At 44.5% G+C, this 122,439-nt stretch overlaps 1 protein-coding gene across 3 annotated transcripts; it reads right to left on the bottom strand.

Moving 5' to 3' along the window:
• Nucleotides 1-7,238: 7,238 nt before the first annotated feature.
• On the bottom strand, nt 7,239-97,450 carry Rpi (Ribose-5-phosphate isomerase). Of its 3 annotated transcripts, none has more exons than XM_075877255.1 (10): nt 97,232-97,450; nt 89,204-89,264; nt 86,345-86,400; nt 85,736-85,795; nt 83,519-83,652; nt 72,560-72,701; nt 61,116-61,215; nt 18,654-18,838; nt 8,061-8,139; nt 7,239-7,385 (listed from the first exon to the last, which is right to left on the bottom strand). In XM_075877255.1, exons 1-10 carry the CDS (start codon nt 97,445-97,447, stop codon nt 7,381-7,383), a joined length of 1,038 nt encoding a protein of 345 aa, XP_075733370.1. In that variant the 5' UTR covers nt 97,448-97,450; the 3' UTR covers nt 7,239-7,380. The 3 variants fall into 3 exon arrangements, with proteins under 3 accessions (XP_075733370.1, XP_075733371.1, XP_037283273.2); XM_075877256.1 differs by lacking the exon at nt 97,232-97,450 and adding an exon at nt 96,998-97,156; XM_037427376.2 differs by lacking the exons at nt 7,239-7,385; nt 8,061-8,139; nt 18,654-18,838 and adding an exon at nt 39,180-39,514 and having other exon boundaries at nt 97,232-97,445.
• Between the last annotated feature and the right edge of the window lie 24,989 nt (nt 97,451-122,439).

Genomic DNA, 122,439 nt, shown 5'->3' with positions numbered 1-122,439 from the left:
CACCAAACCAAGGAGTGTCATTTGCCCTGCCACTTTCCCTTTTAGCCATAAATGTTCCTTGCACTCCTGCTTCACCTTTTGCCAGTCTGCGCTTTTATTAATGAATACCCCAATACCACCTCCCTTTCTGCTGCCTTCTGTTCTATTACAATATTCCCACGCGTAGTCCGGATTGTTAGGAGGTTGTTCCGTGTCCCTAATATGTGTTTCTACAACACCGTATGCCATCGGCCTCTCCTCTCTTAGCTGTTATTGTATCTCTTCCCACTTCAGCCTGTTTCTGCCACCCTGCATGTCCATATACCCTACGTCTGAATTGGATCGGCTCTCGTGTCTACGTCTATTTCTGCCCTGGACTCTACCTGTCTTAGATATCGGTGCCACTTTGAAATAGTATCTGTTCATACCATCTCTCAAAGAGTCTCTCTGAGTTATTACCTATCCTGCACCCCTAAGGACCCGCGTGCCCCACAAAAAAGCTACCACGCGTCCTGCAAGTCGCCAACCCACCTCATGATCTAACCGCCCATCGAAGTGAATTCTGTCTCGTTAAAAACCACCCCACCTATGCACCTCTCTGTTTATTTCCACCACTTCAAAGCCTTTCTCTCGACTCGTCCGATATATCTCTTGGTTTGCGTTGACAACCGCTCTTTGCAGGTTGCCGTCACGCACCGGTACCTCTGGTATCGTGCATATCACTACCTGTACCTTAGGAGAAGTAGCGCGCTTGTCATCGACCGCTTTTGCCAGTGTGGTCGCTAGTCCTGCCGTACCTTCATTTAGGACATCGTGTAAACCACCTGATATTATCACGAGGTTTCGTCCATCAGCTGTAGTTTTGAGTTTTGCGCTCGCTTGCGTCACGACTGCTTCCAGCTTCCGTCCTGGAAACGTCACTAGTGCAACGCTCTTGTCACCTCTTACATTCTCTTCGATTGCTTCTGTGCATCGATTTAAATTCGAGTCTCCGGCGATTATTTCGTGCTGTGACTTTTCAGCTGCAGCTTATCTCGTGCTGTCACTTTTTACCTGGGAGTTACTTGCACCTGTGACGCCGGCTGCTTTGTCCCCTCCCTGTCCCCCACTACTTCGCTGAAGCTGGGTCTTGCGACCATTGAACTGGCTGAACCTGTTTTTTTCAAACTTGCTTGCTGTTTCTTCTCCGTCGTTCTAGTTGCCGGTGCCCTACTCTCCTCTCCGTCGGCCGCTCCTTTTTTCACCTTCGCTAGGGTCTCCTCGGCGGAATTCAGCCTTTTTCCCATAGCCCTCGTTTTCTCTTGCTCTGTCGCCAACGCAGTGTCCAGATCGGTGATTCTAATCAGCAGTTCACTGTGGGCAACCATTATTTTCTCCACTTTTTCATTGACCTAACATTGCCTACACTTGGCGTCAGCCTCTTCTCATTCGCTTCTGCACTTGGGTCCATTTTCAAACCCACCCCGCATTCTGAACACTTTACAGCCTTTTTAACTTTGCCTTTCTGACACCAATTGTCTTTATAAATTGTCCCACTTGATAATTACAAAACACGGTGTACGACGAACCCTGTCCTACGAAAAACAGAAAGTCTAAGCTCTACTACAAGAATTTGCGGAGTTCACTGTACGTGCACCTTCCCCACAGGTTGGTACGAGAAAAAACACAAGTAAACAAACAAACACACACAAACACACAGACTAGTATATACCTGGTGACTGACCCCCCAAAAAGCAGTGCAATGCAATAATCGCTGCGCGCACGTTAGCGAACGTGCGCGCAGAGATCCTTGCGGCGATGCACAACACTATTCGTTTTCCGTCGCGGGAGGAAACGCGCGCGCCCACGGCGCCCAAGTGTCGTCTGCTACATCTGCTTCTCGCCGACTCCATAATGGTACTGGATGCATCTGTGAAAGTTTTTCACCAGCGCGGTTTGCCAAAACAAAATGATGCAAGCAGAACGTCTTCGTGCCAGCATTTTATTATATATGTTGGATCAGATGCTCTGCGGGCAACGAAAGAATTGAAATGGTAGAATTTAAACTAAAAAAAACAAAAACAAAAAAACAGACGATCTGTAATCGTAGTTAGGGGCGTGCCTAAAATCACTCACTGTGTAGCTTGAAGAAAAATTTTGTACATTCTTCGATATAACAGTGTCATACAGAACTGCTGCTCACGAAAGAAAGACATTGACGAAGCACATTTGAGCAGACGGCCATTCATTTGAACACAAGAGCGGAGACTGCCCCGAGCTGTGAATCATATTTGCGCAATAAAAAAAAAAGGTTGACCTTTCAACGCTCCATCAGACCAAAAACAGTAGAAAAAATGGGCGAGGGCTATATGAAGAGGAGATAGACAATGAAAGAAAAGCGAGTGCGTCTGTATTTTTCGAAGCGGATTGGTCGGCAGGCGCGACACTACGCTAAGTTTAGGTTAAAGACATCCCTCACCAGTCAAAAATATTGTGACTCACTGAAGCGGCACCTTAAGAATATGAGAGGAGGTTATACTTACTTGTGTCCAGAAATGAAGCCAAGAATTGGCCAGAATATCGCTCAAATTACCCATAAAAGCAGCGCCAAAAGAGCGAAGGTAGAGGATACTCGTCCCGAGTCACAAGTCTTCGGCGAATATTTTACCAACCTCCAAACTTCCAGGTAAGCTACACCACGAAAAATGCGTGGTTCTCAGTATTACGTGTTTGGTTGTTGTAGCTTGGCATGAACGATTGGTTCTCAGGAATTTACAACATAAAACGAGCTTCGGAAGAGAGAAGACATATGAGAAAAGTGGTTTCCCTATTTTTTTCGTTTCTATTTTTTTACTTTTTCTCTAATATAAAAAGCTCCCCCTATATATTTTTTTATTACCGCATATTGTAAGCCCTGTTCCCACAAATATTTCTGCCCTCGCATGCGAAGGTGAAAGAGTAAAGGCGAACCTCTTTAGCGCTTGTGGACAGCTTCGCCAAACTATCGCGGTATGGTATCTCTCCTAAGGCGATCTGGCTAGCTTAGCGTAAACTCGTCGTAACGATTCGCCGTCTCGTTTAGCGAGTGTATCTGAGCTATGCACTAATACACGAAGCAGCGAGCACAAGCGTGCAAGCAGACGACGCTCCTCGCGTCTGCTGCTCCGGCGCGGCAGTTCGGCCGCAGTTCTGTAGGTGGCGCTGTCACGACATTCATCCAGGAGCGCCGAGCCAATTTAGACATAGGGTGTAATAACATGCAGGGTGGAAGGAACAGGTTGAAGTGGGAAGAGATAGAAGAACAGCTAAAGGAGGAGAGGCCGATGGTAAACGGTTTTGTAGAAACACATCTTAGGGACATGGAACAACCTCCTAACAATGTGGAGTACGCGTGGGAATATTGTAATACAACCGAAGGCAGCAGAAAGGGGGGTGGTATTGGGGCATTCATTCATAAAAGTACAGACTGGCAAATAGTCAAGCAGGAGTGCAAGGAATATTTATGGCTAAAAGGGGAAGTGGCAGGGCAAATGACACTCCTTGGTTTCGTGTACTTGTGGACGGGAGCAAAGGCCAAAGAGGAAAACCAGACAATGGTAGAGTGTATATCAAAGGACATTCAGGAGTTAGGAGGAGAGTGCGAGATAATTATACTAGAAGATATGAATGCACACTTAGAAGATATAGATGGGTATACCGACCCGACAGGCAAAATGATCTGGGATATGTGTGAAAGGCTTGATTTGATCATTTGCGACAGTACCGAGAAGTGTGAAGGGCAAGTAACATGGGAGGTAGGAAAGCTGCAGTCTACGATAGATTACGCACTGAAGTCACATAGGATGTATGATAAGTTCAGGGGAATGCACATAGATGAAGGTGGCTCCAGAAGTCTGGGTAGTGATCACAAACGTATCAAGCTAAGTTTGGAAGAGCAGTGAAAGTGGGAAGGAGACAAGATGAGCAACTACAGAAAATTTTTTATTCAGAAAGGCAAATTGAAATAGCCACTAAACAAATTAAGAAAGTAATCACTGAGGATAATAAAACAGTGTGGACATACACGAATCTAAGTAGACTGTTTGAGCTAGAGCTTGCTAAGGCACGTGACAAGTCACCCCGCAAAGGAAGACACATACCCAAGAGTTGGTGGGATGAGGAAGTTAAGAGAGCCATAGCAAAACGTCAGGAAGCCTCTAGGGAACATAGACATGCTAAGCAGTGGAGTGAACCGACACATGATGTTGAAAGAAAATGGGAAATCTTTCTAAGCTGTAGAAGGGATGCATCCCTTCTGATCAATGAAAAGATTAAAAGAAAGGGGGTTCAGTGGCTGGCAGAAGTGCATAAAAAGGATAGAAAGGCAGCTGCAAAATTTTGGAACCATCTAAACTCCTTAAGAATTGAGACGAGCCTAGAGCGGAGGTTTATAACTACAGCTCAAGGTGCTAGGCTAGAAGGGGACGAAGCTATTGAATATATAAGAACAAGGGTGACAGAACAATTTCAACAAAGAAGTGCTTTATGCACCACAGTAGACAAGGATGAATCAAGAGGCGCAATGGCTCCATTTTCGCAACAAAAGTGGGAAAGGGTTGAGAAAAGGGTTCCTAGTAGTAATCAACAGGCCCACGTGGCATTCCAATGGTGCTGATAAAGACATAGGTCCGAAGTCTAAGCAGGCTTGAGAGAGGCAGTGAACAAAATAATAATCGATGGAGTTTCCATCCATCCCGATGGATGGAAACTTAGCAGTATGAGCATGATCTATAAAGGAAAGGGGGACAAAGCTGACATAAACAACTACCATCCTATAACAGTGACATCAGTGGTCTACAGGCTGGCGATGCAGATTATAAAGGAAAGACTGCAGGCATGAATAGAGGATGAGGGGGTGCTGGGGGAACTGCAGAATGAGTTTCGGAAACACCGGAGGTTGGAAGACAATCTGTTCTCACTGACGCAGTGCATCTAAATAGCAGAAAAGGAACACAGGCCCCTGTGGCTAGCATTTTTGGATATCAAGGGAGCGTACGATAGCGTGGTTCAAGAGGAATCGTGGGGAATACTGGACACTCTAGGCGTGGAAGATGTAGTCACTAATCTTTTAAAGGATATCTATAAAGGTAACAAGGTAATTATAAAGTGAGAAAAACAGGTATTCAAGCCTGCAGAGGTAAAACGAGGGCTTAAACAGGGGTGTCCCCTGTCACCCTTATTATTCATGATGTACCTACAAGGATTAGAGGCCAAATTAGAGGGAAGTGGACTGGGCTTCAACCTCCCTTTCATCAAACAAGGAAAACTCATTGAACAGGCACTACCAGCATTGATGTACGCAGATCATGTAGTGCTAATGGCCTACAACAAGGAAGATTTGCAGAGATCGGTGGACATCTGTGGTAATGAGGGAGATAGGTTAGATTTCAGATTTTGTAAGGAAAAATCAGCAGTCATGATTTTTAATGACAATGAAGGTAGTGAGCTTAGAATACAGGAGGTCACGCTAGAGATAACAGATAAATACAAATATCTGGGCGTATGGATAAGCAATGGGGCCGAGTACATAAGGGAACACGAAACATACGTGACGACTAAAGGTAACAGGAATGCAGCGGTAATGAAAAATAGGGCATTGTGGAATTACAATAGGTATGATGTTGTGAGAGGAATATGGAAAGGGGTCATGGTTCCTGGTCTGTCGTTCGGCAATGCGGTCTTGTGCATGAGATCAGAAGTTCAAGCAAGATTAGAAATTAAGCAACGTGGAATAGGTAGGCTTGCCTTAAGAGCTCACGGGAATAGACCAAATGAAGGAGTTCAAGGTGATATGGGATGGACATCATTTGAGGGCAGGTAAGCTAGCAGCAAGATAAAATTTGAGAAGCGATTGAGAGAAATGAGGGAGGAGCGTTGGGCTAGGAAAGTATTCAGCTACTTCTACACGAAGAATGTCGAAACAAAATGGCGGAAGCGCACCAGAAAATTGACTGGTAAATACTTGGAAAACAGCAGGGCGCCAAACCAAAAAGAATTATCAGTTAAGAAAAAGGTGAAGGAAGCTGAGACCGATATGTGGAGAATTGGCATGATTAAGAAGTCCGCACTAGAGATCTATCGAACTTTCAAGCAGGAAATTGCCAAGGAAAAGATCTATGATAATACACGGGGTAGTTCTCTACTGTTTGAGGCCAGGACGGGAGTATTGCGAACCAAGACATATCGGGCCCAATACGAAGGAGTATGCAGTGCGAGTATGCAGTGCGACATGGTATGCAGTGCGTGTGGAGAAGAGGAGGAAACTGCCGAACACTTGACAATGTTCTGTAAAGGGCTTCACCCTATATTTCAAGATGATGACACAGAGCTTTTCAAAGCACTGAGGTTTAGGGACAGGGAGGGCAGAATAGACTTTAAGCGGGTAGAATTAACCAGAAGGAGGTTATCTGATTGGTGGCTAAAGCCAAGGCACGAGTGAAAACAAACCCTTCATTGCAGAGTACCAGTCATCAACCTCACTATTTAAAGGAAAAAAAAGATATATCTAGTTTTTGGTTCACTAAGTACTACGGCTTGGTGGCGCTAGCCACTGCCCGATCTAAAGGGTACAGCCATATCCATCCATCCATACATCCATGGCCGCTCCGGGGGGTGACACAATCGCGGCGCGGAAGGGAGCTGAATTTCACCTCCTGTCTATTCTTCCTCCGTGGTAGTGACGTATCTTCCAGGCTGAATGAATCCAGTGGAGCATCCTTTCCGGCATAGGAAGGTATCAGTGTGTCAAGAAAAACTATTCCAGGTAACCCCACTGTTACAATGACTGTAACAGCGGGCTTACCTGGAATAGTTTTCTGCGATAGATGCCACCTACATTTTAATACCTGTTTTTATCATGGACAAGCCGAGGAGTAGAAGCTGCGGAAACTATAATCAAAGGCTACACCAATGCAAAGCCACGCTCACCATACCTTTATGATCTGAACAGGGTTATCGACAATGAAGTTTGCATGCGCTTGAAGCAGTTCCAAGCTTCATAATTTCTTTCTAAGCGTAGCTCTAAATGAAAATTACAAGCTCCTAGCTATCCCGCCCTGCTTTCTAGCTATCACGCCTGATTGTTTATACCCGTGGATGTCGCCGGCCTCTCCGCTACAGAACTGCCGAAGAAGTGCGCTGTAGCGGCGAGATGCAGCGGAAGGTGTCACCAGAGAGGCAAACAATGTGAATATCGCTGCTACGAACCTTTCATACTTTCAAACAGATTCTACGACCGTCAGTCATGAATATGTTGTTTTTAATTCCGCGGGAATGATATGACAGGCATGGCAAATGCAAGCAGCGAATAGTCAAAGTACAAAGTTGTAATTCCATCCGTTTCGTTTCTCTCCTCTAGGAACCTGTGCTGCATGCTGCTTCTTCTCAGTCTGGAGAGAAAAACAAAACAAAAAGCTTATGAGCAATCTCGTTCAGAAAGCACAAAGACATATCTCGTAAAAAAATTGGTTTGCAATTTTTTTCCTTTGTGAGTGACTGGTGATCGACCGGCTACCACGGCTGATAATGTTCTGACTATATAATGTTCTGTTCTGATAATGTTCTGATAACATAGTTTTAAAAACATTCTTACGAACCCTTCCAGCGTTTGGAACTTTGTTCTGATTACGATCTCAGACCGCGTACTCACAAAAGAATACCGCTATGCAGGCTCGTAGCCGGAAGGGAGAAGGGGTAATTTCCCTACACCCTCCCTCCTTATGAAAAAAATGTATTTTTACTAGCAAGAAAAAAAGATTTTTCTGAAATTTTCAAGGCCTTCAACAAGTGTCTCGGCCCCTTTCCGAAAACAATTCTAGGCTACGGGCCTGCCGCTAAGGTATGGTGAATTAGAAAATATCCCAACTAACCTTGGAGCGGGTGAGCATGCACATTTAATTTTAACGAGCTGCACGAAGGATCAGGTTCTTGGATTTGCTACCCCACAGCTTTGGCACGAATTTCACCAGAATCTAGGTAGATGTACGAAGCTCCTAGTCGCAATTGGTCACTTTCTAAAATATAAATAAAGCTTGAATGCGGATGCAACACTGTAACACACGTACATTCTTGTTCATCCTCGTTGCGGTCCAGGGTTCTGAGCAGGTGGCCGAGTCGTTCCACGATCACTCGATCCTTCGGGGCCTGCGAGTGAGATGAGCAGCAAGCAGATAACGCAACACTCTGTAGCCCATAGAACGCCAATAACTTGTTACCAACTAAATTACCACTCTACTAATTCGCAATCAAGTTCGTATACGCGACAGCGGCTCGTAAGGGCAGGTGCCGTCCCATCCAGTTATGGTCGGTGAAGGCCGCTGGCTTCATAGAAGAAGAGTTTCTTGGAAGAAAAGTTCTCGTGAAAGGAATGTTATGTGTTGTATGTAGCAAGCAACTACTAAAGCTCCGCGGCGGAGGTCTAGTGGCTAAGGTACTCGGCTGCTGATCCTGAGGTCGTGGGATCGAATCCCGGCTGCGGTGACTGCATTTTTTATGAAGGGAAAATGTTGTAGGCCCGTGTACTCAGATTTGGGTGCACGTTGAAGAACTTCGGGTGGTCGAGATTTCCAGAGCCCTCCACTGCGGCGTCTCTCATAATCATATGGTAGTTTTAGGACGTTAAAGGGAAACTGAAGGGATTTTAGAATTGAATCAAACTTCATATTTAGGAAGGACCAACATTATTGTTGACGATGTCATAATTGTTTTTGTGGTTGTAGTAGCAGGAGCTTTAGAACAGGCGAATAAAAGCTAGTGTTGCTCCAACCCCGCGAGCACGCTGAAAGTGTGGGCTTAGAAACATACGTCATCTTCGTTTCCTCTGGCTCGGAGCAAGTGTTCTTTCTCATCTTCAGCCACGGCCTCCGTGACTAACTCATGACACCTTTGCTGGAACTGATCGAAGAGGCCACACTTCAGCAGTGCTGCTGTCGCTGATGACGTGGCATGCCGAGAATAACATCACCGTGTTCACTCGGCGTCTCAAGAAGCCCGGCGGCCACTGTTTTTCACCAAAAAGTGCTATTGGCGTTCACTTTTGAGAACTCTCATATCGCTTTTCTAATTAAGCAGGTGATCAAGCTAAGCTGTCCTTACAAGCTCCTAAGCCATTTTTTTAGAAAAGTGCTTCAGCTTCCCTTTAAACTCCACATATCAATCAATAAATCAGCAATTACTCAAGCTATATAAGCACGTTCACGCCTCGCCCGTTAGCACCATCGTGAAACTGGTGTGCGTGCGTGTGTGCGTGCACTACGCACACATTGAAGTTAAGATTTTCAGAGACGCCCACTACATGTTTGGCTGCAAGAAGCCCATCTCCAAATGGTCGCATTACCATCATCTGCTCAATCAGCTCTGCCGGAGCCAGAGCATCGTTTCTTTTAGATGATGGCACGATCGTGGTGAGCGCACACGGCATTTCTCGCTAAGCACATGCGTGCGTAGCGCAGCTTAGTTCATATACAGTCAAACACGAACATATATGAAAAATAAAAATAAAATTGTAATTTGCTTACAAACTAAAACGAAATATAACGATATATTCTACAATTCGATAGAAACCTTTCAAAGGGCCAATCAACAGCCCTGAGGTGGAAAATTTTTCTAAAGAGATATATGTGCAGTTTTTCTTTGCAAACATGCTGCCGCAAGAATTTTGCGAATACGTGCTTCATTAAGAAAGTTGCAGGGGTTAGAACGTCGGTCTAAGCTGGTTTCGAATTTTCACGCGGCCTCGCCGCCCTTCTCCCTTCCATGAAGGAAAAGACATAGCCCATCGTTGTGACTCCGCCCACTTCGGCAACGTGACACCACGTGAGCGATTGACGTCATCGGTGAACTCAATCAGTCGCTACGCGCTTCCGCTTGCTGCGAAGCGTGGTTGTTTACCGTTTGCCGCACCAGCCGCGGGTCAACAGTGTAAACGTCAGGGGTGACTTGTCGAGTGCACAAACTATTAGGTCCCCGACGTACGTCGCTGAATGGCCGATTCGCTTCAGCCATGCAGCGCGCAGGGCCCCATCGTGAGGCGTCCGGTGCCGATGCTTCTCTGCTGCTTAGTCGCTCGATTTGCAGCCGACGACAGAGCAACGCTTTTTACCCGTGTCACTCATGTCAAGGGCGAAGTATGTTCGTACGTGCGCACAGGCACTGTAGTTGAGCGAGGAGTGTACACGTGCACGCGACAACTGCAAAGCTGCTTCTTTCACCGCACCGCCAAGAAACAGTGGGCAGTTTCGTAGCTGTGGGTGGGAACAGGAACTGACGTTGATTTGATTACTGTTTTTTCAATCCTGATTTGGACCGATTGGTGAGCTGCGTGCTACGTCACGTCGCCAATCGCCGATTTGACGTCACTGCGCGTACAAGGGGGTCGGTCAGACGTAGGAAAGATGCGCGGCAATCATTTTTCGAAATAGGGTCTCTGCGTGGTGCACAGTGCTGTAATATTCAGAAAACGTTATCGCTGCGGTCTAATCTACGAATTTCCGAGCTTGTATTGGGGGGGGGGGGGGGTGTTAAAAAAGTTGGAGCCTGTTTACTGTCCCTTCAAAGAATTCGCAGTAATTTTGATGGGATGTTTTGTATGCAAGTCGGCTTCGCGTTTACTTGAAAATATTGCAAGGGACACAATTTAATAAAAATACACGTGCATTTTTTCTTTCTTATTCTTCCGTGTTTTGAAGTGAGATTTGCGAGTTATATGCAGGGGCGAGTTACACAAGAGAAAGCACGGTATCTATGTAAACAGCGCCTCCACATATTCATAGGTATAGCTGTTTGTATTTGTCGGGCACCTGAAGACATTAGTCCACCTTGATTTTATTGATATGTGGGGTTTAACGTCCCAAAACCACCATATGATTATGAGAGACGCCGTAGTGGAGGGCTCCGGAAATTTTGACCACCTGGGGTTTTTTAACGTGCGCCCAAATCTGAGCACACGGGCCTACAACATTTCCGCCTCCATCGGAAATGCAGCCGCCGCAGCCGGGAATCGAACCCGCGACCTGCGGGTCAGCAGCCGAGTACCTTAGCCACTAGACCACCACGGCGGGACAATTTTTAAGGCAAAGTCAACTTGTTGGATCGTTTCGCGCTGGCCGATTTTCGAAGCTTGAAGTGTTCATGGCTAAATTTCGTTTGACGTCACCGTATATTTTTCAATGAAGTGATATAAAATCATTGTCTTGTCCAGAGAAAGTTTGATAAGAAGGATAATTCGATTTCCCCGAGTTGTATATAGTCGAGTTCGGCTTAGCATTTGTGAACGGGTCGCATAACAATATTCAAGCAAAAGCAATTTAATCTTTTCGCCAAACGATCGATTACTCGACGTTCTCATCTCGCGCGCTGCCGAGCTACGACGCTTGTAACACTATTGAACGCGCCAGCATTGTGGTGAGTTTTGTTTCTGACACGGCATGGTTTCCGCTGCACCGCCGCAGTTGCCTTGCATGATGAGCCATGTCGTATCGCCTACGTCATATTGTTACGTGGAAAATAACAGTAGCCCGTCAGCAGCCACAACGCAGCTCACTGACAACGTCCACTTCTTCACTCTCAGTCTGAGGCACCTTTTGGGTTATGTCCCACTATGCCCTGTTTGAGTCAGCCGAAATCACGTAACACAACCCTCGGCGGCAAAAGCGCTGACCCAGCGAGCAGTGAAGTAACGCTTGAGCCTTGACACGTGGACGATGTCCCGGGACAGCAGAGCAGAAGAGGTTGATTGATTATCAGGGACAACTTCATATGTAGTGTCGGTCACTCGTCTAAGCACGCGATATGGGCCCGTGAAACAAGAAAGAAGCTTCTCTGAAAGGCCTGCATGTCGCGTAGGGAACCAAAGAAGAACGAGGGAACCTGTCGGAAAGTGTTCGTTGCGATGCCGCTTGTCGTAACGATGTTTCTGCGAGTCTTGGGACGCCATTAATTTGCTGCGGGCAAGCTGACGAGCATGGTCAGCTTGGGTGATAGCGTCGCGTGCACATTGAGAAGTAGACTGTGCAGCGGCTGGCAGGAAGGTATCCAACGGCAATGTTGGTTCGCGTCCAAACAGAAGGTAAAATGGCGAGTACCCAGCAGTGTCATGCCGGGAGGAATTGTACGCGAACGTCACGTAGCGTAGTGCAAGGTCCCAATCACGATGGTCGGTCGAGACGTATTTTGATAGCATGTCTGTCAGGGTGCGGTTTAAACGTTCTATGAGCCCGTTTGTCTGGGGATGGTACGATGTCGTGAGCTTATGTTGGGTAGAGCAGGAACGCAGGATATCGTCAACCACTTTCGAAAGGAACGTACGGCCTTGGTCTCTCAGCAGTTGACGAGGGCCTCCATGCACTCAAATGAGATCGCGTAGTAGAAAATCAGCGACGTCTGTAGCGCAGCTTGTTGGCATGGCTCGCGTAACTGCATAGCGGGTCGCGTAATCTGTAGCAACCGCGACCCACTTGTTTCCGGAGGCGGATGTTGGGAAGGGACCGAGAACGTCCAAACCAACACGGAAGAATGGCTCCGATGGGATGTCGATGGGCTGAAGATATCCGGAAGGGAGTCCCGACGGCTTTTTGCGGTACTGGAAAATTTTGCAAGCGTTGACATAACGACGTAGAGAGCGTGAAAGGCCAGGCCAGTTGAAGCGGCGGCGCACATGGTCATATGTGCGAGAGACACTAAGGTGACCCGCGGTTGGCGCGTCATGGAGCTCGCGTATAGGACTGTGGAGCGCAGGTGCTTTGGTATGACCAGAAGTAGGTTGTGACCATTTGGCGATAAATTACGCCGATATAAGGTGTGGTCCTGTAAGGTAAACATGCGAACAGAAGTGTCTTGCGGTGAAGATTCGAGCTGTTGTATTAGGCGGCTGATATCGGGATAACGACGCTGCTCGTCCCCGAGATGAAGCAGCTGGGAGATGGAAAAGACGCAACCAACAGAATCAGTGTTCGTAGGATCGCAGTCGGCCACAGGGTAGCGTGACAGACAATCCACATCTTTATGTAGTTTTCCTGATTTATACACTACGGTGTAAGAATACTGTTGAAGGCGGAGTGCCCAACGGGCGAGAGAGACGACCTGTGGGATCTTTGAGGGAGGCGAGCCAGCGAAGAGCGTGGTGGTCGGTGAGAACTATAAATGGTCGGCCGTATAAGTAAGGGCAAAATTTCGTGACTGCCCACACCAGCACTAGGCATTCACGCTCTGTGATGGAATAATTACGCTCAGAGGGGGACAGCAGCCTGCTGGCATAAGCTATCACGCGATGCTGCCCACATTGTCGCTGGGCCAACACAGCGCCTATTCCGTAACCACTGGCATTGGTGCGGACTTCGGTCGGTGCCGTAGGGTCTAAGTGAGCCAGAACAGGAGAGGAAGTGAGCAAAGTGGCCAGGTCGGAGAATGCTGCTGCTTGCGAGGGACCCCAGGTAAACGTCTCATCTGGTTTGAGTAAATCTGTTAGGGGCCGAGCGATTTCCGCGAAGTTCTTGATGAACCGCCGAAAGTAGGAGCAGAACGCCACATAGCTGCGGACATCTTTGGCGGTTTTTGGCACAGGAAAGTCCTCCACAGCTCGAACTATTTCTGGGTCAGGCTGTACGCCATAAGCGTCGACAATATGTCCAAGTATTGTAATGAGGCGGCGACCAAAGCGGCACTTGGATGAATTCAGCTGAAAGTCGGTGAGACGGAATACATCGAAAATTTTGGACAGTCTCTCAAGGTGCGCTTCAAAAGTGGGAGCAAACACAATCACGTCATCCAGATAACAAAGACACGTAGACCACTTGAATCCATAGAGCAGGGAGTCCATCATTCGTTCAAAGGTGGCGGGGGCATTACATAAGCCGAAAGGCATGACCTTGAATTGGTAGAGGCCATTGGGTGTTACAAAAGCCGTCGTCTCTCGGTCCATGGGGTCCACGGCAATCTGACAATAACCAGAATGAAGATCTATGGAAGAAAGGTAGGCGGCACCATGGAGGCAATCAAGGGCGTCGTCAATTCATGGCAGAGGGTATGCGTCTTTCTTGGTGATGTTGTTAAGGGTGATAGTCCACACGAAATCGCCACGATCCGTCTTTCTCTTTAACTAATACTACCGGGGATGCCCAGGGACTGGAGGATGGTTCAGTAATGTCCTTCGCTAGCATCTTGTTCACCTCCTTTTGAATGACGCTCCGCTCAAAAGCAGACACTCTGTAGGGACGGCGGTGAACAGGGTTGGCATCACCTGTGTGTATGCGATGCTGTACAAAGGACGTCTGCCATAGAGGTTGGTCGCCAAAATCGAAAATATTCCAGTAGGACTCGAGAAGATGCTGTAGGGCTTCAACTTCCGGAGGCGGAAGATCAGTGGCGATTATGTCTACAATTTGACGGCTTCCCGAATGTGTTGCGAGTGGTGTGCGCCGCGTTGAAACAAGGGTGTCTAAGTCAAGCACTTCAGTTTGTGAATCAAGCAACCGTCACAGGTGGGCCACAGAAAGGTGGGCGAGAGGTACTGGGATTGATACCCAGCACCTCCACCAAAACGTTACGTGGAAAATAACAGCAGTCAGTCCACAGCCACAACGCAACTCACCGATAACGTCCACTTCTTCACTCTCAGTCTGAGGCACCTTTTTTGGTTATGTCCCACTATGCCCTGTTTTAGTCAGCCGAAATCGCGTAACAATATTATTAGACCCGAAATGGTTGTATAAAAGCTGTTTTTTTCCACTTTGTTGCTCATAACGCCGCATGGGGAGATTCACTTTCGGGCGAAAGTGCCATTTACTTTTTGACGGGGGTTGGAAGCTGATATATCCCGCCTATAGGGCTTCGCGTTCGCAAAGCTCCTTTTCCTTGAATAGCCTCTATGACTCTCCATTCTCGTTGCTGTCATCACCGGGATGACCAAAAAGGAAGCTCAGCGCATTCACGTAAAGAGTGTTTCGTTTGGGCTAGGGGCTGCTGTACAAAAGTTTACAAAGGTGTATTTTCCTTTTTTTAGCTTACAGAAAAATCCACCAAGCGTGTGCTGTAACATTTTATTGAAGAAATTGAATAAATTACGTACCTTCTCTACAGATAAAAAAACAAGAACTTGAAGTTTGAGAGCATTTTATACCAAAGATACAATGAATTATTCGCTGGCACTTAGCATGCACGCTTGTTGTGACTACGCGTGACCAGCTCTTCACAATTATACTTGATCTCAATCACAATATTCAATATCAGACGAAAACCTTTTTATTGAATTGAAAACACTTTTGACCGTAACTACCTAGTTTCCTACGCCTAGGTGACATTATGCTATTGCATTATTTGTTATTTATTTACTTAATACATGCGAGTGTTTCCACGACCATATTTTACCTCGGAGCATCTACTGTAAAAGACCCCATTCCCTGACTACTACGACAGACGTGCAAACTTAATCGGCATAATATAACAGCATTTAAAAAATTGATTGATATGTGGGGTTTAACGACCCAAAACCAGCATATGATTATGAGAGACGCCGTAGTGGAGGGCTCCGGAAATTTCGACCACCTGGGGTTCTTCAACGTGCACCCAAATCTGAGCACGCGGGCCTACAACATTTCTGCCTCCATCAGAATTGCAGCCGCCGCAGCCGGGACTCAATCCCGCAACCTGCGGATCAGCAGCCGAGTACCTTAATCACTAGACCAGCGCGGCGGGGCGCGTTTAAAATATCCTGCACGTACAAGTGAGCACGATCAGACGCTTGGCGCGTCTTCACAATTCTGACGGTTGGCTGTTAGCCTAATAGACAGCTCCAGGCAGAGGGCTTCAGACAACATTGAGACACTGTGTGGGTAAGTCGGAATATTTTATTTTAAATTTTCCCATTTATAATGAAAGCAACACTCGTACACTCACGGAGTGGTTAATCACCAGAGCGATTCTAAGAAAAAAAACACCAGCCAATTGGCAAAACGAGCACAACATTAGCAAGGACGGTTGGACAGTTGGTTTCTGCGAATAACTGCGAGTTCTACACTTGATGTCCAATTCACGAAAAAGAAGTGTTCGTTCGCATTTATTATCTATGGTCGGCAGCGCTTGCTAGTAATATGCTGTCAATTTCGGCGTGCCAGCAGACCTTTAAAAAACAAGGAAGCAAGTACGAACATGCTTGAATATAGGTCCGGAATTTCACTTGATCGGCCTCTGAAATTTGCTGCTGTGCGTCTTTAACAAATATCATCAGATCTAACAACTTAGCGCGACCTTGTCGTACCCTTTTAACCGTCCCAGAAGTAGTTAATCACTACCTCAGCATAAAAAAAGCAATAACTAACGATGAAAAGGCACTCTGCTAGTTGAAGGCGTCATTAATTTTTTTTTTTGCGTTTCTCCGCAATTTTGCAAGCACGTTCACGTTGTTAGTAACGGATGATGCAGTCTTGAAACGCCGCTACCGATACACTCACAAGCAGGGACTGCTTACGTCCGAGCTTTATAACCGTGACTTAAAAAATACATCTTTTTGCAACTTTGTAATTACTTTGTGCTTCGCATTCTTAAAACTGCTAAATACCCCCAGTTTTTTAACAACAAATATCACAAATTTTAATGATCACAAGATCTTTTTTAAAACTGTGTTAAAATTTGCAGGTTAGAACCGAACGCACAACGTAGTAACCCTTCACGAGAAATACAAGGCGAACTCGAAGGTTTCCATTTTCTTTCCCGTTACTGCAAATTGAAACTCAACCGGACAAATGAATTACTTTTATATATGAATTTAAATTAAAAACCTATATATGAGGCATGTGTCATTCATAATGCGATCAGTAGTCGATATTACCCCACAGTGGAAATGCTTCTTGTTCAGCGCTATCTCGTGCACTAAGCTCAATGCACTTAAGATTATTACATACTGTAAAGATTTCTATTTCAATACCAACTATACGAACTCTCGAGGCGCACCTTTGCCATCGCCGTCATCTTCATGTTCCATATAAAGTCCAAATCAATGACATCGCCCTGCGCGTTGAGTGTTTTAAGTACGAGCGAAAGCTGCAGGTGGGCCCGCCTCAAGCAGAGCTGAAACACGTCGGCCGGCTCCGTCGGGGGGAAGGAGCACGAAGGGTTAGCAACAACTTGTAGGTTTACGTGAGTCGGTTTACGATGCGAATAACTTGAAGCAGTGCCAAAAAACGATGACAAAGAAAAAAACACACGCAACAGAACTCAAGCAACTCTCTGCCTAAAATATCAATACTTCTACGAAGAATCCTAATCTCGAATTAGCGACACGTCTATCTGTTTATTACAAAAAGAATACACACTTTTTGATTTGATGCTTGATTAGCGGCACAGCTGAGGGACGCATGGGCTTAAGGGGTCTACTTCCTGTGGTCTTTTTCGAAATGAAATCAGTTGATGGTTAGCGTCTGCCCTGTGCACTTCTTTCTGAGTTCTTTAGTTTTCTACTTTTGCGCTAAAAATATGTTGCACGTTATTAAGGGGTACTGACGTGGGTGCGGTATGGTTGCTTCGCTAGAGCGCCAACTGGAAACTTTGATCAAAAGAGTCGACTGAGATTAGCAGACGGTTGATGTGCGCGCTGTGCTCGCACATGAGCCACACGTTAGCAGACATATTGACACATGGCTACGCATGCTCGTGCATTAGTGGACGGCCCCTATACGTGCAGTGCTCTTCCCGCTTAATTCGAATTGAAGCGACTTCTGGAGCACCCGTATTCTCTCAAGAAAGCGCTTTGTAACGCCAGATCGGATACAAAGAGAGTTATCTATTAACCTTACTTCGTATAACATTCTAATTTGTTGCTGTCGCTTTCGCAGCTTCGCCCTTGCACCAAAACTGTGACCTTTTTTTTTTTAGATGCGAAGCAGCATATGGCGGAGTTCAATTCGGTGTGCGGCGTGACCACCCTTACTGCGCATGCGCCAACTCTCCCCCTCTACTCGTGTGAGCGTGAGACAGTGGGAGGACCCTCTCCTCGCGTGAGCACGAGGTTGGAAGAGGGGGTGGAGTTGAGGAGGTGGCAGAGCGCTGCCTCCGCTTCATTTCTCCACTCCTATCTCCCCGCGACAGCTGTTCATTCGTATATTATGGTGCGCGCGCTCGCTCTGTTGCACTCTCCTGGCAGCGCTAGGTGTTCACTTTGCGGCCAACACAAATGGGAGGAGCGTAACGTGAGTGGTACACAACATGTACACAACTCCACACACAAATGAAACCTAAATTGAAACATACAAATGGAAACAACAAATGGAAACCCAAAGGAACACAGGTGCTGCTTCGCATCCCCACAGGATTTACTTTAATGGGACATGGTGCAATTTATTTTTCTTTCTACACGCTTCGTAACCTGTGCCTTCGTAATTTGGCAACGAAATTTCATATTTATACAGTGATAACGATTATTTAGTCTTTACTTTTAATTATTTTTGCGTACCCACCCGATCAGCCACTCTTCGAGAGAGATAGCAAGAAATCAATAAAGAGAGAGGAAAAATTATCCTCTAGAGACTACGGCCTATGAATACTTCGTCAATGTAGTAAATGCAGCATCGATAATTTTCATGACCCGTTTGCACACTAGTATCTTAAATTAAGACAAAACATTCATTTCACGCATACTGCACGCGTGGTATTGCTCAATGTACACTTACAAATTTGGAAAGGAATTCTTCCAACAAGTGATGGTCAGCCGTGATTCGGCTTGGAACGGCCACGATGGGTCCGTCCCTTCGCTTGCCATTGGTCCAGCCTCGGCTGTATTGGAACGTCTGGCAGTGGACGATCATCACCAGGTTGAAAAGCAGCAATCCAAAGGTAGCAACGATGCGGCTCATGGCTGCAAGCACCGGGGCACACAATGAAACTAGTCGCTAAAAACAGTGTTGAGAAGATGCGACATTGAATGTCATAATGAAATCTGTGTTCAGTTTGATAAACAAAAAAGCACTTGCAAAATTAACCATGAATTATCAGTTATTGCAATAACATAGCCAGAAATATTTTGGGGGGGGGAGGGTGAGAGGGGAGGAGGTCAACAATACTTTATGCATCTTCGTAGATTCGTATGAGTGCGTGATTATAAATGCGTGCAAAATTGAAAAATTTGCAATTGTATATATTGTGGGAGGTAGTTGAACTACCCCCCTCCCCTCGCCCCGCCGCGGTGGTCTAGTGGCTAAGGTACTCGGCTGCTGACCCGCAGGGCGCGGGTTCGAATTCCGGCTGCGGCGGCTGCATTTCCGATGGAGGCGGAAATGTTGTAGGCCCGTGTGCTCAGATTTGGGTGCACGTTAAAGAACCCCGGGTGGTCGTCTCTCATATTTATATGGTGGCTTTGGGACGTTACTCCCCACATATCATCATGAAAAGACAAATGTGAACATCCCGTCACACACGAAGTCAAACCCTTTCCTCCACACACGTGTGACACATATCCGTATGTCACGTGCTGCGGTATGCGGATATGTGCCACATGTGTTTGACAGTTTATATTTGCCGAGAAACGGCCAGGCATTGGGAATTTAAATGCAAGAGCGTTAAGAAAAACCGACATTGGCAGCATTGGCCTGACGAACGCAAAGAAGAAATATATGGCCCCAGCAGGAATCTAATTCAAGCATTCTGTGTGGCAGGCAAGTATCCTACCACGGAGCCATGTCAGGTCTCAGAACTGATTTGGAAAAAGACCCTATATATGCGGGCGTAATGTTGACGAAACGTCAATAGCTGTTGCAGTTCTGGCCATTTAATTTTATAAACGTTACATTTGTGCTCCAATAATACAGGCGACACGTCAGGTTAGTTTCAATTGTAGTGAAGTGTCATCTATTGAAGTTGGTCCACGTATGACTATCCAGGGCTACCATCCTCGCAAGCACAAAGCACTACACTTCAGATAGCCGCTTTTGGTGTTTGTAATACCTATGTTGCTTTTGGCATCATTCTGCAATTCTAAAGAACTGGTTATATGAAATGTATGTGACTGTTCACCATAAGTATCTATGCGTATAACATTTGTACATATCTTAAGCATGTCTTCATAATGTTTCGTTCAACAAAAATTACGCAACCGTCACCTTCTCTCCACATGCTTCGCGCGACATCGAGTCCCATGGTACGTGGGATCTGCCTTTTTTTTACAAGCTTCTTTGCGTCTACTACCCTAACATAGGTCAATTAAGCAAACACTTTCTATAGTGTGTTTTTATACATTTGCCATTCAACCGTTTTTCGAAATATTATTTTCGCGATCAGACATGGCAGGCGGCTGTTCTTTCGCATATACCTAAAGTTCAAACTGTTTGTGAATCCGAACTTAAAGCCCATGAGCTTGTGCAGATTGGAGCACGAAGTTGAATTCGGGAGTTGGCGAAATGTCCTACATTCTCGTTGTAGCTGGTAGGTTCACAGGTTGCTCAGCAAAGTCATACTCGTCGCAGTAAATGTCTTCACATACAGACGATTTCACCATCAGTGTGAAATCGCCATAGGTGTTTCACACGTGTCTTACTGCCTTACAACAAAGGCCGCGGTGCTTTGTGCGCGACTAAATGCCACAAGTGCCATTTATTGGCACTCTTAAGCCATTATTTCCTCCTCGCGCCCCTTCTATTCGTGCGATGAAAAAATATGCCTAATTATGCGAGGGAGTTTTCACAAATAAGACTACTGAGATCAATAATTCTATATCTTAAAAAAATATGTCGATTGACAATATCATTTTATACTTATGACAGAAAACTGCGTTTAAATCATACCACAACAATTGAATCAGTGTAAAGCCGTGTAGCTATACCAGCAGTGATCGTTGCAATTCGGCTCTTTTAATACAAGCCTCTTCTCGTTGACCCTTTGCTTGTCTTTTGGCGTAAAAGCGATTAAATATTGAAAAAAACTTACATAGCAGGTAAAACGCATCGCGATGCTTTTTTGTGATAACCTGTTTTACCTTAATGCCCGTTTTTTTTTTCAGCCTAATGAGTGGAAGTTTTCATCGTCTGGAAAAACGAGCTTCACACTAGGTTCCTTCCTTATCTTAATGTTGTGTGCAATCCAATGCATGTAAGTCATACGCAACAGCAATCCTTTAGCACATACGTTGGCCCCGTGAACCTCATTTTGACTGACTGGAGCTCTCTAAAATCTGCGGGAAGGAATGCCGCCACAAAAACTACCTCTCGAAACTGAGGACCCGCATCCACGAGGTGGATGCGGGTCTAACTGTAGAGTGTATTCTTAAAGCGCGATCTCTCTATGACTCTTTTAAGCATATTTAGAACGCGTGGAATTGGCAGGTTCAATGCAAAAGTTTTTTTTTCTAGCACGGTTTGCATTTTCTCCAGAAAACATTAATTTTGAATGAGCGAAAGTCTTAGGTCGAGGTAGAAACCAGACTGAAGCTTTCTGAGGCTCCTTGGTTGCGTACAATGGCCCTAAACATTCTCAGTATAGTCTTTATATACAAGGTGCCACGAATTACGGCAGCGTTGGCCCCGTTTTTTTTCTTTATTTAATTTTGTTTTCACTGTTACAAGACAGTTAACCCAAGAGTATACCCCTGTATCCCAAGAACACTGCTGGTGGTGAATTGGAGTGTGGTCAAAGTTGGAAGGGAATAAATAGCTGAGAACAGGCGTCTTGCGCTATTCGATACACGCATTTTCTTTCATTTTTTTTATATTGATGCATGTGTCATAATTCTAAATTGTGAACGTGTAAGAGAAATAGAAAGTTCGCATGGTCGTCAACAGACATACCGGATTGATTTTAGAATGCTACCGCACTCTATGTTGGCGACACATCCTTCAATGCACTGCAACAGTGATGTGTGGGAGCTGAAATAATATACATTGTTGAGGTTCCGTGAACATGCCAAAACTCGTTATTTCCATTGAATTTCTGGAATTCATTAAGAATTTTTTTCTCAGAAAGGGGCTTTCCGAGCTTTCCTTAGAGCACCAAAAAAAAAAAAAAAAAAAGCGGACACTTAAGTGGCGTTTAGTTCACGCACCATACTTGCCGGGCTCAAATAGTGTTGTTTCTCTCTCTCTCTCTCTCTCTCTCGCGAATGCCGGCCCAGAGACCAAATTCGCAAAACTTTCTTGTTCGCAACATCTTTTAGTCATTTTCCGTTCGCGTTCGTTGGTAACCTTCCCACAGTAACATTCCCACCTGCTGTTAAGAACCGTTGTATTATAACATTGTGAATGTGGACCCAACGTTCATATTTATTACATGCTCTTCACACTATAATTGTTCTTTGAAAAATCACAGTCGATCCTGGGGTTGGTTATATTTGCCAAGGTGCATGACTAATGATGAGATTACTTATGAACAGCCAGAATTATGATTATGGACTTAGCCGAGCTAAGGACATTCGGGCAGGCATCGGCGAAAAACGCAACGGAAAACTGACAATTCGTCACATAACTCAACCGAACGTCATCGCTTCCCAGACTGCGTCACTGCATCAATGACTATATTGGACGCACTTGTAACGAGCAGAGGAGACGGGAAAAAAATCTTATTCACATAGCACAAGTTGAGCGGTGTTTGAGCAGTTTGTGACAACCGGTACCAGCATATATGATCACAGAAACTTTATCAGGTAAGGAACCAGGCCTGTAATACCCACATACCCACGCGTAAGAGCGTCTCTCAGCCGGACATGATATAGGACATATCAAGGGAAGACGGCCGCAGACAGCACTTACGAATAAGAAGATCTGTGAATTCAATTTCAGAAACTTTCATGAGACATGAGTGTTGTCCTAACGCTTCAAATAATAGTAATGTATGATGAAGTTACGTCCCAAACCCACGATATCATTATGAGAGACGCTATCTAGTGTTATTTAACGTGAACTGACATCGCACAGTACACAGGCCTCTACCATTACGCCTCCATCGAAATTCGTACACCACGGCCGGGATCGAACACGCAACCTTCGTGTCAGCAGCCGAGCACCTGAACCGCTTCACTATCATGGAGCAAATGCCTGAAGGTAATCGTCATTGCAATGGTAAAATTAACCTATAAAAAAATCGGTAAATGTGTTCCAGTTGCACCGCAGGGAATCAGTGCGTTGCTAATGCTAAGGTAAGTGATGTGGGCTGTAGAAAAAAGCATCAACGCTCAGGCCTTCCCACAAGCAACTGCGTCTAAACTTTGATAAGTGATTGAGCTCATTAGCGTATTCAACAAATGAACGTCTCTCTCTCTCTCTCTCTCTCTCTCTCTCTCTCTCTCTCTCTCTCTCTCTCTCTCTACGTTTCTTCTTTTTATCACGCCAATTATACCAGTTATTACCAGTTAGAAACCGGGCCTATATCTTTGATGACAATTCGTGCAATACAGTAAAAGCAGGTGGCAGTCAACGGGATTATCAAACATGCAATGTAGGCGGCAATCCAATGGCAAACAGCGCAGCGGAAAGCAAACACCTGTGAATTTGGTCTACCCAGCCGCGGTGGTCTAGTGGCTAAGGTACTCGGCTACTGACCCGCAGGTCACGGGATCGAATCCCAGCTGCGGCGGCTGCATTTCTGATGGAGGCGGAAATGTTGTAGGCCCGTGTGCTCAGATTTGGGTGCACGTTAAAGAACCCCGGGTGGTCGAAATTTCCGGAGCCCTCCACTACGGCGTCTCTCATAATCATATGGTGGTTTTGCGACGTTAAACCCCACATATCAATCAATCAAATTAATCAATGTGAATTAGGCTCCACTCTCTGACAACTTACGTACACTTCAATTTTTGTTCTTTGCTGCCATCACGCTTAGACCAGGACTGCAAGTCACACTCATGCACAAACGGACACACAAAACTATTTCTGTAGATCTGCAACCTCAGTTGAATGGCGTGCATTAAACGTCCATGGTGAGTCCCTACCTCTCAAGCAGTGGTGCGCAAGCAATGTCCAGCAGGAAACCCTACGAAAGCACAGTGCAACCCGTTAGTCGGCAAGTTCTGGTGTCTTGACCACCGACGTGACTGCCTTTTATACATCTGGGGCTCAAGACGTTGCAGGGACCTCAGTCGCCCAACGGAGCGCGTGAGAGGGAAAACTCGTTCCCTCTCCCTTTCTGTCGCCCAGCCAAGACGTCTGCTCCGTAGGCGACAATCAGGGCGAAAAGCAATCCACCTAGAATCGCACTGATGCACGCCCTCATCCACTCGCCCTTTCTCTTACGCTGCTGTCGCTTGGGTTCATTAGAATGCTCGGCGGAAAAAGTTTGAGAAGCGTCGCCCCAGAAGCGAGACATCCTATCTCTTCCCGCGCGAAAGGGTCTAAGAGGAAGGCACACTGCGTGCCTCCTGTCTAAAGCTTTGAAATCCCTGCTTGATTAATTATTCAGGACGACAGCGGCCAGCGTAGGCAAACCATCGCTGCCGTCACCGCGACCGGACAGGCGCAAGTAACGCGCTCTGACGTCTCGCCTACTCGACTGCCGGAGTAGTGCCATTTTCATCGCCGCTTCCCCACGACTGCCACCAGCACGGCAATGTATACGAGCGGCGCTCTCTTTTAAGAGTGCCCTTGCGCGCGCTTGAAAAGGCACGTCCGAGTCTTCGAAAGAGCAGCACAAGCCGCGAATATTCAAATCGACTGACATTGAGCAAGCCGATCTCTTTGTGCCGTACATCTGCAACTGTAACATCTACAACGCGCAAATATATTCTGCGCACGAGGGTCAAGTTATACGTACTGCAAATTTTTTTGGTTTTTTTTGTTTTTTGTAATGTTTTTGTTGCTATAAAAGTGTGTCGCAAAAAAAGACGCAGTCTGATTTTGCAAGTTACCCTCTCTTTAATATGAATTGCAAGTAAACAATAGCGAAGGCGGACATAACAAAGTACCCTCTAAGAACTATAGATCTCTATACCACAACTTATCAACCCTGTTTCCGGGATTGCCGCGATGAAGTATATAAATCTCATAGTTTTCGCATATCAGGGGCATAATGCTAGCTACGTACACCATGGTTATGAATGCTATTTGACCATCACATTGGCAAGAATAATTACAATAGTCTTTCTGTTGCCTTTTAAATTAGCTCACATCTTGTGACACGAAAGCATACGCGTACAAAGCGGATTACTTCCAAGGTGCTCATAATACCAGGAGTGCAGTAATCTGGTACTCTGAAAAGCTCCCACTTTTCTTCACTACCGTATGAAGTCTTGAGAGAGAAAAAGGAGCCTGACTATGCTTTCAAGACTGTCAGGTGACCGTGAGTTGGTAGAACATTGCACTCGTCTTCACAACATGGGCTACTTAACACTGATGAGTGAAACGTCGAGGTCACCGCCTCTAATGGAATTAGAAAAATGCCAGCATGCAGGCAAGACGCTCATACACGTGGTAGCTCTGGTGCTTTCACCTCCGAGACCCTGATTCGCTGAAATGAACACGACGCAGTCCTTCGTACCGATGTCGTTGCTGTAGAGCGTTTCAAGCGTGTCTTAAGTTGACTCCCAAGTTTCCTTCCTTGCTCCACAGTGAGGCAACATCAAGCGAGAACTTGATTGCACATTTATCTTTCTATGCAATATAGAATGTACGTCACTGTGTGAACTGATTATCAAAATAGTGTTCCCATTCCTCTAATAACTTTTTGTCATTTGTTTGTTTGTTCGTTCGTTATTACAAGTACTCGTTAAAAACGCTCTTAATGCACCTAAAATAAGGGCGTCGAACGGATTCGAACCAGAGTGTTCGCTAGAACAAAACTCGAACCCGAATCGAAAAACCCGGAACGTAACTGAACCTGAACAGAAGCTGCCTACACGAAGAGTCCGATTTAAATGGAAGTTCATGTAAGTTATTTTGATATCTTTGCTTTCGAGTTATCGATTCGAGGGCATAGAGATGGAGGTGCAACTTATCTCTATCACAGCATGATTTTAAAATCCTTCAAAACGGAGCAAGATGTTGTAGCCTTTTAATTCCGAGCACTACGCTTCACACTAAATGCGTCTGAGACGTAGTGATCTCCTACTTAACATTAATCTCAATGCCATCGCGCGCCAGATGTATTTTTGTCGCGTCACGAGGGGTGTACAAGTGCCAAATAAGCAATGGTTTGTTCCCGCGCAGACTCAAATAAACTTTTCATTTTATTACGATTTAAATACTCGAAGGTTGTTTTGTCTTTGAAACTGCTATTCGATCCGGCTGTCGATTTCGATCTTCGGACATCTACGTATTCTTACACAGTTTTAACCGTAGTCAGCAGGCCCGTAGCCAAAAGGGGCACTTTCAGTGAAAATGGAAACAATGAAAATAGGTGCTTTTCTCAAACAATCAGGGCATTCAGCAAGAGCCCACACCCCGAAAAAAAAACACAGCATATTATTAATAATGATGAGTGGGCGAAGCAGTGGTATCGTTAGGTGTTACAGTAAATTACCCGACCGCTCATGCATGTAAATTAGTGACAAAGCGGTGTGCAATGGTTATTGGTCATAAATTATATAATGTGTTGAGGCGTGAATTTCGTTTTGCTTTCATTATTACTGCTTTGTGGTATCAAATCTAGCCTGAAGTTGGCAAAGACGAGGTCTGAGCACGTTGCCCTGGTGGTTGTTTCCAGTCACACGAAATGCATCGTAGAGCTTATTGAGACGTCATCTACTGCACATGTCAGTCGTTGTCTATGATCATCATCGTCATAAGCGTCACCGTCATGGCATACCATGGGTATCTTGCATGTGCTGTACTGTGATGGCAGATAGAGAATGTGTGGTTTGTAACGTGTTTTTTCTTCATCTTCATCATCACCATCATCATCGTGAGCGGCAGCTATGGCACACAAGGCCAACGGACAAGCCTCGACCATAAGGAGCTTCGCCCCTAAAATTTTTGACAACAAGCCAGGTCGTCAGTATGATTACCGAAAGAAATAAATGCCGGAAATAGACGATGGAAGTGTAGAAGGGCCAACCAAGTTTTTCATGCAAATGAGCGAGCCTAAGATTTCAGTGTTTATGAGTGTGACTGGTGTAGTTAAATCGAACTAATGAATGTCATTATTTTCCCAGTCATCATTACAAAGTGGTGCGGGGGGCGGAGTCTATATGCGATAAGATATACAATATAACTTATATAAGGGCCTGAAAGCACTGTAAGAAAGCGTGGACGCATTTCTTCATTTAAGACATACATAACGTTGCCGATGAGACATTCTTCAGGAACATAGTCACAAAATAAGCCTTAGTTACATGACAGTCAGAAAATACAATACAAAGAATTTCTAATATTTCGCACGATCCTAAAAACGGCAAGAACGACACCATAACTACCTTCACACGTTTTTTTTTCCTTCAGTACATTGAAAGTAAATCTTAGGATTATTTCTGCTCACGAGTGAAATGACAAATACTAATTTTAATATGAAATTGATTGATTGATTGATTGATTGATTGATTGATTTGTGAGGTTTAACGTTCCAAAACCACCATATAGTTATGAAAGACACCGTAGTGGAGGGCTCCGAAAATTTCGACCACCTGGGGTTCTTTAACGTGCACCCAAATCTGAGAACACGGGCCTACAACATTTCCGCCTCCATCGGAAATGCAGCCACTGCAGCCGGGATTTGATCCTGCGACCTGCGGGTCAGCAGTCGAGTACCTTAGCCACTAGACTACCGCGGTGGGGCTTTAATATGAAATAAAATTTCCTAATTAGTGTGCGGAATGTTAACAATGTTGGTAAAACAATAAAACCACCATGCACGCACAAATTCCAAATAACACAAGGCATTTATTTTTTAACCTAAACTAAAGTAATTTTGTTAGCTGGCATTTATAGTATAAATGCCCACTAACAAGATGCGGAAACGGAGTGTGACGTCACTACTTTTATATTCACGTTGATCTCAACGTAAACCCGGTGGGTACGCCAGTGACTATTAGATACATTCGGTGTAGCTGTAAGGTACTGCCCACCTGTCTGTGTCACAAGTATAAAGATTAAAGCCTAGTTCACACTGAAACATCCGCTTTCTACAGCGACCGAAATTCCCCTGCCACCGAAACGCAGCGTCGTTCGCACTGGACGCGCCCCGCGCCGCCGAATATGCCATCTACTACGGGGCGAACGCGGGATGGATGCGCTGTCACCCGGTTGTTGTCTCGGCTCGCAAACGCCACTACGCTATCCGATGGTGTATATACTTCGACGATTCTCGTACGCAGGAAACAAGAAAAGACAGTACTGCCTACTTTGCTGGCAAGTGGCTGTCTTGTAATGCAGGAAGAGCAGAAAAAAACACAGACGCCAGCGGCGTTGGCGGGTTCGTTTTGCTCTGCAACACCGCAACAAGCTCGGTCACATCTTTCACGAAATACGGACGCGAAGTAGGCACAGAGTAGGTTAAACTCCCGTTGGTTTCAACATTCAGTTGCGTGCACTGCGGCATAAGAAGTGAGTAGGGCTTGGCCGCCATTTTTCAAAATTCCTTGACTAGCGCTCCTATTGGTCCGCGGTGACCGATTCGGCGGCAGACGCCGCAAAAATCGGTCCGAGAGCGATCGGCGCGGAGAGGGCCCTTTCGGCGGATCTCGCCGCCACCGAACCGGATTCGGAGCACTTTCGGCGGGCGGAATGCTCAGTGTGAACGCGGCCTAATAGAGGCACAAGTATAGAGGCTAATAATAACCAGTGGCGTACCCAGGCACTGGCTCACCGGGTTCGTACCTCCCCCCCCCCCCCCCGATTTTTTCTTCCTTTTGTCATAGTATATGAGCACAAAATGGCATTTGACCACATCAGCATGCTGGATACCACTACAAATCGGGAAAGTGCATCGTTTCCCCCCCCCCCCCCCCCAAATTCTGCCTACGCCCCTGATAATAGCGCGTCCTTAAGCCAAGATATCAACATTACATTTCTCTTCTGCATCTTATTTTTCATCGCACTCTCAGATGTTCGTCACTTGAGGTTCTGAACCATATCTTGCTACTCATTCAAAGCATGATTTTGATTATCTTTACTGACACCCGGTTCGGTCACTATCCTACCTAACCCGTTCTTTATAATCAGTGCTATTTTAAACATTACAATCGCAGCATCTGTTATAGTGACTGCATTCTACTGCAGTAGTGTCAGTTTCTGTTTTTATAATATATGCGTCTGTAACGACTCTTGTTCCAACAATTTCATCTCCCCCCCCCCTTTTTTTTTACCAGTGTTCTAAATGTATAATGCTTATTTCAGCCGATGACGCGTTAATACATCCCGCACAGTCTGTCACAAGCTCCGGTTGGAAAACCGGAGCTTGTGACAGACTCAAGCCTTCACAACGATTTGTATAGGTAAATAATTAACATCGCATTGCATTAGAATATGTTAAATTATTGCTGGATTTTTTGTAACGCACAGCTGCCTTCTCCAATTGAGAATATTTACGCCGTTATACTGTTATTCTCAGGGAGTTCGCCCAGTCTTCAAATATCAAAGCGACTCGCCTGCATTATCAAACAGATTACCCCTTTTAATTTTTCCACCGTTCTTTAAAAACTCTGCCGTTCCATTTTTCTTATTATTTGCTTCCATACTGCTCAGCGCAGATTCAGATTGGCTATCGGACAGGCCGAGGACGCCGCCAAAGCCCAAGGGCTCCTGGCTGACACCTATGCGAGAAACCCGCACCACCGAAGACGCTGGATTCTTGAAATAAACGTTCATCATCCTTTCCTCTTTTATTGAACTCACGTCAGGATAGTTATAGTGTTAATATCCCTGACTAATCTCACGGTGCATTTGAACACTTGATAATAAGAACGTCATTTCCCTTTACACCCTACCCCGACAGAAAATCTGCTCCTGGTTTTTCTTTGACTAGCTACAAAGCTACAAACCAAGTTTTTTTTTTTCACACATCTCTTAAACGGGCGACTAATCCCGCATTATGGGCAAGGACCAGTCGCTGAAACATGAGGTCTTTGATCGCGTAAAAAATTTATTTTTAGGAAGCTCACATCCGAAACTTAATGGCGTTGATGTCTCTTGCTGATCTCACGGCGTCGATAAACGCTTGGTAATAGCAAGACGATTTCCCTGGGCGCCACTACGCCATATCTCAACAGAAATTATATTCCTCAACAACTTTTATGGTCATGAAGATGATGATGATGATGCTTTGAGGCTGACCAATTGTATCGGGCGGGCAAATAAAAAAATGCCCTAACAGAGAATACAAAAATCAAAGAAAAGAAAACAAATGAAACACTCCATTTAATCCCAAAATTGTATTAAGAGTCGGGAAGCGTGGCTATTTCACACAAAGGCGGGCCGCGTCCACATCCATACCGAAAGGCCGAGCCTTATGGCACCATTGTGGACCCTCTGGACAGCCCGTAGCTGGTCTTGATCGGAAGAGCTTGAGACTATCTTCTGCCAGTAAAGTCATTTTTTTTTCGGGGCCGGTGAGACACTCCACAGGCGTACACACACCGTAACAGTTCATAGTCTGCACGCCTTTAATTTTTGATCACGTGAACCATTACCACTGAATCACGTGCCACTACTGCGCCAGCCTTGCTTTGGTGGTGTAGACTGCCGCATAGTTCGCTGCACTGGCCGTTTTATCAGCTGCATGCGGCCCCGTGTCATTTGTGCACGCAAACCAAATTGCTGCAAACCAAGTTTTCCCACGCAATATATAATAGTGCGGCAAAGCACGCTTTACAGGCATTAACTAGTCATCGAAACGTGTTTTTTATTGATGTTGAAATCAGGCTTTAGAGGAGATCGGATGGTTGCCTACAGACATCACAAACCATTATCGATTGATATAAGTTCGTTATCGTTCCGCGCATCACACGTTAACAAGCATCTAGCGGTGTCCTGGCACCTCCTTCAAGCACAAACCCGAACCCAGAGGCCGATAGCCACTATTACCTGGGTCAGTATTTCGACAGGCGTAAATTACAGTGGTGGGAATGCCTTCCAGCATTTTGGAGCAGCCATTGGAGCAGGCAAAATCTGCTTTCAGAGCAGCTGCCTCTGTTTTTGGAGCATGCACGGGCTTTCCATGACACACATAGAGGAAGAAAATTTTGTTTTAATTTAGTTTAATGTTGCCTCAGTTTATATAATCGTTTATACAGAAGCGGCAAGGCCAGAAAATAAGCACCAAAAATAATAAAGTAGGATTATGTACAGAAGCGGTGACATAAGATAGTGAAGGATATTTCCCCAACAAGCTAGCTGCAGCATGAACTTCGTACATCGCACGCACCCCCACATTCGAAGCTCGTTACAGTAAAACCTCGTTAATACGTACATCAATGCAGAGAACCTACCGGGAACGCTGTCAAATGCACGCTAAAGTAGTATGCATTAACCATTAAGTGCATAAGCGTGTACAGGGTCCCCCTCCCTATTATGTCTATGTATGGGGCTGGCTTTGCACCCCCCCCCCCCCGCGCGCACACCTATGACCAAGAAGTACTAAATTGCATTTTTTACGTGTGCCCTCACCACTAAATAAGGAATAAGTACAGTGCCATAGCAAATACTGCATGAAGTGCCTACCACGAAGCCGTTTCTTTTTTTTTGCCAATGTTAAAAAAAGATTGGCACTCTCGCACGACCGTCCGATGGCACGCTGTGGCGACACCAAAAAGCATTTCGAGACTACTGCGGAGTCCGGGATACGCAGTCAACGCAGCGGCTGACATATCTACGAAACGGGTATAATCGGCTGTCCGCGACAAATGTGTGTCGCGATCTGTTACTTAGCGAAAACAGACGCAGCTTTTTGAGACAGGGTAGGGTCGCAAGGAGCCGATTGTCTACAGGCTAGTTGCGTGCAGCGCTTCGCCTACTTGGCGTACACACCGTGCCAAGCTCCTTGCGCCAACTGCGCGTCAGACCGTGCACAGATGCGGCGAGAAGCCTGTTGCATGAACGGGACGATGCGAGCTTTCTGCAAGCGCTGCTTTAGCGGTCCAGGCAGCCTCATAGGGATAGCTCCTGGATGTTTTCCTGCTGTATTTCATGCATCTGCTACTGTATACAAGCTCTATGGTACCTCAGGTTTCAGAGAACTTCTTAAGTGTTTTCCAGGAGGTTACATCCAAAAACACTACCGGGTGTTCTATAGTCACCTGTGTATTGCCTAAAATATCTTAACAATCTGAGAGAGACAGAAGTCATAAGCAACAGGCAGAGATATTATAATAAGACTCTGCGAAAAGCTCACAAATGTGCGAAGGAGCCTGAAAGTTTATGACCCATTACAACACCTACTGAGTTAAGAAAATCAATTACTGTAATCAGATTTTCTAACTCACTTGTTTTAATTTGCCAATTTTCTCGTGTTTCAGACTAGGGTGTTGTTTAGAGCAAACCTGGATTTTGGTTGTTTCCACATACCATCAGGACTGCCATGATTGCGAAGAAGCAAATGGTGCAACCCTGTGGCATCCACATTTTTCGTTCGATTTCTGTGACCCGGCCAAATTATGGTGAATGAGCAGTTTGGATAGCGGGGCTACGCCATCCCCACAGGTCGGCCGAACTTGTGGAGCTCGCTCAGACTCACTCAAATATATTTTGCGCTTAGGGCTGACGAGCGACAGGAACCGTGGGCTTTTCGCCTACATCGAAAATGCAGCCGCCACGGCCGGGATCCGATCCCGCGACCTGCGGGTCAGCACTGGAGCACCATAATCACTAGATCACCGTGGTGGAGCGTACTTCAACATCTCAAAATCCATAGTACTGAGATTTCGTATGCAAAATAAAATTTTACAATACTGATTCATCTGAACAGATAATTGATAGGAAGTTCATTGATCATTGATGGGAACAGATTATTGATACAAATTTAATGACGATAACGTTCCTTTTACATACCTTTGAGTGACGATGATTTCAATTTCAAGGCACTTGCACATGGAATCGGCTATTTCGCGTGAAGACGCTAACAAGGGCGCGACATGCGCCTCTGCGGTGCGCCCAACACCATAGGTCAGTTGAGGGTACTACAGTAGAACTGCCATCTATATTCTCAGCCTCAACCGACTTACATTACTTTTGCAATAATTTTAATATTGATATTATTTCTCCAAAAATCTCGTTTTGATAGCAAGTAGACAGGAAATTGTACTCACAGGAGACTTCAATTCACATAATTTGTCTTGGGGTATAAGGACAGATTTTTGTGGTAGGCGACTGTGGGAATGGACTATTGATCACAACCTCTCCTGTCTGAATGAAGATCATGTAACATTTGTCCGAGGTCAAACTAGCTCAGTATTGGATTTAACGTTTTGCTCCAATGCAATCAAGGTTTTGTCATGGGCTGTTCTGGATTCGGCAACTAACAGCGACCATCTTCCTGTAGTTTTTGACATTACTTGTCCAACAATATCTTTAGATCAGCCAAAACGCACATACATCAACCATAGCAAATTTCAAGCCTGGCTCCGTTCTGCCATTTCCAAGCTTGAAAATGCCAGTACTAAAGAGATTGCATCTACGATTGGTTCAATGCTGGAGGGATCTAGAAAAAATTCCGAATTTTCTATTCCATCGAATAAACGATCCTCCTCTCGTTAGTGGAACGATGAGTGTACGCGCGATTATAGAAGACGAAAAGCCGCTTGGAAAAAACTTCATAATCAGAGCCCAACAAACTGGAAGGACTATCAATTCCTTGCTGGCGTATTTAGGCGTACAGTGAACCGCGCGAAAGAAGAATACGACAGTAGACATTTTGATTATCGTTCTAAATAAAAAAATAAGCGTGCTTTGTTCGCTTATCTTCGGACAAGAAAAGTACTGCCAGCACCTTTAACGTTGCAGTCATGTGTCTTGACGCCGGAAGAAATGAACACCTCTCTAGAAGACATAGCGCAAGGTTTAGAACGCCGCTCCACTGCTAATTTTTTGGCACTGGAACTTCTGGAAATTCATGCAAGTTTACCAGAATAGACTCAATAGTCTATTCTGGTAAACTTGCATGAATTTCCAGAAGTTTCTTTAGCTGAATTGAGTCAGACAGTATTATGCTTACGGAGGACGCCTCCCGGACCAGATGGGATTAAAAACTCCATGTTGAAATGTTTACCCCAGGAATCGCCTAATCTTTTGCTAGAACTAGTGAATTATTCGTTAGGGAACGCATGGATACCTACAGAATGGAAACTTGCCAAAATTGTATTGTTGCTAAATAATGAAAATGATGCATACACGTTGACTAACATAAGGCCGATCGCACTGACATCAAACTTAGTGAAATTGGTTGAGAGAATCATCAATATACAAATTAATGAACTTATTACCATGAGGTCAATTCTAAGTCCCTGTCAAATTGGGTTCAGGGCTGGTTGTTCAATTTGGGATGCCCACGTTGATTTAGAAAGTCGACTTCAGTTAGCTCGGCTACATAAAAAATATGCAGCTTTAGTTACCTTAGACATCGCTAAAGCATGCGATACCGTGGAGCACTGTATTTTGATAGATCGATTAGAATACCTTGATTTTCCATCATACATAGTAGCGTGGGTTCACAATTTTCTTGCAGACAGGAAATTTTATTGTTTTAAAGATGGGTTTTCATCATCTACTCATACCCAAACGAGGCGAGCACCGCAAGGCTCGGTGCTTTTCCCGGTGCTATTTAATTTACTGATGAGCACCATTCCACGTAAACAGGATATAACAACTTATGTTTATGCAGACGATATCGCATTTTTTGCAATGGCAGATAACATTCAGACCTTATATGAACGGCTGCAGACTTACCTTAATATATTGGAGAGCTGGCTCGATGGCAACTGCTTTTTACTTAATCCGAGTAAATGTGCCCTCCTTGTTTTCCCGCTGCAATACCCTGTGAACATCTCTGTCTTACCATCATGAGGATATACCACAGGTAGAATCTGTTAATTACATTGGAGTACTTTGTCACACATCACTTAACTGGCGACCTCATATCGAATATATCGCCGGAAAAGGTGTGCGGGCCATTGGCATATTACGTAGGCTAAGCAACTACCGCATAGGTATGAGAAGAGACACATTGGTAATGATATAACGCATGTACATTCGTCCCATTTTGGAATTTGGTTGTATACTTTTCTCTGGAGTTCCAGCTTACAAGTTGCGGCCTCTAATTCTTCTGGAAAGAGAAGCTTTGCGCTTATGCCTTGGTCTTTCCAAAACAGTTGCCAACAATGTGTTGTATCTCGAACCTAGGGTACCACCGCTTTCTTGTAGAATTTGCCTTCCGACTGTTCAGACATTCTTAAGAATTTATGAATCACCATTACGACATTCAGAAACAGCCTTTATTTCCACCCCGGAATCATTTTTTGCTGCTAGATGGCCACGATTTCACACCCCACAAATTATATTTGTGCAAAATTTACTGGAGCCTCTAAACGTAGGTATATGCGACATCATGCCGAGCCGTGATAATTCAGCCCCGGTGGAAATTCAATTCGACATTTTTCCCAATAATGCCAAATTACTTCCCCATAATATTTTGGATGGTTTACTACAAGATCACCTGCACCGTATTACAGCGAACGTTATTATTGCTACAGACGCATCGCAATATGACGAAAAGTCAAGGGTTGGTATTTTAGCCCAATTTTAAATTGGATTTATTCGCTTCAACTACCCGATTTCATACCCGTTTTTGTGGCTGAATTTCTGGCATTAGTGCTCGCCTTACGCAAGTTAGATACAGCAATTACATCAGCTGTCATAATAACAGATTCCCTATTTCTCTGTGCGGCACTTTCTGTTGGTGCTGATAATCACGTAACAAAGGCGTTCCGTGCACTAGTACCTGCGCATTCGAGAAAAGTACGATTAGTTTGGGTGCCTGGACATAAAGGTTTATTTATAAATGAAATAGCCGATACCTTAGCTAGGTCGTCAATCAGCGAACCGATTCTACCGCACTGTCTATCACCCGCTTATGTGACTGCTGCTCGATTCCGCAGACGCACGCTTATGGAAGTCTTTAAAGGTTCAGCACTAACAAACTCTACAGGATATCGCCATTTATTGTATCCCTGGCGAAGAAACTTTTGCCACACTAGAAAACAAGAAGTAGCTATCACAAGGCTGCCTTGCCGGGTACCAAATCTAAATTTCTATAAACACAGGTCTGCTCAGGCACCTTCGCCACTGTGTGCATTCTGTGATGAACTGGAAACAATAGATCATTTCTTTTTGACCTGCACGCGGTTTAGCACATTGCGAAAAACCCTATTAGGAATACCTTTACGTGGTATTGGTATGGACTTATCTCTGCCTGTCATTTTGTCTTTTGAAGCTTCCATTTCTGGTTTCCCTAATGCGACAGTATGCGCGGCCGTCCGCGACTATATTGATGAAACTAATAGGTGGACTAATTAACCAGTTTCAGTATCTTAGCATGTCCACATAATTATATACGTATAAAATCAGATTATTGCTCTACTCTAAAAATAAATTCGTTTATGTAAATATTTGTATGCATTGCATTAAGCACCACACTTTCCTAGGCTATCGGTAATCTTTCTGTTATACCTCCATCATTCCAAATCTGAACAGTAAATTTTAAAACCACTCGATTCTTGGCCAGTCCCTCATAGTAGGTATGCGCCACTAACAATAGGACAACAACAACAACAACAACATGGATAAATGCAAGAAAGGGCTGCTGCAGGCCCTTACACTCTCCTTAATAGCTTCCTGTTTTGCACCAATTCCTATCAATGCTATGGATAGCGTGATATCAATGATTTCAACTTCAAATTTCCTGGGTATATGAAATGCGCCTTAAACAGCCCCTCACCCACCGAGAGATCCAAATTCATTTCAGTTGGGGAAGTTGGGCGCGAGTCTACAACGAACCACTTTGCCATGTGAACTTCTCGAAACGGTGCCGTGACACCGGAGTAAGATGCGTTTGATGAGCGAAACGCGGCGATCGCTCATTTTGCTCTTTCCTTAGCTACCCTCCGCTCGTCGGCTGGTCTCCTCTCAGAGAGATTTTTCCCTCTTCGCCGAGTTCTCCTCCCATTCTCGCCTGGTGTATGTCATCGCTGACGCACTGTTCAAAGCACCGTCTACATCCGGTTGCAGTGACCGAAGTAGGTCAATGAGGTCAATCGAACCGAAGCCAAAAAGCAGCCCAGGTCGTGGTGGTAATCTTGGACAGTTACGTGACGCCCAAAAACACGTGAAACACTATTCCACTTTGATTTTGCTGCGACTCGGACGCGCCCTAGCCATGGGCATTTCACAAGGCGACATCACGCATCACGGGACAACACCGGTCGCCTCTTTTCGTTTTCCCAGTCAGCGCTCTCGCGGCCAAGCACCACACACTGATGCATTAAAGCCATCGCAAAACACTGTCGAATTTAGTTCACGCCGCTTATCAGATCACTATGCGGGACTGTGCAGGTACACTAGCCATTTTGGCAGTTGCGTTGTGTGTCGCAGTTCCCGAAGCGCGCACACGTGGGCAACACGCCGAAGAACAAGGAGCGCCTGCGTCTAGGTTCTTGTTCGACCAACTGCAACACCGCCAGCACCCCGCATAAACAGATTCAACGTGGTGACGTCACACACTTCACTAGAGCGGCCAGCAAAGCCCGCTACGAGATTGTTTCTTGGAATTTGTGGCGCGCCCGCGGCTTGTAGCATTGCCACGTGTGGCACCGTTGATCAGGCCGGCATTCTGCACATGACGCACGTGCTTACCCGAAATGTTTGAAACAATATTGAAGGCGGTTCAAGGGCCCTTTTCAAATCTAAGGTAACCATCATATAAAAAGCACTTCTTTTACAAATATAAGGCAACCAGGAGATTAAAAACGCTGCTCTTATGTTTCGGCATCTTAAGCCAACAGCAGCATAAGGAGTTATATTTTTCACAAGACCATGGCTAGTTGCCTATCTGCCCATTGCACCACTTACCGCAATGCGGAGTGTGCCACAGAGGAGCTCAGTAGAGCTGTTGTATCGCGTCCATGCACTCCACATAACACACAGAAGTGGTCTCTTTATTACACTCCAATGAGTTCCTGGAAACTGCGGCCTGGTTGGCAATTAACTGGCCTAGAGCGAAGCAAGAGCGGCAGTATATACAATGTTTCCATGTACGGCAAAGTACCATATTTGCGAGGTGACGTCAACACATTGTTGAGATCGCTCATGCGCGGAACTTATTGGTCCCCACCAGATCATCGAAACAAGCACCTGCGGGAAACACACGCCGATATGACTATTAGTTTTTCGGCTAAAATCAGCCGAAGACATGCTTGTCTTCACCTGGGCGTCGCCTTCACTCGTCACCTCGCCTACCTAATAGGCCGTGCAGACAGCTTGAACTGTGAGCACTGCCAAGTGCGCGAAACATTAGCCCATATATTTTGCGACTGGCCACTATACATGACGCAAAGGAAAATGCCAACTTCAACGTTGGCAAGCATCAGATGGACAATGGCACTTCATGAAAGCTAGATTCTGTCAGCAATGAGTGACCAAAGTGCTAAAAACTGCTACAAGGGCTGTTTTAAACTTCATCAAAAGCACCCGACTAGATACTAGGCTGTAGGGTGCTATGCGAAGTGGCAACTGTAAATACACACCACCTCTTGCTGTCCCCATCATACTTCATGCCTCTTTCTTTCCCCCTTATCCCCTGTGTAGAGTAACAGGCTAGAGCGAACTAACTCAGGCCGAGCTCTCTTGTCTTCTAAAAAATTCTCACTCTATCTCTCTCTTGATGAATTTCTGCTCAACATGACAAATGCAGATATATTTGATATAGTTACTGTATCTTTTTTTTGCAGTTAAGTTAGTAAACATGTTCATTGGTACAATACCAGAGTAAGGATTTTTTTTTCTCTTTCAATCGGTACTTCACACTTTAATATGGCCTGCATTCTGCTAATGGCTTGCGAGTGTGAGGCGTCGACCATTGAACCACGAAGGAGCACCTGCATTCTGCTAATGGCAAAAACTATATTGTTGGACCACCGAAAAGTGTCACTTTTTCCACAAACAACAAAGCGCTAACAGACATATCAACCATTCCGAGCTGCAACTCCAAGATTCATACAAGAAAACAATAACCAGTACCTTAGATTTGGGGGTGGGCATCACATGCATTAATTTTAGCATTAGTACTAAGGACAAAAGCATCACCAGTTTATAAAGAACGGTATTTATTCTACATCATAGGAGAATGAAAATGATCCCTCAAAAATATTGCAAGATCACCAGTAGCATGTGTCACTGGCTATCTCACAAACAGCAACTTGAAATTGGCAAAGTTGACTAGCAGCCAATATAGCAGCACTGCCAGGAACTGTTTGAAGCTTAACCTATGCACTGTACATTATTAAATTTTGTATATGTATATAAAAAATATAGCAAGTTGGAAAAACTGTTTCATGGAGCTTTCTTTTCATTCACAGAGCCATCGTTTAATCCATAGTAGGCCTTGTGTGCCATACCAACAAAAAGGCCCGTTTCAACAACACCTGCAAGTGTAAAAAAAAAAAAATATCAATACAAGTAAGCATTACTTCCATTCACACACATGTTCAAACAAAAATAAAGACTTTCAGCAGCTAATTACAACTTTAAGCAGCACTGATAACAATTACTTCTCATAAAAAGTTATCATTCAAGTTAGCATCTAGAATAACTATAACTGCTCAGATGAAATCTAATTGCTACACTGGGCCAATATAACATTGTAGCACGCTGAAGAATCTGTAGGAATCAGCATTACACTTGTGCAGCGCATAGGAGTTGCCGAGACAGGCACTGTTGAGACACCTTGCAGGTAACTCTCCAAACAACAGAAAGAAAGCAAATATAGTAACACAACATGCACAAGAAAGGAATAGCCTTTTTGAAAAAGAGTGAACACCAATTTAGTTCTTTCACATATCAAGGTCCTTAAAAATATTTTGTCCCCTTAGGAATAAGTTAATGTGGGGCACAACTACAACAGCTCATTAGCAGATGCATCACAGTGGCATGCATGACCAGAAAAGATATCTTAATTTAGTGCATCGAATGTACAACTGTTGCATTGTAGGATGTCACAGTACACATATATATTGTACAAATCAAAGGACACAAGGTTACACACCTTGCCAGTGAAAGTTCCCTCACAGCAAGTTATAAACTGCACTGTATTTCTTCTGAAAGAATCTTTCACATTCAACTTTGAGTAGTTAACGAATATTGAAAACACAAGCACATTTATCAGGACGACACTATTTTAAAAAAATTTGATGGCTTGTGGTGAAATTAAGAAGGTCAGATGTGCGCAGTGTCAACTTTAATGAAAGGGAACACGGCGACGCGTGGCCTGCGCGCTTCGGCGTCTGCTGGCAGCGCGTTCATGTGGGAACGAGAGCAACCACAGTCTGTTTTTGCGTCATCTGACGGTGAGCAAAACAACCATTCGTTGCCAATATACAACGGCAAGATTGCAACCCCCCCCCCCCCCCTCCTTCAAGGCGATTACTGGCTCTCGCGTAATCGCCTTCAAGGGGGAGGGAGTTGCAATCTTGCTGTTGTATATCAGCAACGAATGGTTGTTTTGCTCACCATGAGATGACGCGAAAACAGACTGTGGTTGCTCTCGTTCCCACATGAACGCGCTGCCAGCAGATGCCAATGCGCGCAGGCCACACGCTCCCGTGTTTCCTTTCATAAAAATTAACACTGTACATATATATAGAGGTTTTTTAGGTGCAGTCGATGCCCTAGTCATAAATTATGAGCACGTTTCAACCACAGTAGCTCGTTCAGGATATAGCTTTTATACGTTTGCATGAATTTTAATTAACTGACTAAATCAAATAAATTCTGCTAAGAACAAGTTTCATTTTCCCCTCAAATGTAGCATATTCACCAATTTTTATCCCGAGGTTTGCAGGTATCCCATCCTTCCCAAAGACTTTTTTGGTTTGCTAAGCACCAAACTTGAGGCAAACTTGCCTTATCTCTTCAAAAATGCAGCAGCCACACGTATTAGCATTCATTTTTGCCTGTGATGTCACTTAAACAGTCCCATTTGACAGTACTAGTTGTCTAATCACCAGACAATAGCATACACATACCAAAATAAATAACATAACCTCATCTAAACCACTAAGCCATTCAAGACTAAATTGTCAAATCGCCGAACAGGTTCTCATATACAAACTAACTGCAAACTTTATACTGTTTTCCTTTTTAGGGGAGAAGCTCCTAAAGGCGTGGGTCTGTCCATCCCTTGTATGCATGTACGTGACCGCCTATAGTTAAACCTTTGCCAACTGCCCACTACTTCGTCCTTGCAAACATCACACTACGGCCCATCACCGATCCACCACTTCACTGCCCATAAAGCAAATACTGTTGAGAGGTAGCCAATATGAAATGCAAAATGACCATAGAGCAAATACTGATGAGAAATACCTAATATGAAATGCAAGATGGTCATGTACTTGTATCGAGGTGAGAGTTAAGGAGCCATAGATTGTCCCACGGTGTCTATTCCTTGTTTGTATGTGACTGCCTATAATTCCACCTTTGCCCCGCCACGGTGGTCTAGTGGCTAAGGTACTCGACTGCTGACCCACAGGTTGCGGGATCAAATCCCGGCTGTGGCGGCTGCATTTCCGATGGAGGCGGGAATGTTGTAGGCCCGTGTACTCAGATTTGGGCACACGTTAAAGAGCCCCAGGTGGTCGAAATTTCCGGAGCCCTCCACTACCACGTCTCTCATAATCATATGGTGGTTTCGGGATGTTAAACCCCACAAATCAATCAATAGTTCCACCTTTGCAAACTGCCCACTACTTAGTAATTGCAAACATCCCACTACGCCCCATCACCAATCCACCACTTCACTGAAAATAAAGCCATTATAATAAAGGGGGGAACGGAAGTGACGTATAGCTACGTCTTATGAATAATAAAATTTCTTGTAAAATATATAGAGTGTTTATCACATCTGATGTAGTGGGCGATATTCGCAGATGGTTCACAGTTTAGCGATGAAACCCTCCAGCGCTTCGCCCCACTCATCAGCATTTACTCGGTGGATATGTTGAGATTCTTTAATTGTGCACTAGCCGCCGATACCTGGTTTATTCAGAAACACTTTTTTCTTCAGGAACAGAAGTAAATAGGTAAAAAGAACTTTCTTAAAAATCAACTTGCATGAGATGAACAAAAACAAACCTCGTAATATTAGGCACATGGAAACTATCTAGAGCACATACAAGAAGCCTTCATAACAAGCACTTAACATTTTAGACTAAATTGTTACTCAAAGGCACAACTCCATTGTTAAAGCAGCCCTGCAACACTTGCTCAACATACCAACAGCGCTTTATGATTATGCTATCACGGCTCCTGCCAGCCCGATATTGGGGCAATGCTTGCAGGAGGGTAGTTACGATTGCTTGTAAGAGACAGCCGAAACTCGCTTGCTCTCCCCATAGAAAAATATATTGCAGTTTGGACCCACTTGTAGCAGACGACAGTGACACAACCATTGGCCAATTTTACGATTGCAAAAACATTCTCACCTTATTGTTTGTTTGCATTTCAACAAATAAAACCTACACATGTCATTACCTTCAAAAACATCAAAACAGTATTATGTTTATACTTCCAGTCTCTACCGATGATTCTCTTTATTTCATTTTCCATTTCATTTTCTCATGCATCCACACATGAGGTGGCACCCAGAGCACTGGTGTGCTTAGCAAACACTACTCGCTTGAGTCAGTCTCTTGTATTGTGCCCACTATGACAACGCTTATCAATGCATAGCATCACGTTCGAAATCCACTGGTATGCTTGCTAGTGTGCAGTGGTTCTCTTATATGCTTTTCATGAGCTGAATGTGTTGGCAGGCAACACCGTGTTTAGCTACAGTGTAGCGAATTTATAACGAACCCACTTGCAGCGAAATAGTGGTTACAACAAAGCAATATTGATTTCTCATTCAGATTTCTGCATTTTCAATGCCTTCCAAGTCCAATTTTAACGAAATATATCAACCCACCTCAGCAGATATAGCGAAGCACTTTTTCGAGAAAAAGAAAAAAAAATGCAATAAAACATCTTTTTGAGCTTTCGCACTAATCAAAACGGTCGAAAAACAGCAAATTCTTGGCTTTCGGCGGCATCGCCCTGCATGATTTGCCCTTTCAAAGGGGCTTTTGCCCTTTTGCTTTGCTGCAGCACACTGTTGCCCGGTCACTGTTGCAAAAACAAGCGAATGCTCCCCATTCTTTTTTCCAGTGCCAGGCTAGCCGATCGCCGGGTTGCTGGTATCCTATCTCGTTACACTGCGTACTACATCGTCTGGCTTGCTGTACACGAATTCCGCCCCCCTATTTGGACCTTAGGGCCACCCATGGAGCCACGCCAGTGCAATTGCACTTGTAGTGCTGCATCGTGATGAAAAAGTGAAGAAATCGCTTTCTTTTTTCCACGGTGTGGCCCCACCAGCAATCTCTGCTTAAGCCTGTCTTGCTTGTTCGCGTGGTTGGCACGGTTCACGTACGCAGACAAACCAGTACAGTTTGAACAGCAGAAGCACTCGTATGCTTGTTCAGCTCTGTTCATTGGTAAAAACCGGGTCATCGACGCACACTTGGACCTTCCCACGGTAACAGCTTGGCTTTCCCTGTGCACCAACGAACTCTTCGACAATGTTGAGTCCACCGATACCTAGAACGTCGACCTCTTCTACAGCCAAATAAAAGGCGCTCTCCCTCAATGTGATACGTGCCATTTTGAATAAACTTTGCTAGAAAATCAAGAAGACCGAAACTGCGCGGAAGTATGGCATAGCCCAGTCCGATTTGGTGACCATCATAAAGAATTCCAGCACAATCGATGCTGTTTCAGACGACAACATTGGCAACGACGCTGTACAAACGATTTGTAGATTCTCACGCAAAGAACGTCCCTCTCCGTGGACCAATCCTGTTTGCGCGGGCCTAAAGTCCTGGGCTTGTTCTCGGCCATGAGAAGCTTAATCCAGGCAACGGATGGTTGTAGTAATTCAAAGACCGCCATGGCATCACGTACAAACACATCGTAGGTGAAGCTGCATCCGTTGATGAGGACAGTCGCCAGCATTGGATGGAGAAGCATAGTTGCCGCAATGTTGACACATACACCGAGAAAGATATCTACAACCTTCATTAAACAGGGCTGTTTTTTCAATTACTGCGAGCAAAAACTCTTGCGGCGAAAACTGATAAATGCATGGGAGGAAAGAACAGCAAAAATCGCATCAGTGTTGGTGTGCGCAAACATGGATGACAAGGACAAGAGACCCCTATTGTTCATTGGCAAGCATAAGAAACCCCGGGGCTTCGCCAAGGTGCTGTCAATGCCAGTAGCGTACACACAAAAGACCAAGGCATGGTTGACGGGGGACATCTTCCGTAAGTGGCTCACTGACTTTGTGCTTTTTCGAGCTCATTTCCTTGTCAAAGTGGAGCTTCTGCTTGACAATTGTATTGCACACCCCGCCAATGCACATCCAGGGTGCCTACCGATATGCTTTTTAAAATTTACCCAAGTTTTCCAGCTTTTTCATGATGATTTAAAGCAAATTCCATGACCGTTATGTCTGCTTCTTCGAGATTCTCGAGTGGTAAAAAGAAAAAATTGGGCACTCGTACAAAATAAGTAAATAAATGTACCACAAGTGCTCAGAATGTTCCGAGCACCTGCAGTAAATATGAAAAAATATGTATATCTGGCCAAAATGCAACCTCCGAGTCAGAGAGCAAGTTGGCTGTTTATTGTTTGGAAGAACCAGAAAGCAAACACATGAGCTAAAATTAACTGCAGCTAAAAGTTCGAAGGAGCCAACGACTGTCCTACAATGCAGCCAAACCTGCTAAAAAATGTAGAAGTTGCACCATATCGTGGCATCGTGTAAAAGTAGGACGCAGGCCGGAGCCCGGCTGGTTCTGCCCCTGGAATATATTCTAGCTCACTACTATAATGGTTACAGCCCAGGCTGCTTAGGATGTGGATTGGATCTAATGCAACCTGGATTGTTGTATTTATTATTGATTTGGATCTCCACCTAAGTTTAGTTGCACACCTCTAGTATATACTTCTCAACACACACACACAAAAACAAAAAAACACTACTGCTCGCGTATTCTGTGCACCTTGCATTGAACAATGACTAGCAACAACATCGCAAGAATAGAACCGTACTGCATAAATTTCTATCCCTAGTCCTAGTCAACCAGAAGGCCTGCAAGCCGACCCGAATCATGGTCACGACAATTGATTGATATGTGGGGTTTAACGTACCAAAACCACTACATGATTATGAGAGACGCCGTAGTGGAGGGCTCCGGAAATTTAGACCACCTGGGGTTCTTTAACGTGCACCCAAATCTGAGCACACGGGCCTACAACATTTCCGCCTCCATCGGAAATGCAGCCGCCGCAGCCGGGATTCGAACCCGCGCCCTGCGGGTCAGCAGCCGAGTACCTTAGCCACTAGACCACCGCGGTGGTGCGGGCGGCGCCGAGTCCTACGCTGCTTGCCTCAGTGTGCACTTCAGTTTCGGCGTTTTTGTCAAAATGCGCGAGTATCCGAGGCATCTGCAGGCGTCGTTTTAGTTCGCCAAATGCTTTCTCCTGTAGGGTTTCCCACTACAAACATGCACAAATTCAACGAAGTGACTAATGTTGTGGTAGGAAAGTAAGAAATGCTGCGCGATATGTAGAAACAACAAACATCAAAATAGTGTATGTACGAACATGGAAGTTAGGGAACACTTTAGACAACGTGAAGGACAAGTTGCCAAGCGAAAATTTCCACTGTCGTTTTTACTTTAGGCTGCCACGATTGTGACAACCAGTACATCAGAATGAGACCACCAATTTCAAGGAAAGAGTTAAACAAAACAGAAATATTACGTCGGGAATCCACGCATGACCTCACATGCCCTCGCGAAACATGTCGAATCTACAGGCCACCAAACTGACTGGTGAAGTGCGCGTCTTCTGGCCAAAGCAACCTTGCATCATGCGTGCGCCTGGAATATCACCACATGGAAAAAACTGCACACAGGCTGAGCAGGAGTGATGAGATGCTTCTAACAATGTACTTCTGGTGCTTATGTCATGTACTTGGGCGTACTTAAGTACACTGTGCCTTTTTATGACTATTATTCTGAACAAGGCTCTTGTAGCAGCTGCCATATCAGTAAAATTTGCATTCTTTTGGTCGGTGTATATTTTCGCATTTTCATTAAGAAGCAGCAGTTGTGCACAACTTTTTTTTTTTTCACCCACATCTTTTAATGGTTCACTGCAGTTGCAGCGGAAGGAGTGGCTTTTCAAGCGTTGATCAATGGCAACGCTTATTTTTGTGACGGTTGCACAGGATGCCATCAATTTCCACGACCAGGCCAGATTTTCCAGAAATTCCCAGGTTTTTCCAGAAGGGTCCAAATTCCGACTTTTCCAGGTTTTCCAGGTGGGTAAAAACCCTGACATCTAAGCACTGTCGAGGTCCTTTTCCTGCCTCCCAACACAACCGTCAAGATTCAGTCGATGGACCAGGGAGTGCTCGCAAACTTTGAAGTCCACTATCACCTCCGTGTCATCAAGCATTTTCTCACAACATCCGCACAGCTGATAACTCGGCTGACTTTAAGGTGCTGCTGGTGAAGTCAATATTTTTTGCAAATGGAGCCTGGAGGGACGTGAAATGTGGGAAGATCCTTCATTGCTTCCAAAAAGTGGGTTTCTCACGGGGAAGCAGCGCTGCCAACGAAAAAATAAGCTACCGCTGGTGCCGCAGCTGTGACAAGCTTAGGGCAGCTTTGGGAGGCTGCTGACAATGCAAACCTCGTCCCAAGCAGGTTGAATTATATGAACTTCGCTTTTGCAAATGAGGACCTTTGTCGGAACTTAGGAGCGTACCACCGACCAATTCGCTACTAGTGTCTAAAAAAGGAAACAATCGCCGATAGCATTTCCTCGGACCCTGAAGGCAATGACATTGCGGCACTTCAGCCAGTGACCTCTGGGGTAGCTCTCGTAGCTTTCAAAGCACTGTGTATGTGTATGAGTTCCGAACCGGACGATTGCGCTGTGATGGACAGTGTTGAGGCCAGGGTTCTAAAATGCACGCTCGCGAAACACGTGCAGGGGACCCTCGACCACTTTTTCCAGAGCGTATAAATAAAATTTTCTACTTGGTCTCCTTGATGTCTGAACTTTCATTTTTTAGAGTCCGTATATAGCAAAAAAGTGGTTATAGTGAAGTATTGTCCGATTCCCGCCAACTTCCGTTATAATCAGGCTACACTGTAGTTGAAACCACTCCGATATGCACAATCTGGATATGACTACTGTATTTACTCGCGTAATCCTCGCACTCGCATAATTCTCGCACCCCCCACATCACCCAACAAAAATACGATTTTTTTCCTCGAGTAATTATTGCACCCACAAAAATTGCCGCAATCATGTCGTCTGCTCAGTCAAGCCGTTGATGATGATAGCACACGCCATCTGGCGCCATCTGTTAAGCATCAGGCGTACTATTATTGCACAGAGATTTAGTCTAATCCAAGCCAAAGCGGCAGTGCGCCTTCCGGCGTATTTTGTATGTTGAGTCAGTAATCTTGTCACGTTATGGGGCGATACTGAAGCTATACAGCTGCTTTCAGGTTGAAAGTGATTGATCGTGCACCAAATAAACAGGGCCGCCGTTAGGCCCTTCGGAGTCGACGAGTATTGTGTTCGCTACTGACGACGGCAGCTGAAAGCCACCAAGACGCGCAAGGCCTGCCGTGTGCTTAAAACTGAGATTGATGGTAAACTATTTCTTCAGAAGGAAACTGCGGACGATTCTGTTAAATAACCATCAGCCCAATACTGACATGCTAAGCTTACCTTTTGAGGGCTCCTGTTGAGCGATGAACGCTACTGCTACGCCCACAACGCACACAAGCTTCGCATATGGTACTCGAATTCTCGACTATTTGATTGCACTTTTTGTGTCTCGAATAAATCTTGCCTTGTGTTGAACCTCTGCTTTTATTGTTGAGGTCAATTTTAATTAGTACTTCTCAAAGCTTGCTAATAGTTGCTGGTCCGAGAATCCTGATTTGCGGCCACTTCGTTTTTGTTTTGTTTTTTTTTCGCTCTGTAGGTTTTCGTGGAAAGTTTTCCGCGCGTAATTCTCGCACCCCCCAACTTTGCACCCCTTTTCCACCAAAAAAGTGCGAGGATTATGCGAGTAAATACGGTACTACTGTCAGTCAATCAAGTAGACGCAGAACAAAACTGGTGTGCATCAGGGGCTCGCGTATGTCACGAGTAAAGGAGAGGCACGAGCCGAACGTGTAAGCGCTGCGACGGTGCAGGAGAAGAAAGTTACCAGAGAGCACACGCACGAGCCGCAAAAGATTAGCCGCAGAAAGACTTGTGGCACGCGACCCAGGCCGGGAGAAGGACGAGCTAGCGCTGTGCATTCGCACGCCGAGCTGTGAAGATGTGGGGAACGAGCATCACTACCCCGACAGGAGCAGCATGATCGCCCGGTTCTGAGGATGTCGGCGTGAGAGGTTCGGGGAGTGGCCGTTGACCTAGGAGGTTCCAAGTGAGGCTGCCCGAACTTGCCACACCCTTGCCCAGCAGTTCCTGGTCGACTTGCAGCTCTTCCACTTCACGGCAGGACGGCGAAAGCCCACACCAAGGAGCAGAGCGGATTTGCGATCAAGAGAGTCCATGGCGAGGTTAAGACTAGCCTAGCGAGGCCGAAGAAGACTAGGGATCCCGGGATGCCAACGACGAAGACGAGGGGCTCGTTCGGTGGGACGAACCGACGGCAACAGCAAAGTGGTTAAGGAGAAAGTCAACGACGTACGTGACAAGCCTCGACACAGCTTTGGAGAGAAACCTACATGAACCATAGGAGTGCAATCGTGGTGGCACCATACTGGATTAGGAACAGTGGCTAGGGCTACAAACGAAATTAAACTGGTCTGCAGACTGCTTTGTGTATTGTTATTGGGGTAATTTTGTGTCTGCAAGTTTCGTTTTTCGCTTTAAATTTTTTTCCTTTTATCTTTCGGGTTATGAAGTGTGTGTTGTTGGTGCCATGCTCGTCTTCAGACTCTCTCCATTCCATTCTATACAAGAGCTCCCGAGATAACTTTGTGACAACTTAGCTCAAATGTATTGTGTACGACAGTAGATCCTCGCTACAACAAACCTCACTCTAACGAAAGTTCCGCTACAACAAAAAATTCTTTGTTACCTGTCAGCAGTCCATAGGACTCAATACATAAATATTCTCACCACAACAAACACTTCTTCAGCTGCTCCACTTCAACGAAATTTGACGATGCGATTCCAAGCTCCGATATTTAATACCATGCAGTAAACACGAGCTTGAGCATTTTGATGCATTTTCAAAGCATAAAAGAACGTCGATGAGTCTTAAACATGCAATGGCACTACCAGAAACCACCCCTGTTTACCAAGAGTTTTCCATAGATACATTAGAGGTAACTCTGGTGCTAGTGTCTATGGGAGCTGCAACGCATGTTACTTAAGTGAGCATGGAAATGATGGGTAGTACACGAATTTGCCGAATCTTCCTACTTTTAGCTATGTTTGGCATTGCGAGATCCGCTAGGTGGCGTAGGGAGGTGAGGAGGTGCTCATATCGCTCTCCGCTTTATGAAACGCTTTCAAGAGGAAATTTCATTCAAGTCTACTTGAAGAATGTGTCATCTTTTTCGTGAAGTTGCGAGGATTCGAAGGACACCAAAATCTGGGACCTGGACAAGCTTCACGAGAAACTATCAACATTGGAAGACATGACATGCACGAACGCAGCTCACCGTATCACCGGCTTCGGTCGGCGGCACCGGGACACTAAACCGTGCGGGGTGCGGCGACAGGTGTGTGTGCGTCGACTGGCTCACAACCATTCGACCGACTTTCTCCGACATTTTCTGACCGAGTTAGAAGTCGGTGCTGAGTGCCATTTAACCTCCCTTTCGGACTATATGCCTTGCGCAGAGTAAAACGGAGGTCGGCCCATTCCCCTGTTTCTACTGAGCATGCATGCATAAGGATGCCTAGAAATTCATCGACTACATGGACGTCGACGAAGACCCTCCCGGTGCATCTCTAGTGTCGGAGAATCAACCGAAGGACGTGAGTAGCGTCTCGTCAAATGAGGAACCAAGTAACAACGCGCAAGCGCCCAGCGCCGCGTCTCTCGATGACGATGCGGGTCTGGCTCTTACTTGAACGGTGGACGGCTGGCACACAGTCCTTTCACGCAGAAGAAAAAAGAACCATAAACAAAGCCAGAAGTAACCCGAGATAGAGAAGAAAAACGAAAAGTCAGCAGGCCATCCGCCTGTCGATGCAGCACGGGACAGCCAAGTCAAGCGGGATTTCCAGAGCAGAAAACGCCGGGGACCGACGCCCCTTAAGACATAAAGGTTATACCGAGACTGCACAAGGGCCTCACAGTGAAAAATCTATTTGGATCGGAGATCTCTATGGCAGTGATAGAGGCCTGCCGGAACAGCTTTGGAGGAGAAAGTTTTTCGCTGCAGGTCCAGCCCGGATCGAACATCATAATATTGTCCACGCCACACGAACCAGTGGCGGGCAGGCTGAGAGAGATCAACCAGTTGAAAATCAGAGGACGGATTCCCCCCTTCAATGCGTACGTGGCCGACCCAGAAGACGTTCTGCGAGGCATCGTTCACGTACTAGCGCCCGGAACCACTCAGGCCGACCTGATGGCATACCTACGAATACGGGCACAAGGCGTGAAGATCGAAGAGCCCAGCATCCTGGCTCTTTCTAAGTCAGCAATAATAACTTTTAAGAGTGACGTGCTTCCCAGGTGTGTCTATTTTATCGGTGCAGAGGCGATCTGTTATCCATACAAGCCTACCGTACATGTTTGCAAGATTTGCAGATCAACTGGTCACCGAACCGATTTGTGCCCGACTCCGAACGCCAATGTGTCCTCCAAGTGTGGGACGTGCGATCCTACTCAAGGACACGAATGTGCCCTTAACTGCGCCTTATGTGGTGAAGAGCATGCTACAGGAGACAAATCGTGCAGAAAGAAACTGAAAAATGGGGCTCCCCGAATATCACGAGTGGAGACGCCTCGAAGACAAACAGAGTGTACCTACGCCGAGAAGGATTTCCCGCAACTTGAGCAACACCAGCAGAAACCTCCTCGTTGGTTCAGCTCAGACCAAGAGGAAGCGACGCTCCAGAAGCAGCAAACCTCTAGATCCAGCTCCAGATCAGGATCAAGATCGAGATCAACATCAAAGACCCCGCAACAGCGAAACATCATCAAGCCTGTGGAGGCCCCTGGCAAGCCAAACTTGAAGAAAACACAGAGTAGCAGCTGGGAAACAAGCTCCACCCATGCCAGGAAAGAAGAAGCAGCAGCAACCACTGGCCTTAGTACGGAGGACGTACAAAACAACCAACCAAACAAGGTGAGCTGGGCGAGTCCAGTGCCTCCCAATGCTCCGGTAACTGATAGCCCCCAGTATTGGAAAATTCTAGAGGAGAACAAAAGATTAACAGAAGAAATTAAACAGCTTAAAAATCAAACGGCTGCAGAGTGGAAAGAGTATGAACTGGCCATTTCGTCAATTGAAAGCAAATTAGAAAATGCAATTAAGAAAATACAAAACCCAGGGTTAGTAGGCAACCCCACCGAAAGCAATAAAGAGGCGCGAGAGCGTCTAGTCATCATGAAGGATAGCGCAGAAATGAGCGAGGAAATGATAGACAAAGACTCGTTCGCTACTCAATCAGAAAGCAGTGAACTAGTAAAGCAAGTGCAGACGGAGGTTCAAGAAAACAGAGAAAGCATAGCTACTTTACATAAACTTCTAGCCGATTTCATGGCGGAAATGAAAACGTTTGTCGTAGAAGAACTGAAAATTCAGATGCAGTATGTTAACGATGCTGCGGGAGGCTTGCAGAGGGCACTAAACAAACGCTCCCTGTCCGCCCCAGTTATTGACAAACTATCCAAAGCAGGCCGCAACAGCATGGATATGACCATGCAGCATGGCCAAAAATAATATAAAAAGTGCAGAACATTTAGAGATATGGCAGTCGAACTGTCGCACTTTTCACAAGCGCACCGCAGCACTCCAAAATTACATGAACTCGGTACCGATTCAGCCAGACGTAATATGCCTGCAGGAGGTTGGGCCCAAGATGGTCAAACTGCAGGGATATTATTGTTTACAAGATCCAAATTATCCCCGCTTAGCCTCGCTGGTTAGCAAAAGTATTGCAGCAAAGGTTGAGTACATAGAAAGTTTGCGGATAAATCATCAGATAATCACCCTCCTTCCTCTGAAGAGAGGTAAAGTGAAAACAGTAATATTAAATATACACAGCCCTCGCAAAGATAAACACGAGGACTTTGGTGCACTGCTTTTAAAGACGTCGTCGGCATTGCAGGGGCGAGAGATCGACTTGTGGTATCGGGTTACTTTAACACACCCAGCACAACCTGGGGTTATTGGAGATTCCCCTAAGGGAACGCGTCTCGAACACGTCGTATCCAAACTAGGATAGAGCTTAATTACTCTACCCACAACACCTATGAGGCTGGGTAACAGCGCAAGTCGAGACACGTTCCCAGATCTGACATTCACACGTAATATTAACGACACTAACTGGACAAACCTGGAAAAGAATCTCGGCAGTGATCACTACATAATCAGCATTTCCCTGTCGACTCCAAAACTACGTAGGGTAATAGGAGACGTGGTGATCACCGACTGGGAAAGGTACAGACGACGCGATCCCCCACCCGACTCTGTATCGGAGTCGGTTGGGGAATGGTCAGAGTACATAATCTCAGTTCACAAACAAACATCTAAACGTATTGCAAGAACAGCAGAGACGCCTGCAGTTGACAGGCACCTGCTCCACCTGTGGGAGAGCAGGCGCCGTATGCTGAAAAGGTGGAAAAACCAGTGACTCAACCGGAACCTTCTCCGCAGAATCGCTGCTTTAGGAGAGGAGGCAATTCAATACGCTAACAAAATTGCAACTGAAGAATGGATCCAGTTCTGAAGTTCACTACAGGACACTCAGAGTACTGCAAAAACTTGGTCCATCCTAAGGAACATGCTTGATCCAGAAAAATCAAAATCGGCCGCGAACAGAACACTACAACAAATAATGCGCGATTTTCCGGCCACAGAGGAGGAGTTAATACAAGCACTTAAGGACAGATACATAGGAGAGAATACAGATAGTTGATATATTAAAATGCAGTACAATGGGGTGAAAAACGAGAAACTCGACGCCCCAATCACCAAGGAAGAAGTCTTTGTGGCTGCCCAAGCAGCCAAGAGAGATTCTGCCCCTGGTTCCGATCAAATCACAAATGCAATGATAAGGAACCTCAGCGATAAGGATATAGAGGCACTGACAAACCATTTTAATGACAACTATTGGCTCAAAGGAAAGATACCCGAGGAATGAAAAGTAGCCAAAATTATTACGATACCGAAACCCGGGAAGAAGCCATCCCTGTAGGCACTCAGGCCCATATCTTTGACGTCATGCATGGATAGCTTTTCGAAGGGTTATTCATAATCGGCTCAAAAACTTTATAGAGGACAACGGCCTTTTTCCAGCCACTATGCTGGGTTTCCGCCATGGCCTCTCCACTCAAGACGCATTTCTCCTATTACAAGAGGAAGTTTTGAGCTATATACCTACAGGAGGAGAACATCTAATACTAGCCCTTGATTTAAAAGGAGCATTCGACAATATCTCGCATAAGGCCATCCTAACAGAATTAAACAGCATCGGATGTGGGACAAACACCTACAATTACATCAAGGCATTCCTCACAGAAAGGCGGGCTTCGATAAGTGTAGCACAAGTCACGTCAGACGCTTCTGAGATGTCAAACAAAGGTACCCCTCAAGGAGCCATCCTCTCTCCCCTGCTCTTTAATATCGCCATGTTAGGGCTCACGCGAGCTCTGGATGAAGTTCTGCAGTTAGGATACACTCTCTATGCAGATGATATCAACCTATGGGCAACGTGTGGATCTCTGGCTAACAAAGAGCAGACACTTCAAGAGGCTGCAACAGCAGTTGAAAACTTTGCGAAGGCAAGCGGGCTCAACTGTGCCCCAGAAAAATCTGAAATTATCAGGGTACTTGGAAAAAGATACAAAAGTAACGGAAGCATCGACATACACATTGAAGGTGTCAAAGTACGTGAGGTAACCGTTGCACATATTCTGGGTTACTTGATTCAAAGTAATGGACGAGCGAACCATACAATAAACATATTAAAATCAGCCACGAAACAAGTTGCACGAGTGATCCATAGAATAACATACCACAAACAGGTAATGAAGAAAGGAGACACACAGTACAAGTGCCTGTATTAATCTAATTGTAAGGTTACGTATAGTCTACCTTTCCACGTGTTAAACAAATCAGAAGAAGAAACCATCGAGTCTATAATTAGGGGCGCCTACAAAGTGGCCATAGGGCTACCGGTAAGCACACCAACCCAAAAGCTTTTGGACCTCTGTATATATAATACATACCCTGAGCTAAAGACAGCGGTGCTGACTGTGCAGAGCAATCGTCCAAGTCAAACGAAAGCGGGGAGAGAGATGCTTACTAGGGTGGGCTTTCCGCCATACCCCCAGAACCTGGACGAGCTTCTTGTAGAAATTCCGGATCCCGTCCGCAGCAAGATCTTGATCTCACCGCTGCCCAAAAACATGGACGTAAAAACAAACAGAAAGCGCAGAGAGGAGAGAGTGCGATGGCTGCGAAAAACATTAAAAAACAAATCAAATGTTTTGTATGTGAACGCTTCGAGGTACATTTTCAAACGGTCAGTTGCATCAGTACTTCGCAACGACAACTGCATGGTGACATGTGAATCATTGTACACGTCCTCAATCACCAAAGCGGAATGCTTTGCTATTGCCCTTGCGATCAAAGCGCAGGAACAGAGAGATAAACCGCAGACAACTATCATTTCCAACTCGCAGGAAGTGTTCCGTTTTTTTTTTTTTTTTAAGAGGCCGCCTTCAGATAAAAATAAGCAAATTCTTAGGCGGGAGATTTTTTTTTTTTTAAGAGGCCGCCTTCAGATAAAAATAAGCAAATTCTTAGGCGGGAGATTGACGAACAAATACAGGCTGATCTGGTGTCCAGGACACGCAGGCCTGGAGGGGAACGAAAGTGTCGACGCTGGTGCTCGAGGGCTCAAGAACCGAGCAGAGCTTCGACAGCACATTCAATCCTTTGAGACACTCCAGGAGGAAGCTATCGAGGAGGATAATGACCCATCCAGAATGGCCCCTTGGGAAATTCTTGCCAACCAGCGAGGCATGCAACAAAAATACAGTGCCCCCCACAAATCATTAGAAGGGGAGGATGCGATTGACCTCCGCCGAATTCAAACGGGAGTCTCTCCCAATCTTCAAAGATTACACAAAATAATTCCAACGCTGTATGGGCATGCATGTCCGTGGTGTGGCGGCTCGCCATCGCTCTACCACAATTCGTGGGTATGCCTAAAACGACCACCAAATTTAGATACCTATTTAGGTCAGTACAAGCTTTGCAATACTTTCGAGCAATGGGAGGCACAGCTCACCAGCTCTGACCCAGAGGTGCAGCTCGCACTTCTGCGCCACGTCAGGCAGGCGGCGGCAGCCAGTGGAGCCCTGGACTTGGGGCCCCACCCATCAAGCTCATGACCCCTGTCCCCAACCCTTGCAAATAAAGTTTTTCCTTCCTTCCTTCCTTCCTTCCTTGGCATTGCTTGGCTTGGAGCTGTTTTGTCACGAAACAAAAATCAGTAAATGTTCGGCAGTTGCACTTTACCTTTTAGGCTCACCTATTCAAATTGGGTCATGAAGTTTAAAATGGTTTGTTCTTTTTTTCGAAACAAAACCAAAACACTGCAATAACCAGAGCTACAAGCGCGTTTGAAGCCCGAAAGCACAAATATTAGGCAAATCCGAGTTCGGCCCATCATTCCCATGGATTATATTCTCCCGTTTTTTTTTTTTTTTTCGCATCAAAAGACAAGAGCGATGGGGTTCCCAATCACAAGCACCAACAGTTGCGTTGCAGTCTTATAATGAATGGCTTGGAGTGGCCAAACAAACGAGGTATGTTTCCAACTAAGGTGAGAGTCAACGGGCAGGGCAAATACTTCCAAAATTTTCGTGTCATCAAATCAAGCAAAAATGTTATTTCCGTCAAAACAACTTGTGTATGTCTTCCTGGAACACGCATGAACGGATGGGATGGTGCAGCTGGCTTCCATGAAAGCGCATGTCAAAGCTTTGGCTTTGCCCGCTACTAAATTCTTTGGAAAAAAACACCAAAAGGCTTCTAGCCTTTTTTTTTCATGTTTTTACTGCCTTTAATTTACTGCTGCATTAGCAATGTGTCCACAAAGCTTGTAGATCACTATCGCGTCGCCACAACTGTGGTTTTGTGCGCGGAGGTTATGGCAAATTGTATCCATTTTCAATCCGCGGGCAGTGGCTGTGCACAGGCCTTCAAAACGAAGTCGTTTTATGTTTTCTATGATCACATCTGCCACGGTCTTGTCAACAGTTTCCGGAGAGCAGCATTGCTTCGACTGGTTGAGCATTGGACAGGCACACTTTGCGAGTACTGTCAGTGCCGTCGCCATACATGATTGTGTCAAGAACGACCGTGGTTTCGTCCACAGCGGCTGTAGCAACAACCACATGCACTGTGAAAGAGAACACGTGCGCTGGTCACACGAATGCTTCTGAAGCTTCGAGCACGCTGCTCTCAATTGGCCTTCGTTTGCTGGTTTTGCTACTAAAAGTTCATACCACATGCCGGGATTTGGAAAAGTGTTCAGAAGATTCAAATTATGGCCCAATAAACACAGTGAAATTCGGCTGGGGAATTTAATGAATTCGTGGCGGCCGCAGTTTCGCATCACTGAGACTACTGTATGTTTAGATGAATGCCTCCCAAATTTGTTTTACAAAATGCGGTAGGGTCGCAAAAAGCTTGCAGTGGACTGACCAGCATTTTTGTCAATGCGGCCAGATCACAGATGAACACTTACTTCCAAAAGATTTTCATGACAACCGTACAAACGGAAGAACCAATCGAACTCCGGGAGTCCCCCGGACAATCCGAGAGACTTGGCTGGTATGTGGTAGATATGTGGGGTTTAATGTCCCAGAACCACCATATGATTATGAGAGATGAGAGACGCCGTAGTGGAGGGATCCGGAAATTTCGACCACCTGGGTTTCTTTAACGTGCACCCAAATCTGAGCACACGGGCCTACAGCATTTTCGCCTCCATCGAAAATGCAGCCGCTGCCGCCAGGATTCGATACCGCAACCTACGGGTCAGCAGCCGAGTATCTTAGCCCCTACAGGTTCTCCCACTCACTTAAATCCAAGTGCCCGCTTAGATAATCCACATGGCATTGAAATAATCTGAGTGCCAAGCTATTTAATCCATGTGCCAAACATTTAATCGAAGCGCCAACTTGGTTAGGCTTTGTGCCAGTGAGTTTAATCCAAGTGCGACCATGTTTAATCCGATTGCCAACGACTTTAATTCAGGTGCCAGCCTGTTTAAGCCACGCACTAGGAACACATGGCTTCCCAATTGATACCATCTAAATGTTGGAATAATGTAAACGTGCAGCGACAGAAAGAACTTTTCTCTCGCCTATAGACGAGAGCACGGCTATCTCGCACCCAGGCACCTTCGGCGGTATACACTCGCTCCCAGAGACGCCATAATTTGTTTTCACCTGACAAGGCGTGCCTCGCTAGCATGGCAAACAGTGCCTCTGGGACATTAAAATGTAAAAAAAGCGCCTGTTCACGCTGTGCCAAGTGATAAGAAGTCTTCTGGGTACCACTGTGCCATCTTCGGATGCAAAAACAATCAGCGCAAAAGTAAGATATTACTCAGCACTGTCTGTGACAATCCCAACACGGTGCGGAAATTGTGCTGATGCGATGTTTCCCCGATTGCACAGATTTCCATCCACAACAAAAACCGCCGAGCTCCGCCGCCAGTGGACATAATCGCAATCGGCAGGAAAAACTACGGGTCCAGAAAAGTGTACGAATAAATATAATTATTGCATTTACTCAAGCGCGACGCAAGCTGTACCTAATTTACAGCAGCGATTTTCGTGCAGTAGGCCTGTATATAATGCGGCACCAAAGCATTGCCGTAATCTTTCGCCGGCTCCATGCCAGTAATTAGGACATATTGCGACTCATGCGTGGATGCAAGCACCGCACACATATACAATTGTAACTGCGTACTATTGCGATGCAAAGAGACGTGAAAGGCACGAAAAGCATAGCTTGCGACTCAGCCGAACTGTGGCATGCCTCGACTTACTAGCCGAATCTGTGCTTTCGGTCGCCATCCCCGTATTTTAACATCTTGTGCTGGTTGGCACTTTCACACTATGTGTGTGTTCGCAGTGCCCAGCATGAGTGGCAAATGACAAACACGTGCAGTGGATGAGCACAAGTTTGAGCGAAATTTTAGCGCTACGTTGACGCCGACTTGCAGCACAAATTCTGCCTTGCCACAGTGAAGGCACACCGCAGGGCAACTGAGTCGAAAACAACGCTTTCCGCTGTTCCCGTTTCTTTCAATCTCTGTAGTACGTACCTGATGAAGTTGCTTCAGTAGTTGGCAATGCACGTGCTGTATACATTCCGGACTGTCGAGAATAGTTTCCTCGACGTTTCACACGAAATCAGCACAAAATTCCAGGAGAGGAAGAGCGCAAAACATGCTTACAGCCGGACTCTCGTTCAGTTTCGCGTTTGATTTGCGGAGCGTCTGCTCACGTGGCAGTGCCTGGTGTTGCTTTGCCGTGCTTGCAACAGATGGCGCTACACGCTTTTCAATATGGCAGCACGCTCCGAGCTCGCTGTGTTCTGGTGTATACATGCTAGCACTTATGAAATGAGGTGCAGTGATATTTCCCCCCAAACATTTTCATGTCTTAGCTTCACATAACAAAAAAACAGTGCATATTAATGGCATTTACGGGTACTAAATGTATTTGCTCATGGAGTCCATATTAGTCCATGCTTCATTGTTACTGCATTATTCGGGTAATCACCTACATCATTGCATATGCAGAGACTCATTTCGTCTGCTCAGCAGGCGAAATTTGGCTGCTTATTCGCTGAGGTGTTTGCAGTCGTCTGCTCCGCCCTGTGAAAATGATGGTGACAGACACATGATATTAATCTGTTCTTGAAATCAGAAATACCAATTTGAAAAACTGAACTTGCATTTACTTGGGTTCATGGAAATCAAGTTTTTATAAAAGCATCAAAAGAGATACTCCTGTTTTCATGTAACAGTGAAGCTAGTGTTGCTGAAGCGTGTTTGCTTAAAACATGCGTGTTTCATTGGATACACATAATTTTCTTTGAATAAAAAGATAACAGCTAATATGTATGTAAAATATGACTTGCATTGTCCACATCAGGATCATGAGTTCACATTTTATGTGCACTGCAGGACGATAACCTCTTCGAATTATCTCTAATTCGCTCTGCCCTGTGAGGGCCTCCTAATTTCTTTAGCATGCATGTACCTGCTTTTGACCCACCGCTGCCCACGGCCAGGTTTTCCATATCTTGGTATGCATTACGACACTCCGATAGCCATAGTCTGTCCTTCGTGTTACATGATCTGTCCCGGTCACGAAATACTACACAAATTCAATTATGAGCTTTAGTGACAAACACAAAATATTTATTAACATGTTCCTGCTTTTTCTTTCGTTGCCATTAAAATGACTCCCCCCGAGCCGAGCAGTCATCTACAAACTTGTACATAGCAAAGTACAAACAGGGCTCAAGCAAACAACGGCAGTAGTTTTTTTTTTTTCACAAATACTAGCACGAATTGAAATAATGATTTGCTCTACTTTACGACTATTATCTTATATATTGTAGGAACTCCATTTCAATTGTACTGCTGTTTTTACACCCGTAATCTGCTTTTTCTGCATGGATTAAACTGACACCTGAATTAAAGCCATTGGCAATTGGATAAAAAATGATGGCACTTGGATTAAAATAACTGCACGCAGCCTAATTGAGTTGGCGATTGGATTAAATATGTTGGCACTTGGATTAGATGTTTGGAACATAGATTAAATAACTTGGCCCTCAGATTACTTCACTGGCGTGCGGATTATTTAGGGTGGCACTTAGATTAAAGTGAGCAGGAAAACCTGTAGACCACCGCGGCGGGGCAGCATAATTTTCACCATGACATCACTATGCGTGGGTGAGAATTGCGTCGTGACATGGGTGGGAAAAAAAAAGTGGCAGACACTTTTCGAATTTTGGGAATAAAAGTTCCTTTGTTATTTTAGCTCAGGTCAGCTATGTTTTTTCGATTTCACTACAATGAAATTATCACTTCAACGAAATTTTCCCCGAGCCCCGACAGTTTCGTTGTGGCAGGGTTCGACTGTATAAAGTGCCATAGCAATAGACTATGGTCAAATAGGTAAAGCGGTAATGGGCACACACTCAATTGAACTAGTAGTACCGACCAGTGTGTATTGTAAGGTCTTACATTCTTGCATGACAAAACAGAATGCAGATTCAATGACAACCCCCAGGCACTACAGAACCACATGTTATGGTACACTATACTATTTAGAATATTTTGAAAATGATCCTATAAACGTTCAGGTTAATTATATAGCTGCCACTTTCCACTGAAGCTGTCTTGACAAGAGCATCTGGCTGTCACACTCGGTGTTCTGTTGTAGAGCACACAAATTCTGAGGCAATTTGGTGGTTTTAGTGCAATGACAAGCAAACATAGCCCCCTTAGCATAGTTTGAACGGCATACCATCTCTATGACCCCAGAATAAAAAAGCTGAATTATACTAGGAAGAGCCATTCAGCAAGCAATAACAGTCAACTCCAACCATACACATGGAAAATTACAAAGCATATGGAGCTGGAAAAACTTACCAGGAATCATTTTCAATGCGGTGTTAACAGCAGACCAGTCCTTTTGTGGGGTAAACTTGCAGTCGAGGATGAAGTTTCCGTTGTCAGTTACAACTGGTCCCTTTGAAAGGTAAATGAAAAAAATTACCACAGGAACCATCTCCGTATGTTTGTCACAGTCAATGCATAAAGCATTTTAAGCACATTACAGATACAGATGATGATAATGATGAGTACAAATAAAACAGCACAAAAAAAAATAGTCATTGACGAAGTGCTCCTCCAGGTGCAACTCAACAATATTCAAATGAAACTCAAGGACACTTCTCCAGCATTAAGAAAATGCTGACCAAACATTGCAACACACTGGCTTGCACACGACATCCTAAAACAAGTTCTGTTGCACCTGACGAGGCATGCAAGTGTGACATAGTAGTTAGCGAAGAGGTTCTCAAACTCATTTTCACGGAACCTAAAGGCTCTGCAAGCAATCCAAATAGATGAGACTGTTACAACTTCTTGCTTTAGAAAAGAAAACATGCACTGCATTCCGAATTTCACGATGCCATCTCATACTGCATCTGCACATCATGATTCTGTGAGCAGCAAGAGATCACACATCAGTGAAGTTGGGACTCCCATCACGATAATGTGCACATTGAAGCTATGGGGACCCACAGCAAAGGCACAATCTGTGCGCTTTTGATTCATGTTCCCAAGGCACAATCTGTGTGCTTTTGATTCATGTTCCCAAGAGCAGTGTATAACATGTACATGGAAATCAAGAATTCCATAAGCTTAGAGCCACTAGTCTGCCTCGTATAACATACTTTTGTTGCAAAGGAGGACAATATTAGGCGTATAAGTGACACTTCGTAAAGGACTTCTGGGGTGCATTCATGTCTTATATGTGCCTTATAGCACATCAGCACGTGCATGGTGTAGTTTTTGTATACAGTAGACTCGGTAAACGAAAATCCCTTAAACAGAATTGCTGCTTCAGTGGAACAGCCTGGTTCCAAGTATGACTGGTTTCATACTTGGATTTCACACTTCTGAGTGAACAGAAACTTTGTTAAACAGAACAAGTTTGCCTTGTGGCTTCCGGCTCATTTTCCGAGAGCCTAGAGAACACAGTTTAGTTTCCATACAAACATCATGCTTTTTCTAACTTACCTATGACAGTAGAAATATTTATTTTTAACTTCAGTATAATGAAGCATGCCTATACATGATTTCGATAAAATGATGTAATGTTGCTGCAAATAGGACGACCGAGGCAATTTCTGTTGGTGCCAGTGACTGTATGGTCCAGTTACACACAGGTTTGGCAAAGGCGTTTTCAAAGTATTGTGCAGCACAAAAGAAAGCTGTAGCCAAAAAGCAGAGCAGTAACCTTTCTGGCACTGGCTGGCTGTGGGTCGACAGCGTGCAACATAATCCTTGCCTTAGGAACGTGACAAGGCCATCCTGGTGCATCGTATTACACAGTGTACATAGCATTAATTAGAACTTAGACCGGAGAGCTATGGAAAGCACAGGGAATGCTATTTGTAGTAATCATGACATAAATGTGAAGAACGTAAAGTGGACAAAAAGATAACTTGCCACTGGGAGGGACCAAATTTGTGACCTTTGAATATTGTGTGATGCTCTACCAACTGAGCTACAGTGAGGCTATCCACCCGTCAACTTTACGAGGCATACATGTGTATATGTACATTCAAACCTGGTAGTGATAGCATCACTAGTAGCCATGGCGGCGAGTGTGGAAAACTTTTTCTGCCCGCTAACATCATGACGCACGTGATCTTTTTAGGATCTGGCAGCTGACCAATAATTCCTGAAGGCATCCAGTCTGCCAGAATGAGACCCTCGCTATAAATGAACTTTAAGAGTTAGTTTTTCTTTGCTGAACACAACAGTAATTATAACAGACAAGAAAGCCAAGCAAAGTATAAGGCATGTTATATGTAGCAATTATAATTGATTTAATTGATGTGTGGTGCTTAACGTCCCAAAACCACCATATGATTAAGGGAGACGCCGTAGCGGAGGGCTCTGGAAATTGCGACCACCTGGGGTTCTTTGCCGTGCACCCAAATCTGAGCACACGAGCATATAGAATTTTCGCCTCCATCGAAAACGCAGTCGCCGCAGCCGGGCTAGTAATTATGATGTAAATGTGAAGAAAAGTGAAGTAAAGTCTGCACAACATACTTTTATTCTCTGCCGTGCATGCCTTGCATCAGTGTTCACTTTGACGTATTTGCAATTGCTGTTTGGCAAGTGACAAGGATGAATATCTGGATCAGTAGTAGCGTTAATGCAACAATCCCTAACTTATATTTTGAGCAATCTCCATTGGCGAGATAAGGGCCATTGTTGCCTGTAATAGGATGTTGCTGAGCTTGAGCTCAGTCATCCTGAAGTCCAATGAAGCTATTTTGGATTCACTGAAGAAAAGGATGCATTTTGAAAGAGAGCAATGGGAACCCACAAATTTTTTTTATCAACAACTGCACTGATGTAACAAGTTTTAACTAGCCAACCAAGTTCAGGTATTGTTATGGATACAGCCGAAATTAATTAGCTAAAGCAAGGCATCGACTGAAATTTGCAATACTTTACTGGCCCTTGCGCAATTCTTTGGACAATGCGCACACAATGTTGCAGAATAATAAGCACAGCCACCAATAATAAAGCCTATCAATAACTCAGATTTTTACCTTGCTTTCATGCAATCTTAAACTGGCAAGATTTTGTTTCGGTGGTGTGTGCTAGGTTTTGATGTACTGCATTCAGCAAGCCAAAGCAAAAAGAATTTATTTTTCATGCAAGTGTTCAGCAATCAGTTCAGCGAACATGGCATCTGGTGCCGTACCATTTCAGGCAACGCTCAAAGCTACGATGGCGAGCCCCAGTGACAACTGCGACGCGACAGCTATGTTTACACCAATAATCACAGTTTTGGACCTGCTTTCTGCATGTCACATGGCTTCTGCAGAGAGTACTGAGTGCAGCATCATACCATAAATGTGGTCACTAGTTCCCTGGTTCAAGAAAATTGAGTTTTTATGCTACTAAAGCTATTTATTTTACTGCCTTCTTCAGAATTTTTTTTGCAATCTCTTGATATAAAATAAAAACGTCGATGGCTATACCGTACATGAAAGGTTAAATATCAATATAATGAAGCTTCAAAATGTTTACGTAAAATAGCCATTCAACCAAGTTCATAATATCATACATGCTGGTTCACTACCACACTACATTGGTTTTGCCATCCAAACACATGAGTGCAGGGGTCTTGTGAATTAGCACATGTTCCTCATTAAGAGTGACGAGGCCTTTGAGATTAACCCTTTAATTGTCAAAGACGTACAAGTACATAATCTGCCAACAGCCACAAGACATCTCAAGATGTAAATGTACATCATTGCCTTTATCGAAAAAGGCGCACGTTTTAAACATAATTTCACTTGCTTAGCATATGCTGCCACACACTGACAATATGTGCAATTTTTTTCTTGCGCCAATGTCTCCTAAATAAGGGACTGCTAGTTTCCGTTTCATCCTTCAACTGGTTCACTCTTGCTGCGCCCGCCTGCTTGTTACGCTTTCAAAAGTGACAAAGGTCTTTAATCTTTCAAAAGGCGACAAATTTGTTACTCTCTCGTTTATTGCTCCTCGGTACCAGTTATGCCCATTTCTGTGCAGGCGCTGATTGACAAAAACAGTTCCACTGCTGTTGCATTTCCCATTTCAAGGACTAAAAAAAACCGCTTCCATCTCGTGTGCGATAAGACGAATTATCATTATAGGTTCTGAACTTGTTTTTGCTTTTTGGACATGCTCATAATTACATAGTTTTCATCAGAGCGCTCACCCTCGCAAGAGTTGCAATATGGTCTTATTGGCGATTCATTAGGAAATATTCAATGCAGCACAAACCGACATATGGACACGAGAAGGCACACATGGACACCACACAGAACTACTAGCAGCAACCCACACAGCATTATTAGCAACATGACATCACTAGTAGTGCTGTGTGGTGTCAATATGTGCCTTTCTACGTGCGTGTGTCAGTTTGTACTACACCAAATATTTTCAAATGAATAGGCATAGAAGTTTGCTTGTGCTATGGAAGTGCGTGCCGCTTTCTCTGCCGCAAGTGTGCAAAGCAGCAATTCCTCCAAATCACAGCTCAAATGCCAATCAAAATCTGATTCAGTGAATGTCAGCCAGTTATACGAGGAGTTACTTGTGAGTTAATACTTGCATGTTGACAATTCAGCGAAATCTCAAAGGCGTGCGCAGCAAGGCGATGCTGACCAGATCAAAAGGGGCGCCACTTCATGAAATTTATTTTCTACATTTGTGAACTGCCCAGATGTACATTTCAAAGCACAGTTTTTTTACCAATTGTATAAGTGTTTTTTTTACAATTCATCTTGCTGTTAGTATACGTGAATAAACCATGTGAATGTAACAACGTAAAGAACCTTTCTGTCACTTTGTGGTCACTCTAAAAAAGTTGCGGCAACCTTTTTCGATAATTAATTCACCTAAAGATTATCACTCGGCAATAAAAAAATACACCCCAGTGGGTCACATTTAGCTAAAAAAGCCGACTTGATTTGCACTGTTCGTACACGGTCGTGCTGCACAGCAGATAGTGGCAAAAACACTGCAAGGAGGATCAGCAGATGGCACAGCACTGTCACGTGGCTTGTGCACGTTCTGCCAACACCTGCCTTGCAGGAAGAGACCTTTTGTTAGCCTTTTTCTTGATTGAGGGGCAACACCTAACATATAGGCACCGTTCCTCGATGCGCAAACCAAGTTCGCAGCCAAAATATTGTCCCCTTCTTCTGGTGTGATGACCATGAGTTGTAGCGTAGCTTGGGCCCTCAGGCTTGACCAGCACGAGGAAGAGAAAGAGGAGGTCGGAGTAAGAACAGCTGGCCTGCAGCAAGGGCACTGTTTCTTGTCTCTCTTTCCACACTACAATGGTGCAGCCTTCGGAAACAAAGCCTTAAGGTAGACATCACCCGTGTTCATGCACCTTTGGCATTCCCGGCCCACCCACCATCCTAAGAAAGTCGTCGACGTTTTTTCGGACATGGAACCCACCTACCTGCCACTGCATCAAGCACAGTTTACGGACAATGTCTATGCCTCCTTAGCACCTGACAACCGCCCAGCGCGGCGAATGCCGTTAGAGGATGGTGTCCAGGCCTTTTCGGCAGCTCAACCTTCCTTTCCTAACAACACAATACCTGTTAAAGACACCGTACAGGCTCCTCCTGCATAGAAACGCTGTTAACGCCGTTCCCCATGGCATCGATCCCATGAAGAGGGCTCTATCACCATGGCAACCGATAAAAGCCACCATCCACGTGTCTGGCTATGAATGGTGCCATCACGAGCAAGAGAGTCACTGCAGATGCTTTCCCTGTCTCTCCAACAGGATCATCCGATAGTGCCGCGGAGCGGTTGCACACCATCGAGCAATTCCTCATCACGACTAACGCCTTGATAGCGTCGAGCTTCAGGCCGTCTCCTGCAGCCTTGCCAACGTTGTGTGTAATCAATGCCATATTGGCTGCAGCCACCTCACAAAAACTTGAGGCCAGTCCAACCAAGAATGGTCACAAGCTTCGCCCTTTTCTCACGAAACTCTCGGAGCAACTGGGCTGCTTGGCATTGGCACACAGGATTTTTGCCTGCCATGTTACCGTCACCGGCTGCCAGCAAAATACCACAGTTTATAGGCTTCCAGGACAATGTTTTCTTATAGGTTGACAACATTAATTCTCTCGGCCCTCGCCATGCCCAGCCGGATCATCAGAAATAGCTTGTGGCCATCGACCACCTTCTTGATACAGTCAAGGCATGTCACAGCTACTAAGCCATCCAACAACAATCCTGGCCTGAATGGTGTGCCCGAATGACTACTATTTTTGGACACCTTCCCACACCTGCAGCCCCTTCCCTACAGACACAGAGTGTACCTACCGCTCATGGGAGCCGCGAGACAGAACCTCAACAGTACAGCTCGGGCTCTTACAACCCTGCTTTCCATCGGTGACCGAGATCAATGGCCCCATCAAGATGATGTAGCTATGCCTCGCACAAATGTTTCCCCTCTCCGAATTCGAACCACTGATCAGCTCCGCCCCCATGGTATAGTAGTGTGCTGCAATTTTTTCACACCAAGCTTCGTGGCACACGCCACCACAAACACCACCACAGACATTGACACAATCCACACGGCGGCCTTCGCGGTGAAGACCTCAGACCTCAGCCATGAACCCCAGGGGCTCATTGGCACTTGGACACGAAGAGAGGCTGGCTCCTCTAATGCTCGACACGAGCGCAGTCCATAACACTGCCGTAATGTGGAAAGAAAAGCACACGGGGCCACAGTGTGTCAAGGAACAGCTAAGTCTGTACTGATAGAACAACACAGCAGACACCTCAATGTCTTGGAGGAACTGCAATTGATGCTCACGCTCGTCACTTCGTTGTCTTCTGCCATCCTGCCAGCTTTTAGCAGTGACAATAAGAATAATCCTACGATAGCAGATGCTCAGCTTGCACTGAATGGGAACCAAACAGCTGACACAAGACTACTGTCCATAAAGCTCATGTTTAGATGGCTCCATTGATGGTTTCCGAAGCCATGTCTCTACATCCATACGACAGGTGCAGCATGTCTAGGCTCCACAAAAATGCACGGCAGCTCAGCAGGACAAGTCACGGCAAACACAACACCGACCACCGGGGGACGTCAATGCCGTCCTCCAGAAACCAAGTCACTGCGTGGCTAAGATCAGCCTCCATGATGCAGCCAATCTAGTCCTTTAGATCAACTTCTGGCAGATTATCGAACTAAATCGCAGCGTGGCCGCGACACACCACCGCAATGTAGTCAATGTCACCCAGCATAGGAGTCATCGGCAAAGCATGAAGCCAATACTTAGCACTGCATTGACCGACCACAGCGACACAGTCAACATCAGCCACCAGAGACATTGTAGACTGTTTCACTCACTCACAGTCATGGCCGAGCATGACGACAATGAGCGGCAGCTTAGCTTGGGCCCTCGGGCTCGAGCAGCCTGAGGAAAAAAACGACGTGGTCGAAATACGAACAGCCGACCCACTGCAAGGGTGCAGTTTCTAGTCTCTTTTTTCACTATGGCACATACCCACTTCAAGCATAATTAATCATCATCGTCAGTCACTGCAAAAAATTACACAAAATTCTTAACGAGTGTGTAGCAAATACCACGCTTCTTTAAAGAATGAGGAAAGATAGCATAGTGATTGCTGGCCTACTACACAAAAATTATGATTAAGGCGTAGTGGGTACCCAGCAGTGTGCCTGTAGCAGTTGCCCAAAGAGCATTTAGAAAAGGCTCTGAAAGGCCGCTCTTTTAGCTTTCGCTGTAACTGTGCTTCGTGTACTGCGCAGGCCTGCCATTTTTTCTTTTAACCCCATAATGACCACACTGTAAACTTAGCACAAGAAAACCAATAATGATTTTCAGGTTCCCACAAGCAAAAGCATGGCTTTTAAGATCCGTATTTCAAAATGGTACTTTAATATTAAAGTCTCCGAGATTTGCGCTGCTTAGAGCTGTTGTCTTTGCTCACTGCAAGACGTGCTTGTATGCTGCGCTTCCTGTGGTCCGACAACCTACCTTGTGCTTACGCAAAGTGCTTACAATGCCATCAAGATACCAAGATTTCTTAGCTGCCACTCTGCATGTGGTTTCAGTGTGTAAATGCATCTAGATATCCCTTCAGTACTGTGTGATAGAAGTTGCTTTCACTGCACAACAATATTTGAACAACAGTCATACTTTTATTCGGCAAATTTAAATTTAGCAAATTTGCAATGTAACAAGCTATATTCAGTCCCAAATCATAGCTCCATTGGAAATCAATGGCTTTATTTGATACAGCTCAGTACAGCACTTTGTGCCACAGTTTTATTCGAAGGGGTACTGACACAAAATATCGCGGACGAGATAACCTGCAAGACCGATTCCCGTGAACACTCGTGAATCATCCGAAAAACATCAACAGCGAATATAGCTTGGAAAGTAACTTGCAGCATTTTGAATTTTTAAGGCATTAACACCATCGAAAGGGACCCCATGGGGACACCCTTACTTCCCGCATGTCATCATGCTGTGGTCAATAATACAAGTTATAATGAGGTCGCAGCCCCCGTTTTTTCTTGCTGCGTTTGTTCCAGCAGTCAGTAGTACTTCTCGGCGCCTGCTCCAGAGTGCGTGGCTACAGCGCAAGCGCTCAAAATTTTGGTTTTTGGTAAACTGCAGTCCCGTTTCCTATGCGAAAGGACTTCAAGCGAACTGCACTGAAGTGCATCACAGTTCTGTGTTCTGACGTGGTCGAGATCCGCCCCCGCTAGGTGGCGATAGTTGAACCCGGCAGCTTGTAGTTTTTGGAGCTCTTTCAAACCAAAACTGGTCGATAATGAGGAGCCTGTAAGCAATTATCTGTCGCTTGCTGCAGCAAACGATGGGTCGTGTTATGGCGAACAGGCTCCCGTCAACATGTTGCAGCAAAAAAAACACGAGGCCAATGTTTTTGTGTCAGTAACTCTTTAAATGAATCACACATTCCATACATGCATCTGGTCCTACTATGATTGGTAATTGAAAGTCGGCTGCAGAACAATCGTCCGCTGCAAAAGGGTGGCCAATGTCGCTACACTGTGCTACAAAAGATCTCCCACATTGCGAGTTGAAGAAGCTGGCCATATAAGCATTAAGACTTCAGTGTGATGCCTACACTGACAAGCATGGTGGCGAAAATTATAACTGGAAGAATAGAGTGAAATTTGCCACCTTGCTATTGCTTTTTATTTTATAAAAGCTAACTGCATCTTTTAACTTGCACTGTGGTCAAGGCCATGCTGTGCCTTTTTGTCGTAAAGGTCAAGCAAACGATGCCGTGAACATTCGCACCATGCCTCTAAAAGACATGGAGATGTAATGGCAGCCACCAACAGATGAGCAAGTATGACTTAAGAAAGGGAAAGAAGACAACCACTTGCTTGTAGCACACAGCCACAAGAAAATTCATACAAATTTTTCAGAAAGAAAAGTTTCTCAGTTACCGAAATATTCGCGCTGATCCAGGGCTCGAACCCGGGACCAACTTGTGTCCATGTGCTTGGAGTTGTCTATGAATTCACCCTTGTGCTGTCAATCGCTAGCTTTCTGGTTAGCTCAATTATTAGAGCGACCGCCCCGGACAGGCGTTGGTCCCAGGTTTAAATTCCGGACCCAAATGAAATTTTCGGCAACCAAGAAGCTTTTCTTTCCGAGAAATCCGTACAAATTTTCTTGTGGCTTCGTGCTACCAGCACGTTGAGGGCTTCTGCAGAACTCATTTGCAACTACTACAACTTAGCCAACAATTTTATTGCAATAAGCATCACCAACTATCTCCTCAGTACAGGGCTTAATTAATGCCAAACAGTGCTTGGAGGGGAGACCGACACGTAGGTTTAGGTGCATGTTAAAGAACCTCTGGTGGCCGAAATTTCCGGAGTCCTCCACTAAGCCCTCCCTCGTAATCATATCATGCTTTTGGGATATTATAAACTGAAACCGCAATTATCAATATTTTATCAGTGTAGGGTAAGACAGCTCCAAAGTAAGTATTTGAACTTGCTAAAATTATTTCTATGGGGAGTGCGAGATGTACAGACACAAAATTTTGTGGGCAAGATAGCCTGTGGGATCGATTTTCGTGAACAAGTGCATATAATCTGCAATATAACAGCAACTATGGCTTTGCAAGCATTTTATATGAATATTGGAGTTGGTGTCCACGATCTAGCACTGTAATTGACACATCACGGCATTGCCACCCTCAAAAGAGATTCAAAAGGGACCCCCTTTACTTTCTCCTCATCGCCACATCATAGACATCATTTCTTTTTGGGCGACTTTTCCATCAGCAAACTATTACTCATTGGCCACTCGCGAGCCCGTGACATCAGCATACATGTTGAAATTTTTGTGTTTGGCGACACTGCTTTGCCAATTTTCTGCTAAAAAAGATTTTTTGATGCGAACTGTGCAGAAGTGCATCACAATTCTGCGTGCTGATGTGGTCGAGCATTGCATATGCTATGTAGCGATAGTTACGTTCAGTGACTTGTTTTTGGAGCTCTCTCAAAGAGAAACTGGGACTAGTCGGTACTGAGCAGCCTGTAATGAATTATTTGTCGCTAGTTGCGGCACAAGACATGCCACATTACAACTAACAGGTCCCCAGCAACACATTGCCATAAAAAAAAGCATGGCCAAAATTTGTGTCAGTTTGTGTCAAAATTTGTGTCAAAACAAAAACATTTAGGCAATACAAAAGAAAAACAAAAAATAAAGAAAAAAAACATTTAAGGAATGTAAAGCAAAATAAAAATTCTGCTTCTATTCCACCCTGTAAAAGTGGATGAACAACCAAGCTGTTATATAAGCACAAATAATACCATAATTGACATTTGACAGGCACCACCACCCCAATAGATGTTGACATTGAACACCAGAATTGACGGTTTAATACTTTTATTTTTTGTGGCTTTTGAGTAATTATAGCGATGACCACCTTGTGGCCATGATATAGAGAGACAGGCTCAGTGACCGAATTAGACAAGTTCATGGCCAACACGAAATCTAAGCATGATCTGTTACATGGCTGGTAGCTGTGGGTTATTTCCATAACTCGCAGTACATGCCCGCATACTCACAGCCAGGGGCATAAGCAGAAATTTTGTTTTGGAGGGCAGAGAGGGGGGGGGGTTGCACCCATTGATCTGAAGTAGGGGTAGGCAAAAGTGGTAGTGTAGTTTTGTGCCCCATCTGCCATGGCAAAAAAAATGTAATGGGGGGGCACGAACCCGATGTACCACATCGTGGCTATGCCACTGGCCACAGCTGAGGTATGCAGGTATAGTTGGGAGGGGGTATGTCTTACTAGTACATATTATCAGAAGTCCAGAGGTGTCAACCCATATGTCTACTTTTCCAGCTGCCATATAAACTCCGAGAGGCCACCGTCACTTTGTTTTTCCTTCAATTTGAAGGTACCGTTGTTGACTGATGACAATCTGGTTGGGAAAAAAATGTTGCAAGAAAACATACCAACTATAGGCTAACAGTTTCACTGCAAAAAAGTGAAATATGTCATGTTGGAACCTTTTTAGCAGAATGTGTATCTTTCAAATAATAGGAACAGGATATTACAAAAAGGAAAACAAGACAGTAGCCCATTTCAAGCAACCATCAATTGGTCTAGACTTTTTTTGCACCAAGCTGCATTTAGACATTTAATAGTGGAATACAAGGTCTAATTACAATGCAGTTTAAGAACACTACACGCATTTCATTTATGTTTTAACATTTACTTACACACTTCTTTGCTGCCTGCCGCAATTCTGCCTTATGTCCAAGCAACTTTTCTATTTTCCTCTGTACTGGGACATAAGACATTGGTATCACCTCGACAGGAATGCCCTTCTTCCAGTTTTCCCCAAGCGTAGAGGAGTCTTTTCTGCATAAAAATAGTAAAGCAGATGTGGTTTCTCATGCAACTCTTGTGAAGCAAAGCAACCTTAGTGAAAAATTGTTCAGTGATGTATGCCACCAACAGTTATCCGGTAAATGGAATACGAGCACTATAGCATGATACGACTAGTTAAATACTATAATTGCAGTGGAACATCATTTTTATGAACATCAGTATTCATTAAATGGTACTACAGCTAAATCTCAATAAATAGTAAAGTTGCTCTTTCCGATACTAAGTGCCCGGATCAGTACCGAGTCCGCTACGACAGTGCTCCTACATGCACCGCGTTTTACAGCCCATACAAACGCCTGCCACCATATGCTAGCTGTCTTATATACACACTTGCCAGCTGCTGCGCCCTGTGAGCTTAATGCGTCAGCAAACATTGCATCACACTGAGCGAATTAACAGTGCTTCAAAATATGCTATCTGAATGTGGCCAGCATACCAGATCCTGGGCTAAGACGAGGATTTTTTTCTCCGAAAAGCATGTGTGGATTTCTTTCTGTAGCTTGAGACTGCAGCTGAAGAGATTTTTTTTTTTCTTTATGGGTTTTCTGCTGCTTGTGGTGCAATATAATGTTAGGCTCGCCATGGTAACCTTTTTCTTCATGTTCACAGTTCTTCGAAAAATTGCCAAAAAAAACAAAAAAAAACAAGTTGTTCATGAGAAAATTCACTGCCTGGAGGATGTGATGAATATTCAATGACGAAAAATGGTGAAGTATTTGCTCTAGGCATCAAGATCGTGGAAGAAATGCAGCCCTTCTGTGTTGCAAAAGAATATGTAGAAAACAAACTATGTGCATGAGATGCAAAGTGTGCTCAACTAATTGGTTTCCAAGCAGTAGCACTATATCAGCAGTGCTTCATGCAGTCTAAATTTTTAAAAAAAATCGCACAATAGCAACGTACTAGAATGCCATACAAAGTAAGGCTTGTAGAGAAGTCCTTTAGCATCCAAGGTGGTACAAGTCAATAAAGCAATGGTTTCAAGTTTTATTATTTTCAAAAACAAGGCACAAAATCTAAGATATACAGACGAGGAACCCAGAGCCAGAGACTTTAGTGGGACCCTTTTATTATTTTCAAAAACAAGGTACAAGATCTAAGATATACAGACGAGGGACCCAGAGCCAGAGACTTTAGTGGGACCCTCGGTTTGTCGATACAAATCGACGGTAAAATTTATACAGAGCAACAGAAAATTCTTACAATATACGGACATCAAAATGCACTTTTATATCACAAATCAAGCCAAAACATGCAACATGGTATAAAAAAACGAAGAACAAACGAGTCAAACAGATAAACGATCACAAGTAAGGTTATTCGAGAAAATGATTTTTGACGGACTTTTTGAACAAAGGAATTGAAGTGCAATGCTTAATGCTAGAAGGTAACGCATTCCAAAATGATATCGCACTGAAAGCGGAAGTTTTTTGCCCATAATTAGTATGAGCGGGGGGTAACAGGAAATTTTTATCAGCCGCAAACCTGGTCACATTATTATTCTGCAAAAGATCAGATGTAATAAATGGGAATGCGAGTTGATTGTACAGCAGTTTGTGGAATAAGGTCACAAGATTTAACCGGAACAATTTACTGGCAAGATATTGTAAGAGCGTAGTAATGTGTAGGCGTTCGATTGCGAAGAACTAGAAGTGAAAATGCGAATTGACTGATTTTGAATGTGCTGTATTGATGATAAATGACAAGCATAAGTGTTGCCCCATGAGACTACACCGTAAGTAATACGACTATGAATGAACGCAAAATACAGCGCCAGTAGAGCTTCACGGGAAAAGAAAGGATGAGCTTTGATTAATGTGCGCATACCAAACGCCGTCTTCTGCTTAAGATGGTTAAAGTGACTGCGAAAGGTAAGGCATGGGTCAAAATGTATGCCAAGAAAGACATCAGAACAAGCAAAAATGGAATGAATACCAAGTTGTATTTAGGGAATAGCAGATAATGACCTCTGAGCACTTTTAAACACCATAAATTTAGTTTTTGTGGGGCTGGTAACTAAGTGATTGCTGCTGCACCAATTCATAAGGGCATTTAATGCAAGATTTAAATTAGAAACAAGAGCATCAATGTTTTTATCAGATGAAGATATTGTTGTGTCATCAGCGTATAAAACACAGTGACCACAGTCAAAAGAGCTAAGAACATCACGAAGATCATTCATATATAAAATAAATAGCAAAGGACCCAATACTGAGCCCTGCGGTACTCCTTGGTTAACATATTTTGTTGTAGAGAAGGTGTTTGCGGTGTGTACTGTCGGTCAAATAGGTAATTTTTTTAAGAATGTAAGCGCAGGGCCTGTTATTCCATAGGACTAAAGTTTATGCAATAAGACGATGATTTACAGTGTCAAAGGCTTTAGCGAGATCTAAAAAAAATCGAACCCACTAAATTTCCGGAATCGCTACTTTTCTTTATGTAATCAGTTAGAGACAGCACAGCTAGACTTGTTGACCAACCTGGACGGAAACCAAATTGGCTGTCTTTAAGCAATTTAAATTTAACTAGATATCCATTCAGACGTTCAACAAACAATTTTTCGGCTAGTTTGCCGAGGCAGGAAAGAATTGAAATTGGATGGTAGTTGGAAACTGTTTGTTCATCGCCTTTTTTAAAAACTGGAATTACTTTAGCTTTAACTGTGTAAGGAAACTTGGCAGCTGCACAAGCAAAGGGACCTTAATCCTGTATATCACTTAAATGCAAACTGAGCGATGAAAAAATAGCACTTTTAAAGGTATGAGCCACAAGTTGGCCCCGCCAAGATAAAATACCATAAAAACCTGAATATAGGTTTTTTTTTCATCTGCTTGAGTCATTTACAAAAGAATTTTCTTTGCAAGCTGGTACACGAACTGATGATGATCATTGGGGTTTTATGTCCCAAAACCACGACATTATTACAAGAGACATCGTAGAGTTCTGAAAATTTTCACCGTGTGGTGTTCACCTAAATCCGAAAAATAAGCGCGCCCGCTGCTCTTGCACCTTGTACGGAGAGGAGGCGTACTCGGCCAAGAAAAGAAACAAGCCGATGAACAGAGCATAGCGAAGCAACTCAAGAGCGAAATGAGCGATAACCACTCTCATATGATCAAACACAGAAACGGGGGAGAACCCCTCTTGTACCATCAAATGCGTGTAACTCCTACATTAAGGTAGCGTTTCGAAACATTTACACGGCCATGAGTTAGTTCGTTGTAGGCTCTTGCACGTGCAACAACACAAATCTCGACCGCTGGCTATGGTTTAGGGGCTCTTAGGAACCAGTTACGGAACTGTTGCATCGCTCAGGAATGCAATCAGTTGTCAAGGAATTACAGTAATATTTGCAAAGACCCATAAAGTTGTATGCTCTCTTTTGGAGATTATTCTAGAGGAAGGTATCTGGCAATATATCTCGAGTTATGTTTCTGCAAGTTCAGCTCGCTTTCTTTAAGAATGAAGACCCAGTTCTCACTCAAAGATGCTGCACAGATTGAGTATTTGGCAGCAGAAAAATTCAAATGAGTTGGCCTTTTCAACAAACGTAAAAGATCAGGTTGTCTACCAATTTGATGTTTCTAAATTCCCAGACTTTTCCAGGTTTTCCAAGATAGTGAAAAGCAAATTCCATGACCGCCACGTCTGCTTGGAAAACTCTGTGCACTGGAAACAAACCCTCAAGCGATTTAAAAAAAATCTGGCACTGCATATGAAATAAGTAAACATATTTACCATACGCACAAAGAATGTTCCGAGTGCGTGCGGTAAATGAGAAAAAATATGTATATCTGGCCAAAATAAAACTTCTGAGCCAGGCAGTGAGCAAGTCAGCTGTTTGATGTTCGGAACAACCAGGAAGCAAACGTACAAGTTGAAAGTACCTGCAGATGAAAGTACCTGCAGATGAAAGTTTGAAGGAGCTTGAGATATTCCAACATCGCAGTCAAAGATGCTAGAAAACCTAAAAGTGGTGCAATCTCATGGCATCCGTGAAAAATGAGGACACGGGAGCCTGACCGGTTCTGCCACTGGAGTACAATGTATTTTAATATAATGGCTGTAGCCCATACCGCTTAGGATATGGATTAGAGTGAATTACATCAACCTGAACTTATATTTACAGACAACTATTTAGGATGTGGATAGGATTAGATCCGATTCAACCTGGATTGCTGTATTTGCTATTGATTTGTGTCCCCGCCTAATTTGCGCACCTTTAAAATATACTTTTCAGGAAAAAAAAAATGAGTAACTACTTCTCGTGTATTCTGTGTATCGCGCCTTGCCAACAAGTAATGTTGCAAGAACAGAGCCGTACTGCAAAATTTTCTTTCTTTTATTTTTTCAACGAGCACATGAATCTTTGATATGTCTCTGGGCTTTGATACTTGAAGTGCAACGAAAGTCCTCGGATGGCTGCAATGAAAGCTGGGGACAGCGTTTAAAGTGCTGATGTCTGAATATGTGGCAGCAAGACCGAATTTGTCAAGGTGCAACAGCTTCCTTGATTCCACAGATGAATCGCGAATTTCGGCACGTTACCTCAATTTACGTACTCTGCTGTGGACGTGACGCTGAAAAATAATTGCAGATTTGTTTACACAATCTCGCGAAACTGAAATGAGAAATTTAGCTGAAGTCACCCAAGTGCTACCCTTGAACACGAGCCACCAGCAATAAGTGTGTAGCTGAGGACGTTCGCTGTTGTATCGCCAATAATAATAGTAATAATAATAATAATAATAATAATAATAATAATAATAATAATAATAAAAAGGCATGGGGAGATCGACAAGCTTTTGCCGATGGCAGTTATAGCCTAGACAAACCAGACGGCCTTTAAGGGGGGACGCGGCCTTTGAAAACCGAAAAATCGCGAAAAAGTCGATTTTTGGCAAACCACACATTCGGGCAGTATGTGTCACATACTACCTTTTCTGTAAATATCAACGTCTAATTCGTCGCGAAACCATTTGAAATAAAGTTTAGAACATGCCGCGGCGGCCCTCGAGCGGCGCGCGAGCGCTCAAAATACCCCAACTTGGCGTGATCGCAGTTTCTCGACCGCTCGACCGAGCGCCGCCATTTTGGTGTTGTTTTGTTTGTGAATTCTTGCTCTTTGTTTCCCCGCCACCTGCGTCGCCGGCGGCAGCGCAGGAGAGGAGCAAGCCGCTCATGATTGGAGGGCTCGCGAGAGCTTTCAAGTTTCCCGCGGCTGAGGCGCGCAGCTGGGATTGGGCGAAGCGCGCGCTCCCCAAGGACGCGAGGGAGCCCGCGACTGCCATTGGCTGCTGCGCGCGGTGACGTAGCGCTCTTGCGCATAATGCGGCCGATGCGGCCGCTCGTCTGCTGCTCCTCCGTCCGGCGTCTTTGTGTTCCGCTCGCTTCCGTGTATCGTTGCAGCCGTTCGCATACTCTCCACGTTTCAACTGTCTTCGAAACGATTTTCAACCGTTTTTACGAGACGATTTTCAATTGTCTATACGAGACCGTTGTTGTGTTCGCTCACGATGCGCCCAACGAAAAAGGAGACGCTACAATCGTTCGGTGCAAGGAAGCGAGCTATGAAGCTTGTCAGCGCGGCGAGGCTCTCCGCTCGCACGTGCGCCGATGATGATGATGATCGCGCCGACGGTACCTGTGGGGCACCTTCTGCTTCATCTACGCAAGAGAGTGGTCGCATCGACGCACCTAGCAACGGGACTCCTGCTCCGCCGGTGCAAGAATTTGTCGTTACAAGTGCGCCTGGTGTCTCGTGCTCATCGACAGTGGCTTCCGCATCTTCTCTTTCATCGGCCTCGAGTGCGATCGCGTCGTCAACTGTGCATTTGCGAACAAGTTTCCTGACGTGCGAGGAGAAAGAGGCGGCGGATCAACAACGCGCTGCTGTGCAAAGAGAACTTGGTGCTATGCCAGCGACGGAGCGGAAATTTCAGGCGATGGAGCGCGATCATGAAGCTGCCACCGCTACAAGTGAAGGCGAAAAATTTTTCCTTGTGCAAATGGATGCCCCAGACGACCTGCTATCTCGGACCCCGTGCCACCGGTGCACCGCGATTGGGATCAAGGTACGAGGAGGCACCCAACTTGGACTTGCTGCAAAGCTTGAGCTAGTATGCTTGCATTGTGGAGTAGTTTCAAGCTCATGGAGTTCATCTCGTCAGGATGACACAAAGGCCTTTGATGTGAATGTAAGAGCCATTATGGCAACAAAACAAATAGGCAAGGGACAAACAGCTCTCAACGACTTTTGGGCAGCGATGAACGTGTCCCATCGTGGCCTCCATCACAAGACCTTTCAGAAGCACCTGAAGAAATTCAGGGAACCGCAGACACAATGCATAGAAAATTTCTATGCAGAATCTGCTTTTGCTGTAAAAGCCACTTACAAAGAAATGGATCAATATTTCACCAGGGATATAACAGTTTGTTATGATGGAACATGGCACAAGCGTGGGCACACATCCCATATTGGAGTCGGGGCAATTATCGAATACCATACGGGCCTTATCTTGGACGCCGTTGTCTGTCTAATCAGTGCCTTGGTTGCCAAGTAGGGCCAAAGCCTGGAGACGCAGACTATGCATGCTGGCTGGAGAATCGTGTGTGCCAGAAAAACACCGACTCTAAATCAGGGAGAATGGAGGTTGAGGCAGCTACCATCCTCTTTTCACGCTCACTGTCGAAGCACAACCTCCGTTACACAACGCTCGTGTCTGATGGAGATCGTGCCACCTTCTCTGCCCTTGTACAATTTTGTAGTTCTTCTAATGCTTTTGCTATAAGTCTATCCTGAAAATTTCATTAAGATATCTCAATAAACAAAAAAGTTGGTATCCGATGGTAGCCTCCTCCCTTAAGCCAAGCCGAGCCGAAATCGTGGCGTAGACAAACATGCATAAATTTACACACGTGAGTAAAGTTGTGGTTCAGAGTCAGATGTGCCATGTGATATGTAGAAGCAGCAGACATCAAAATAGTGGATGTGCCAACATGGAAGCTAAGGAATGCTTCAGCCAATGTGAAGAACAAGTTGCAGAGCAGAAATTTTCTTGGTCTTGTTTATGCCATAGACCACCACAATTGTGGGAACCAGTACATCGGTGAAACTGGAGATTTCAAGAAAAAGAGTTGAACACAAATATGATGCCACGAAATGGCGCGTGGCCCCGACTGCCCTCGCTGAACACACAGAATATACAGACCACCAAATAGGCTTGTAAAACTTGCGTGTTCTGGACGAAAAAAAGAAAAACATCTTCCCTGAGGGGCCACTCGAGTAAATGTGTCACAGAGTGGTGGGGGTATCGCGTGAATGCTGCACGTTTCGGTAAGGTTTGGGAATGCTTAATTGTTATTTCGTCTCTATTATTCTTATTTATTGAATGAAGGAGAAGCGTGGCCTTCAACAAGTGGTGGCACACTGTTAGGTTGTGCCCCACTACTGGTTGAAGGTACTGTTGCTTCTATCGCATCTACTACAGTCAAGCAAAGCATGAAGTCAAGCGAAAGCCAAGTAAAGACGCCCTTGACTGAATTCCGAACTCCCGATCAAGTGCCTACATATACGAGGTGGTCAGTAAACAGTTGTGCAGGGCGAGCAGTCGGTTTTTACAAGCAGACGCCGCCTGCAGCGGCCTTGCGAAACAAGAGAGTGGGGGGAGCAACAGTTCGCACGAGATGCAAGCATGTGCATTAGGGGTGTAGGCACCACCGCCGACGCCAGATTTGAGAGTAAGTGCGACTATGAAATGCTCAGCATTTCAGAAAAGAAGCTTGCATCATGCCTGAACCTGGAATCCAGATACAGACTGTACATACATGGTACAGGATTGATGGAATGCTTCCGATGATGTTCTCTCGCTGCTTACGTCACGTATTTAGGCGTACCCAAGTACGCTGTGCCTTCCTTGTGGATTTTATTGTGAACGAGGCTCCCTCGCATATAAGGTGCTGAAACGTCGGTAAACGCCATGTTCTACGAGTCAGTGTATCCTTTTGCATTTACACTAAGACGCAAGAGTTATGCACAGTCTTTTTTTTTTTTTTCGCATGCCTTCTAGCAGCTCACTGCAGTTGCAGCTAAGAGAGAGAGTTTTTAAGCTTTCATCAATGTAATGCTTATTTTTGTGATGGTCGCACAAAACTGCTGTCAGTTTCCATGACCTGGGTCAGGATTTTCGGAAATTCCCCGACTTTTCCAGAAGGGTCTAAATTCCCCGACTTTTCCAGGTTGGTAGACACCCTGAAGATCTTTTTTACTCCTTTACACCACAGGATATGTGCTACTAATAAGTGTTGAATAAGAGATAGTAAGTGCTATTTCGTTTCAAAACAGTTGCAGAGTGTCTTTAATTGATTTTTCATGTACCTGAAATCTACATTTTCCATTTCGGACAAAGGTCACACAATAGCAAAACAAAATACTGTATTTATACTGGATTGTTTTCTATGTGCACTGGATGAAGCCGCGACCACTATTAAATGTCAGTCTGTGCCCGTTCTTGCCCAGACAGTAACTGCAGGCCAGCTTAGTGTACGGCAACAATAACAAGTCTACCTTTGTATACAACATTTACCCATCATTACGAGCTGAATAAACATTTGGCGGTCAGCACTTTTTTTACAACATGTCTCTGTAATCGTCCTTTCTAGTTTTGCACACCGATACACGTGTTTGTATCTGATTTGAGGTTCTATTTGAAGAATAATGCACTGAAATGTCAGCTAAAATGCAAAAAGAATTTCAAAGTCACAATAAACAGAATCATTCAAGATACCCGCCACATTAAAATACGATGTGTGAGGAAACTCTTCTCAATCCGGCGTCAACCCGAGCACAGCCATGCATCCATCAGTGCTCAGCTGGAGTAACTCGAGCGCCCCCTTATAGTCGCAGTTCGGAACAAGAGCCGGGGCAGGCAGCTCTGTAGAACCCTGGCCTAGGGGCCCCACCCACCTGTCTAACCCTTATTTTGTTGTTTTTTCTCCAAAATAAACGGGTTTCCATCTATGTGTAGAACCCTGCCCGCAAGGCAGGTTAGGAGTACAGTATGTGGTGGCCTTGCCTAACCTTGCCCAACGGCGCCGCTGCTGATGTTCACAATGGCAATGGAGGCTTTCGACTTCAGCTGCCCATTTTGCAAGGCTTTCACTTTTGTTTTCTGCCAATGACCGGTATATAAGACAATGGTCGACTTTTCATAAAGTTTCTTTTTATTCGACCTATATTCTGGTCTTTATAGTGAATACCACTGGTATATTATCCTCTACTTGAGCTGCAATTGTCAGCTACCCTTGAATGCTTTCACCTACACATAAAACATAAAATGAAAGCGGCGATGCTGTCAGCTTTGAATTTTATACTGAATCTCGCAGCAATGATGACGGCAAAAATCAAAATTGTGAATCCCAAAACACTGACTACCCTTTAGACCTAACAAGGCAAATGTTCAAGAACAGCCACATTCCACTATGCATGCCATACTTAGCTCTATCCCACTACTGCCATCCCTCAAAACTGAAGGAACATGCCCACAGAACAGATTTTTGTCCAATACATGTAGTCATCAGTCTGCAGTGACAAAAGCAGTCTTCCTTGTTTTTGTGTATCTGTAGATGGTACAAAAACAAGCAAGACTGCATCTGCATGTTTCAGGCGGTGCCTGCGATAGGTCAACAAAATTTTTCAGCAAACTGCCCCGCACCCGTGGCCATGGAACACTCAAAGCAGGCTTGCAGCCCGATTTTAACAATGTAATACAGGTGTTCAAGTCTCTACTGTTACTGTGCCCCCTCCAAAGTGGACCATAAAATGGGAGACGTGGCCACCAGTGCCAGAGTGTTTCTGGTGAAAGAAGGAAAGCATAAAGTAAGACAGAAAACGGTAGCTGCCAACGAACCTTTCAAGTTCCATGGGCGATTCCTCATTTTTGACGTTTTATATAAACAATTTCGTGTAGTTTTAATTAGCAGCTTTTGTTTTACTGCAGATTTTGTTTAGTAATTGAGATGAGGCAGTTTATCAGAAGATTTATGGCTGTGATCGAACAATCGGGAAGACAGGTCAGAAATCGGGAGTCTTCAGGGCTAATCAGAAGAGTTCCCTAGTGCATTATTACAATGTAACTGGCCAAATAAGAGCACATGTAGACAAATGTTTGCAACTTCCTGAGGAATACAATTTTTCTTGTTTTCTGTCGACTCTGGGTTTTTAACTAGGTCTTTAAAGTAGACTTGGCATTCACCGGTGCACCTAAAGACCTGTTAATTGTGTCATGCTTTCATGGAGTGTTTAGGGGGACAGACATATGGCCGGCAATTCTATCCCATTCATGACCCACAATAGTATACAAACTTTAAAAAGAGACATAAAAGGTTTATAAATGTTTTGGGGGTTTTATACACCAAAACCACAAAATGATTATGCAACATACCAAAGTAGCAGACTCCAAATTTGTTAGGGCTGCAACTCTCATTGTTACGCGTTTCTACCAGCCCTGCCATAATGGGCCTTAGCAGTAACTAGCTAGTGCCTTTTGAACCTCCTACTTCTATGCACTTATCAAGCCATAAACCAAAATGTTCTGAGCATGCTTCAATTTTCTGAGCCTATGCTTTTAACAAGCAAGCAAGCTATTCAAAGCACTCAACCAATGTCTCAGTGCAAGCACTCACCTTTTTGTTACGTGAAGTAACACTGCCAACTTCACACTAACTTTGTTTTCAGGAAGACTTGTAGCGAAAAGCTACAAAAAAAAAAAGAAAAAAGTGATGCTCACCTGTAGTCAGCGACGACAACGAACTCCTTAGCACATGATGCAATGATCTTCTCCTGAGTAAGGCATCCACCCCCTCCTTTGATGAGCGTAAGCTTAGCGTCAATTTCATCAGCACCATCTATTGCCACATTCAACTGGAATGAAGAAAGGAGACATAGGAAACATAGAAAGAGCTACTAAAATTGACACAGTGGCATTTTAACCACATGTGGAGTGCAGAATGTGCATGGCGTATATGTACCTTTGGTAGGATACACAGAATGGCACTAATATTGTCTCGGAATGTGCACACGTGGCCAGTACACAGCTCACCTTGCATATCCCTTCAGCGCAGTGGCTACGCTGGTGTAAGCAAGTTGTTTATGCTAGTTGTGTAAACTTGTGGCCAGAAGAGAGCAGATACATTGATCATTTAATGAGCTCAACCACTTCCATAGTTAATATGTATCGACTTAAACTCGGTATGCTACATATGACTGCAACCGATCGCTTTGGTGAAAGTACTACGATGTTTGCCAAGTTGTTCAACGTGCCATGTTCCAGAACTAACATCGAAAGTATTGTCTTTCTTTTCTCGAAATGAATACAACCAAAAACCAACTGCGCACACATTTGGAGCCTATGATTTAATTTTTTTAAGGTCAAAATAGAACATGACTGACTGCAGAATAATTAAATATTCAATTGCATGCTACTTACAAATAATGACCAGGTTAAACAAAATGCCTAGCTTCATTGTATTTTCAGAATTGTAATGAGAGCCTTGGTATAATTCTCTTATTTTAACATCCAAGTTATCAAAACTATTAAGAAAATATTAAACAATTGCCTATTATATTATTGCACTTTCATTTTCTTACCGAATACATAAATCCCATATTTATTTGCAGAATTGCAGTGTGAAAGCCGCAATTTTGGTCTTTCATAATTTCGTTCAAGATGTGAGCAAGGCTCAAGACCCCCCCAAGTCTTCAGCCAAAGCATGCTCTGAACCCATCACTTGTTACAAACCACCACCACCAACCCCAATAGGCGCACGACGACAATTTTTTTTTTTTTTTCATAAAAAAAAGGCCGGAAACTGATCCCTAGTCCATCAAAATGTAGCCAGCGAATTTCATGCCAGCATGCATAGAGCACCTGAGGCACTTCCTCTTCAACAGCTTCGACCATGTTCCAGCTCCACGACACTACACGCACACTGTCCAAAATCAAAACTAAGCTACTGAGTGCCGCATCCGCTGTGAACAAAACGATAGTCACTGGCGTAAGGATCATAGCATCTAAAATATTCTGAAAGGACCTACACACCCTACTCCTAGATTTGGAACAAAACTTCACAGCACCGCATTTGCTGCTGGATAAACCTGGCTCCCTAATGCACAATCATGGATGGCGACTGTACAGTTCTGAAGGCATCGGGCCAAAACAAAACTACTGCTTATCGCCGCTTTGACCCCTGCAACTATCGACACGATCACAGACAGCACTCACACAGTTCCCCATTTTCAGAGTAAAATCGAAAACCAAATAACTTTGCCACAGTCACTAAAGCCTTCGCTTCCAACAACATGATTGTGGCAAGATTATATAAATGGTAACTATGCTTTTCTGAAGACTCGTGACCATCTGCTTTTTGTAAACACCGTTTTTGCTCCCTTATGTCGCACATTCACAACAGTTCGTGCTTCACACACTCCAAGGACAGTCTGTATTAACCAGGCAGTGGGGAAGTAGTATGAACGACAGTTTGATGCCATTGAAAAATACATATACATATGCCTACCGAGATCAGAGCACACGTCTGAATTATCAGAATTAATGACCTTTGACTCTATCTCCTTCCCCACCACTATTTAATCAAGTATACAGACACACACACCATACACGCACATTATAGAGAGAAAGAGAAATCTGGTAGGCTTTAAAGATAGTGGACCCTCATTTAACAGTGGGGGGGGGGGGGGGGGAAATGCAAGCCTGAAATTAGTTTGTAGTTGTTGAGTCAGTGCTCCTGTACCCATAATCTCACTGCTACACTTTTTTTCAATAATCATAACTAATTGCGAGTTTGCAGGAAAGACGCACAATTCTATTTTTCACGATTCCAGTTTTCAATTGAATAGTGGGAAAATAAAGATGACAGATGCCATTATGTAGCATTTGCGTCAGTGCTGTCGGAGTGAAAGGTAGCCTATAAGCATGTGTGGTACTTACCTCGGGACTTTCTTCCAGGTCTGTCATCACAAGACCATGTTTTCGAATCAGTTCTTTAGCCTAAAAATACAAAACTGTTTTGTGTGCACCAAAGAACCAATGTAAAAAGAAGTGCTCAAAAAGGTGTAAGCCTTGTTAAAAATAAAATGACACATGTTACATTTGAGATTGCTTTATAAAAACAATTCAAGGCACGCTACTCTATTACTTGAACACAGCAAGAGATGAAACTCCTAGGCAGGAAGCTACATCAAGCACAGTCAAGATGACTTGATCAGTCTTGTCCAAATAGGAAGCTCGGAAAACGAAGGTCCCTAGTAACACGATAATATTTTGAATGTTTTGTTCGTATGCTGCAAAAACAAAATCTATCAGCAAGGTGCAGAGACCATATGCCGTACTTTATATGTGGACATTAGAAAGCAGGAATACCCATGCCATGAAACAAAAGATGGTGGTTAATTTCAAGCGATTCACTTCTTAAGCATGCACTAAAAGTGTGCATCACAAGCCTTGGTGCTTTAAATGCATCGGTGTTTAGGTACATAGGTGCTTTGAATACTAATAATTATCAAGTCCTATAATGGTTTGCTGTCGACAATCACTTACTTGAAATGATGTAGGCACACAAGATATCTTCCATCCATGCTCTTTAACCCTGCGTGCTAGTGGAGAAAAGAAATAAAAGCGTTCACAAACCTGGAAAAGATAACGAAACACAGACAGGTGGGCACATCTTGTTCGGCAGCTCTGCGCACGTATGCGTGCCTATCCATGATGATAAGTGGACAGCACTCACTATACCATCGCAAAGGCATGCCGGCGTTAGTGTTTCATTTGACGCTGATAGTACCGCACGAGCAACTCAATTGCGGTCAAGGCGGCCATCTGCTCAATTTGGTGTAAATGCAAAGTAAAGCAACAATTTTTTAATAAGCACACAATTTCTTAATAATACGGCAACTAAGATCTTTAAAGGACTGCGAAATACTCTTTATATGCATATCGCTATGCTGCATGCTTCATTTAGAAACTTCCCAGTAAAAAAAATTTGACAAGAAATCCAAAATATTAACTTTGGTATGTATGTAATATTTTAGTTAGTAAACGACACATAATTGATTCCTCGATAATCTTGTAAACCAATTTCCATACGCCCACATTACCAGGAATTATTTTATTATTCAATGTGAAAACACATATACAGTGGAGAGAAAAAAGGAAGAAGGCTGGCAACTGCCAATGAAAAGGGTACAATGCCGGCCTACATTTTAGAAAGAAGAGAATAGAAGCACAGACAGCGAAAAAGGGAAGAAAAGACAGAAAGAACAAAATAATCAAGATAATAATAATTGCTGCGGCTTTGTGTGCCCACCCAAAACGATTGTGAGGCACACCATAGTAAGGTACTCTTGGCTCAATTTCAACTACCTGGGGTTATTTTATATACACTTAAACTGAAAGTACAAGGGTGCTCAGCACTTCACCTCCATCGAACTGCGGCCACCATGAGCAGTAATCTTGGGAATTGAACCCATGTCCGCAAGTTTAGCAGTGCAACGTAAAACAATAAGATGACAGATCACAGACTAAAATAAAAACAAAAAAAGAAATGCCAGGCTTGCAGAGAACACTGAACACCGTCATAATAAAGGCTTGAAGAGTGGCCTATTTAGAAGGGTGGCTGGATGGATGAACTTTATGTGGTCCCTTGGAACGTGCTTTAGCACGTTAGGGGCCGCTCCCACGTCCGAACAGAAGCACCAAGTGTCTCTACTGCACTGCGGGCCCATTAGGACTGCCCATGAGCCAGTTGCAAACTCTCTTGAGGCAACTACTAAAAGTACACTTGCAAGGTAACCATACCGCCATAAATCACAATTTTTATGAAGTATGGAAGCACCCAAGTCATTCGTCATTTCATGAAGAAGCGAGGTACACGCTGCACATGTGCAAGCCGTTACGTGCACTTTGTCGATGCTGTGGCTAATGACTGAATTACGCCCGAGTCCTCTACGTTTGGTTGAAAGCTTTGAACAATCACTCATTACACAATTAACATTATGTAATGTCTCGTTATTATTTTACTCCTCTGTCACACTAAGTTACATATATTAACATGATATCTGATCCAGAGGAGAAACAGTTTAAAGCCCCGGTGTGGCTTTGTGGTAATAATACTCGAGTACCATGCAGACAGCCCGGGCTCAGATCCCATCAGATCCTGTTTTTCTTTGTTTTTTCCCCCACTTTGAGAGTGGTTACAAACACCAGTGGCAATGGACAACAATGCCACCAAAATTGGCTGTTGTGAACTCGTAACCGCTTTCGTTGTAAAAAAAATCAAGCAAAGCAGTGTCATGAACATGTCAATTGGTGGTAGAAGAGCGTGAAGAGGAAGAACAATTGAGAGAAAAGAACAATTTCAATAGAAGAGAAATTAAAAAAAGAGGGGAAGACGACAAAGAAAAGAAGGGCACGGGCGACGACGTGGCCAGGACAAATGGAGGCGCGGGGTTTTTTAATGCAGGCGTGCACGGACGAGGGGTCGAAGCGGCACGGTGTTTGCCGGAACCCCACGAGCACAGCTCCTAGCAAGGACGTGTCCCAACCTTCGCAGCAACGCCCTGTGAGCTTCGAGGCGCGGCCAGGAGTTCGGCAAGCTCGGCCCAGCGATTGCAACCCCATTGTCACGTGCCAGATCTACTGCAGCCAAGCTCCGTAAGTGGCGCACCAAGAACGAGAAGCGGTACAGCCACTGTGGAGACCCGACGCTGCAGTGACCGGACACCGTAGCCACCCCACAGTACAGCTTACGGCCGGGACCATCGATGCAACGAGCTTCGCAGACGGGACGAGCCGTACTACTTGACGCCGGAGCCAAGTTAAGGCTACGCACTTTGGACTGTAAATTTGACTGTCTAGTCTTGTATGTGCGTGGGGGGTGGGGAACCGTTCTAGCGTATGTAACATGTCCTTTGTGAATAAGGTTCTTCTCCATTCAGTTTCATTATCATAAACCGTTTTTCGTGTGCCTTGCTGTTCCTGTCTCGAACATCTATAGAGACCATGACAAGCAGCCGGAACATAAAAGGAAAAGCCTAGAACTAGTAGGAGGAAAAGATTGAAATAGGTTTATTATTGTATAATCCCTTTTAGAGCTGCATTTATTTATTTTTTTTCATGTGCTCATATAACACTAACTTTTTACTGTGAATAATTAAACCATTAGACAGTGTCATTGCAAATAACCTGGAAGAAATTCTTCAATAAATGTGGTACTTTGTTAAAACCTGGTAATCTGAAATCCTTATTTTATTTATATTCTCACTAAACCAAGGCTCATCTGTATTAAGCGGGCAGATACATTGATCGATAAAATTTTACCTTGTATACAATATAAAGTGAACCTCTGTGGGTAGGAAATGCTAAACGTGCAATACAGCAAATAAATTAAACTTTCCATACCTAGATGCTCAACTGCATAAACAACTGTACTTCCACTTCCGATGCCGACAATGTAGTTGTTCTGCAAGATGTAGGTCACATGCTATTAACACAAACAGCACATTGTTAACAACATACATCAGAAAATTCGAGCAATTCAAAACTGTCTTGCCTTTTTTACGAGACAAACGAAAGTGCTATAAGGCTCTTCTTTTTTTATACAAAATGCCACTTGTCCAACCTTGAGAGCGTAGCAGCACATTTTTTTTTTTTTCATGACCTCATGGCAGACCACATTGATGTACATGCTTCCTTCCCTATAAATATTTAGTTATGGTAATGCCATGACAGCCAACTACAGAGTTTAACTTTATAATTGTTTCTTCCTTGCTCATTCATTTAACTTTTTTGTCTTATGAGCTGCATTAATGAACACCCTATTGCCAGCATTTGTCACATGGCTGGGCAGCAAAGAAATTAATAAATAAAAGAGAAAGAAACCTCATGATATACATACAACTACTAGTTCCATAGCGAACTATGCATTGGAATATTCGAACAGCACCTCAAGTCAACTCGAGATTTTTTTTCCCAGCTTCAATTTCATTACTGAATACCACGGCCATTCCAAAACGTATTAAAACAGGTATAATCAATTTCTTAAAGGGGCTGACATCAGGTTTTCCTTGACCCACGTTTTATGGCGCAACAGTAAGCTCAACCTTGGTAGTGTTTGTAGCTGAAGTAATTAATCCCAAAAGCATGTGGTTATTGTACAAGCAGTATTTTACGAGAAGTATAAAGGGTCTAAACACAGATTTACTTTTTCTCCAAAAACACTGTAAATTTCCGACAGTACCGCCAGCCCTTCTGGCGAATTGTGAAAGCAGTTCTGCTTTTCCACGAGTGCCTGTAACTCTACCCAAGCACCTTTATTTTGAGCTATTCAACTACTTTTAGGTATAGTTTGGTTTTTGTGGTGCATAGGCAGCTTAGGCTATCATGCACCAAATGCATGGTATGATCAACTACTTTTAAAAATAAGCTATTACAATGACAAGATGCTGCATTATACACTTTCCCTGAATTTGTATCGTGCTGTATACGCGTTGCGAGCGCTTGTGCCCAAGGTTCGCTGCACCTGTGTTATGTGTGGCTAGTCCCATCTTCCTTACTCTCTCAATACACAAGCCAAGCCAAGGCATCAGAAACACCACCGTGCATATGCACGGAAGCACTGAGTAGCAGTGCATGTCATTCCCGAAACGAAGTGTGGATAGAGAAACTGCGTCGTTCCAAAATATTAGCGGCCTGAAAACTGTGTGCACAGTTGCATGAGCACGCTGAAAAGTTGCATCAACATTACATCACGCGAAGGCAGCGCCACAGTATTGTCAAGTTTATTAAATCATTCAGTTCACTTATGCGGTTAGAATATTAGAGCAGGAGGTCTCGAAGTTTCAGAGAAACTGAAAGGGGTCCTGCTATGGCTACATGAGTGGAGTATTTACACAAAATAAACAAAAGAAGCAAATGTGTAAGTAATGATTAACGAGCTTGATTAACAATAACAATAGTCAATACATAACGTAATGGTAATAGTACTAAAGAAGTACATGAAAATAATCAAAAGCAAAATTAATGAACAGATCTACATGACAAATACAACTAGTTATCAGAGGTATCAGTTATACAAAAGCAATTAAATAAGAAACTAGCAAAGAAATATTGAGAGTTATTGACAGTTAATTACAAAATTTCGATAAATTGATGAATCCATGAACAAAAAAATGTTTTGCTGCGTGAGGTAAAAATCGGAAAGTTGTACGATGATTTTCAAAAGGCAATGAATTCCAAATAGTAACGGCGTACACCATAGATACGCATATTGTTATTACCGAACCAACATGCAAATATCTTGGCGTTGTTTTGTCGCATGATTGCTCATGGAATGCCAATGTTGATCACGTTGTTAGCAAAGCGGCAAGGGCTCTAAATTTCATTCAGAGGAACCTAAGATTGGCACCCCGAACATTAAAAAATACGGCCTATCTCACATGTATTAGACCGATTTTGGAATACGCATGTCCTGTGTGGGACCCGATGCAGGCGAACTTGATTGATAAGCTTGAAAAAATACAAAACAGAGCTGCGCGGTTTGTTTTAGGGCGGTACGAGCGGAGAGACAGCTGCAGTGCTATGAAAGCTGAATTGGGTTGGGAATTGCTTTCTTTACGCAGGAAAAAACTGCGTTTGAAGTTTTTCTTTTCTGTTTTTCATGGGCGGACTGGGATTGACCGTCATAACTATTTCAGTGAACCCAGCTACATATCTAGTCGACATGACCACCGACGCAAAGTGAAAGAGTATCGAGCAAGAACGACCATGTTTTATAATTCCTTTTTTGTGATGACCATTAGAGATTGGAACCAGCTGCAAGACGAGCAAGTGTGCTGTATAAACGAAGAATTGTTTTATTCCAGTCTGTAACCCCCCTGCTGTAACGCCTTTGAGCAAAGCGGGGTACTCACTGAATAAAGAATAAAGAATAGCTATGCTTGTAAACAGGGTTGCGAACTTGTCGCAGTTTGTCCTTACGGCCAGTAAAAGCAAATTGCCATGCTGGAGAAACGGGGTAATATTGCTATTGGTTAAGTGATAATGATCAATGCAAGCAATGACAATGTCATGCACAACAAGCCTATAAGCGACTATGGACAGTCTGTGGCAAAGCAATTGCCTTGATGAGAGTATGTTAAGCATTGGAAACGGTGAGGTACAGGACGAGTCAAATGGGCCAAAATTCGCTGCAATCATTTAATGTGTGTCAAATATCTGTTGGCTCAAGATGATACAAAATACTAAATGTTACTATGAATGCATACAAAATACAAAGAATGTACGATGCAAGACAGAAAATATGTGTGTATCTCAATGATAACAGTGATTCCACATGCGATCTTTTTAATGAGTGAAGCAGAATGTTTAGAAAATTTTAGTTCAATACCTAAGATGACTCCAAGAAAGCGCGCTTTGTTAGAAGTTTTGACGACGTTATTGCCGATGTGAAGGGAAAGTCATGAATGCATTCTAATAGTGCAGGCCTATATGTACATTTTTATGAAGTAATATCTTTTATTTTTATGAAATAACAATTTAAACAATATTTCTACACTAACAAAAAAAAAATCATCGATAGCAATCAATGATCGCATGGCCAAGTACATTAAATCGTCCATGCCTTTGCCACCAGAGGCTCCACAGGTTATTTTTTCTTCAAGAACTTTAATCAACAACATTAAATAAAAAATAATAAAAATACAAATCCACTTCTCCCTCCCCCCCCCTCCCCCCCCCCCCAAAAAAAAAAACAGGGTTGGTTAGGTCTTTTCATAAGTAGAGACTTTTCATTTCATATTATGGGCAGTTGTCGGTCCATTTATTCCAGTGATAATACTAGCAAAACATTATTTTATTTATTATTATGTGGGGTTTAACGTCCCAAAACCACCATATGATTATGAGAGACGCCGTAGTGGAGGGCTACGGAAATTTAGACCACCTGGGGTTCTTTAACGTGCAATACTAGCAAAACAAAGCATCACACTAGCCACGATCAAGTGCGCTCCGTTAGGAACGGGTAAAGTACAAGAAGTCTTGTGTCCTGTATTTTATTCGTTCTGCACTGTGTCTGTTAACTAAGCCCACTTTTAAAGATCAATAAACACCAACTAGCTGACCTTATAGCTCTCTTCGATGACAATCTTTAAGAACGCTCAAGCCCCTGTGATGGGTTTTTAAAGGCTGCAAAGTGCCATCCCAAATAGTGATCTCTTAATATGTATAATATTCCAAAACAATATTGATAGCTTTATTGCACTAGAAAAAACAAAAATTAAACTAGAAATGTCCCACTTCGTTGCAATAAAGTTCTGAAGATGCACGAAAGTTTACAGCATTAATGCAACTGGACTTCTCTAGTGTTGGCTGAACAATGTGCTTCAGTTTCCGACTTCCCTGCTGTCCACCTTCACAAAGACTGACATTCAATGCTGGCACAAGAAGTAAATCAGCAGTAGCTGCCTCAACTTCCTTTGTTTTATTCTTCTTCAGATAGTAATTTTTGCCTCAGACAGTTCAACTGCCTAGAGTCGAAGAATCAAATATAATGGCTGAAGAGTACTCTCTAACGAGACTTCACTAGCTATAAGCGACGCTCACCAGGAGTTGGTTGGAATAAACATTTTTTACGATTTCAGATATAGGAGAATATAGTTCCATGCCATATCTACAGCATTCTACAGTATGATGGGCTGCAGGCTGTGCACAATAAAAGGAAGCTGTTGTGCTACCTTGACAAACATAGGCCTATGTGCAAATCTTGCTAGTATGTGTACCAGTCTACAGTGCCGTACCATCTCTTTCGCGAGTGGGGGGGGGGGGGTCAAACCTACCTCATTCGTCAGCCAAGATACATATATAGATATATATATATATATATCTGGAGAGAGGACATCCACACGCTGGCACTTTGATATGAATTAGCATACACAGGGGTGACACGATGCGCATTCTTAGACACAACGAAGTTGAATAACACTTTAACAGGCCAAGGAATGGTCCCCTTAGCCCAATTTCCGTGTCTAGTATGAGACGCTCATCTTGCTATCACGCCTCACTCTCCGATTACGCTTTGGGAGTAATTATCTACAGATCCACAATACTTTATTTAATGAATTTATTATCCACGTTACTCGTAGGAATTGAAATGAACCAAGCGTCAACGAGGATACATCCACGTTGAACAGGGCTATAGCTGCCAAACACCGAAACATACATTCGGCAAATCCTCCATTATCAATGTGCAGTAAGCATTTATTTACCACTGTAAAGGTGGGTTTTATTTTCCTGTGATATGCCGACAGAAGGATCAACCATGTCTTTTCAACGAATCATTGCTGTTATATTTTTTTCATAATAAGTACTGCACTTTCTTGCATACATTCAGGCGTGTGTGTATTATAATTGGCTTTATTCGCTATTAGTCTGAACACTGTTTCTGGAGCATGCAATTGTTGTTGATATTGCAATTGTTATATTACCGTTATTAACTTAACATCTCGACCCTTTTCTTTAAAATGCATAATTTGTGGGTGTTAGGGGCATAGTACATTGTTTACACTCACTGTATTTGTAATAAAATTTCTTAGCTGGCCCCCCAAGAACCTCATAATATGCCAATACAAATGGTGTAAACAAAATTTTCCTTTGACAGAACAAAATGGGAGCTATTATAACGTTAAAATATCCCTCTTTGCTTCCTTTTGAAATAGTCATTAGCGGTATGTGATTGGTGTAAACAGTCTTTGTCATGCACACAGCACGAGATTGTTACGCGAGGTAACGAATGACGTGAAAGTGATCTATTGCACAATGATCACTTATGCATGATCACCTGAAATATAAGAGAATCAACTATTTTCTATACGGCATATTGTTTGCCATTGGTTCTTCAGCATTTAAAATTTTCCGAGTGCCACAAAATCACCTGCTTGTTAGCCGGAGAGCATCTCCTAAATGTAATTCGAGTAGGCTAGTTGGATTATGTGTTTAATAAAATATTTCCCCTTGCAGCATAACGGTTTTTAGTACTTTGTGAGCGCATACATCTGTTTGAGCTCATACTTGCGGAGAGAAAGAGGAATAAAGAGAAATAAGCAGCACTGCACGTGTGTGCTTCTTTGCTCTACGAGATGTATTTTGAGCTGTAAAGCACAACTGAAGTTGAGTGAAAACCAACTAGCCCGATTCTTGACTAAACCTCCACAGTGCTAAAAACACATGCCCTTTCACCTCCTCCTTGGCCTGTTCGGTCAAGTTGTGGGGCAAGCTTAAAAGCTGAGCTTCCTACTGAGCTCGAGTCCACTGCTTTATTCGTGGCCACTTTTCAAGCTGCCGCTATGGCTCCAAGCAAGGCTAATTAGGATCATCAGAGACTAAACCGAAAAAAATGTTTGGCCTTACTGTACGGAAAAACAAACGTCCAAAACGATTCGTCACAGCTTCGACAGAGCAGTGGTGATGATGTATCCTTTTCAGAGAAAATTATTTTCCGGAAGCAGCAAGTGCTTTGACCGGTCCATAAAAAGTTTGCTCGATCCCATCCGTAACTGCATCGTCAAGTCAAAGCAGAATAAAAGCATGAACAAGTGACGTAATACTATAAAGCCCCTATTCAGCGCTTGCCTGCTCCGCAATACGATAGTACAAGACGCAAAAGCGCTGCATAGGCGACCCGCACCAGAAAAAGCCTACAAGGAAAATCGTCAGTGAAAATGTTGTCGAAATTTCGCTATGTTGTGACATTGCCTCGTAACATTTTCATTCTTCTGTAAGAACATAATTGAGTGATTACTGTTGCGACGGAAAACTTCGCCTTACTTGTTGGTTTTTCCAGCGTGCAGCCAAGAGTGACCCACTGTCCAAAGGGGTGGCTCAGCCCCCCCCCCCACACACACACACTTTTCTCAGTGGAGGGGCTCGTGCCCCCCTTGCCCCCGCGGCTGATACGCCTATGCCAGTCTATTATAGAAAGCTGTCATGAGTCTATTCTAGAAAGCCGTCAGGTTTCGTAAACGTGCAGGGCAAGTAGCCAACGACGGTCATTTTCTTGCTCAAAAGGCAAGTCATTTGAGACTTAAGAGAATATCATGGATAGAATCTTATACAAAGTAGACATTTTCCCAATTCACAATGACAGCAAACAATTTCAGTACAGAGCCGTGTAGCCCACAAGCATCGAAAATGAGCCTCGAAGACCAATATGAAATGTGAAAGCTAAAGAACAAAATGAGAAAGAAAGTTCAAATAATTAATCATTTTTCCAGTGATATTAAAATTAATATTTTAGACTTTATGCATTTCATAAGGTGCTTTGTCAGACGAGATCCACGAGCAAGATGTCCTACATTAACAAGTACTTACAGGTACAATTTTTTTTTTTCGTGTGAAATTTTCACTAACATAAGCATGTTTAATTGTGCGAATTCATTTAATGAAGCAATCTACCAAACCACGAAACTGTCTTTGTATACCGAGGTGCCAAAACTACTCAATAGTGAAGACAGTTTTGCCCCCCCCCCCCTTTTTTTTCTTTTTTTATTGTTCATAAGACACCTGGTACTATCGTACCTGCTTATTACATCCTAGCAATTAGTAGAGTAGAGCTTTCTTACGGCGAATGCGCACACTGTTCTTTATCACTTTTGCTTTGTACAGTTGGTGAAAAAGCCGAACAGATTACCAAAATCAATTCGACCACATGCTACATGCATGCTATCCTACAAAGAACAGGTGTGTTAAATGTTCTCCAATAGAATTTTTTTTTTCATTACTGCCTCACTTTGTTTTTTATTCCATGAACACTCAGGGCCTACTTATAGCATAGTATGGCTTTGGTAATCTGTATTAGTGAATGCCATCTCCAAGTCCCACTTTTTTTTTCTTAAAAATAAACAATTGTTGCACTTCATGCAAGCACTGCACAGCACGTAATAGCGCACAGCGATTCAGATATGTGCTACTCAGTCGTACGTTCAGCTAACGCAAAACTTCGAGGGTCAACTTTTATCTTATATTTCTGGCTGCTTGCCAGTCAACAACAAAGTGTGAAGATAGGGCAGAAGGCTCAAAGCTTCACAGCCATCGTCATTTTATTATTACAAAATTTACTACTTGGATAAATTTAATTGCTCATTTATCAGTAACGAGGACGCCGTTCCAACAAGCGAACTGAAAGCAAGCGCTCCTACGTACGCAACATGAACACACTTGAAAACGTGCTCGGTGCAGCGACGTAAGTAAAGCGCGAAGATACAATAAGGGCCTGTTACTTCTGATCAGCAGCAAGCAGATATTCACTCCTGGGCAACACAAGAAAACAGAATGCAAAGCATGCATATGCGAAATAACTTCGTAACTTCTCGCACAAACTACCACAAATTGCGGTTGCCGTTGCCACCCTCGCGCGGCCGGCCGGCGACCGCTTACCTTGATGTGGTTGTCAACTGCTCTCTGCGCTGCGGCTTCCTTGGCCTTCTCAACAAGATCCATTTTGACAACTGAGCTACGCGTGGGCTGGGTGGGTACGTTATATGCTATTCGCGAATCAGTCACGTAGGGACAAGCAAATCGCGCATTGGCCAAGCAAAAAGCAAAAGACCTTAACCCTCGAAGGTGAAACTTATCTGAAAAGAGAACCACCATTATCTTAAGCGCCCTCTACTGCTGATGGCGGTCACCAGACTGCTGATAAAATGGCAGCGCGTAATTCAAAAAAACACCTGCGCGTGAGATTACTTAACGCGCTCCGCCCCTAATAATACAGTGCGCCTGTCATTCACCTCTGCAACAGAGTAATGATTGGTGATTTCTTTTTTATTTCCGTTTGAACCATAAGCACTTTTTTTCCTGATAATAGAAATACCACGCATATTATGATTTTAAAAGCTCATCGTTTCTTGTTAAAATGTTACGTTTGGCAGAACAGTCAAATCAGAATATTCGATGAAATTTGCCAACAAGTAAAAGCTTTCGACCGAAAACTATCTAAATGAACACATGCCTATGCGGCCTATTCATATACCTGAAATTCGCGAAAGGTCCTGACATCACGTAAATTAGCGCTTGCAATTAGTGGAATATTTAAGGAAATCGTGCCTGGGTGGGACGGTGACCACTGTGGGCCGAGCTTACATTTATTCTTAGGCTGTAACCGACTATACTTGTATACTAGGTGACAAGCATGTAGGTGTTTATCACAGCGTATTCGTTCTAAATTCATCAACTGTTATTTTAAACAAGCAGCTTTAGAATCGTTTACCCAAAACTTTGGGTACCCGATCGAAAAAATAAATTTGCGATTATCGAAAAATGTACTCTCTAATGCTTCTTTGTTACTTCATATACCGTCTAGCATGCCCGCGCACTTCTGTTTAGCTTTATACATTGTCCTGCAGAATTTGACACTTTTTAACGTGATAGCGTTGAGGAGCTTGTTTCGCAGAAATTCCTATGTCGATGCCGGCGTTGTTGGGTGTGAGCGAAAAATGATTTTGTCCGTCACCAAAAATTAAAAGAAAAGCGTGCAATTAAAATAAATATTACAAGCATTGGGTTCGAGTGAGAATCGAGCGAAGCCCATTTTTATAGTAGGCAAGTGTTCTACTTTACAGCTAGACAACTCCTTGAAAAAGTTTCGAGAAAAAAACTTGAAAACACTATGAATTTCATGTATTGGAAGGAGTCTCCTGAACGGATGTAATTACTTTGAGGGGGGGGGGGGTGCCATTGCTGAAGAGCTTGACTATTTCAGAAAAAACCATTCATTGTTGGTAAAACACCTCCTCCATTAGAATTTCGGGGAAAGGGTGGGCCCGGATGTCACCCTCCCTGGGTACGGGTGTGATACATACATACATACATACATACATACATACATACATACATACATACATACATACATACATACATACATACATACATACATACATACATACATACATACATACATACATACACGTTAAAGAACCCCAGGTGGTCTCAATTTCCGGAGCCCTCCACTACGGCGTCTCTCATAATCATATAGTGGTTTTGGGACGTTAAACCCCACATATCTATCTATACATACATACATACATACATACATACATACATACATACATACATACATACATACATACATACATACATACATACATACATACATACATACATACATCTCGCGTCGAACCGAAAAAGTACGCATATGCACACCCTTCTTAAGAATAAAGAAGAAATCGCTTGGTTCACACGTTAAAAAATTGAGGGACCCTTAAGCTTCGCCTTTAAGAGATGAACGCGATAGCGAAATCCGGCTCCTATGCGCCGTTCAACCGCTAAGGAACACTTATTAATATGTTTTGTTACACACAAACACACACACACACACACACACACGTACGCACACAGTAGATCGTACCAGCGCGCGCGCGCGACTGGTTAAGGATGTCATACCGGGGTTAAGGATATCATAATTTAAATGAAGAAGGATTTCCGGGCACGTAGAGCGTAGGCAGGATAACCGCTAATCATTAACTGACTAGATTCTCAGAGAAGGCAAACGCGTGAAGGGCAGACAGAAAGTTAGGTGGGCCTATGAGGTAAAAAAGTTTTCAGGTATATAACGTGGCAGCAGAAAGCGCAAAACCGGGTTGATTGGCAGGTCATGGTGGAGGCCTTTGCCCTGCAGTGAGTGTAGTCGGGCTGATGATGATGATAAATGGAATACGCCCGCTACAGGGACACAGCACAACGAACCGTTTACTTATGTCTGTCAAGATAGTGCACGCGCCAGCGCTCTCTACCGCACTCTTATCCTTGTCCTGGCGTTTCATCATGCTTTGTCGCCCGATGAAGGATGGGCAAGGCGTTCCCTTCCTGCTTGGGGCAGCGGCGTTGGCAGAAATATTTTTCGTGAGTGAGGAGGGCTCCTCCTAATTTTCGTAGAGAGGAAGGGGGGCACCTCCATGAAATAGTCATTTTTTGCTATGTATGCCATACAAAAAAATTTCGGTCGGGGCAGGGGGGGGGGGGGGGGTCACGGGCCTGTTCTGCTACTCCTAGCTACGCCACTAGCTTAATGAACAATCGATGGCAGGCTGGGCACAGGCGTGTAGACATTAACGCAAGCGGCCTCCGTGCGACGTAAATGACCAGTTCTTTTCATCTCTATTTCAGTCGTGCGAGCCTTCGCGAGGTTTTCCTCGTCGGTATAACATAAGATGAGCCGGATTATGTTGTGGACTTGGGTTTTACACGGCAAATGATAGTGACGGCGACGCCAGTGGCAAGAATCCGCCTAGAGTGTTCATATAATTTCTACCGCAATAATAAATCGGGCATCCAGCGTAGGTGACGTGAACGCTAATGATAAAAAAAAATCACTACCTTCATGAGTCTCGTGAAAGTACATGTATGATTTTGCTGGACTCTCCTTAGCGTTAGCAAAAGGGGCCGTCAATTTTTCATAAACCTATCGAGCATGGCAATACCGCAAACATTTATAGGGATGTTCGAAAGCGAAGTCTTCCCATCGGTTCGTATATACGATAAATTCTATCTAAATATCTGCAATCAAATTGAAAGTGTTCTACTCCTCAAGTGACGTTATCTACTCATATCACATTCAAATATAAAATCTACAGGGTGTCGCAGCTAAAAAGCACCAAGTGGTAAAAAATTAAACAAGAGCGCTACACGTCTCCAATTAACGCAGTACCATTCTAAACCCTATAGAGTACGTCAGAATATTTTTTCCGATCTGCCGAGCTCGGCAATCAATAAAAATGACTTTGCTTTTTGAATAGTGACTCTAGCGAAAAATATTCAACACAAAGCTTGTGGCGCTCATCCAGAAATGATAAAACTTTCCGTCTGCAGCGAGATAACTGCGCTGCTTAATTTTTTTTTTCGATATTTTAAAAAAAAACAAAGTGATTGTCGCCTAACGCGTGGTGTTTTCAGTGTCCTCAAATGTAAGTTCTAGAAATTCTTAAAGACTGCTCACGCATGAAGGTCGCTTGAAAAGGCTATCGGTGATTACGGGGGACGTTAAGTGATGGTAGGACGGTACCGTTAAAAATAGAAGAAAAAGAAAAGAACTTCGACGAAAAAGCGGCCACCACGTGCGATTGCGATATGAGACTGTAGGCATTATTCAATGCAGCGTCGGTCTTTTTTTTTTTCTTTTCTTTTCGGGCTCACGATAAACATGATGGAGGGGAAGAGGGTGACATTGTGATAAAGGAGGGCTATAGTAGAAAGCAGGATGGGAATAATTCTACGAAATTTTTCGTCATATTTTCATCGTATTACGTGCGATTGCGGTTCTGTTTACTTGCAAGCAACATGGCACGATTGCCTGTGGGTTCAAAAGTCAATTGCTCGTACGTATACTCCATTTAGAATATAATGTTTAGTAGTCGTCTGTTAGAGCGCAATGCATACAAATAAGCAGAACGAATAAAAAAAAAGCGTTCAGCACTATAATAGGTAATTCTTAAATGACAGGAGAGGTATAGGTTTTAAAAAGAGATCAGCTTAATTTCAATCCAAAGTGATTTTACTGAAACATCACGGCCAGTTACGTAAGGTGCTTAAACAGCCCTCTATCGGCCTCTATGAACAACCTGCACCGAGTCAAGACATTTTCTGTCGCGTGTCGCAGCATTCCTGGAGTAAATTAGTGGCACACATCTGCTAGTTTAGGCTTCAGTCTCTCTGGCGTTGTCGTCGCTTCGGTGTAGACACAATTGCAAGCTGCAGTGTGATGTCTTTAAAAAATGGCCACAAGTGTAGACACCACATAGAAATATTATTTCTTGAGAAAGAAGGTGAGCGACCTATAAGAATATTGAAGTCATAACGAAGCATGGTGCCCTGGGCATGTCTCGCGCGCCACTGTTTTTACGTTTCCGATAGCTGTTGTCGCAACCAAACATAGCGCAGTGGTAGCCTGTGTGGTTCCCCTCCGACATTTCGATTTTCGGCAACACAATCGCTTTAGCGCGTCGAAAAACGAAACACATTGACATATATCTTGCACCCCGCTATGTGAAACGTCCGCACACACCAGCGGCAGCGATCAGACGATCGAATACGCGGAGGGGGAGAGTGATTAAAATACACCAGTAGGCTACGCTCAGCTTAGTGGGGGGGGGGGGGGGGGGTTGCCTAAAGTAACACCGTAGAAGGGGACTTTTTGTTTTTACTAGCATAAAAACCCCTTCCTAGCGTGAATATTGTCCTAACTAGTGAATCGGTGATAAGTGGTGGTCAGCGACAACATAATAGAGGGGAGGGGGGTGCTGAGTCTCCTCACAGTGAGTCTAGAGGGGGTTGATCACCCCCTCTCTCTCTCTGGATCCGCCACTGGGTACGCTCCTCCTCTCAGAATGGCGCCTATCACTCCCATTGTTTGCGTTTCCTTTTAAGAGGCACATCTCCATATTTTACAACAGTTTTTTTAAATGATTTTTTTAGGCCGATATTCTAAACGCTGCCCACTTATTTCGATGGCTGACCAGTTATTCTCGTCCACATTGCACACAGGCGCACACCGGGTTCTCCACTGGGGGAGGGTGACGAAGACAGCGGAGTCAGCACTGGAACCACAACTGATTTTAACCCGTCATGATGCCTTTATGACACAATTAAATATGTAATGTTCATTGGTTTGTTATATTGAATAGCCAGATCTGCAACCACAATTGACGTTGCACTGATGTACAGACGGCCAAAGCTTTAGCTATTGTGCGCAGCGGCCACTTTTTTTGCCTGTCAGCGTCATATCATGGAACTAAGTTACAAAAAATTGCTTCGTGGGCGCAAACTTCTCCTCATCCTTTTTTAAAACTTAATTCAGTCGTATGACAAATATACACAGAAAAAGCTGTGACTCATGCACGATAGCTAAAGATATGGCCGACTGTAAATTACGCCTGTATAGTGTATACGGTGGGGTAAAATTGCGACAAAAATTTTAAAATAGTAGAAATTTATTTTTATTACACTCCTTACAATTAAAAATCGATGCAGAAACTTTCTTTAGGCACAAGGTATATATTGCATAAATAGTGTCATGTTGCCACCGTTCAAAACATTATTTTAAAAATAAATAAAAAATACTCCGGATGTCTAATTTTCCCCAACCTGCGGGGCAAAACGAGACGCTGCATGGGACAAAACGAGACAGCGTGAAAAAAAAAATTCATCCCTTCAGTATTTTTGCAGTACAATGATTTGAAATTCATTCTGTGAGCCCTTGTGCAGTCTTAAAAAGCCCAGTTGTTGGACTCCACGCATTGAATCTAGACAGAAGGCATTGTGTTGCTGCGAAACTGATTGATTGATATGAGGGGTTTAACGTCTCAAAACCACCATATGGTTCTGAGAGATGCCGTTTAGTGGAGAGCTCCTTAAATTTCGACCACCTGGGGTTCCTTAACATGCACCCAAATCTGAGCACACGGGCCAACAGCGTTTTCACCTCCGTCGAAAATGCAGCCGCCGCCACCGGGATTCGATCCCGCGACCTGCGGGTCAGCAGCCGAGTACCTTCCACTAGACCACCGCGGCGGGGCGTTGCACCGAAACTCCTTGCAGATCAAACACCACCAGTCTTTCTTTGTGCTAATGTTGTCTTTTGTTGAACGCTTGCACCTCATTGAAGTGTCCAACAGTTGGAGACTATATGTTTTGACGTATCCTCACGCCGTAGTCTCTCCGGAGATTTCGACTACCTGGGGTTCTTTAATGTGCGCCCAAATCTGAGCACACGGATCTACAGCATTTTTGACTCCATCGAAAATGCAGCCACCACAGGAGGGATTCCATCCGGCAACCTGCGGGTCTGCAGCGGAATGCCTTAGCCACTAGACCACCGCAGCAGGGCATGGTTTTAGTCTAGGGCAGGTAGCACCAATCAGGCGTGAAAACTCTACCATAACTGTGCCTTTTCCCTATCATTTCAAGCTGATCTTTTTTTTACAGGTTTGTAGCAAATTTCGGTTGCTCAGACTCACTGGCTTAATAATTTGAAAAGTGAGAGTAGAAACTTGTTTTTTTTTTTCGAGATAAGTGTAAACATGAAGCGCAACAGATCATTATAATATGTGTGAGGAAAATATTTTCGAAATTTCGTACGGTTGTGGCACTTGTCGGGGATGTCAACAAATAATATAATGGTTCCTAAAGTAAAACATGATGGCCAAATTGACTAATTCTTAGAGCAGCACTAAGCATCAGCTCACCGGGGCATCGTTTACTATGAGCAAAAACGGTGTCCCTTAACTCTCTTTTTGTACATGTGAGGGTCACATGTGTAGCACTCCCTTTAGAAAGGTCCGTTAACTTTCTCAAAGAGGCACGTTGACTCTCTTTAAGAGATTCGTGCATTTACTCTGCTTAGGCGAGTCAGGAAATGCCTGACTTTCCTGATAAAAGTTCACGTGCCTCTCTAAAGGGAGTGCCACACGTGGGGTGACCTCACGCGTATAAAAAGAGAGTTACAGTTCTTCATGTGTTATTTCGGTAGCATTTACCCTTTTCTGGCTCATTTATTATTGGGATAATTGGAATGCTCTTTGAAATATTCATTAAATGCAGTTGAGACTCACCTAAAAAAAGTGTCCTTTGATTTTCTTTATATACGTGTGAGGTTCATGTGTAGCACTCCCTTTAGAGAAGCACGTTGACTCTCTTTAGAAGATTCGTGTATTGACTTTGTTTATTGGATTCGGGAAACGCCCGACTTTCCTAAAGAGGTCAGCGGTCATGCCATATATTGACGGTCATGCCGTATATTCACGTGCAATCGGTTGGGTAAAACAACAACAACAACATAGTGGCAGATACGGCGAGGATGTGGTGTTCTCGGCACCTAACGAATAAGGAGGAATTATCCATCGTGTAAACAAAAAAGCAGAAGTGAAAACAAGCAAACAATAATGTAGGCTGTGGTGTTAAGCGTCGATCTCTATAGGTAATGAATGGGCGCCAGGTAGTTGTTGTTTACCGACTCCCCCTGTAGGACAGATATAGGATGGTGTGTTAATGTTAGGATAAGTGAACATGATTCAGGTGTACGTTACGATGGCCTATCGCATATGGCTGTGCATTGTCGGTAGTGTGGATGTGATCCTCAGTTCAGTGAAACCAGCGTAGTGTCACGGCATCATAGCCAGACAACTCGAGAGATTATCGAGGCTTGGCACTGTTGCGGACCGGGGTCTGCCCGGTCTCTCGTGGTAGCGTGGTGCAACTTCGAGTGGAGGAAACGAATGCTGACAAAATGGGGATACGAAAAACAAACAGGTTTATGGCACTATTTACACTTATTTACAGCATAGAGAGGTTGAGAGCTTCACAAACCACGAGCGTGGTGGTTGAACCGTTACATGGTTCAGAGCGACATCCAGCACTCTGCAGCGTCATTTGAAGCTCTGTCGGGCTTCTCCTTTTTGAGTGGAACACCAACCACACACACAACAGGCGAGGGGGGCGAGCATGCACGGCCCACGTGAACGTTCAATATTGAGTCGTGGTCACTGCACTGCAAGGTGGCGCCAGCGGGGCTCTTCCTCGTCGTGTGTGTGCCCCTGGTCGAGGGGTTCCAAGCTCCTGACGGCATACATCAAAGGGTCCACCGATCTGTTCGCTCAATTAGCGGGGCGATTTGCGGCGGCCGCCGTGGTCTCTTCCGAGGAAGTTGCTGTATTTGCTGTCCTCTCTCGAACGGCTTATGGCGTCGTAGCGACACGACGTCTCACCCTCCGGCTAGCAGGGACAATACCTGGCGGGCATAGGCAGCCGGCCGTCGGCTACTTGATTGAGGATTAAAAAAGCACCGCTCCCCGTCAGCTCTGCCACCGGTCATAACAGCTTCCCCTTCGCCAGATGAGTCACGGAGGTTAGCAGTCACCACTGTTGCTCGAAGGGACGACGAAAAGGGCGGTAGTGTAAAACCAGGAACTCGCCTTCGCTTGTCGCATGGTCTGCATAATTGCCGAAAACTTCGACAGCGCCTCTGAAACTCGACCACATGCACAAGCAAGCACTCAGCCCCCTTCGAACAAACCAAGCCAAATGAGGGATGACAAACCAATTTTTATTACTAGCTTTAACAAAAAGCTCACACTCAAAACTCTCAGAACTCACTTGCGCTGAGAAACCAGGCGTGCTACCTTCCACTTTTCTCATAATAAGATGCACGAAAAAGAACTAAAACATCAATTTTGATACATTGTCAAGAGCACCTCAGAATAGTTTAGAAAAAGCGACTGAGCGCGTCAGCGTTTTCATTCTGGTGCCCTTCTTTTACCTAATGTCAAATGATATTTTTGAAGAATCAAGCTCTACCTCAAGAGGCGACTGTTCTTCGATGTCACGGTTTGCAGCCAAGTAAGGGGAAAATGGTCTGTCCCTACTTTAAATTTAGCACCTCTGAGATAACACTGCAACTGATGAATGGCCTACACAGTGCAAGCGCACTTCTTTTCTGAAGCGCAGTAAGTTCTCTCGAGAACCCAAATTCTGGCTCAAGTAGAGCGCATCATACTCGTTGCCACTGTCGTCCCGACATAGAACGGCACCTAGGCTTCGATCTCTCGCATAACACTGAACCGTTAACTCTCGGTCGTAATAAGGAACTCTCAAAACCGGACGATGATCAGTACTGCCCCTTTGCTAAAGAAAGCAGCTTCCTTCTGTTCGTCGCTGACCACTTTGATCGGTTCTGTCCCGCTCGGTTCAGTCCGGAACTCGGCTTCAGTGAGCGCTAAGATTGTCCTAACGTCCGTCTTTGTTTGCGGCCGCCAAATATTTGTGCCTCGCCGCGGTGGTCTAGTGGCTAAGGTACTCGGCTGCTGACCCGCAGGTCGCGGGTTCGATTCCCGGCTGCGACGGCTGCATTTCCGATGGAGGCGGAAATGTTGTAGGCCCGTGTGCTCAGATTTGGGTGCACGTTAAAGAACCCCAGGTGGTCTAAATTTCCGGAACCCTCCACTACGGCGTCTCTCATAATCATATAGTGGTTTTGGGACGTTAAACACCACAAATCAGTCAATCAAATATTTGTCTACTACTGAAACATTTAGCTATCTAGCTTTTCTGAAACTTTGGCCTACGCTGTCGCCAAAATACTCTTCGTTCGCTCAACATTAGAGAAAGCTTACTGTTCCGCTCATATGATCACTTGATCAAACGCTCTTCAAAGTATAGCCAACAAAACATAGCAAACAAACACTGCTTTTTAGAAGGCTCATTTGGTCAAAGTTACCTGCTTATGCAAACGCTTCTGAGAAGAAGAAAAAAACCACTGAGCTCTCCTGAGCGTTTTCAATTATTCTCATTCCTACAGCGCTGCGAAATGCACTGCACTACTAACCAAACGCTTCACAGTTGGTTAAATTATTTATCTTTAGGTTACGTTACAACACACTGTGTACAACACAAAAATAATTCTAGATGCAATACTCATCAAAAACACCTCGCAACAATTACATAGGGTAAATGCTAAAACCATGCACCAATGGTTCTCAATTCTCATAGCACGCAATGACAGCTCCACTGTGTCGCGCCAAACTTAATCAATTGACAAATTATTCGGCCTATGTTAACATCTTCCCTCAAATGCTCATTCGCGCCATATCCACATGACAGTGAAGGCATGCGACATAACACTAAACCTATGAAATACTAGAAAAATAACACATTTTCTTGGTTTTTACCTTTATGCAAATTTTCGCACTAATGATTAAATTACTTCGAAGCTATCTTTCAGCCTTTGGTTCGGCGGTTTTCCTTTTGAAAAAATTACACCGCATCACGTAACTTACAAAATTTAAAACACTTGAATACGCATCTTGACGTACCACTGAGTAACACAATATTTAACACGCCTGTGCAAAAGTTACTCGAACTGACCGTTCCCCCTTTCTCAACTAGATTCTTTTGAATCGCACCCGATGGGGTTGTGGTCCCGGCAGTTTTCGAGCACGCCCGAAGCTACAAAATGCACAAACTCTAAGCAATGCACTGCCGTCACACCTCATTTTCCACTTGGGCCTATTCCCCGCAGGAATTTGAAAGTGACGCCAGAAGCTGGGGGGGGGGGGGGGGAGCCTGTGCCATTCTGTCTTTGTGTTCACCCCTATGCGGTATTTAGCCACTCTGCCCTTTCGACTTTGACCCTTCGGGCAAGGCCGCTTTTCCGAAGTCGTCGAACTGAACTGCGCGCTTCGTTTGGGTGACGTCCCTCCTTTTACCCCTCCACACCTGGCTTGCTGCTTGTAGTGTGGCAGCTTGGGCTAGTTGGTATGGCATGACGATAGTTATAGCGCGAGAACAAAACGACGACACAGAGACACAGTGTCTTTCGTGTCCTTCTTGTCTCTGTGTCGTCGTTTTGTTCTCGCGCTATAACTATCGTTGCTGCTTGTGCCTCCATGAACTCCACGATTGACGTTTCTTGAAATGGATTAACAGCCTAGCCTCCCGTCTTTGTTGGGACGGAGTGGGACCTGCCCTAGGCTTACGCAGTGCCGAACGCCTCCGCTTCCTCCTTTTTCTGCGATGTTTGCAAACCAGCTCGGTATTATCGCTGCACTGCTGAAGCATGGCGTTCTTGCTCTCGTCCACCACTGCACTAACCATGCCTAAATTTGACAATGTAAAAAGGTCCTCTTGAGGCACTAAGAAGGTTTTCAGCTCATTACTGGCCCATTAGGGCTGCTGGCACCTTCCTCATCCACGCAAGGAGCGTCTTTCGACATCGTCCCTACCTGCAGACCAGCCAAGGCCTCGTTCTCTACATGCTCTGCATTGATGCATTCGAGAATACGCGGGCCCTTCTGTGGCGCGATCTGTTCCTGTCGCGCTTTATGAGGCGCCTCAACTTCCGGCGCTTTGCGACGCGCCTCGCTTTCAGACTCCGGTGCGAGTCTTTTTTCTTTTGGCTAACAGAACTTCCAAATCTCCTGATTAGCTCTGCTTTCAGCACTTCGTAGTTGTTCGCATGCTGCTCACTGAGTCGCGCAACAACATCCGCTGCCTCGCAGGGCAGAACCGTGCGTACCTTCTGAGACCAGGTGTCTCGCTCACACTTCAGTTGACTGCACTTTCGTTCAAAGAGTCTAAGATACAGGCCCATATCCCATGATGCCTCATATGGCTGCATGTATTTAGACATCTCGAACTCTGCATCTCTGTGGAGAAGAAGTGCTCCTCGCTGGGGTCCCAACCTCTTACTCAACTCGTTATCTTGTTTGAAAAACTCCAACACGAGGTCTAGTTTATCGTCTTCTCCCTTTCCTTCCATCTGAGCAGCTCTTAACTTTCTTTCAATGATGAGGTCCCACTCTTCACTTAGTTCCTCATCATCAGCCCCCAAATCATTAATCGCTTTTATGATTATGGCTTTTCGTGCCAAACCCTTTGTATCGATCCCCAATTCCTCACACAACAGCAACAAGTCTGACTTCTGCAGCTCCCGTAAGTCCATGATCGTACTGAGTGCTCGCTACTTACAAAAAAACTTTCCGAAACGGCGAAACTGAGTCTTTCGGCAAAGTTAACTACCAGTTCTAAATTTTAACCCTCTTTTAGAACCTTGTTCACTCAAAGGAAAAGCCAAGCACTCACCCATACGTGATCCATGTCTCCAGCCAGCTGCTTCTCTTGGGCCGACTGTTTTTGTCACTTGTAGCTTCATATCCGACCGCTGCCCACCAGTTATTGTGGATCCCACCACTGCCACCAGTTGTTGCGGACCGGGGTCTACCCGGTCTCTTGTGGTAGCGTGGTGTAGCTTCGAGTGGAAGAAACGAATACTGACAAGATGGGGATACGAAAAACAAACAGGTTTATGGCCCTATTTACACTTATTTACAGCATAGAGACGTTGAGAGCTTCACAAACCACGAGCGTGGTGGTACCGTTGTCAGATAGGAAGGAGACGCGGCGCCGAAACGCTTTGTCCCAGAGTCACACTTAACTCATCAACCCATCATCATCCTACGTCTGTCCCGGTACCACCTCCCCCCAGGGTTGTTTGGGGGGAAGATTTGTTTCGGGCAGACGGCCATGCCCTGGCAAGGGGGCCACCGTTCGGCGCCAGGCGCCGAACAGACGCGGCCTGCCTCCCGGCGTACAAGCCGGGGAGGCCCGACAAAGGGACTACCCTCCGGCGAAGCAACTTCAGTCGCAACGCGCAAAGTGAACGTACCCCGGCAAGGTGGGCTATCACAGCGCGTAGGGTGCGCTGCGGTCATGGCCCATCTCCTGACCGATAGGGCCCAGCGAGACTTGACACAGGGGCTACCCTTCGGCACGGTAGCTCTCGCCACCACACGCAAAGCGGACGTACCCAAAAACGTGGCAGCGGGACAGCCCTCGGTCGCAGTAACTTCAGTCACCACAACCAAAGTGCCCGTGCCCTCACACTGTCTCGCGGCTGAGAGCCTGCGACGACACCCCCTCAGGGCAGGTGGGCTATCGCTCAGCGCGAGGCGCTTTGCGGTCATGGCCCGTCTCCTCACCACAAGGGCGCAGTAAGACACAATCCGTCCTGTGGGGTCTACGGGACTACTATTTGGTGCAGAGGCCAGTGCCGCTGCACGCAAACCAGACGTACCCACGGAAACCGGCACGGCTGAAAGCCGGCTTAGTCCTTCTCGAAGAAGGGAACCACCTTCCGCCTCGACGAGTAAAGTAGCCGAGCCTACAGAAGGGGCCAACACGGACCTTGCGGGTAAAGCCCGACAAGGTGACAGGATCACCTTAGCACATGCGAAGCTCGGGTGAAAGACCATGCACACCAAACTCGGAGGCGACTGGCTCACAAGGCCTAGTCGTGGAGCCTTAGAGAATGCCATCATTAGAAGTTAATGGTAATCTGTCCTCCTGCCTCACTGAAAATCACTGCCGGACGGTGCCACGTCTCGTAAAACTTCTTTGCACCTAGGCGCTGCCACTCTCGGTGGAGAACGAACCAGACCTCCTTCCGTACTTTTGCAAGCACTTCGTGAAGCCCGGGTCGCTTGCCGTCAAAGACGGCACAGCACCGTGCAACCCACACTTGGTACGAGCACTCAACAAGCAGAAGCACGTATTGCTTAGCCGCTTGTCGCGACAGGGGATGGAGAAAACGAACGGTGTTGAAAGGAACACCTGGGTGGCCAAACAAGCTAGCTATCCTTCGATGGAGGGTAGCTGGTAGTGCGCACTGAGAGAACACGTGAACCAGGTCCTCCATAGTGCCACAAAAAGGGCACGCTCCTCGTTAGCAATTCTTGCGAAGGGCCTGAACCTTAGAGGCAGGCGATCTCTGGCCAGGCGATACATGAATGTAGCGCGCTTGGCGTCCAGGAAACTGGCAGTAATTAACCGCCAGTTAGGACTGTATTGGGACAGGTCGTGTTCTCTATAGCGTTCAGGTAACTCGGGAGCGAGTCTATCGACTAACTCGCGGAGTTCGATCGAAACTACATCTATCTCGGGGTCGACCTCTTGGAGACGGGCCAAAGTAGAGGCGGCCCCTGCATAGAAGGCAGTAGGCGTTCCCGCCCGAGGCACAGAATTCGAAAATGCTCCAGGCGAGAACAACCTCAGCCGGGTGCTCAGGAAATATGATGCGAAGCTTCTAGTAAGGAGCATATCTGAATCAAGAGCTACCCGTGTCCATTTAACATGTAATGCCGTGGTCACAACGCTAAGGTCGGGAATACCTAGTCCTCCTTCGTCCCTGCGCAACTTCAACACGGGGCGCGCCACAAAAGGAGAGGCACGACCCCAAAAGAATTTGAGAACTTTCTTTTCCAAGATAACTTTGGTGTGGGGTTTAACTGGCATAACCGAACCTATGTACGTAAGGAAACTGAACAACAGTGATCGAATTATCATGGCCCTAGCTGTAAGCGGACAAGACAAGGCACCGAGTTCCTTAATCCTGTCAGTCAGCTTTTGCCTTGCTAACCGCCAGTTTTCGGTAGTCAGGCCGGTAGACTTCCAGCACTCTGCAGCGTCGTTTGAAGCTCTTTCGGGCTTCTCCTCTTTGAGTGGAACACCAACCACACACACACAACAGGCGAGGGGGACGAGCATGCACGGCGCACGTCCAATATTGAGTCGTGATCACTGCACTGCAAGGTGGCGCCAGCGGGGCTCTTCCTCGTCCTGTGTGTGTCGCTGGTCGAGGGGTCCCAAACTCCTGACAGCATACATCAAAGGGTCCGCCAAACAGCTCGCCTAATTAGCGGGCCGATTTGCGGCGGCCGCGGCGATCGCTTCCAAGGAAGATGCTGTAGCTGTTGTCCTCTCTCGAACGGCTTACGGCCTCGTGGCGACACGACGTCTCACCCTCCGTCTAGGAGGGACAATACCTGGCGGGCATAGGCAGCCGGCCTGTCGGCTACTTGTTTGAAGAACCGAAGAGCGCCGCTCCCTTGTCAGCTCGGGCGCCAGTCACAACAGCTCATACAAAGCGAAAAAAAAAAGAATCATACACCAGCTTCCCGTCCGTAGCCTTGCAATATACAGAAAGCTGACACTTGAATGAGTAAAGATATTGTGGTTTATTGTGTTTTTATTAATTGCTCACAGCGGTTGTAGTACGTTTTTGCACGGGTTCGTTATCAGTGTGAAGGCAAGCGTAAGTATCTATTTAAGTTCTGCGCATGTGAATAAATTTCAGTTGAGAGTAGGCGCTTTTGTTTCGTGTCCTTTCTTCGTGTGCATTCGTGTTACCCTGTAGCGCCGTTTCAGTTGTATTAATTTATACCAACTTGCCTGCAGTTGTCAGTCCTTTTAAGTAATCAACGACGTCACATGCATGCATTGTCATTAGGGGGTGCAGGTGCAAAATTTGAGAAACGACAATTTCACCTTCAATTCCTCTCCAACAGAAGCGTAGTGATTGGTGGGGAGGGCTCAACTCCCTCCCCCTCCCCGAACGATAAAAAAGACATGGTTGAACCCCCCCCCCCCCGAAAAAAACTGGCTACGGTGCTGCCTCTTAATAATGGACCTCAATAACAACGAAAAGAGATTTCGTCTAGAATTACTTATGGGAACTGATTTAGTGATATATGCTCTTCATCGTTCCTTTGTGATGTCCGCTTGTAATGTGGAAATTCGGGCACAATGGATACTTGCAGAAACCCGCCTGCCAACATACAGACTGTCCGCCTCAGTGGTGTAGCGGTTATACGGTGCTCGGCTGTGGACCCGAAGGTCGCGGGTTCGATCCCAGCCGTGGTGGTCGCATTCCGATAGAGGCAAAACGGTAGAGGCACGTGTACTGTGCGATGCACGTTGAAGAACACCATGGTGGTGCAAATTTCTGGAGCGGCACGCCATTGGTGAGCGCACGAGGGCGGCCCTGGTCCCCTAAAAGGGGGGGGGGGGGGGGGCGTGATATTTGCTCTGCACGTTCACTTGTAGAAGGTGCCCCCCTAGTCACCTAACAGGAGACGGGGGCGCGAAATCTGCCCAATGCATTAACCTAATAGGGAGGGGGGGGGGGGGGAGCTTCAATAAACTTTCACTCCCATGAACGGGAACGGGAACCCTGCACGCCTATGCCCTCCGCTACGGCGTTCCTCGTAATCGTATCGTGGTTTTGGGACGTTAAATCACGCATAATAGAAACAGAGTGGCCTAACCTTTTCGAAGTCGTTGATATGCCTCTTCCTTATACTCCCTTTTGTTATCTTTCATACTTTTTTACTTTTGTTGTACCCATTGTGTTGTTTTTCCGTTGACCTTCTCAAGTACGTACGTACATCTATACACAGTCACTTATAAAGGACAGTGCACGGGGTGGGCTCAAAAGCTGATAGTTTTTTTTTTATCCCGTCATCTCTCGTTTTCTCTTTGTCTGAGAATATCTGTATTACCAGACATATCGAGCAATGCTAGGAACAAAGGTAGATGGGAGTGGAAGATTAGTCGCTCGTATGGCGAGCAATCTACATATCTGGTTCGTTGTTGAAGCACTGCACTTACACCGCCAGTTAGGTGTATTAAAGATGTACTCAAATGTGAGGACACAGCTGCATAGGTTCAATATACAGCCGGCTGGAGAGCTGTAACCAGACATACGATAGTAACAGCTGCGTCACTCATGGGGGCGAAGTGTAGGGTATATAAAGCGATTTCCTACCCCTCTTTCCCAGTAAAATGAGAAATCTACGCATCTGCCACAAACGTTTCCAAGGAAATATTCGACTCTACATTCAGCAGATGTGTTCTGTTTGCAGCTGAGTACTGATCAATGGGCACAGAAAGAAAATTATATCTGAAGAAATGAATGTCACATTCTCAACACTTGTAGATCATCCCGCAGGTTGGATCAAGTCGGACAATGAGGCTTTGGACTCAGCGATGGGCGCCAAAAAAGCCAGCTAATCATTAGAGATGTGTTAGTTGATATGGCATGATTAGTAAAAAAACGCAGTAAGGGATCCTGCTAACGAAACGAAATGAGGTAAAGTCGCGAGGCAGCTATAGGCTAGTTGATACAAGTGCAACAAGGCATATACAATGACACGTGTGAGTGCGAAGTGCAATACAGGCAATAGAATACACGCAAGCCTAGTGTAGAATTGTGTACGGCAGCGCTTGTTATGTTGTAAAGATGTCTCAGAACGACTGAAATTTCAGTTAATTGGGAAGGATTATTGATGAAAGAATGTATGCATGGCAACACAAGAGATCAAAGCAACACAAACAATGATCTCTTCTCTAGTGTCCATGTTCGGACCAGTGTGGTTCGGAAGCGTACCTTCTTTTATCAAACAGTAATACCTTTTCCACACAGACCTAACGCACCGTTTCACTTAACTGGTATAAAGGAACGGCGTTCAAAAACCACGGAGCGTCAATTAAGTGCTGCAGTGTTTGCAGCGTATCAGTAGACTGATTACCGACAGGGCATATGTATACAGTTAGCGATAGCGGCTGAAAGGTGCGGTCACACGCCGCCGGGTGAGGGGGAAGGAGAGAAACGCGAGGAGAAGCGGAGAGGGAGAGAGAAAGTTCGCAGAGATGTGTATACCAGAGATGCCGAAACGCGGCGCCACAGAACACCTGTGGCATGTGATAACCGCGAAACTTTGTTGCTAATTGCAGACCTCTACGCGCTGTTTGGCGGTTGAAAGGGGTTGTATTCAATGTGTGCGCGCGTGTTCGTTGCTGACAGGTACAGTGTATTCTAGTACACTGTACTGACAGGGCTGAACGGATAACATGGCGAACTACGTCGAGACAACTGAGCACGCTGGACTGTTATACCACGTCGAAGAAGCATGCAGACTCGATCACGGTGAAGCGAAAACGATTTTGAGTTTAGAATGTGCAGCAAAAGCGATATACCGAGAAGCATGGAAGAAAGCAGATTCTCTTTACAAGGTGAAACGTGAACAGTGCCCTTCACATCACTGGAATGTGATGAAGAAAGAAAACTTCGTGGCCATTATATGCTATACACTGGAAAAGCCCAACATTTGCCGAGATTTCAACCAACTCTGCCGCACTGCAGAACCTACGAAGGAAAGCTGGAATTCCTTTCCATTCAAGAGTCTTCTGCATTTCTTAATCAGTGCGTTCAACCAGTTGCCAAACTGTGATGCTCCCGTGGTGTTTCGAGGGGTCGAGAAGTTTGTTTACAGCAGAGATGAAGTACGCTTTAGTCAGTTCCTGTCTGCATCTGTGTCCTCGAGGCAAGCGGCGAAATTTGGCCGTGGTGTATATCTCTTGGAGCTGCGGGACATTCCCGCTTCGCTAATCAAAGACATAAGCGTATACTCAATCTATCCGATGCACAGGGAGGTTTTGATCTGGCCTTTCTGCGTGTTCACGCTAACGGCTGGGACAGAGGAACGTAGGAAAGTTCTCACATTCGATCCCGCAAAAACAAGCATTTCCTGCCACCTCGTAAATGGTGCGCCGTCATGTCGCAGGGCGACTGCGAAAACTAAATCTGTCAATCAGCCGTTGATTTCTGCTGAACAAAGTGCATTTCTTCTCGGTGACACAAGCTCCCAGCGAGCTAAGCCCTCGTCTCGACGAACAACTGAGCAGTACAGGCACCTTGAACTAGCAACTCTTTTTCCCGTCGCAAAAGATGAGCGTGCGACCTTAGTCGGAGCGGCAACTTCGACGACCCTCGCCACATCGGAACATCAGATAAATCTCACTGACAAAATGAAGCGGGGTTTAGTGATACCACACGACTCCTCCAATCAGTCTTCTCTCGAAGTCGTTCCTGAAGGCATTCCTACACGTGACGACAAAGTGAATGCATGGCTCAACGCGAGCCAACTGCATATACACGCGCAAGTATCAGAGCCTGCGCGTCACACTGTGATAACAATGCCGCGTTACTCTCCCCGTGAACCCCCTGCAAGAGCTCCTGCACGCAGACCGACTTCGAACACGTACTACCCTCTCCCAGCGGATGCAGGATACAGTCCGAGTTTGCGGAACTTACCTGCGTGGTGGATATCTACCACCATGCTGACTTCAGTGTGGACAACCATTGAAGCCGCCGTGGCCCGTGAAAATGGCTAGCAGCAGCAGCCCTGATTGGTGTGCTCGTGCGTTTAGGCATACTAATTCTCCTGAAGCTATTTGTGTTTTAGTGCTTCTTCTGGAAGAAGTGGTTATTCAGTTACATGGACCTAGTACAATCGTTTTTTTACATTGCATTTATTCTGTTTTAAAACAGGTTGTTTCACCGAGTGCAATTTTTTGTCTTTCCTGAGTTTGTTGTTTACTATACTCGCTACCTTGAGAAAAATGAAAAGCTTTTTTTTTTTCTCATCTCGCATTTGACGAAGGATGTTGTCCATTAAGCTTTTGTTGTTGTTGCATTTGTGCGTCTTGTGTTTTGTGGCCATGGTGTTCACGGCTGAGGCCTGTTTTTTTTTCAGTAGCCATTTTGCGCAGCTGCTAAGCAGTTGCAACACATAACACAACCCAATTATTTTACTATGGTAATTCATGCTCAATAATTCTAGCCTTACTCTAATTTCTAATAAACCAGCTAAAAGTATTTTGATAAATTTACTTCTACTGATGCAGCTGTTGCTGAGGTGTGCAAAACTGAACTTTTCACAGCATGCAAGGGAACCAGTGTTACTTTTTTACTCCCAAATAAATGTTAGTGTCTGTCTGTCTGTCTGTCTGTCTGTCTGTCTGTCTGTCTGTCTGTCTGTCTGTCTGTCTGTCTGTCTGTCTGTCTGTCTGTCTGTCTGTCTGTCTATCTATCTATCTATCTATCTATCTATCTATCTATCTATCTATCTATCTATCTATCTATCTATCTATCTATCTATCTATCTATCTATCTATCTATCTATCTATCTATCTATCTATCTATCTATCTATCTATCTATCTATCTATCTATCTATCTATCTATCTATCTATCTAGCTGTCTGTCTGTCTGTCTGCCTGTCTATCTGTACATCTATCTATCTATATTATTGAGCAACCAATGTCACTTAAGTGAAAAGGCAGAAGCTTCACATGCACGTGTAATCAAACACTCCTGAGGTTTGCAGCTATTGTGTCTGTCTCTGAAATTGCAATTATTATTGGTAGTGTACTAATTTTCGTTGCACATTGTTTGTGGAGCTGAACAAAGGCTCAAAGTTGTGACAACCCTGTGATCTCCAGGTTAAATGGGACTGGTGTAGTGATACCAGATTAATAAATGTCCTGATTTCTTTACAGCACTCTTGTCGTCCATCCACCACATAACCCATTCGTGTTAGTAACAAGTGTATTTTTTTAGCCACGAGTAATACTTATTCCTTTGTTTGACAATACATGATTGCCGTGGTGCAGGAGACGAAAGGCGACATTATGAGTCGCCTGACTAGGCCTCCAGCACCACACTGTACATTCCTCACACAGAGCAACTGCATAGGCAAAAAAATAATAATAAATAAATATAAGAACACAATCACATCGCAAGAAACTATAGGGGAGAGCTTATACGAAATAAAGATTACAACAAGGCTTCGAGAAACGTGTTAGATTACACACACGTATCATTGCAAAGCACAATGGTGGTGCGGACAGCAGTGTTTCATATGGGAGCATAATCACAGGTTTTGGTACATGAATATTCAGAAAAGGGGGTACATATATAACATGTCACGCATACAAATATAAGAAAATGGCATAACTAAATGCCCTCATATTTTATGTGCTCTTAGAAGTACATGTTCGACCTCTTTCTGAAGAATGATATGGAAGAAACATGCATTATCAGAGTTAGTACTTGGGGATGACTGGTTAGTAAATTAGAGATTTGCCATTTTAAAAGTTGCTGACCATAGGTCAGCAACTCCATAGGTCAGTTCTTGGTTTCAAAAAAGTGGGATGTCTGAAGTTGTAGTTTCGAGCGTTTTTGCTAGTGCAGGTAGCAAGGAATCCCTCAGAGTCATTTCTGTATTCTAAACATATCATCTCAGAAAGACGCTCGTTATATATCTCACGAATGCAAAGAAGGTGCTCTGATGAAAAAATGCGAAGATAAGTGTTCGTGGTATAAGTTACGAATGAAGCGAGGAGCTCTCTCTCTTTTTTTTTCATAAGGTACAAGCTATTCAGATTAGACCACAAGGCAACCCCCCAAATAAGAACACGAATATTATTATTATTATTATTATTATTATTATTATTTGTAAATACTGCCAATCCCAAAGGGATCATAGCAGGAGGGCATATACAATAGTTGAATACAACATAACACAAATTGCGATACAATGGAAACACCAACTAACTATAAAGAAAAGTGCAACACAAGAGCGATTAGTGGCACAATAGTATAAAGAAAACAGGATCGCATAATAAAACCGTAGGCAAGGGAAGAAAAAAAAGGAGAAAAAGAGAAAAAGAAAAAGCATTGTGAGACTATGGTGTAAGCATTTTTTACACAGTGGTGCTTTAGAGCAAGGCGACACTGTCTGTCAGGGTTCAAAGTACGCTTTCAAGTGCAGTTAAGAACTGTGTTAGTGATGTGCTTTCTATGATATGTAAGGGAAGGTTATTCCATTCTCTTATGGTCAATGGAAAAAATGAATTTTTGAAACAGTCAGTATGGAAGGTGTATTCAGTGAGCATGTGCGTATGGTTATGTCTGGTAGGGCGTGTTTGTAAGCTTGTTATGAAGTTTGTGCAAGCGAGAATGACAATAGTGCAAGCGAGAATAAATTAATGAGTATAATTAGTGATTTAACGAGTTTGTTAACAAGGTCTGGTATCTGTTGATGATGCCTACTGATTTGGTTATGTTGCTTTAAGGAAACTCTACGTGTGGTGTTTACCGTATGGTTTTCGTGGAATTGTAAATTTTCGTGGAATTGTACGTCAAGAACTTTATTTTGAAAGACTCGTTCCAGTACCTGCATCTTAAATAATTGCGGAGGGGATAAAGAAACTTGTTTATTAGTGGCGTGGAATATAAGAAGTTTAGTTTTGCTGACTTTAAAGTTTAACTTATTAGCACTTAACCAGTCTATTAAATGTTGGAGCCATATGTTCACCGAGTCCACAAGGCGAGGTAAACAAGAAGAAGAAAAGAAAACACTGGTATCATCTGCATAGAGGCCTTTATATTTCAGGGGTGTGGAGAATAAACACAACATAATGTATATAAGAACAAGTTAGGCCCTAATATTGAACCTTGTGCCGTGCCATGCATAACAATTTGCAAGTCGGACTTGATATTGTTGATTAAAACAAACTGGCAAATACGTACTGAAGAAGTTAGATTCAACAAGGATATAATCAGAACTTGAAATACCGCTATAAGGCGGATTTAAAAAAAACCCTTCAAAATTGCCCACACTGGACGAAGATAACGTGCATGAATGGATTAATCTGATATATCAATTAAATGAACGTGAACATCTAGGACGATTAATCGTTTTACGGGACATCTTTCATCAATTAATCGTTTACTGGCATTACAATCCTTAACCAGAAATCGCCTGTTCAGGCGGAGTAGGCAGGTGTTACACGATTAACACAACCTCCTTGCATTTGATTTCAAGGTTCATAATTGTTTTAAGTCAATAATTATAAGTCAGTCCTCGTCAATCCGATTATGGAGCCGAGCGGCAGTTATGCCTGGTTATGCGATGTTTTCTTAGGAGTACTTGCAAAACTACGTGAGCTTGTTGGTGTACCATTTGTTGTCACGTCCTTTCTGGCTTCGATGTTTATCGCCGCGCTATAACGAATCTTGAAAATTGCAAGACGTAGCACCGCTTCCAAATTATCCGCCTAAAAAAACGAAAAACTAAACGTACTACCATTACGTATTATTAATGATCAATGCTTTAGGAGTGAAGTTCTGAAAACTAGAGGTAAGTACCACCGCGCGAGTCGAGTACGATGGACGAAAGGTCCGTGCTTCTACCGGGCGTGCCACAGACAACTTCGCTCGGTAGCATGCTACGGACGGAGTTAGGGTATGCTGGCATGGTCTGTGACAGCCTGTGGTCTGACTCTACTTTGTCTACGCCAAGGAAATACCATCAGCCAAGAAAGCCATGTTAAACCTTTAAGATCAACCAACTTCGCTGTTTCTTAATCTTTATACGGCTAGTGTAAACTTCACCCTTTTTTATTTAAACATTTTGAGAGTGTGATGTATATGTCAGGTGATCGTTACATGTTCTGCTTTTGATTGAATTGAAACAAAGGGGTGAAGGAGGGAAGAGAAAGTATACCAGATAAGTCAGTGGTATAGGCAACGTGACGAGAACATAGAGCTGATGTGAACCGCAATTGTTTTAAAGCAACATAAAGAAGGTAAATGCAAAATTTTACTAATATTAGAAGTATGCCCACTGAAAAAAAATTCTGAGATTCATACTAAAATTCTTCTTTTCAGCAAGAGTGCTCATCTCGCTAAAACTGCAGGCTTAGAAAGCAAAGCGAGAAATGAAGCGAAGAGCGTGTGCCTTTTGTAGTGGGTGACCTGCTTTACGCCACGGAGCCATTATGATAAACTCATGTTTTTACGGCCGCTGGTAATGGGTGCTTGTACCACGCATTATTACTTCAATATTTCATGTTGCATCATGATGCCCTTATACAGGTAGGACTCGTGTGTTTGTAAAACAGGAAAGCTACTTTCACTGCATTTCCAAGCAGAGGAAGTTCTTTTCACTGCAGTCACAAGCAGGCACGTGGCCGTATGCTAGAACATCCGCTTGCTACGCAATCGACCCAGGTTCAATCTTCCCTCAAACCCACACGACCGCGGCGGTACCGTCGCCACTCTGACCCAGCATTTTTAATATTTTATTTTATTTGCATCATTCCGAATTTTTCACTCACGCATAAGATGATTATCTTTTTTTGCTCACAACCAACGACACTGAAGCCACAATTTCTGCGAAACGAGCTCTTTTAACGCCGTCGTGTTAAAACATGACTGATTCCTCCGTCATAGACATCCGTATAACACTAAAGTGGAACGTGCCCTCGCAAACGTAGTGGAGCGTTTATTGCTTATTGACATATGAGAGCTTGTGCAACGTCGATTGTTGTTTGGCAACATCCCAAGAACTTAACGCCCATCGCCATGCTTGAACCATTGTGGTAGCTGAATTGGTTAGCATATACGTAGTCGCAGCATATCGTGAACCCCACGCAAAGATGGCTCCAACAAGCTCATAAAAAGTTCCAAGTTTCGCCGCAAGGGCAAAGCATTGAGTTCAAGAGCAACATATTGAAATGGCACGGCAAGTGGCACAAAACTTGATGCTCCCTGATCAAGCACAAAGGACGCACGAAAAGAACACACGCAGGACGAGCGTGAACAACTTTTTGCTCCTCACTTGAAGACAAAGAAGGACGCATGAAAAGGACAAGCGCGAACTAGCAACGGTCACAGTTGCTAGCGCTTTGTGTTTGAGTAGGGCGTTTTTTACACGAATGGGGCCCCCAGAGCGAGCGAACTGACCTTCGTGCGCTCTTAAAGCACAAGAAGTACAAACCAGACAATATGTGCGCCCGCGCACGGGACGGTCACAAACGAGCGCTCAAAAAAGCGCGCGCCTCCGAATTTGGCGACGGCGACGATACCGGGCACCAGGTAGTCGCGCGAAAGCGCAGCGTAAAAGAAGAAAACAAGCATCCCGGGGGACTCCTTTCCTCCCTTCTTCCTCACATCGGCGGCGCCTCATCACTCCTGCCTTTTTTTTTTTTCCTCTCCATTTGTCCAGACAAGCCGCGAGCCGGCAGCTAGCAGTTTTTGCTACGCCGCCGACGCCGACGTGTTCTCTCTCGCGCCATTTAAACAGCATTTTTTTTTTTTCAGTTTTCACCTACGTTTATTTTGCACCTTCTGTCACCAGTCTTGCCTTAATTCTGTCCACCACGCAAACGCATCAAAATTGATTCACCTGCCATTTCAAATTAAATAAGTCGACTGTAAAAAAAAAACAAAAAAACTTGTGGAGTGCTCCTAATAATGTTGGATTAGATTTAAACGTGAATTTTAAGATACTTTTGAGTTCACTGTATTTAAGCGAATCCCCGTCAGTGACAGCGCCAAGGGTGGTGTTTGGCAATGACTGACGACATATTCTAGCTGACGAGAATATGTAACATTTGAGTTGGGCTTTGAACAATAATG

This window comes from Rhipicephalus microplus, chromosome X (genome assembly GCF_043290135.1).
Source record: "Rhipicephalus microplus isolate Deutch F79 chromosome X, USDA_Rmic, whole genome shotgun sequence".
Taxonomy (NCBI): Eukaryota; Metazoa; Arthropoda; class Arachnida; order Ixodida; family Ixodidae; genus Rhipicephalus; species Rhipicephalus microplus.
The sequence above is the reverse complement of the archived record's forward strand: the minus strand, read 5'-3'. Positions and strand labels throughout refer to the sequence as shown.

Coding starts and splice junctions, on each gene's coding strand:
- Rpi (XM_075877255.1), bottom strand. CDS start 97,447: ATGGTGGTTCTCTTTTCAGATAAGTTTCACCTTCGAGGGTTAAGGTCT. Junction 83,653..85,735: donor ACCTGGAAGAAAGTCCCGAG/GTAAGTACCACA, acceptor TCTTCATTCCAG/TTGAATGTGGCAATAGATGG. Junction 72,702..83,518: donor GTTGTCGTCGCTGACTACAG/GTGAGCATCACT, acceptor ATTTTTATGCAG/AAAAGACTCCTCTACGCTTG.